This window comes from Hippocampus zosterae, chromosome 8 (genome assembly GCF_025434085.1).
Source record: "Hippocampus zosterae strain Florida chromosome 8, ASM2543408v3, whole genome shotgun sequence".
Taxonomy (NCBI): domain Eukaryota; kingdom Metazoa; phylum Chordata; class Actinopteri; order Syngnathiformes; family Syngnathidae; genus Hippocampus; species Hippocampus zosterae.
In genome coordinates this window covers 16,446,479-16,590,657 of record NC_067458.1, presented here as the reverse complement: position 1 = coordinate 16,590,657, position 144,179 = coordinate 16,446,479, and the positions used below count along the sequence as shown (strand labels likewise).

The window sequence follows — 144,179 nt, the reverse complement described above, 5'->3', positions numbered from 1 at the left end:
GAGCCCCCGTATATTGTGTTCTATTATACAGTATGTCTTGAATAAAACGGGGTCAGTGTGGGTGGAGGAATGCGAGAAGCCGACAGGGGAAGAAGATGAGGGTGGATGAAGAAGCAGAAAAGTGATAGCGACGCATTTGAGTTTGAAAGAAAACGCAACTAAAACTGCGACAAGTAACTTACAAGAAACACATTTACCGGAAGTGGATATGTTGCTTTTACACCTATCTTTTGCTTTTCTATTTTTTTAAATATTTATTGATATATATACAGTGTATATATATATATATATATACATATATAATTTTTTTTAAAGGAAGATAATTAAATTCTAGCCATACATCCATTTTTGCACCCACGTTTGTTCACTCCTTTTTTGGGGCAGAATAACTGAGTGGCACATTCGAACAAAGATTGAACCTGATTTATTAATCCTTTCAGGTACAGCGGTTACTACACTGGAGATCTTATCATTTATCAGGTTACAGGGTGCACAAAAGGGTTAAAATTGTATCGGTACATCATGATAGCGATTTTTTTTTTTTTTTTAATTCTGGAGTACTGCTCCAATATAGCTCATCGACCGCAGGAGTGTCAAATTCAATTTTATTTATGACATTTTGAAATTTTGGTTCAGGCTTTAGCAAGTGTCATGGAAGTTGATATGCTTGAATTGCTTTCACAGGCCACATAAAATAAATGTGATGGGCCAGAACTGGCCCCCGGGCCATGATTTTGACACCTGTGGTCTACCGTATAATTTGGCTAAGCAATTTTAGTTTCTGAGTCTTACTTGCTTTGATACCATCAGCTGACATTTATTCATACTTCCTAAAAAAAAAAAGACTCATTTTGAAGTACCACAATACAAACATGTTGCACCCTTGTATCAAAATTATTGGAAAGGTCTGCGATAGATAACACATCTATAGTTGTAATTTTGCCCCTTGTAATATGGCAGCGCCAACACACAATGTCTAGTTATATTGCAGCCCCCGGGGGCGGGGGCTCATACATCTCTCACTATCTGACATCTGTGATGTTTTGTCTCTTTTTGCCCACCTTGCAGATCATACTCATAGAAACCTTCATATCATCTAAGAGGGCGCTGGCACATGCATTTTTTATGACTAACTTACATAACTCCATGTTTCAAGTGAGCGTAACAGGCAAAGGGAATCAGTCAGTCTACAGATGAAAGATTTGCTTTGAGTCACAACTGACACGAGGCATCCGTCTGTCTCAGCAGGCCAATTCCTGCATTGCCTTTTGCAAATGACTGAGTGGGAATGGGGGTGGAATGCAAATATACGTTTGTGGGCTTGAACGCTTGAAAAATGCAAATCGTGGACAGGATCTATTCTTTCGCATTTCTTTGTTGATCCTTTATTGGGCGCTGATTCATTGCTCCGTGAAGCAGGCGATAAAGAAAACTCGATTGTACCCTGTCAATCTACGATACGACTGCGCGCTGTACACGGGACGGGAATATTTTGGAATGATCGCACTGAATGGAAATATCCTTTGTGTGATGCTTTACAGGAGTTTTTTTGTTTTTTTAATTATTTTTGTCCAAAAGGAAGTGTCTATTTCTCGGATGAGAAATAGGAAAGCGCAGTTCATTTTGGAATATTTGTTGAGTGGTGGTACCGGCAATTTACTTGTTTTGTGTTCACTCATCAGAATACGATCAAAAATAACTATTCATTCTCCGTCCCCCCTCAAATAAAATATCAAAAACACACGTGGGCATCGTTTTTCCGCCTTCATGACTCCCAGCTTTGGCCCATTTGTTCTCATCGCCAAAATGAGCAAACCAGTGGAGAGAACACATTCTAGTCCACATGATGAGCAAATTTCATGATGAAATTCAGATTTTTTTATTTTTATTTTTTTTTGCAGGGTGGAGGAAAGATAAGGCGGCACACGGGCAAAAGATGGTACATGTCGAGCTCGTTGGCCAGACTCTGTTTATACGGCACCGCGTATATTATACCGCTCCCTGGTGGGCAAGACCCACACACCCGAAGGCGCCGTGTACTAACCCTTTCATGAAGCTTGTAACCTCATAACATGATCGGCTGTCCACTGTTGTGACTACTGTTCCTGAAAGATTTAAAGCAAACAAATTATTAGTATAGTATTTGTCTATTTGTGAAGATAGATATGCGTCTATGCAGCATTTTTGTCATTCGCCGCTCGGGCCATGAGGTGTTCCGATAGTTTGACAGAAATGTGATTCACCCAGAAAAAGTGTTCACCAATCGGGTGATCGCTCACTATGCTGATGGAATTGTAAAAAACTGACAAAAGCAAACATCCTTGGATCAGTTCTTTAAAACCACTTCTGAGAGAACATGAACTAAAGAGGGCAAAAAAACGAGGAGGACGCAGTTAAAAATTAAATACTCATCACTTTTATTATTTATTCTTTGTTTTTTACATTATGCACAACTCTCATTTATTGTGCAATAATGTAATTATAACATTTGTTTCATATTTTGATGCTTTCGAAAACATTTATGTCTGAATTTTGGGGGGGTTGGAACGGATTAGGGCATTTACATTTTCTATTTAAAAAATGTCTTCCAGAACCATCCATCCATCCATCCATTTTCTGGACCACTTAATCCTCACTAGGGTGGCGGGGGGTGCTGGAGCCTATCCCAGCCGTCTTCGGGCAGTAGGCGGGGGACAGCCTGGATCAGTTGTCTTCCAGAACCAATTAATTTCATAAGTAAGAAGTACCACTGTATGTTTTTTAAAATAATTATTACGTTCAATTCTGTAGAGTGCTATTTTTCAGACTGAAAATGTCACATTTGATGACATTTGATGGCGACTGGAACAGATTAAAAGCATTTCCATTCATATCGGTGAGGCCATGGAAGCCGACTTCCGGACGGCTTCGAGGAAATTCTGGTCCACCATCTGACGTCTCAGGAGGTGGAAGCAGTGCACCATTAACACTGTGTACAGTGGGGATGGGGCACTGCTGACTTCGACTCGGGACGTTGTGAACCGGTGTGCAGAGTACTTCAGAGTATGTTCCAACTACAGAGGGATCACAGTCCTCATCCTCCCTGGTAAGGTCTATTCAGGGGTGCTGGAGAGGAGGGTCCATCGGTAAGTCGCGCCTCAGTTTGAGGGGGAGCAGTGTGGTTTTCGTCCTGGCCGTGGAACTGTGGACCAGCTCTACACCCTTAGCAGGGTCCTCGAGGGGACGTGGGAACTTGCCCAACCAGTCTACATGTGTTTTGTGGACTTCGAGAAGGCATTTGACCGTGTCCCTCGGAGGGGTTCTGTGAGGGGTGCTTCGGGAGTATGGTGTACCGAGCCCCCTGATACGGGCTGTTCGGTCCCTATACTGCCGATGTCAGAGTTTGGTTCGCATTGCCCACAATAAGTCGGAATCGTTCCCAGTGAGGGTTGGACTCCGCCAAGGCTGCCCTTGTTCGCCGATTCTGTTCATCACCTTTATGGACAGAATTTCTAGGCGCAGCCGAAGCTTTGAGGGGGTCCGTTTTCGCGGCCTCAGTATTGCATCTCTGCTTTTTGCAGATGATGTGGTATTGTTGGCTCCTTCAAGCAGGGCCCTCCAACTCTCACTGGAGCGTTTCGCAGCCGAGTGTGAAGCGGTTGGCATGAGGATCAGCACCTCCAAATCTGAAACCATGGTCCTCAGTCGGAAAAGGGTGGAGTGCCCTCTCCGGGTCGCGGAGGAGATCTTGACCCAAGTGGAGGAGTTTAAGTATCTTGGGGTCTTGTTCACGAGTGAGGGCAGGAGGGAGCTAGAGATCAACAGGCGGATCGGTGCAGCGTCTGCTGTGATGCGGACGTTGTATTGGTCTGTCGTGGTAAAGAAGGAGCTGAGCCAAAGGGCGAAGCTCTCAATTTACCGGTCGATCTACGTCCCAACCCTCATCTATGGTCACGAGCTATGGGTCATGACCGAAAGAACGAGATCCCGGATACAAGCGGCCGAAATGAGTTTTCTCCGCAGGGTGTCCGGGCTCTCCCTTAGAGATAAGGTGAGAAGCTTGGTCATCCGGGAAGGGCTCAGAGTAGAGCCGCTTCTCCTCCACATCGAGAGGAGCCAGATGAGGTGGCTCGGGCATCTAATTAGGAGGCCTTCTGGACGCCTCCCTGGTGAGGTGTTCCGGGCATGCCCACCGGGAGGAGACCCCGAGGACGACCCAGGACACACTGGAGAGACTATGTCACCCAGCTGACATGGGAACGCCTCGGGATCCGCCAGGAAGAGGTCGAAGAAGTGGCTGGGGAGAAGGAAGTCTGGGCTTCCCTCCTAAAGCTGCTGGCCCCGCGACCCGATCCCGGATAAGCGGTGGAAAATGGATGGATGGATGGATCAGTGGAGGAAAGATTATCGGAGAGACAAGCGTTTTGTTATACAAGTGTGGTCATGGAATGAATTAATCTTGTGAGTCAAGGCACAACTCGTAAATTTATACAAGCAATTTAAAAAATGTTTCCTTCAACGTATCGGTGCGTTTTAAATTACATTTTTAGACTATACTACAGGTCAGTCGGGAAAAAAATAAGCTCAAGGCCACAGACTAGACAACTCTCATCTCAACAATTCATCCCGCACTGGGGAATTCTACCAACTGCTTACTCTCCAGGCACAAAATAATAATAAAAATGAATTCCAGTTAAAAAAAAATTAAGCATGTTGTTTGTTGACCATATAAAAAGTTGTAAACATACATTCCATTCAGTGTCAGGACGTACAGCAAACCCCAGACCTCAAAGAGGTGAGAATTGAAGAGAAAGTCGTTCTGATCGAGCGCCAATCCGCACAACGCCAGCACCATTCCCACACCCGCTTCCCCATAGCCTCCGGTGCTCATCCAGACAAATCTAAATGATATTGACAGTGGAATAAATTTTCTGCATGAAATCACGTCAGCTCGAGCATGCTTTCTCCTCTTCTCAAAGACCCACTCAAGTGCTAACTAATTACATTAGTTTTCCAGAGGCTAATTTGACTGAAAGCATTAATTTGGGGTCCCTGACCACCATTGTTTTTTCATGTATTTCATATCGGCAGAATAGAAATGAACCATAGGTTGGTGCGGCTATACTGTACTGTAAATTCAGTTCAATTTGCTGCCGGAGGAGCATTTGGACGATGAGTTGTGGTTATGTGATGCTTTGTCAGTTAAAAAAAAAATGACCATCAAAAATGTCATTATTTTAGACTTTTCAATTTTCCCTAAATTAACACGGACTGATGAGGTGTTAATATGAGCCACTAATTTATCCAGTAATTCCTCAAAAGATCATAACAGAAACCGTGCCCCAATTATTCACCGCGTGGATCATCCACTTATAGATGTCTCCCTTTTCCCATCTGGGAAAAAAAAACAAAACAAGATAATGTAATGTAATTATGTCACTTCATAGACTCATGAAAGAGGTGAGCACTGAGCCCATTTGAATTCCATTTCTGAGCAAAACAAGAGCATCTCGCGAGGCATGTTAATAGTCTTTCAGATTAATCAGGAAGTGGAGGCATAACATCCGTTGAGGAATCTTAAGTTAAGTGGCAATGTCGTTTTTAACGTCATTTAGCTGTTGCAGTCGACTGACGTGGTCGCTTAACTTTAGGCGCGCCCTTTGTTTCTCCTCTCTGCGATTTTCAACCACGGTCATTGAGATTTTCTTTTAAGTCCACATTCACTGGTCGTGAATCGTAATGGGTGGACCCCCGCAAAAAGCAAAAATGCGCACGCATCAAAATTCTTGACCACCAATTTTTTTTTTTAATAAATCAAAATGTGTTTTCCACGTGCGTTGCCCCCTACCAAAAAAAAACATAAATAATTAAACTATTTTTAAAATCTGTAAACTACCAATGGTTGCAGTGGCAAAGGCACAGTTGATCTTAGACACTTCATAAAGTATGGATGTTTCTCAATAAAACCAAAAACCCTCGTGAGTATAATCATGTGAAAAAAGACTGTGAATGGATAAGACAATATTAGTTTTCAACAATCTATTTTTTCCCTTGCTATCTATCTGTCATATACCATCCATCTTTTGTTCAAAACCACATTGAGGATATTTGTGCCATATGAAAAGGCTTGATGAATACACCTGGCCTGACTATTGCGACATTACATCAACGTGTTGCACTTCATGTCTTCACATAGAAATGCGTCATAAATATAGAACAGGACGTCCAGATTATGCCACGGTCAACCCGCAATTCAAATTACAATTGAACCTCTCAGGCTAAATGCTCCTGAAGTTGTGCAATTCATTTAAAAGCATTATTTAATTTTTAAATGGGTTTATTGAAGAACTTATTCTAACACTTGAATGGCTGTTAAGAACGTTGAAGTGAGCGGAGTTGCCCCGCTCTGCTTCCAGGCACCCCGACCCCTCCGCTTATGCACAAGCCGCATCAAATCCCCCCCGCCCCCCTTGAAAAAGAAATATACCAAAACAAAAGTAATGAAGGTTAAAGGCCCCTCAATTATAGTGCTGAAAAGCTATTCCCTTCCAAAAAGAAAAAAAGGGACTTTGAAGCCTTTTCTCCAGGCTGTCTGCGTGTCTTTGATTTATACGCGCTGACCCAACCAAAACATTTTTATTATGGCACGCCTTCCGTGCGGTAGGTGTCAACCTTACGCACACAAGCCGATTATAACACACAATGAACGGGCCGGTCGTCTGTGCAGCGAGCCTCGCGGAGTGAAGTGTGGCAGGCGGCCATCTTACTATGAAAACGCCCCATCTTGTTGAACCTTGGAAGGGGCCGTAACAATATGCGGGGTGGGGGCCACAAATAGGCAGCAGACGGGCCTGTTGCGTACCCCTGCTGTACTGTCAGTCAAAAAGCATTCCGAAACAATCTCCTATTTCTAAATGACTTTGAATACATTCCGTCATCATTTAGCGAGCGCGAGACGGTGTCACTTATGAGCCCTGACATAATTTTTATGTCAGTATAATGACAACGTGCAAGTCTCTGAAAGGCAGTGTTGACTTCCAAAGAACTGCAGCTCATGAGCATTCGCCCCAAAGTGTAATTTATGACTTCTTTAGATCTTATATGTCTCTGTCCTGACATTGTAATTAGAGGATTAAGGTCCTATTATCATGTCTGGGGGAGGGGGGGGTTGTTGCGTTTTGTTTTTAATGACTGGCAACTGCTATGACCTTTATGTGTGTGCAGGCAATGGTATATGGAGTCGGATTTTCTGTTTTACTCACTGTTTGGCTTGTGCTGCTCAGCGAAATCTGCGTTCCATTGTGGTGTCGTAATTTGCCAATCGTCAATCAATGATGTCATTGATTGAATTCGGAAAATGAGACAGGGTTTTGTTCACTCGAGAGAAGTTCTCTGCCACCATCGTTTTCCCGATAGATATAAAAATTAAAAAATATATATTTTGTGAAGATTTTTGAGCAAAGGGTCCTCCCGCCATTTTCTGCGTAGTGAATGTTTATCAGCATTTCAAGGAGAATTTTGAGGGTTCATTTGTTATTGTTTTCCGCCTATCAAATCAGATCAGTGATCTTTTTTTTTTCTTCTTAAACACGCTGATCAGTGATTTCTGATCGGCTTCAAAATGCTGATCACAAATCATCCCTGATTTTTATTTTTCTGTTCAACTAAATTTGTTCCAAATCCTGTCAAAATTGCGCAGGTGAATATAAAACATCTGCACAAAAGTTGGCTCAAAGTTGCATCTGGATCCACCTATTGAGAACCTTTGTTTTCTGTTTTGTAAATACGATTCAGAAATTCTCCATTTGACTTCAGTGAGTGCCCTGACAGATTACCATCATGTTTTCCCAGTCAGGCCCTTTGCCACGTGAAACCAGAATAACTATTGCCGGGTTGGTGCGCTATCGTATCTTCCCGGGAAGAGTTGCACTTTGCGGCACAGACAACAGTCCGTGGCTGCAGGGTTGAGTCCACGTTAAAAGGTCCCTCTCGTTGAAAAGGCCGAAGCGACACATTCAAAGTGACGCAAACAGAAGCCCCTTTCACACCACCTTCCAGGAATTTGAAGTAACAGTAATGCTGCAAATAGTAGAAACAGTCACTAGTTCCTCATTCCCCAAAACAATTCAGCACTTCAACCGCTCACGTGTTCTTCTCTCCAAGTCACTGCCAACAGCCCCCCTGAGACTCAATGTCGTATTACCAAATATTTTTGTCTCGCCCCCCCGCCCCCTGGCAGCTGTGTCAACACCCACAGACTCTGGGCCTTAAACAAATATCTGTACAGCTATTGTACGCCGTCGCCACTTCCCGTCGCTCAGCTAAGGCTGCAATGACAACTCTATAAATGTTGGCAGTCCGTCCCCAGAGCAGCATTGATTTTTTTTTTTTTGTACCGATCAATCGAGAGCAGATTACAATGCACGGCGAGCGACACTTCAGCATTAATTGTTGCCGGGCAGACTTGGCCCAAAAGGGAAGGTCAGGACTGGGCACGTGCTCTTTGGTAGGTCACGGTCGTTTGGCGTGGTTCTGTGAAATTAGCCCTGCAGATGATATTCTCGGGGACAAATGTGAAGTTAGTAGTCATCGTCGAGAGGAAACGTTGGAAAGCGCTAACTCGCAGTGTTCAAAGCAAGCCTAATTTTGGTCATTGCCTGCTTTTGTACCCGCGAGACATTCATTGCTAAAATAATTGATATTGCAGACTCTTTCCAGAGCCGCATATGTCAGCTCGGAGAACTTATGTGGATGTTATTCTAGCTGTCGGGCTTTGTTTACCTTTGATTTCAACATTTTCCTGTCTCTCATTCCTTCGTTTTTGTGTGTTTTCTCTTCACCCCGCCTGTTGTTTTGTGTCATAACAAAGTGAGTTCTATTCCCGTTAGTCCAATAGTTTTCTCTCATCCTTCCCTCTTCTTCTTGATTTGGCTGTTTATGTTCCACCCCATTATTGGCCTGGCCTTGTTATGCGCGAGGCCTGCTATTTCGCTCAGCGTGACGCGGATCCGTGCGTACCTAAGGTGCAGCGTGCGCTCGAGGAAGTGCGCTCGGACACGTGCGCTGGTCGTGTGACGTCAGAGGCATATGCTGTTGATGCAGGGGGGGGTGGAGGGGGGATTGCGAGTGGCGTCTTGACACATTTTGGTTGCGTTTGCCTTTGTTTATGCAGATTGTAAAAGAGGGAGTGTCGTGTTGACAGCGAGACGGCAGCCTTCAGACTGGAAAGAAATCTCAACGTGCCAGTGAGCCGGGAACACAAGCAGCAAATCTGTCTGCCTCGGCGCAACCTGTCCGCCTCAGCCCGTGTGCACGTTTGCCGGCAAATAGTCTTTCCTATTTACTGGGCCTGGCAAGCCATTCTCAAAATGTCCTTAAAAAAAAAAAAAAAGTCGATGATGCAAACGTGATCCAAAAATGTGACAAAATAATGCAAACATGCAGTTTTGCTGAGTTTTGTGTCGCATTCATACCATAGAACTAGAACATAAAACTATTTTACTTTGTTGAAGAAGATACGTCGAAAATGAAAAGTTATGGAACGGTGAGGCCAATTGATAAATCCGATTGATAAAAAGTTATCCCCGGATTCCCAATCACATGAGAGTCTAATCCCACACACAACAAACTAGTGGATCTCTCTTGACATTTTGGTTTGTCGTGATCCATAAAAAAAAAAAGCCTCAACTCTGCATGAGCCCTGGTCCACTACTGCAAAAACATCGGGGCTCAACCGGTATTTGAGCTTCACACCCTTCAACCAACGAGCCGCGTGACGACTGAAAAGACGATTGCATATAAACGCTACTCAGTAGCGGAAGCTTTAAAGCCAGGCAAAGACGGAAGGTCCACATCCTCGTATGACTCATGACCCAATAATCAAGTCCACACCTGCAGTCTCGGGCCCGATGCGGCTAGCTGTCATGTCATGTCGTGATAAAGGAGGTTCTTGTGAGAGCAATCTCATTTTTTGGAATCCCCACCGAAGCGTAAATAAATGTCACGTACGTGCCTAAATTGGGCACCTGTTGATTATTGAGCACTCTAAATCCAGATTCATAAAACATCGAAGGCGTCAAATAACATAAGAGGGATATACATCAACAAAATGAAACCGAAAATAAACTTTCAGAAGGCGTGAATAACAGCTCCCCTCTCTTTTTCAACGTTCATTCCACACTATGTCCATTCGAACGAAGAGGCAGCTCTTTAAATCTCGCTCCGCATCATGTGCAACGATACAAATGATCGCCACGACGGCAAAGACGTTCAGCAGCTTTCTGCGGCGCTGCGACAACAAGGCGGGCAACCACATGGGAAGGACGTGACCTTTTAGACACAACATACTTCTATGAAATGATCTTGTCATGCTTCAAAGGGATTATACAGATGAACGTTATACTTCTGGGTGTAGACGAGAATGAGTTCTAATTTTGGATTGAGTGTCAACTGAACTCGACCAGTCTGCCTTCCTGTGGCTGACCTTTTACGCTGCTTGTGCTGCAATGCGTTATTCCTGTTAGTAAGGCAAATGACCACTTTTTATTCCGCTTGTGCAGGAATGAAAGACATTACATACTAATGGTATGGAATATAAATATTAGTCTCTCAATGTATTTCTACAGTGGCCCTGAGGTGCAAAACACGGCAAGAAATAACTACATGACAGGAAGTTATAATAAAACAACCCAACGCTTCGTCCCTCCCAAAACAATAGCAAATTTAAAAAAACAAAAACGAAAAACAAACTAAACGCCATCAAAAATAAAAACACACTAATTACTGGGGAAAAAATGCAACAAAAACCAGAAGCAACTGCAAATGAAAATGAAAATCCCAAAACCAAATTGCTAAACAAAACAACCAATCTTTGTTTTGATTAGTTATTTATTTTCTGTTTGTTCATTTGCTAGTATGTTTCGGGTTTTTTGGGTTTTTTTTTTTTTTTGCTGTTTAGGTACGTATTTTGTGGGTTTATTTTTTTAAAACATTTTTTTTGGTACTGTTTAATTTTTATTGGGATTTTTCAAATTCCAACAAAAACCCTAACCCTTTCATAATTATTACATTAAATTATTTAATCATTTTTCAAATGTTTTCTGATGAGTTTTTTTCATTTGTTGTATTTGTTTTTATATTTATTGATTTGTTTTTGTGTTTTTTTAACTGATTCATTTTTCGTCTTTGCTTTCTTTGTTTTTGCACTTATTTTTTTGTTGTTTTGTTTTTTTGCTGCCGTGTTATTTGTTTTTGTAGTTTTCACTACAGGGCCACCGTACATTTCAGACTCGTGGGCACCAAACATCTTTTTTATCTGAACACGTTTGCTTTTTTTGGACCTATAAAAAGCTTTCCGTTGAGGCAGCCAGTCTGTGTGGCTCCGCCTCCACATGGTCTCACTGCACTTTCATTGGCAGGTTTGACTCTTGTTGCAGCACTGGACGAAAAGAAATGCCAATCATTCTAACATTGGCAGTGTGTATTTGTTTTATAAGGTCTATTTCAAAAACCCAGCCCATTTTCCGGAATTAATCCCCTGCAATCAAGAGCGGTTCACTTTTGTATGTAAGTTGCCGAAGATCACATCTAGAAAACAGACGGTCCAATACAGACTCGATTTTAGCCAAAAGACTTGATGGAGGATAAAGAAAAAAAAGAGACATTGTTGATGCTGTAATTGGCCGCATCCAACAGAAAGTAGTGAAGAATGCTCTTTTAGAGCAGATAGCAGCATCAAGGGAAGCGTCCCCGTCGCTAAAGAGAGCACACTGCCCTTTGTGTGGGGTTCAAAAGCGAAGGAAGCGCTGACCACATCGACCACAGGCCTTTAAACTCGCGACGCCAGCACTTTCCCTCGCACCTGACCTTCGTATTAGGTTAGCTGTCAACGGATGTCTGGAGCTCTTCAATGGAAAAAAAAGGACAAAAAAGATAAAAGTAAAGTTATAGTACAGCTTGCGGAGCAAAAGCTTGAAGTGAAAAAAACAAAATCAATCAAGATGTCTGGTGTCATCACATTAGAGTGTTTAGATTGCAATATTGGCATAAATAATTTCCACTCCAGGGTGAAAATTTGCATTATAGGTGAGATGAAAATATAGATTATTTTTTTATGTCCTTCAAAATACACATCTTCCATTTTCACAGCATAATCAGTTGTAAGAAGTTTTCATTCTCAGTGACGGGAAATCAATCATGCTAAGTCTCTGTTTTAATTGTTGATGTCATATTATTTTTACTATTGTGGTTGGAGTTTGCAGCGCTCTTGAACTGCATCTGCCAGCTGCTTTTTCGAATATTTTGGTGACTCCATTTGTTGGTTCGTGTCATATTTATTCATCCATTTAGTATTGAGGTGGCCCGGTGGTCGACTGGTTAGCGCGTTGACCTCACAGTGTAGAGGTACCGGGTTCGATTCCAGCTGCGGCTTCCCGTGCGTTTGCATTTTCTCCCTGTGGCTGCGTGGGTTTTCTCCGGGTACTCCGGTTTCCTCCCACGTTCCAAAAACATGCCTGGCAGGCTAATTGAACACTCTAAATTGTCCCTAGGTGTGAGTGTGAGCGCGGATGGTTGTTTGGGTGCCCTGCAATTGACTGGCAACCGGTTCAGGTTGTCCTCTTCCTGCTACCCGAACACAGCTGGGATAGGCTCCAGCACTAACCGTGACCCTTGTGAGGATAAAGCGGATCGGAAAATAGTTGAATGGATGGATTTGTATGTCCCTTATCGGACTTTATGAACATTTCACTTGTCACAGTTGTTCATATTTGCAGTCTACTGCTCTGTAGCATTTATCGACTGACTCTTTTCACATTCGTGCACTGACGAAAACATTGTCCCGGTGCTCATTTGTGCCGCTCCTCCATTTCTGTGTCTGCTCATGTACTTTGAATCACTCCACATTACATGACATCGCGACGGAAACGCTGCAGAGCGCATTCTTCCGTGACACTTTTTTTTTTTTTTTTTTTTTAGCCAAACGCGCAAGCCGGCGCTCTCATTCTTCGGTCTCCGCGTGAAGTTTGCAGTGTGGGCAGAGGGTGATGAATACAACGGAGAAAAGCGAGGGGGAGTTGGGGGGTGGAGGAGAGAGCGTGGGTGAGCGCAGGACTGGAGATAAGGGAAGAGTGGCGGGTTAAGTTGGTGCCTACACAGGCCTCTATCCCACCGCCTCTCTCCCGTCTCCCACGCCGGGCCCCTCTAACCTGGCCTAGCTCCTGATTAAAGTCTGCCTCTGTCACACCACCTTCCCACTCCCTGAAGATGTGCGCGTCTGTGTAGTGAAGTGCTTTTCAAACGAGCTCGCCATACAAGCCTTCAGATGGGATTTTGGGGAGGGCTTTTCATCTCCTGTGCTGCTTCTCCTCAGCTCTGTTTGACTCTCTTCCTCTTTGTTGTTTGTCTTTTTTTTTTAATTCACACGACCGCTTCTCCCGGCCGGGGCTTCCAGTTATTTAATATCTTTTTTTTGGGCTCAGTTGTTATTACAGTACAGTATTTAGTCAAAAATACGACTCATTGTCTGGTCAACGTGGGATGTTGCGATGAAATGTTTGATAGCATTTGGAGCGCTGGATCCCAAATGGTGGAGATTAGTGTAAAGATGTCCTGGCTGTATACGATTATAAGACTTACACATTTGCAATGCCGTTTCTCTTCTGCTGTGTTTCTTTGTTTTTACAGAAATAGGGTTCAATATGTGTATTTGTTGATAAAATAGCAGAAAAACAAACAATAGAATGCATTTATACATACAACGCTTCCACGCAAACATAAAGTCAGCTGTGACCCTATTGAGGATAAGCATGACAGAAAATGAATGGATTGTCATCAACATATTTTTATTTACAATCACCAAAAAAAGATGAGTTTCTTGAACGCAACATACTTATAGCTGCTCTGCCATTGGCTATTACTTGGCATCTTCCTGACATCCCATTGGGTAAGAGGGATTTGTACCGCGTGTGTCTGTGTGTGTAGATGAATAAATGCAGCATCCTCGTCATTCACCCCTCGGGCAATGAGGCGTTCCGATAGTTTTACGTAAATGTGAATCACCCAGAAAAATCGGGCGATCGCTCACTATGCTAATGTTTGCCTTGGACCTTTTCGAAGGATCGTTAAAAGCTGACAAAAGCAAACGTCCTTGGATAGGTTCTTTACAAAACGCCAGGCAAAAACCACTTCTGAGAGAGAAGATGAACCAAAGAGTGCAAAAAACGATGAGGACGCATTTAAAATTTAAATGACCAGCATTTTTATTGTTTATTCTTAGTTGTTATTTTACATCATGCACAACTCTCATTTATCGTGCAATAATCTAATTGTAACATGTATGTTACATATTTTGATGCATTTTTATGCTTTAGAAAACATTTAAGCCTGAATTTTGGGCTTTGGGGGGCTTGGAACGAATTAGAGCATTTACATGGTAGAGGCGTCTTGACTTACAACTTTTTCTAGTTCAGACATTTCTTCCAGAACCAATTAATTTCGGAAGTAGAGATACCACTATATTTGTTGTTTGTAATGTATTCCCCATTTTTGGAACCCAATAAAATTATCAGTTGCACAAAATCCATCCAGTTCAGCTTGTAGCCCAGTGATCGAGGTCAGGCTTGAATGATTTCACTTTTGTCCTGGTACGTGTGCATATATTGAAATGACTCACTGCATGCGGGCTTTACATGAAGATACCACAGGTTGCCATGTAACAAGAACAAAAACTGTTACTGGAAGCCAAGGGCAGTGACAAAGCTTTGCCGCATGACAAAATGGAAGGAGACAGGCTGCCTGACAAGAAAACTCAATAGGTGGATAAACACCTTCACGGATATGAGTCAGATATTCTGATCCACGGGGCTGGATGAGCCGATTAATGGTATTGATGAATCCTAATTAGCGTCATGCCTAATCAAACGATGAATGTGGGCTGTTGTTAAGGAGGCAGTGCGTGCATCTGAATAGACCCAGCGGCCGGATAATACAGTAATAGCCTGTGAGTCACGCGGGCAGCAATGAGAAGGAGGCCGAGGAAGTCAGAGTGCAGCAGACTGAGAATGACAAGAACTACGAAAAGAAAAGAAAATCGCTCCACTGCGCCCTGCCGACATGCACAACCCCCCCACCCCCTCACACCTCCAATTTGAAGCAGCGATGGGATTAGTTGGTGGGATTGTTGGTGTGCATTGTGCTCTGACAGGATAGGCAGTCAAATCCCTTTTTCAGCCACCACTACTTATCCTTGTCCCCACGTTGTCTCTTTCAGGCAGATGCGCCTCGCTCTACATGCATGTAATCTAGCAGACAAGAAGAATGAAAGGAGAACTCCGTGTGGATGAAGGCAGGAGAAATGGAATGACGGCGGGAAGAATGAGCAGAGGTGAGAGGCAGGGGGGTGGGGGGGAGCGGAAAATCAAGAGTTTTCGAATGTGCTGAACTTGTCTGCCAAGTAGCTTCTCGCTAAAAGTGGGCTTTATGTTTGACATCAGTATGTGAATAATTCATCCTCAACTTTAAGACTGAATTATTGATATATCTTGGAGAGGAAACAAAAAAACACACACACAAAGGCGCAAAGGAGGCATGATGCAAGGAGAAAAGAATGTTGATTTCATCATTATGTACTTTTTTTTAAAATCACGAAATGGGATTTCCACCATCAGAAGATGGTGACATTTATTCAGTTGGTGTGTACATACCTGATTCTTGCACTGCTGGAATGTGACGAATTCTCACTCAATGGGCTATTCTGACTCACCATGTGATTGACTTCCCATCGGTTCAGGGTGGAGTCCATTTGTGCTTGAAGTTTTTCATACATGGGAGACTTTTGTGGTGTAGTGGTCCACATGGTTGATGTCCATAATAGTGCAGTGGTATATTTCATGTATTTTTTACCATCCTAATATGCTTGGTCAACATTTTGCTGAAAGCCCCACAGCCATGCAGTCTCATATAATAATGCGGCTGCTCCCAGGAATTAACAAAACAAAATATGTGCAAGATTTTTTTTTTTAACAATTATTTCAGCATCTTGCTGTGGCCCATATGTCCTCCTGATATACTGTAGCAGCTCCTCTGTATGGATTGTAGCGTATGTCCACCCCCACACACACTCCCCCCCCCCCCCTCTGCCCCCAACGTTAAAGTGCTGCACTCCAGTTTGGACACAATCTGTGCTGTATGGCATTGAGACTTAGCAACGGGGCATAAAAGGATATTTCTGCCGGTTGAATAGACGGATTGATGGAAGGATGGATGATGTTTCGCCTGTGATTCTCTTTGCAGAATGGAATAAAGACACCTACGGTGCACCACCCCTTTCTATCTCTCTCTCTCTCTGTCTCTCCCTCCTCATCTCCTCTCTTTTGTTTACTTTGTTATCCCCTTGCTGCAGCAGCCACTGCGATGCTTACGTACATCCTTCTGTGGGTGTAACTGTGTATCTGTGTGTTTGTGTGTGTGTGTGTATGTGCGCGCATGTCTGTGTATGGCTCACAGAGGCATGGGGCCCAGACACTTGGAATCATTTAGTGAGAATCTCGAGTGTGGGAGGAGAGGAATGCGTGCCCAGATAAAAGAAAGAAAAAGTGACAGAAAAGCAGAGCGAAGAGAAGGGGGCGGTGAATGTGAGAGATCGAGATAGATACAGAGGGGCGGTGAGCGAGAGAGAGAGACAGGTGAACTGGATAGACGGATGGAGGATGAGTTGAGGGCGAAGGGCGAATAGAATAGGAAATAAATTACACGAGTGGCCCACTCTTACCTACTGTTCTCCATTGAGCTGATTTTGTTGTCGTCGTCGTTTAAATGTCCTCTGTAGATCATGCTTGGGGCGGGGTTTTCTATTCGTATCACAATGCTGCCTACACGCCTCAAAGTGGCAAGCAGCGTGGAAGACAGAATGGATGATTTCAAGAGGAAAAGAGAGGAGTTGCTTTTTGTTTTCATTGGCACAAAACATCATGAATGGCCGTTCCCTCAGAAATCTTAAAACAGCCAGACTTATGGTTTGTTCCATAGTTTAGTGTCACTCTGCAGTTGATTGATAAAAAGAATTAATTGGAATGTACGTCCTCAGGGGGTTCCAACCTTCACCCATATCAAGTCATGAATTCAGCTTGAATATACTTACTGTGTATTGATGCATGTGCGTCATTGCAGACCTCACATAACAGACAAAGACGCCTCCTAGAGGTTAGGAGCAGCATAGCGGTGTCTAACTGGATGCTCAGTCCACCAATGGGTCTCGCTTGCAATAACATTTGCGATCCAGAAAAGTAACAGTTCTTAATTTGGAATCAAATCCATAAACCAAACGTGAAGAAACTACTTACGAAGGCTAAGATGCCACCCAAGTGCTTCCAAAAGGCAGCGGTCTGACTGGATGTTTCTTAAATGTTCACTGAATTGTTCAAGTAATAAGTGAGGTTCAGAAAAATAATAGCTCACCATTCATTCCCGTTTTTTTGCTGTCAGCATGAATCATCACAAAAACTACAGAATGAATTTGGCTCAGGAATGGCACGTGAGGGGATTAAGTCTTGGTGCTTCGTCATGAATTTAACTTGGTCATACTGTACATGCATATAACGTAAATGGCCGTGGAGTCGTTCATAAAAGATGACTCAGACACCCATTTATGGGGTTTGCTTTCCCTAAACTTGCGTGGGGTTGCTTTCGGCTTTCCCACAATCCAAGAACATGCCTGTTAGGTTCACTGGATCGAAAGGCCGCCGCAAAACAAGCCACATCTAACGCAACCAAACAGTTGTGCCGGTTGTAGGTTTCTGCAACTGCTTTTCATGAGTGACTGACCGCCGGCCACTAGTTTTACTGTTTTACTAAATCTGACTCACACAGAAAAAAAAAATAGCAGTCAAACATATTTGACTGCTATTTTTTTCTCCTGATGCACAATAGCAGTAACATATTCCCAATAATGGTCACGAAGAAGCTTCTTCTGTATTCAAATTTTGCCTCCCACATTCCATCCTTTGGCTTCCGGTCTTGCTTCCCAGTCCTGTGCCAAGGCCAGCAACCTTGTATGTACTGTGCAAGCATCCTTCATTTCTGTGTGTGTTCCTAAATGTGCATCTGTGGGTGTATGTTTGGGTGGATGCGCAACACAGCCGGAGACTTCCCGTGGAAAACTGGCATCGTCCAGAGGAGCAGATACCAAAATGCACCTCTGACGGTAAACAGGAATTCAGTCAATCCTGGTTGGATACATTACAGACCCAAAATAAAAATCCAAATAATTTCGCCCCACCCACACAGCTTAAGCACATTTAGAGTGATGTATTGGCTATGTGAGTATCTGGGTGTGAGCTATGGCCAACAGCAGCTCCTGTGTGGGGGTTTATTGCTTTTTATGATTCTTCTGGCATTCAATAAATGGCTAAGAAGACTCCCCTTTCCCACATGTGAATGCAATACAACAACATCAGAACAATGGCAATAAACGGATCTTATGGCGTGATTTCAGTATTCTACAAAAATATCCGCAATGTGACTGCATTTTTGCGGTTCACTGTTAGCAACCCTGCTATATGGCAGTGTTTGAAACAACAGGGTTTTTTTTGTTAATCAATGGATTTTTACACTTTGATGCAAAGTGCCAATAGCGAGTTGTGTGTCTTCAATGCAGTACCACATTGTGCCACAACATGCAGCACTGAGCTCCTCTGGTAAAAAAATGTAGCGTAATTAAGGCCAGTAAGAAAAGGCAAGGAAATTCACCGACTAACCTTCAGTTCTGCTCATTATTGCCACAGAGCAGATGCATGCTCGGACAGGGCGACCATTGCCAAAATGATTCACAAAGTTATCGAGAAAAACTGAATAGATGTGCCTGACTTAAGCATTAATATGTATGAACACAATCAACACTTTCAATAAATGTTATTTACAAATGAAGTGAAGGGAAGCTCCAACAGTTATAAAAAGGCTCCACACCCTTGTTCAAATTAGGGGCTTGTGTGCAGTGGGGGGTCGGCAAGGGGCATGATTCTTACAAGAACTCAAATAAATATCTCCCAAAACTATATCAAAAATATCTTACAAGGGTTTACTCTATTCATTATTCGAGTCCTGTGCAGTGTTTGACTGACCTCTGCTCATCACGCTGGTAAAAGGTGTGATGAGGAAAATGTCTACCCATGCAAACCTGCAATTGGCCTGCTGACCCAGCTGATGAGCTCCGGCAGCAGCAGCAAATCAGCCTGCTTTGTCCGCTATCAACAAGAAGAGATCCCTAGCAAGCCTGCTTTTTTGCCCGCGGGTCAAGATGATCGCCAATCAATCAAAGGTATGCCCCCGCCTTGAGGGCATTTATGTACATGGGCGACAATTTTTTCAAAATCGAATGCCGAATTCCAGTTCAATGATAGACGGGAAGTGCTATTGACCAGGAAGGTCACGGAATGAACTGGATTCAGCTGACCCGTGTGGCTCCTGGCAACAAGGCGGGCACATTCAATCTCACTTGACCCGCTCTGCTTTGACCCTTCACCCGTGGAGAGGCTTGCCCCATGTGAACTGTCACCCCCGGGGATCAATAACTCTTGACCGCCGCCTTGGGGGCCTCAGGACTGGCGCGTTGAGGGTGAGGCAGGAGTATCCAAGGGGGGCTGGAAGGTGGCTGCAGACTGGCACTTGGGGCTGACCCTGCAGGTCAGGTCCACTCCCTAATAATGATGTTGGCGATTTGTTTTAAAATGTATGTGATCAGTGGCAATGGGTTGGAACGATATCACTGTATACATGATCGTGTATGCATGATGAGCTAATCCTGCAAGGGACTCGCTTTGGTGACATCTGCCCGGGTAAAGTTCTTCTTCCTCCTAGAAAATGTTGGCAGTGAAATGTTTGGCTCTTTCATTTTATTTTTTTTAAACACAACTATAATCCATCCATCCATTTTCTGATCCACGTATCCTCACAAGCGTCACGTGGTGTGCTGGAGCCTATCCCAGCTGTCTTCGGGCAGTAGGTGGGGTACACACTGAACTAGTTGCCAGCCAATCGTAGGGCACCATAGCTATAATGGTCACCTTAATTACTATTTCTTGCTAACTTTAACTCATCAGTATAGTTAGTTTTACCTTTTGTTGGATTGAAATCTTGACCCAACATGCTGGGTCAAATCCTTAACGCATTGCATTGAGTAGACATAACCCAGCATTGCTTCAGTCCCTTTTGGACGCAGCGCCGGGTTAGCATCACATACCAATCTGGATTTTTTTTTTTTACCCAGCATGTTCACAGAAGTGCCAATAAACTATAAAAATAGAAGAAGATAGATGACAACATGTGTCATCAAGTCTGGAGGTTTCATAGCCAAACTGTTTCTTGCCCAGTACAAGACTACAACCTCATCTTATGCCCGTTCTCTTTTTCCATTCTTTTCATACCTCGTGTCGGCGCTTTCACAGACATCTCGCGAGAGTTGAGGCATGACTCAGACTCGTGGCTACCGGCTGTGCCCGAGAGAGGAAGAGAGGGAGTGAGGGAAGGAGTCAAAGGAGAGAGCTGAGGGTGACTGAGATGACATGTCCTCCCACTCCTAACCCCCTTTGCCCTGCTCTGAGCCTGGCTAGTAGAGATGAGCAGCTGGCCGTGAATACATGAGTGGCAGCCCCGCCTCAACACTGGAAATAGCCGAACGGAAAGCCTTCCGCAGCATCTGCTTGCTTCTTGGATGGAAAGCAGGATCATGGATCAGAGTAGTCCCAGCTGTGGGTCTCTGGCGTGCACGGGCACTGACGTTGGGAGAAGGAAAGATAAAGATAGAGAGAAAGAGAGAGGTGAGCAAAAGTGTCAATAGCAGACAAAGGCCTTCACTCCCTGGGCGACGGCCACATTGATCAGTGTGTCATCGAGGCATGGATTTATTTTATCCATATGCGCAGCCCAGAAACCAACTAGGGGGCCCCCCTGACTTCCAAAAGCATTGGCAAGAATCACAATATTGCTGACAGTATCTGCCCCTTCCCCCCGCATCTCCTCCTCCTCCTCCTCGATGGTCTCCTCAGTGCTCGGGCAAAGAAAGACAAACTCATTTCCATACAAATGGAGTGAGAGCCTGCAGCCCAGAGACCCAACGGAATTGCAAATATTTCATCTTTGCCTGGAAGCCGTGTGCTATTACTCCGCGGCTATTATCCCTTCTCTTTCATTCTTTCTCCTCTCCTTTTCGTTTTTTTTTCCCTCTCTCTGCCTCACCTCCACTGTGCCTCCGTGCTTGCGTTAACCCCATCCATCAGTCGGTCTTCAAAAATCCTCCCGCCCACTGTTTTTACAGAATGACGTTCCCATCCCTTCCTTCACCTTCCATCTGCTCATTTTATCCGTACGTTCAAAAATAACCCCCACTAGAAGGCCAGACCCGCTTTAAGCCTCTAATCCGGTCGCCGTGCGTGATGATCTTGGCTTCAAAGAGCCTCTGGAGAGCCACTGACATCCGCCCGTGTCGACGGACGCCTGCATGGCTTCTTTCCCAGCATCTGCCCGGGCAGCGCCTTTACGTTTTTTAGGCGGCACAACAGCTTGCCTGGCCTCAACCCCGGGCCGGCGGCCAGCTGTTGATGCAGTCAGAGACTGTCGAGCATCGAACAAACTTTTACACGGCACCTTTCAGAAGTCATCAAAAAGCACACGGAAGGGCAGGGACAGGCGTTTGAAGTAGACATTTCAGCCGTAGGGGAATTAAAAAAAAAAGGAATCCATTCTCATTTGAGTCACCGGTGAGCTGCTGACTTTGAGCAACCCTGGACTGGTTGCCGGCCAATTGCAGGGCACATAGAGACCGCCGACCATTCGCACTCATATTCACATCTGCGCTTCGAATTCTACACGGGCAAGCTGAGAAAATACAAACTCTATAGAGGAAGGCTGGAAGCCGCATGGTAAATGATTGCCAACTCATCGATTACACCTTTCCTCTCTGATTGGTTGGCTTTCCTCGGGTGCGGTGGTTTCTTAAAAATCAATTTGGAGCTTACAAGATGGGTTGGGGTAAGAGACGTCAACATTTTTTCACACCTCGTATTGATCATGTAGCTTTGGAGCTTGCAGTGCTCCGACATTAGTGAACATAATCCTGTCATACGCGAAACTCATTCAGCGATATGCATGTTCGATAAGATCCTGAGTTGTCATCCGATTTCCTCCCAAATTCTCATGAGTTCACGTTCCCAAATGTCATTGGACTCATGACTGTCTCGATGCTTTTCCCAAGAGGAGAACCATCCCCCTCCGTTGGTGGATTAGGGAGTCCTTCACATAGCTGATTGTACAAAGAGGAGCAGAGGGGAGGACCATGCAGGCCCCAGATGGACAGTGTGTAACGTTGTTAGCTATAGTTAGCCAATTTAGTCACACTGCCAGCATCTCCCATTACATGATCTAATTCTTCCCTCTCTAGCACTCTTCCCATCCAATTTGCCAGGGCTCCTACACAAGCCAGAGAGGATGGGGTGAGGAGGTGAAAGACAGATGGACAGATGTGTGGATGCGGAAGAGGTGGAGGAGGTCTTATTCGAAGGCCATCGCTCAGGAACTTCTCCAACAAAAGAAAAGCAGCTAAACTTGAATGAAGACATTAATAATTCAAGATCAGATTTCCGCTGGAAAACTTTGTTTGGTTTTGTTTTTTTCCTGAGCAAGTAAAGCACACACACTAACCGAATCAACGTACTCGCTCTTGCGCTATTTGTCCCGTCAAAATCCACTGGCCACGACATGGTACACTTTGGCAATCAAACAAGCCAAGTGCTTTTTCAAAGATCATTCGAGTATCGCCTGTTGTTCATTCGGCCTGAACTACACCGTTGCTAATAAGTTGGTTTCCACAATGAGTGACCGGTGTGGAACCATCTCTCAGTAGGATACAGTGCAGTACAAACCACGAAGCCCCGCCCACCCAAAATTGATTCCTGCATGAATAAAAATGATGCATTCCAGGGTGGAACTGTCAAACAGTCCCCATCAGAAAAGCTTTATTGACCGAGCAGACGGTGTTTTAAGTCACATTTTAACATTCCCAACACGTCACATAAATTTAAACTGACGTCGGGTTCTGTAAAGAAAATCTACTCATGCTCCGTAGGTCTGACAGACACGTTATGAAGAGGGGATAGGAAGGGGTTACGCTCCCCGGATGGCGGTGTAATGTATTGTGTTGTGTTATGTGCACGGCAAGTCGACTGGTTAGCATGTCAGAAGTGCAGGGTTAGATTCCAGATTCCATGTTCTCCTGCATGTCTGCGTGGGTTTTCCCCGGGTACTGCGGTTTCCTCCCACATTCCAAAAACATGCCTGGCAGGTTAATGGAACTCTCGAAATTGTCACCAGGGTGTGAGTGTGAGCGCGGATGGTTGTTTCGTCTCTGTGTGCCCTGCGATTGGCTGGCAACCGGTTCAGGGTTGCCTACTGCCCGAGGACGGCTGGGATGGGCTCCAGCACGCTCGCTACCCTCACGTGGGTAAACGGCTGACATAATGGATGGATGGAAGCATTTAATTGCTGCGCCTGTCATTGTGAATCACTGACATAGAGGAGCCAAGCTACATCATTTGCGGCAAACAACAATTTCTGGACCAATTAAGTGAAATTGGATCATTTCCTGCAGCACACCTGATGATCTCTCCCAGGCCCATTGGTTGACAATCACCAGTGGATACAAACGAATGCGCCTACATGGCTTGCATGGCTCTTTGTTCGGCGGCCCGTGTGTGGGAGCTGATGTTGTAGCAGGCTGGACGTCAGCTTCGTGCCCGGCAGCGTGTGCTGTTACTCAGTCAAATCTCCCCGGAGGAAGGAGAGATCGGTGCAGCCACCTCCAGACTGGGTCAGAGGTGAAGAGACGGTGCGGGGAGGGAGGTGCGAATCTCAGCGGGGCTGTAAACGAGTGCGGGGAGGAGAGGGGGTGTTTGAGTGTGGTTACACACACACACACACACTCACATGGGCATGCACGTACATGGCCAACAAAAAGCTTCCTGAAAGACAAACAAGCTGCTGTTTCTTTTGTGTCACATTTTGTGCACGTGTTGAGTCAAACAACATCCAGCCAGATGTAATTATCACCTCTGTATGGAACTGTCTGCACGGGAGGAAGGGAGGGGGCAGGTACACACCCAATGCATTCATGCGCGCATGCTTGTGTTATCACGTCAAGTAAAAACAACATTTGTCCAATTATGGCAAGCGTCAACATTCGAGGACTGAAAAGGATGTTATTTGCATGCCGGGCCAGTAGATGGCGATGTTTCGAGGCTGTCCTACCCCAATGCAAACCACAGTGATGATGATAATCATATGGTGGAAAGTATGCCTTTTTTTCTACATCCTCTTTTATTTATTTACTTATTTTTTTGTATCACACAGAAATAGTTGCAGTCCAATTGTGTTGTGCAGTCCAATCACAACAAAGCAGGGTTCACCGGCCTTTTTGAAGCTGAGAGCTACTTCCTGATTGCTGATTTGGGCTTTCTGATTGATATATACTTGGGAAATAAAAATTGCTCAAATTATGTTTCGCTATTATTATTATAATTATTATTATAATTATTATTATACTGTTATTTACATGGCTCTGGGACAAAGCCCATGATAAAAATTGGTTGGCAAAAATGTATGCCTTTGGGCGCGTGGGCCAATTACCCGTGTAATCAATAGAATAATCGATAGGATAATTAAGATTTGTTCGCGACAGCCCCATATATGATTAATAATTCATGACATTCATTTATGCGAACACACTGATCATTTTCATGAGCTCTCACAATAAGTTGGGAAAAGATAAATATCAATGTCCTGCGCTTGACGTGACGCCCGCGTTGGTGACCCCTGCAATAAAGTATACTTAAGTCTCTTCATCTACATTGATATAGTGCTCGTAAAATGGATGTCATGCAATTGTGCAGATGTTCCTTCGCTCTATTATTCAAATCAAATATTTTATCTTCATTTTAATTTCATAGACTTGACACGGTGCCATTGCTCGGATCTAAACAACAGAAGCTAGCTTAGGTAGTTTGATTTCATTCATGTGCACTAGAAAGATTGCCATCGTTTTGTCACAACACCATGTCCTTTGGGAGAAGACAAGCAAACACACACACAAACTTCCTGTGATTGTCAAGCACAAACGACCGGGACTCACGTGTTTCTGTGTGGGTGGCACATCTGGCACACTGGAAGCTAATAACCTGTGTGTGTGTGTGTGTGTGTGTGAGTGTGTGTGTTTGTGTCAACATTCAGACATCATGTTTCCTGATACATAAAAATGCATGAAAAACTGTCACAAATACATGTTACAATTAGATTTTTGCACAATAAGTGAGAGTTGTGCATTATGTAAGAAACAAAGAGTAGAGCAAAGAATATAAGTGATGGTCATTTCATTTTTAACTGCGTCCTCCTCATGTTTTGCCCTCTTTAGTCCTTGTTCTCTTTCAGAAGTGGTTTTTGCCTGGCATTTGGTAAAGAACTGATTTAAGGACGTCTGCTTTTGTCGGCTTTTAACAATCCAATGCAAACATCAGCATAGTGAGCGATCGCCCAACTGGTGAATACTTTTTCTGGGTGACTTACGTAAAACGATCGGAACACCTCATGGCCCGAGCGGCGAATAACGAAAATGCTGCATAGACACAGATTGATCTATCTACACACATAGACACATACGGTAGAAATCACTTTTAGCCAATGGGATGCCAGGATGATGCTCGGTAATAGCCAATGGCAGAGCAGCTTTAAGTATATTACGTTCAGGAAACTCGGAGCTGCGAGTAGCAGGCCATACTGTATATTTACCTTTCGTATCTTGAAATTTATTTCGTAACAAGAGATTTTCCTGTTGAGGCATTTCGTAACTTGAACATTTCGTATGAAGAGACGTTCGTGAGTATAGCTACCACTGTACCCTTTTTGAGGATTCCAAATGACAACCTTTAAATGCCTAGAGCGATTTTTCAGCCCATTACCAGCAGTCATTGGATTGGGAAAATACCTCATAAATATTCAAATGGAGGCCATGCTGTTTGTTTACACATACTCTTTCAACCGTTCTATAAATCTCGAGTTGTGTGTTATGCTCTCTGGGAGCAAACGCGTTGAAGAGACCAAAACTATGATAACCACCAACAAAATAAATCATGCTGAATGCGTGTACAGTATGCATGCGCTTGTTGTTCTTGCTGGGAAGATGAATCAGCGTGTGGAGGCCAAACATCTTCGGGGGAAGAAAAAAAATATTCTGGGAACCGCCAACAAGAAAACAAAGCAAAATGTCAAGTCAAGGTATTTGCCGACTTTGTTTGCGCATCCGTGCATTGACGGGGCAGGAACGTTTCCTATTCGGCACCATTGCACGTGTCTGTGGTGGAACGATTTTAGCCAAGTAGGAGGAGGAGGAGGTGTCGTCAAGGCGATGTTCTTCATGGCAAATGACCAAGTTGATCTAACCCAAGGCAAGGTAGCGCAAGGTTAATAATGCAGCGTTAGTCCCCACCGGCTAAACGAAACAATGGCTGTTTATTTGCCTGCGCCACACTCCCACGGCGAGCTGCAAACAGCAGGACAGAGGAGTGGAAAGATGGAAAATGCAGGAGAGGGTCGGGGGGGTTTGCCTGGATGGGAACGAGAAAGACAGATGACAAATAGATGATGCTCTATTCCCACTCTGACACCCACCTACCCCTCCTGCCGTGTCCTCCATTTCACTGCCGAGAAAAATCCGAACAGTTCGGCCCACGTTTGTTTTCTCGCTTTCTCTTTTTCCCTTGTCCCTCTTTAGCTTCCTCCACATCGGACCGTGTCTGTGTTTATCCGTCTCTCTTCTCATCCTCCCACTCGCCTGGTCATTGGACGGGTCATGACGGGAGTCACGACAAACTGGGATTAGGCACCCCTCCCCCCCACACCCCCCCCCCCCCCCCCCCACGATCTGTCATCAGTCTGCTGCTGACAGCTACCTCTTCCCACTCACACCTTTTCCTCGGCTCTTCTTGCTTCTCATGCATGTTTCGCCGTGTGCTCCAATGCGCACGCTCCTATTTAGGACACGGCAATGAAATGACTTCAACCTCATTGCAAAACGTGATGTTTGTGTTCCAACTCATTTCCCGCCATGCATGTCCGTCATTAACTCCAAAGCCACTTATTTAAAAATCAAGTTTTAGGTAAGGTGTCTGAAAGACAAAGAGGATGAAAGAAAAGTGTAATAGAGGGGGGGAGGGGGGGGAGACAGAGATAGTGCTGTGGAAATATCAAACAAAAGGAAACGGAGGTTGTTAGAGAATGCAAAACAAAAAAAAAAATGAAGGTACGAAGACTAAAAGAAGAAAGGTGACTTAGGTTCAAACTAACGGTCATGCAGTGCAAGCAAACTTTCAGATTTGCAGACAGAATTTCAATCAGAGAAAAAAAAGGCTTCAATGTGATTGTTGGCTTCCCCCAAATTATCATACTTCTCCATAACTCGGTAATAAATTTGTTTGTCTTCCACTCATACTTCCAAATGGAAAAGTAGAGGTGCTTAAAATCAGTGTGCTGCACTCGTGCAATGAGAGCATATTTCGGTATAAGAATAAAGCGCAAACTATCGCGACGACGAATGGAAAGTAGGCTGTGAAGGAGGTGCACAGGATGTAAGTAATATCAATATAAATAAATACAAAGTGGACAGATAAAGTATGTAGGAGTGCATCATGTCGACCGGAGACAGACAGGAAGTGAGCTAAAAAAAAAAGCCTGTCAGAGTAACCGCTAACACCCACCGCGGGGACGTGGCATTAACTAGGTCACCCAGCACCTTCGGGTGTCTCGGCGCAATTTTCAAAGATAAGGGGTGGGGGGGGGGGGGGCGCTTCTCTCCATTAAGGCAGCATTTGGACTTCTTCATGTCCACGGTAATCGCCACCAAGGGGATGCTCATTATTCTCCATCCCAACACTATGATCATGTTTTTTTTTTTAGCCTTTCCATTTCCCTAGGTAAACACTTTTGCTCACCTCAGGTCCACGTTTTTTGTTTTTTTTTTTGCAGCTTGTGCAGTGCGAAAATGAGGTCGCCGTGACCCGATTGATTTTTTTTTCTTTTTTCAACCAAAGAAGCGCTTCTTTGAAAACGTATCATATGCTTTCACCAAAGTCACCCCGACTGGTGGAAACACACACTAGGTGCTCAAATAAAGCCACGCTAGATCCAAATTCTAGACGAAACACGAGGATCTACAAGAGCTGTGGAAAAGATACCGTCTGCCTCACGACAACAACCAAATTAAAGCTGCAAGGAGCCTTGAAGGGGCCCTCGCGCCAACTTCTTCGGAATAAATCCTGAACCTAATCACAAAACCTTTGACAAAAAGTTGTTAGATTTGTGAGAAGGCGCAGCAACTCTTATGAGGAAATCGGTAGAATGCAGAAAGAATATGCGGAAAGATTTTGGTATCGAAGCCAAGAGCATTTCCAAGCAAATACTTTAGTTCGTCGTATTTGATTTGAGTGCTTTAAGAAAAATATATCTAGATGCCAAATTTTAAGGAATGCTACAAAATGACCCGAAAATATGGAACACTCGTGTGAGAAATTTACTTTTTTAACTAAATGTTTTATTTCTATTTAATATCTATTTATTTATAGTTTTACATATGTGTTTTTTAAATTTATTCTTATATATTTTATCTCTTTTTTTAATATTTATATTTATTTAAATTTAAATTTATAAATAAAAATATAAATTTATTTAGTGTAAATTTTTACTAAATTTATGACTGCATGCTCTATGTAGATTCTATTAGCATTTTAGAGCACTGGACCACTGTCAGGTGGGCTTTCAAAAAGTGAAATTACAATATGCACCCCAATCAAACGTGTCCTTGTGATCCAGATGTGGAAGCCGTCCACCACATTTCAGCAAAATTTAATTTTTGCACAATCCTGCTCATTGGTGAACCCAATAAATGTGTCAAAATATTTCAGAAAATTGTCATCGTTGGCCCTTCTCAGAGATCTGTAAGGGACATTAAAGCTTCACTAGATCCCCTTCTCCAGCGATTCCCAACAGCTAACAAGTCCTCCGTCAGACTACAGAAGAACCACATGTGACCCCCAAAGCCTCTGGGGTGGGGGAGGGTTGGGGGAAGAATTGCAGAAATCCTCCAGCAAAAGGTTAAATATCTGTCTCCAGCTCCCCGCCAAGTCTGTCAGAACTGATGAAGCCCCCATTGGATCAGAGGTCTTCAAGAATCTAGACTCCAGATGGTCTTGAGTCAATCTTTAGGACAGAGCATGACCTGTGAGATTAGGGGTTTTCAGACTTCTTGTTTTTTTTTTTTTGTCTTAAGGTTGTGCTTTGCATTTAACACCGCCCGCCCCATAAAAGAAAAACGATATTTTGTCAGAAGGTATTTCCTGACATCAGCTTTACTTTGATGTGATCTTGGAAGTCTCTGAAATAGAAGCCTCACCTCCAAAACAGGCAACAGAATTTATAAACGCTGGTGTTTGTACACGGACGTTAAAGAGGAGGTACAGGAACCGCCTGGGCCCCCCATTTGAGCACAATTGCTAACCAAAAGAGCAGCACCTACAATCGGCCCATTTCAAATTTCTATCAGATGAATTAATAAGTGTAGTCCCTGTGCAATAATAAAATTTTTACGTGATGTGGCAAAGACGTGATCATTTCATTGCCTAATAAATAGCATCATTAGAGAAGACTTTGTGCCCATTAATCCGAGGCAGATGTCCCTTCATGTCGTTTCGTGCCCCTGTGTTTAGTTATATCAGGTTGTTTTGTTCTAAAGGATAAAGAATTTACTGTGTCTATGCTTTGCGTCGTCGTTTATTTAAAATTTTGTCTTCAGTTATGTGCTGGCGCACATTTATTGTGCATTTACGGCATTTTGCATTGTCGTGTGTTCGCATGAACCTAAATGTACTTTCATGAAGGAAAGCTACAGTCTGTGGTTGTTTGAAATCCAAAATGTTAGTTTGACAGAAATCATCCACTGGGCAAGTTGATCAAAATTGCGAATGTGCTTTGTGAAAAAATGTTTGTGTCAATTCTCAGCATCCAGGTCGTGGTTGAATCCATGCGGCTGGACTCTAAATTGTTTGTTGCATTTGTCGTTTCTTCCAAATTGACTTCAGCGATTACGCTTTCGGCTAAGAACTTATTGGAGTTAAAGTCGTCTTTGATGTGATCGCTCCATAACGTTGTGTGCGTCCATGTTGATTTGCTTATTTGTTCCATCGAGTTGCTCTTAATTCAGACCAGAGCATTTCTCCGTAGTTATCCATTCATCTTTCTTTTGAAAGTATTACTCTTGCAAAAAAGTATTCATACAAACAAAGCTCCCTCCCAGTTCTAGCTGTCCCCCAATCTCCACCCTGCGCCGTCTTCAGTTCAGTCGATAAAGGACCCCGTCTTTTTCCCTCCTTATAAGTTACACCATCTGCGGTTGTTAAAATGCCTGGCATGCTCTTTCAATTCAAGTTGCTGAGTTTGGAGTCGGCAAAACTTCAGACAGCCACCGCACAGCCTACCTTTGTCTCGATCCCTCAGCTTTAAGTCTGCTCTGACTACTCCTCTGCGATAATTCATGACTTTACTCATCTCCGCTCCGCGAGGCCAATAGTCCGCCTATTTGATTTTTGCATCAAAGCAAGTATACGGACCGCTCGATACGGTCGGGCCGGACAGAGGCACGAGCAAGATCCGAGCGTTTTCTTGTGTGATTAATGCAACATGACTCACTCGCCGTGGTCTCCCGATTTCACATGCACAACATTGCATATCGGTATTTATCGCGCCCACCCACACACGTGTTTCACAACGCGCGTGGAGTCCGAGACAAAAGTCAAATGCCTGTTTGTGCGTTTCATATGTGAAACTCCTTTCAACTGGGGCTCGGTCTGTTTTCGCAGGGCCATCCCATATTTTACAGCCTTCTGTCATTTTTTTGGACGCTTCCGAGCCAATGGCGTCACTTGGCATGAGTCAGCAAAAGAAGAAAGTGTTTGAACGTCGACTCCACTTTTTCGGGAAATGAATACATTGTTACTGGACGTGCCATACATGTGCACCTCATTCCTCATACCCTCAGGCTTTGAGTCAAATGAGTTATAGCAGAAAAGCATATGTTTTTGGTCTTTGCAGCCTCTCTGTGTAGAGGTCAGCCTCGAATGTATTGCATCTTTCACACAGAGATCCCTGCAAAATTGTCACATCATTGCAGAAGGTCTGGTGTGTGTTTCTATAATAATTACCAGGAAACAGCGAGGGCCGTGATTTTTGTCAACATTCTTCCCTGCGCTCAGCATAAAAAACTGACGCAGCTTCATTTTTGCGCTTAGTTTTGCATGTTTCTGAAATTGGTGGACGGCGCAATGGCCACGAAAGGCGCTCCGGCGTATTTTATTGCACGACCCCGGCGCGTCTGCAAATTTGTGGACCAAAAGTAAACTCGATTTTAAATGCGTTCCATTCGCAGGTCAGTTTTTACATGTTTTTGCATGAGCAGTCACGTTTGTGCCCATTTCAAATGCGTAGACCTGAAAGAAATCAGGCCCATTGCGTTGTAGCAACCAGTTTTCAAATTTGCCGATATAACTATGGAGAGAAACAGTTGAGTGTGAGGCCATGATCATTTGCTCTTACAAATTTGGCTTCCTCATAATTAACAATTCGTCCCTTCTTTTTGAGATGATGGCCCCTTCTCAGCCCCCCTTTGAGGGATGTGCCAGAACCAAAGTGTTCAAAATGGGCACTCTTACCCCCGTCGTTTGGGCACCACCACCACCAAGCAGTCTTGAATCAATGCGTTCTGTTGTGTATCTTCGCCTGCATTTTGTCTCTCGCAGCTGCTCCGGTTACAAGCGGGCCTCGCGCGGGTTCCGTGGGGCCCGTTGGCTAAATTAGTTTCACCAGCAGCAGGGATCAGAGTTGCAGACCCCTAACCTCCGCTTGGATTACAGAACCCTAACCCCCATTGCTCCGTCCAGGCCTTTGAAGTCGCTCATGGCTTTTCCTTCAGTCACACCAGCCGGCGAGCAATGAGTGATGGACTGCCGCCCTGCACCCGTCCTCCCCTTTCGTATGTCCACTCACTCACTCCCTTTTTTTTTTTTTTTTTTTGCTTCTCGTCCTTCCGCTTTCCAGTTCTGTCTCCGGGGTGAGCACCCCCGGACACCCTACTGTGTTGATCACCGTCTGAACTTCCTCTCAAACTTCTGGCCTCCTTCCATTTCCCTCATACCAAGTAAAAATAGAGCAATTTGTTGGAAATGTCTCACGTACAAATGACAGCTCAAACTAAAAATCTGAACCAGGAAACAGGATAATATTTACATACCAGGTCACTAGTTCACCATCGTAAAGGAGCACAGCTTGTACAGTGACGGCTTGTCTTCCCAGCTCTCATCCCAAACTGTCATGATGACCTTTCTTTGGCACTTGGGACCGGAACTTGAGTTGTTAATTGATCACATAGCAGATGCGTCAAATTCAATTACCGCTATGTGAATGGCTACACTGTCGATGGCTTTTGCGTAAAATGTTACATCCCTAAATAGACCAGCATCTAGAAAGGATCACTAGCAATCACAGGGCCGTTGTGAATGGGGCATAGAGTGTAACTTGAGCCCTAATCAGCTAGACGAAGGTCTATGTGAATCACTACTCCACCAGGGGTGGATTCTTTTGAAATGACATGGACTGCCTGACTGATTAATTCTGAGTCAGTATCAGGCTGACTGTGAATGGGGAGGAGTGAGAATATGGATCCCACATGGAAATGAACTATGCGAACTGTTCCACTCCCAATTTTTCCATTCAAAAATGACACAATGGTCACCAGTGATGCCGGTGGTGTATTACTAAGTAACGCATTACTCTAAAATGTGCACATTTTCAAGTAATTAGTGAGCTGGTGAGCACGTCCAGCTCACAGTGCAGAGGTCCAGCGTTCGATTGCGGGCTCCAGCCTTCCTGTGCGGAGTTTGTTTGTTCTCCCCATGCTAGTGTGGGTTTTCTGCGGGTACTCCGGTTTCCTCCCGCATTCCAAAAACATGCGTTCAAAATTGTCACTAGGTGTGAATGTGAGTGTTGATGGTTGTTCATCTCTGTGTGTCCTGCGATTGGCTGGCAACCGGTTCCGGGTGTCCCTCGCCTACTGCTTGAAGACAGCTGGGATAGGCTGCAACACACCCTGAGACCCTTGTGAGGATGAAGCGGTTCAGATAATGGATGGATGGCTATTTTTTGTTTTCTCCGCCATTCAGACAGTATGACATCAAAATTGATTCATGCTGCTAATGTCCCGTTTCTTTCCTCACATCATTTTCTGCTTCACCTGATTTCTTCCTCTCTACCCACTCCCATGTTCCATATTCCTCCCCTCTCAGCTTTTCTCTCCTTTGGGCCTTGTCCCCAGGGTTCTTCTGCGTGCCTCACACATTCCTCGGCGCTGACTGGACGTGTTTACGTTTGACGTCCTCCGTACCACAAAACCCGAGAGCGCACAAGCACATTCATAAGAGGCCAAGTTCATTAACCCTTTTCCCTCCTGTGCCACTAAATCGCTTAATGGAAAGTCATTAGCAGACGATTAGTTGTCGCTGATGGCGCACATTTGCATGAATAAAAAGATTATGGAGTCAATAGCTGTACAATAGAAGTTGTAGAAGAAGAAGTACAATATACAACGCATAAGAGTAGAGTAGGGCACTGTAGTTTTTAATTTGCAAGTTTTGAGGAGCACTTGAATTTGGGGGTAAAGTGCTTAAAAGCATTCGTTCTCAACCGGTTTCATTTTGGGACCCACATTTTCAAAAATAACACCTGAGTGTCATGTTTTTTTTTCCCCCCTAATATACTGTCCATCCATCCATCCATTTTCCGAACCGCTTGATCCTCACTCGGGTCACGGGGGGTGCTGGAGCCTATCCCAGCCGTCTTCAGGCAGTAGGCGGGGGACACCCTGAATCGGTTGCCAGCCAATCGCAGGGCACACAGAGACGAACAACCATCCACGCCCACACTCACACCTAGGGACAATTTAGAGAGTGCAATCAGCCTGCCATGCATGTTTTTGGAATGTGGGAGGAAACCGGAGCACCCGGAGAAAACCCACGCAGGCCCGGGGAGAACATGCAAACTCCACACAGGGAGGCCGGAGCTGGAATAGAACCTCTGCACTGTGAAGCCGACATGCTAACCACCGGACTACCGGGCCGCCCCTAATATACTGTAAGTAGATATATTTACATGTCAACTGTAGTTCAGAGCACATAGATGAGGCAAATGCATCAATAAGAATAAAGGCGAAAAATTTCTGAGAGAAAAATGACTTTTTTTGGTTTTTGTTTAAAAATGTGTTAAAATGAAATGATGTGAAGTATCGCGCACAATTTTATATTTCACTTACATTTCTGGATGGGGAACAAGGAAAAGATATGTGTCCCTCTGAGTACTTGGCTCTGATAGGAAAAAGGTTCCCCACCCATGCCTCAAAGGACAATCATCGAAGGACAAGCAGATAGCATGTATGTGTTTATGTGTGTGTAGAGAGGAGGCGGAGGGGGGGGGGGGGAGACCTGTCGTCAGTAGCACATAAGGTCATCTCTTTCCATTGAATATGCACACGCCACCTGCATGCTTCCCCAAAGGACAATCAGCACATTCAAATATCACCCTCTGTAATGCTCACTGTGTCATGTTTGCCAGACCAGCTCTCCTCCACCTCCCCCCTCATATACACACACACACACACACCTGTTATTGTGTCACACAGTGTGATGGTGGTTGCACCTACTTGCTGAGCCCAACCCTGTCCTGCGCAGGTACAATGTTGCGTAATACACTCCCACGCTATCCAGATTTGTCAACATGAATATACCGCCCCCCCTCCCCCCAGGACCGGTTTCATGCAGATTGGTATAAAAACAATTCATTCATTCATTCATTCATCTTCCAAGCCGCTTGATCCTCACTAGGGTCGCGGGGGGTGCTGGAGCCTATCCCAGCTGTCTTCTGGCAGTAGGCGGGGGACACCCTGAACCGGTTGCCAGCCAATCGCAGGGCACACAGAAACGAACAACCATCCGCACTCACACTCACACCTAGGGACAATTTAGAGCGTCCAATCAGCCTGCCATGCATGTTTTTGGAATGTGGGAGGAAACCGGAGCACCCGGAGAAAACCCACGCAGGCCCGGGGAGAACATGCAAACTCCACACAGGGAGGCCGGAGCTGGAATCGAACCCGGCACCTCTGCACTGCGAAGCCGACGTGCTAACCACTGGACTACCGGGCCGCCCCGGTATAAAAACAAATAAAGACAAATTATTAGAAATACAGCGAAGAAGAGTGGTCGACTGGTTAGCACGTCACACGTCACAGTGCAGAGGTGCAGGGTTCGATTCTTGGCTCCGGCCTTCATGTGTGGGGTTTGCATGCTCTCCCCGTGCCTCAGTGGGGCTTCCTACGGGTGCTCCGGTTTCCTTCCACATTCCAAAAACATGCTCGGTAGGTTAATTGAACACTAAATTTGTTGACTGGCAACCAGCTCGGGATGTCCCCCGCCTACTGCCTGAAGTCAGCTGGGATAGGCTCCGGCACACCTGCAACATTCGTAACGATAAGGCAGTTCAGTAATTCGTGGGAACACTGTCAATGTGTCTCGCTAACAAGCTAGTCTGTGCCTTGTGTTCCTTAGCACATATTGCTGGAAGATGGGATGTAGCCTTTTATCCAACATGCACTTCCCTTTCGGTCATCTAAACTAGGTTGACTGTGTCATCCAATGATTAACTAACACCAAATTTTAGCAATGTTAAAATGTCCCGGAGAACATCGGCCAGACGGTTACCAAAAGTTTGACACTTACGACAGTGTCAAACTTGATTTGAACTGGTTTATTTCCAATGTTTTTTATTCTCGGATTGTCCAGAAATGGACCCCGCGTGGCTCTGGCATATTTGGATACTGTACAATGCGATAATACCCTTAATGAATTCATCCGTAAAGGTCGGATTAGAGTTAAACAATAATATAGCAATGGCTTGCCAGCGCACAGGATCTTATTGTCTTCACCGTGACGCAACGTGCGTATGTTTGTATGTGTCATCCGTTCCTTTCTGTCTTAATGCTTTTATTAATGCGTGCGCTTGATAATGCCCCATTGTTAACAGGCCTTTCATATTTCATATTCACTGGCATGACACAGTAATAGTTGCCTTGAAAGCAGTAATCCGCAATTATTCTCTGCACTCCTAACGCCGATCGTCATGACTTCATGTAGCTCACACTCAGGGAGGAGGGGTGGAGGTGTATGATTGATCCAGTGATACGTTCACTTGTCATGCCAGCTCTCCCATGAATCGCCTGGCAAATTATATCGCGCCGCAGCCTGGGTGGTGAATCACTTTTCTTGCAAAAACGCGCCCTGGCTTCCAGGAAAGATCCATAACCGCGCTCGCTCCCGCCTCTTCCCAGTCCCGATGACTATTCCCAACAAGGAGTTAACAGCTGGATTGACATTGTGGAGGGAGGAGACGGGGAGGATGGCTTCACCAGTAGTTAAGATCTGTCTTTAATAAGCATAAGAAAGGGGGGCGGAGGGGGCACGAGTGGCGACAGAAAAAAAAAAGTGGTGAGCTCAAGGTTGAGGAATCAGGAACAGCTCTTTGCTCGCCGCCCCGCCCCGCGACGCCCACGGTAATACCGCCGCCGCAAAACAACCACCCACACCTCCACCCATGCACGCTCAACGCCTGCTCGACCTTCTGCTCGTTCCAACCTGAATGCTGACTTTACAGGCCCACCCCTATCTGGGCTTCTGTGTCTTTCCAATAAAGGGGGAGCGGGAGGAAAACCTGCGAAAAATTCGAATCCACTCAACGGGCTTCTTCTTTCGTGCACGACAGTGGCACTTCCTCCACTGTCAGAATACAAATATCTTGCCATGCAGTCTGCAGTATAGGGAAGTCTGCGTCCACGCCAGACTCCACTAACAAGCTGGAATCTCCTCTTGACTAAAAATAATTCCACTGTCTCATGTGAGCAATTTGTATTTTTTTCCATGGGAAAAAAAAACTCCGTCTGACTACTTTTAAGCAACAGATGAGCAAGCGGAATCATCACACGTTGGAAAAAAGACAAGATGGGGAAATGTATTTGGACACCTGTGTTTGGAAGATGTGAATTCCCCCACCCCAAACTTTCCTAAGGGTCCGTCCGTTAGTTCCTCCCTCCATCCGTCCATCTGTTCATCTGTCCATCAATAGCATTTGCCAAACTTTAATGAGCCGAGAGGCTGACTGGAAGCCAGCCAGTTTTGGGGCATATACTGTACAATAAACAAAGAAGCATTCCCAGTCACATTCATGCTTATGGATAGTTTTCAATTAACCTAAAATGCGTGTTGTTTGAATGCGGGAGGAAAAAGAGCGCTGGAAAAACATGCAAACTTCACACAGGCATGCCAGTGCAGAGATTCAAACCCCGTTTTAACTGTATTTTGATATTGTGTGCTAGCATACTGTATATTGTGCGTAGAGGTACACATATCAGGAATCAAAGACGAATTGATGTGTATCTCGATACTGCAGCGAAATTCCTAAAGCAAAAAAAAAAATCACAATCAGCATCAATAACTCCTAATGTGGCGACATTACTCGACACAACAAAGGAAAGATTATTTCAAGACGTGCATTGACTGCTCTGTATTAAATGTAAAACACATTTCAAAGAGGCAGGACTGGTGTGCCCCTGCCACTGTAGTCGTTAATGCGGTGAGATTTCACCAAAATCCGTACTCAGGGAATATAAATCAAGTGGATTTGCATGCACGCGTTTCACGATTACATCAATGCTCTGTGTTTTGTACATATCAATTCCGTACTGAAAAAAAATGAGAGGAACGTGGCACAATCTGGCGGGTCATCGTCCTTTATGCAGAGTCACCATTGGGTGGGAGAAAGAGCGCGAACGTCAGCCTGAATCTCTCGTGTCACCGCCACCTGCCTCCTCTTTTGAAATCTCCTCATGTTCCACCCACACAGAGCTTGCGATGCTCCACTGTGCCCTTGAACACACTCAAATTCAAGCAGCCCGTCTAATCCCAAATGTGAAAACTTGTAAATGTTTATCATTAAAAGCGGAGGGCTATTCCGTGATGAGCACCGAGGCTCGTAATAGCTTTTGATGAGGTCTGGCTCGGTAAAGTTTGCGAGAAGATAAACTGTAAAAGGGCATCCGGGCTGCTCTTCTGTGCGGCAGCCTCCCTCTTTGGCCTTGATCACGCTGGCGGTTGGCCGCAGACACTTTTCCATGTACATGGGATGCAAGCAAAATGTCAGCCACCGTCTTTTGCGGTCACAAGATAGGCTGGATCTTTTCATTTACATTTTGAATATTGTGTTAAATCCTCGAAAGAAGCTCCAAAACACAAATGGAAAAAGGTCCTCTGGCTTTAATAATGTCACATCACGCGATCGGGTGTGCCCCCCCCTGCTTATGTGTTACGCCTTCCCTCGGGAGGGCCGTTATGAAATGTTTAAATGGCATTATCACATTATTACTTGTAAGGGTAACAAAATTATTGCAAAATCAGGTCACTTATTACACATGATAATTTGTAATTGTTTTAGCAAGGATCATGCAAATTGACACACATGATCTTCTTTCATGGGGCCACAAAATGATGTGGCGGGCCAGATCTGGCCCCCGGGCCTTAAGTTTGAAACCTGTGATGTAAAGGCCAATGTAGTGCAACTACACATGTGATCATACAGTGTTACAATATACTTTATGTCGTGTTATATAAAATCGTCCAGTGTGATGTATACCCATCTAGTTTTTATACATCCATTATCTTAAATCGCTTATCCTCACAAGGGTCACGGGATGCTGGTGCCTATCCCAGCTGATTTCAGGCAATAGGCGGGGGACACCCCGAACTAGTTGCCAGCCACTCGCAGGGAACACAAATTCAAACAACCATTTGCACTCGCAATCACACATAGGGACAAAAAACATGCCACCATTTATTTATTTGTATTTTTTTTAAATATAAACCAAAACCAAACCATCTCCTCCGTGTTTTTGTATTGTCACGTGACATCAACAGGTGCTCATTTTTCAGTGTTGACACGAGGCACTGCCATGCGTGCACAAACGCAGCTTATCGTCAGACGCACTCACACCTTCGTCATGAAACAAAAGCGCACATCACACGGTTGTCATCGGCACTTGGATGGCGTGCCCTCACTCACGTATCACGACCGGCGTCAACTGCCGTTACGAACTTTGAAGCCTGAACGTCCTTGTACACGTTTGATTGTCTCGTGACATACAGGAGGTGAAAGGACGAAGGTTGTTATCGTGAAAAAAAAACAAATCAACGTCCAGACCACCCTCCCTATAGGTGAAATCTGCTAGAGTAGGAATAACCTCAAAAAAGTCTTTAAATTCACAACACACACACACACACACACATTTCAACGCATACTTTATATCGCGAGCTAGCAAGAGGAATGGATAACCGGGAACATGTTGTGCATAACTGTACTGACTCCTCCATGTTAAAAGTTAAGATCTCACAATATGCATCAATAATCATGCCTGAAAGATGTACTGTAGATTATAAAATGAACTCAGTGCCGTTGATTTCTATACCATTTAAACGCAAGATTACAGAACGTGACATTAAATACATTTCAACAAAAATATAGGAAGTCATGACAATGTCTACGTTGGGAGTAACAACCACTCATTGCTCAGCTTCAGAAAACAGGTGAGCCCTGAGTCATTTTTCAGGAAGCGGTAAAATACCCCCACCCCCACCCCCAACCCTCTCCGACCCCCTGAGAAAGCTAAAAACAATTTGGATTTTGCTGTTTTAGTCATCTTTCATGAACGCAATATTCATCAGAATGTCGTGTTTTAGACATGTGGAGGCGCATCGAAAATATCACTGTAATGATTTTTTTGGGGGGGCGGGGTCGACTTCCCCTTTATTGTTGCCCACTTGAAATATTCGATGCATTTTCAAAGCATCAGCTTCCAAAAAACAAACAAAAAAGAAGGACTAACTAACACCCCTGTATTTGACATCTCCTCTCCTCTCCTCTCCATTAGTGCCCCCCATGTCTGCCTCTCGCAGACCCCACTGCACCTCCCACACTCTTCCCTCTTTGTGCATTCCTCTGTGAGTGGGTGGAAAGTTCAATGGGGATGTGGGAAACCCTGAAGGGCGCGGGGGGAGAGTGAAGTGCGCGGGAGTTTGGGGTGGGGGCTTCTGGATGGGTGGTGCTTGCCTCTTCCAAGAACAAGGGTATGTGTGAAAATCAAGGGGCCTCTTATGAGTCAGACTCTCTCTGCATAGTTGCGACGTTGCATTCAAATGTGACCAAAATATGAACTAGAGTTGAAAGACTGCTCCCTCTTACTATTGCTTTGTTAAGCATAGTTTCCCTCCGCTCAAATATTTCCCACTTGAAATGAGGGCTTCATATGGAGAAGGCAAGATGGTGAGAGAAGGACCTCTGCTGGTTACATCCTGCTCCTGCATCCTTGACGTTCTTTCTCTCAGGGAGGCCAACTATAAAGTGGAATTTCAACTCTCAAACGCCTTTCATACCGTTTTCCCACTGAAACTAGTGGATAGTAGTGATCCGTGGCAACACACAACCAATTGGCATATTGGCCCTTTCCGATTGATCAACAGAAGGCGATTCTGCGCCCCCACGCACCTACCCACCTTCCGGCATTTTGCATCTGGTTACGTCACCACGCTGTGATTGCGTAGACGATAGTACGACAGATTTCTTGGTGGTAAACAAAGCAACATGGAAGCGAGTGTTCTTTTATCATGGTTTTTACCGTCCTCAAAATGTTCGAAAAGCAGCGGTGGATCAACTCTTTGCTACTACTGAGACAACGTAGAAGACGTGAATTTTTGGCCGAAATTGCGGGGGCGGCTCTCGAGAGACATAACCAGTTGTATCAACTCATTAAAAAGTCAAGTTTCCATCATATTTCCAATTCAAACCTCAGGCAAGTTGGGCTTTGATCAGAATGTTCAGCCTATCACAGATAGTATCAGTAGACTTCGTTTCAGTCAATGAAGGGCTTGCTTCTATAAAGCCATGTTTAGTGTTGCTTTTTTGTTTGTTTCTTCTTCCTGAAAGGATACAAATTTTGACCAAATTTCAGCAATCAAAGGATATGGATCAATTGGCCCTGTCCATTTGCGTCCATCAGTATGTGCTGTTTGACAAGAAGGAGCATTGAGGAAAGACGCACGTACAGTGCGATGTTAGCTTCTCATATTAGCCACTAGCTAGCCAGCTGCTACATAACTCGCTCGTTACGCTATGTTAGTGGTTGGTTTCATTTGATTGTTGTGTGACAATTAGAAATGCGTTGTTAGTTTGTTGGAAACATCAGTCTGGTATCTTTTCTATTGTTTGTTGTTTTTATCGTGCCTCATGAGCTAATTGGCAGGTACAAAACAGGCAAGGCCCTGTGGGTAGCTAGCTTGCACCTAAATGTCACACTGCCAATACAGCGAGTCATGTCCTATCGAAGCGCCTTAAAACCTTTTGTTTGCTCTGCTTCCACTTTTTTCTGGTTGTTCATTTGTTTACAAGTAAGCGTGCAAGTTTCTTCGACTACTTCGTGGGCTTGCGAGTGTGGGAGACACGGAAGTGGTGGGCGACCAGTAAATTGTATTTCCCCTTCCTGTCTCTGTCTTCCTGCATGGCCTTTGGCTACTAATGTAGCTCGAAAACTACCCACCACACACCCACATGGTCACTGGGAGATGGTGTACACCGGCTTGGTATTGCAGGACCACCACTTTGAAGAAAAGGATTACTTTGCCAAACAAAAAGGCAGTAGCAGTATTAGTTTGCACAGAGGCCCGGGAACAACAGCGCGTTTAGCAAAAGCAACACATTGTGATGCTCAATAAAACCGTGCAGGCAAGGCAGATTTGCATATCACTGACTCCGTGTCAAAATGTAGTTCTTTCTGTCAAGAAATGGTATTTGGTAACATCACTCAAAATGGACACCACATGAATGTTTCAATTTTTAAAAAAATATCATGAAAACTGATCTGAAATGTTAATATAATGAGAAAATGTATTTATTCTGGTATATTTATAAATTGCTGCCTCAAGTGACAATCTTGTGCTGTATGTTTCTATAACAATTTTTTTATAACAATACAGTCGATTCCAATTTTTCTTTTAAGAAACACGCAAGACTTATTTTTGTTACTGTTCTATTGGTGGGCTGAGGCATTGCTACTCATTTCAATGGGCAAAGATGATTTGAGAGTGCTTTGGTTACGAGAGTGGTCACAGAATGAATTCAACTGGTAAATCAAGGTACCAGTGTATTAGCAATACAATGATATTGAATTACCCCCAACCCCCCCCCCCCCCCCCAAAAAAAGACAGAAAATCTACATACATGTTTTTCTTCAAAGTGGATATTTGATTGAAATTTTACTCAAAAATAAATACAAATAGGGTCTTTTTTTGCATTGAAATTTTATATAAAATAGAATTAAGGAACCCATAGTGATTCTATTAAGGACATTTAATAAAAAATAAAATACAGTCGTATAAAATAGTGCCATAATAGTTTTGGTCACATGATTAATTGAGTCATTGTGTTTTCTAAGGAATTCTACATCAATTCTGATGGGAACAAGCTAAACACCGCATCCTTGCACTGTTGGGCAAAATTATACATATCTTGATCTTGTTCCAACAGGTTTGTCTTAAAAAGTAATGAAAATAATACAAATTGCATTGATTAGGGAAGGAAAACAGTTGGCAATATTGTGATCAAACTCGAAGAAGAACAAATCCACGCATCCGCCGTGACACTCACTGTGCTGTACCCTTCCAGTTGGCTGTGACAATTCATGTGATATTTCTTCCTTCCTCTTTCAAGAAGAGGCCTGATATGTCTATTTCTAAAAGTGAGCCGTGAAATGTGCCACTTCTTTATGAGTCACTACTCCATCGCTTCCTCTCTTTGTGCAATGTACCACTCACTCATACACGTGGCACAGCCTACACACACACATGCATGTGCACACACACACATGCCCATCATCCATGTTCCCGTTGCTGTTGCCTGCTCACCCCACACCCTCCCTTGGTCATTGAGCTCATCTGTGCAGAAGAACAGAGAGAACACACACACACACACACAGTGAATCACAGTGAATCACGGGGTCGAAATAGCACCAGACGAGAGGTGTTGCGTTTGACCGGGACCCGATCTATTTCTGATGTCCCGGGTATGCACCTTCTCATTATAGGACACGGAGGATGCTGAAAATGGACACGCAGTAATGACTCCTTTTAAATGTCGCGAACAATGTATGTTCTTATCTGTGTTTGGCATTTGCACAAGAGAGGCCGAGCACAAATGGCTGGTGACCCGCATGGTGGTACACCAGGTTGACTGTTAATAATTTATCGATATCGTAGAAACAGAAACTTGAGTCGAATGCTCACTTTGTCGTTTTTACGACAGGCAGTCATTTAAAATTCAGACTTGTGGCAGTTATTAGATTCTTTAAATGATTTTTTCTTTTTTCATCGAATGATCTCACAAACAAATTTCCCCTACCAGGGACAGCGTTCACAACAGTGGACACCTTATTATGTTAAAAGTGGGTCTGTTTAACAGGTAGGTTGCTAGATAGGTATGGCAGATTTTTTGTTGAGTAGGATGGATGTATTGATGGTCTGATGGATGGATGGGAGAGCGGGTCTTTTTGATAGGTAAGTTGGCTACATAGGCATGGAAGATTTTTTGTTTAGTAGGATTGATGGATGGATGGATGGATGGGAGAGCTGGTCTTTTTAACAGGTACGGTAAGTTGGCTAAATAGGTCTGGAAGATCATTTGTTGAGTAGGATAGAGGGATGAATATATAGATGGGCGAGTAACAAGATAGCTACAAGATGCATGGGAAAGGGGATTCATTGGGTAGGTGGGATGGACAGGTTTGTCAGGTAGGTAAGATAGGTATAGTAGATGGGTTGGTGCCTAGATTGGCATGATTGATTGATAAGAAAGTGGATTTGTTAAGTCGGTAAGATGGAGAGATAGGTAGGTGAATGGGTGGGTGGCGTGATCGCCAGGTATACATTTGAAGGTTGGATGGATGGATGGATGATGGGAAAATTGGTTCATTGACAGGTTTGTTGGAACTGTTAGTATTTAGCTTTCTAAGTGGGGTGAGGTGGTTTGATGGAACGTTGGATGTATGAGAAAGTCAGTTTGTCGTGCAGATAAGACAGCTACTGTAGATGACCAGCTAGGCATGACTGAAGGATGAGAAAATACATTTAGTGTTTAAGGTGAATATACAGTGCTACACTACCCATCTATGTAGGAGTAGGCAGAGGGAATGATTCGCCGAGCCTCCTTTTCTATGTGTTAGGCCTTTTCATCCCTCACTCCGCCTTCACCGCTGCAGACCTCTTTCAATCATCCCAATTCCCAAAGTGGCTTCAGAACGTTTCGTGCACGGATTGATTTTGAGCTGGTATGTTTTACAATCAGAACAAAGAAAAGCTAGCAACTGAGAGGTTAGCATGACGAGGCTAACACTCTTGCTAGCTTGCTCGCCAAGCTTGCTCGCCAAGAGGGATCGGCGGCAGCAGCTGCACTCCTCACGTAATGACACACATTATTGGTTCCTTAATGTGCGGCTTAGTAGCCCTCGAGAGTGGAGCCCCCAACATTCCCAGAGAAACACATCCCCCGGCGGGATCAATGTGTGACTCCTTGAGCCGCTGCTTTAAAACATGCCGGATGCTAAGGACGTCCTATATGCTCTTGGAGCTCCCTCGATGCTTCTTTCTCCCCCCCCCCCCCTCCCCTACCCCCAGTTGATCCATACAAGACTCTGGAGGCTCATAGAAGGAGACACCTACAAACACGAACACACACACGCACACACTTCTCCCTCCCCCCACAACCACTATCTGTCCACCTCCACTGACAGGTTGTGGACAAAACCAGAATAACAATGTGATGCTCTGAAAGGCGTAGCTTTGCACACCTCATCCGTCACCGCACTGCAGGAAACGCATGCACAATATTCACTGAATATTACATTTAGTCAATACAATATAGAAACGTGACGTGTCTCACTACAACTCTCAACATGAAGATAATTTGCCGTATTAAGCTACTGTATATTTAATTAAAGATTGTAGTAGTACATTGAATAAGAGATTATAAGATTAAAACTCTTTAAATATAAAGATCAAAACGTACATATTTGTTTTTTAAAGTAGATATAGAAATTGTATACTACATATTTTCTCTGCTGCTCTAAATATTTTAGACTTTCTGTCACTTTTCTTTTTGTTCTGTTTTGTCCACCTTTACATTTTAAATGAATCAGAAGTAACGAAATACAATGTCAATTGATACATCATATTGACACTTCCAAAAGGTAAACATTAATCAATATAAAAACAATCTTATGGGCGGCCCGGTAGTCCAGTGGTTAGCACGTCGGCTTCACAGTGCAGAGGTACCGGGTTCGATTCCAGCTCCGGCCTTCCTGTGTGGAGTTTGCATGTTCTCCCCGGGCCTGCGTGGGTTTTCTCCGGGTGCTCCGGTTTCCTCCCACATTCCAAAAATATGCATGGCAGGCTGATTGAACACTCTAAATTGTCCCTAGGTGTGAGTGTGAGTGCGAATGGTTGTTCGTCTCTGTGTGCCCTGCGATTGGCTGGCAACCGATTCAGGGTGTCCCCCGCCTACTGCCCGGAGACAGCTGGGATAGGCTCCAGCACCCCCCGCGACCCTAGTGAGGATCAAGCGGTTAGGAAGATGAATGAATGAAAACAATCTTATATGAAGTTATAAATATCAACATATACAATTTTCTCAACATTTAACATGAGATGTAAATATTTAAATATAGATTCAAATCTATATTGAATCATGTTTTTAAAAATATATAACTGAAAGAGCTTGTATATTTACAAGCTCTTCTTGGTCTAGAGTTTTTGTTTCGTAGTGCACAATCTATATAGTGTGTGAAAGCAAGGCAAGGCTTCATTTATATCCTGCATTCTCTATGCACGACTTTATTCTTGGAAGTTGAATAAACACGTTTAAACATGATGTGCCAACCGCACGTTTAAACATGATGTGCCAACCATGCGGTCCTGAATATGATTTAGTGGAGTATTGAAAATCCATTCCACTATATGTGCAGTGCAAATGGCATATTTTGCAATGTGTCTATTATAGCTTTACTGTATGGCAACACACAGTAGCCCACCTAGGTTATCTATCTATTGTATGTCTATATAGCTATACATATTTCTGACCAATGGGGTGCATGACAACAGCAAGCCTCTGCAAAGCTGCGACTGCAGAATAACAATCAGTACATCGCACGCACAGTGTGAAGCTATAACCACACACACACACACACACACACACACACACACACACACACACACACACACACACACACACACACACACACAGACAATGAAGCTGACAGAGGAAGCCCACCTTGCATGGTGAAGGATTTATTCGTTTACAGCGCCCCCTTGTGTCAAATTACAGTGCAATTCCAGAAAACAAACAAAAACCAAACTGCCAATATTTCTTCGATTCATGTTGTATGTGGATGATGCGCGCGCCTGAGAGAAAAGTGCCTTATACATGAGCACATCCTATCAGATGTGTTCATGGAAGGCTAAGAGTGCAGCTTCTCATTTGCTCGCAGGCCCCGGTTCACCACAATGGAAAAGTGCGGCATTGCACAGGAAGTGCTCAAGGCGCGTGGGAGGTGCAAGTTTCTAGAAAAGAAGGCCAGTTCGCACGTGAGGCTTTATGTAAAGCTATGATGTTTATTTGTCTATTATATGATGTCTTTTAAACGCACCCCTTTTGTCTGAACTCTCACCAGGTAGAACGTTTTTCAAAGCTTCTACCAAGATCAAACAATCTGAAATTGTACACTTTGAAAATGCACATTTCCTCCCACACCGTACAAGAAACCGGACTATCCGGAGAAACCCCACGCACGAGGAGAACATGTAAACTCCACACAGGAAGGTCGGGGTCGGAATCGAACCCTGCACCTCTGCACTGTGAGTCTGACGTACTAACCAGTCTGTCCCCCGTGATACATAACTACAGCAGGAATACAGTAGTCTAGAAATGGACAATTTAAATGCAGGGCACCACATTTTTTCATCTGTGTACCCTGGGGGCCACATAGGACCATGTACTTCCTAATCGGAGCAGAGCAGATGTATGGAAAAAATAAGTATAGGCAAAATACATTCATATATGCAAAATACGTGCTCTTAATAGAATTCATTTTTCAAAGTATTCAACAAAAAGGGTTTGAAGCAAATAACAAAATAATGATCTATCTTTCTAGCTCCCATCTTTGGGTTTTCTCTTGCTGCGTTAATATGCTGTGTCCACTAGATGGAAGCGTCGCCGCTGTAATCTTATCCAACACGAACAGATTATTTCACGTCGCATTTGAACTACAGTGCAATTAACATCACAAATTCTACAATACATTTCATTGTGGTTTTGTAATTTGTCTAAAATAATGTGAACAGATCGCATATGATCATATACATCTGCTGTAGCTGCCACTAAATATCTCTCTGATTTCATTTATGCAAAATCCATTCATCAAATTTGCAAAAGGCTACTATATAATCTTACTCACAAGGTAGACATTATTTAAAAATAAAAATGCAACTTATCGGATCCAATATACAGTTGAAACGCTCTTGAAAAGGTAGTGATGCTCAGTTTTGAGGGGCACAATATTTTTACACGGTCACAGTAGCGGTTTTGTTCTTGAGTAGCCAATTTGTGTTCCGGTTGCTTTTGTTCACAACAGAGTGAACCTGTCTCAGGCAGATGTCCGCCCACAAATATGTCTTTTTTTTCCCTTCCTAGTTAAGGGCCTTGAAGTGTAGTAGGCTAGCCGCAGTTATGCGTTAAGCAGATGCAGACATACAGGGATGTGGATGAATACATCTCATTACGTACCACATCGGAATTATTTGGCCGATAACAGTAATTGCTATTTTTATGAATGAGTTGCTTTGAAATATATGTGTACACAATGTATGAATGAAATGCAGATATAAAAACAGCTTCAGAATGTTATTGTTGCAAAAAAAACAACAAAAAAACAGAGCTCTTTAGAATAACTCCTGGCATCTTAAACGTGAGTCAGGGAAAGTACTTACTTTCATATAAAAGAAAGAATTTTGATGTGCGCAACATCTGTGTGTCCTCTAAAGATTTACAAGTAGACGCCGTATGTTGACTCAAATTGCATAATTAAAATAAGTCGACGCTTAGGCACTGTCCGGGCCATGTAGACAGTCGTTAACCATACAAGAATTAAGTTCACGCTTGTGTCTAATGTTGTGAGATTTCCCACACAAACTTCATCATGGCCGTCAGAGGTCAGCTAATGCTCTCGTGAGAGCGGACTTATTCCTCCTCATATCATTTTTATTTCTCTTTTCCTGGCTTGATGATCAAACGGCATCATATGATTTCAGTTTGGGGCAAGAGGTGCTGTGATTTGAATATCAGGCGCTCTTGTGTGGAGTTTGCATGTTCGTCCCTGTTCATGTCCTCTCACATTCCAAGAAAGCAGATTGAGATCTCTTTACATAATCTGTCTCCAATATATATATATATTTTTTATCTCGACCACATTTGGCCGTATCACTTAAAATGTAAATGAGAACACATGTAAGGAACTGTGATCACATTTGTAGAATTTAAAGGACATATTTTTGAGACCTGTCAAATACTTTCTCAGTCATAGCGTCACAATGTGATTATGTGCTAATTTATCACCTTGTAAGGGACACTTCATTTGAGCCAGAGCCGGAGCAATGACGAATGGAAAATGAGCCATTGCATTATGAAGTGATCTTAAAGTGAAGTATTAAAATGGCCAGACTAAAATTACTTCTTTGTTTTCTGTGAGTAGTTGGTATTTGTGACATAAATCACATGTAATTTATATCTGGTCATGACTTGCCTTTCCTAGTTTGGCACAAATTAAGGAAAAATACACGTTTGGGGGATACAAAAGCAGGATTCGGATGGCTGGAATGAAGCCTCGGGGTCAAGTTAGCTACTTAAGACTGTAAATTGTAGTAATACAAACATTTGTGGTATTTTGCTTGTGGTATGTTTCGTAGCATATTTTTTAAAAGTGGGGGTCAATTCATTTTGTTAGAAAGTTTGTCTTTGTGAGAGGCAAAAGGGGAAAGCAGAATGAGGAGGAGGAGGCGGCGGCGTACAATGGGAGGTGAGCTCTTGGAGTGCAGGGCAATGATGGGAATCACAGGGTGAGGCAAAGTTCTCCCAAGACTGGTAGAATGGAGGGGCCTTTCCCAAAAATAGCTTCTGTCGTGTGCACCTTGGCCACCAGAGGGCAGTATGATGCAGACAGATACATGAAAGAGTTACTGTTGCAAGATTAGTTGTTCTTCACAGAGGATTAAGGAGATAGGCATGTGACGTTTTTATACTATCTGTCTATGTGTTGCTCCACCGTTTGTGTTAAAAAAAATTAATTGACCTAACGGCTTATAACTCTGATAGCTAGTTATTCGCCCTTCCATGATGATTTTTTTTAGCATTAAGTTAAACGGATGTTCATAAGGCCAAGTTATGTGATTGTATTAATTTCATAACATGCAATTATGCTTAGTTTATTTGTACTCTTCAACTGTGAGTGGCGGTTCACAGCTTGAAGCTGCTTCGCTTCTTTTTTTCAATTGTTCACTCTCACATACAAGCTCATTGTGAAGTGAGTTTGAGTGACATTCACTGCCGCCATAGTGCCCATATCTTACAATTTAGTGCACAAGTCAAAGCAAAAAAATCGCCCAAATAATGTTTCACCCCCAAAATATCTGAAAGCACCACAGTAGGCAACTGAACTTTAATTGCCTAGATGCCACAGGATGAAGAACTTGTCTTACTTTTACAGGGGAAGTCAACTCCCAAAAATTATTTACAGTAATATGTTCTATGCCCCTGCATTCTGATTAACATTGGGTTTGTGGAATATGAGTTAAGCAGTAACATCCACCCTTTTCTAGCCATCTCAGGGGGCGGCCATTTTGCCACTTTCTGTCACCTGAAAATTCCATTATAGAAAACAGGTGAGCCGTGATTGATCATTGTCATTTTCAGTCAACAGCAAATGGCATAATGGCCGCCACCCGAGATGGACAAAAATGGGTGGATTTTTCGACTCAACTTAGACACAAATTAGAACCAACAAACCAACATCTTGAAAGCTACGAATAAATGACCCTTTCTGGGAAAACTAATGTTGTCTGAATCCAAAACAACAGTAAGAGCCTTAACCCCCACCTCCCCCCGCACAACCCCCAACCCCTCCCGCACTTCTGCACACACAACAACAAACATACTAAATGTTCCTCAAGAAATCACAGATAGCATGCGATGTAAATGGCCTCATAGCACGAAGGCTTGGCAGCCGTGATGAGTGGGGCCCCCCCCGGGCGACCAAACAGAAGCCCTTCCTGTTCACACAAAGGACACGACGAGTCTGGATTCTGAGACCATAGCTCAGCGTCTGCAATGGCCACGCGTCATCGCCTCCGGGTGCAATGGAAGAACAGTTCCCAGACTTCAGACAGCGAGTGGGCAAGTCGCGCTCACACATACGCAGACCTGGCCAACTACTTAACAGCAGTCATTTGTTGGCCCAATTGCGTGATACGAAATGACACTTGACCTAGTTTTAAGGCGCTGCCGCGTTTAAAATCATTATTTATTCATGTATAGCTGTCACTCCATGTTGTTTAATTCGTATTAATTCTGTTTATTTTATTCACAGCTGCTTCTAAATAGACTATTTCATGATACATGTATTGTATTGTATACATCTACAGAGTATTCCAAAACATTTGTTACGGCCTTATTCCAAAATTGACAACTTTTTTTCCCCCCTAACAACTCATATTGACAATGCAAAATTAATCATTTATTTTTTTCAGATTTTTGAAACAAGTAGCCATAATTTTAAAAAAAAGAAAAGAAATGCCATTTACACAATTATTACAACCTTTGTGAATTAAATATTTTCGTGACGCATCTTTGGCAGCCACGACAGCTTTAAGTCTTATTGAATATTATGCCACACAATTAGAGCACCTCTCGAGATTCATGTAATTGGATGCACTGAGGAAGAAAAAAAAGAAGGAACAACAAGATTGGGTGAGCTCAAATTTTCAAGGCAACAAACCGATAAAATCTGAAGTTGGACAATTCAACAAAATATTGACCTTTTTCTATGGTGAGAATTGTCTTCAATTGTCTTCACATTTCACAACAAAGAAATAATCATTCACGGAACGAATTGTGTCCTTGTATTGTCCGGCAATTACCCAACACAAGTAAGCACAAACAAATAACAGAATAGCCATAAATGTTAATAATTTATATTCTCAAGTTCTTCAACTTCAATTCTTGTTTTGTCCCCTTTAGAGTGATGATTTTTATGTTTTTACACACCTGAAATCCCATCAAAAATACTTCTACTTTCTCATGGCCAGTTAGCTGGAACAGACTCCAGCTCAACCATGACCCTAATGAGGACAGAACCATAGAAAATGGATGGATGGATTTTTAAAAATGGATTGCTTGGTTACTACTTAATCAAAGCACTAATAAATGCTCGAATAGGTTTTAGCCACTTCCCTGAATTTGATGTAACAGATTTGGCCCCACAGCATTCATTCCCCGAAGCCATAAAACATTTTCCGCACGTGAGCGGCGACACGGACCACAACAAACTTGTATCTTTATTACCATCTCGAAGTTGACAAGGAGGGCCAACGCGGGGTTTTGCGCTCAGGTACAAAAAAAGTGACGCCAGCAATCAGCGCTGACGATTTAATTCGGGGAGACGGCGTGAGCGCACATCTGTGCTTTCTTTTCGCCTCACGTGTAAAAAGCAAACCTGGATCATTATCGTGGATGCTGCCAAGAACGGCAGGTTTGAAACAAACCATGTTTAGATCCTGACTACCATTTTCCACAACATGTCCCTTGAAAAAGCTGCGCAGATACAAAGTCATTCCTTCGTTGATTTTTATTTTTTTTAAATGTTCCCATTGCCATAATTTCACATCTGGAAAAATGAGGACGCTGAAATAGCGCTGGCTCTGGATGCCTGCAGAAATTGTGCATGCAGAGTAAAACACATTCTCAGGTGCACCTGTGATTGCAATAAAACAAGTCTGGTCCAAGTAAGGCCATAGACTGCGCAGACCAATTTAAGATTGAATTTGCGCTTGTTTTTCCCGGTGACCTGCTACACACATTGCATAAATTAGCAATTGACCAACTGTGCTCTCTGTGCCAACTGTGGTAGAGTACAGATTGATCAGATGGAAGCGGTAGAAGAGTTTAGTCAATCTCCAGACACATAACCTTTGGCGGCGTGGATTTTTAGCTGCTAAAAAGTGAAAAAAAATAACTCCTGATAACAAATCGGATGGATGTGGACTCGCAAAAAGGTGTTGCGCAAACGAGGGTTTGAAGACTTTCTTTATCCACTGAATAGAACATATCAGTGGACCAGCCAGGACATGTAAGCACTCGCACTAATGCTGAGGCTATATACGTCTTTGTATTCAACAAACAGGCAACCAGCAGTAGCTTCATTTAGATTAACCTTCAAAACTTGGCGGCTAGCCGCGGTGCAAAAAAATCAATAGGTTTTCGTGCATCCATTTTTGTGTTCTGCTTATCCTCACTATGGTCATAATGAACTGGAGCCTGTCCTGGTGAAATTTGCTTTTAAATGCCTTTAAATATTCCCAAGGCACTCACATTCACAGTCCCGATTGTTACTTATTTCTTTTTTCAGTGAGTCCCCCACCCCCAACTGCAAATTTCCCCAGTGTGGGACAAAATAAGGCTATCTTATCTTTCTTAAATGTATTAAGGATTGGGGGGGAGAGGGGGAGAAGAAGAATATCCCACTCTTAAAACTCCTGGGTCAAATGGAAGAAGACGAAAAAAGAAAACAGCAGCAAAAAGAACCCAGTTTTGATTTAAAAAAAAAAAAGAAGAAATTGGACCGACGGGTAATTTGGCCCAACTTTCTGGGTTGTTTTGGACAAATTATTGTGTGTGTGTGTGTGGGGGGGGGGGGGGTTGTTTGTTTGTTATTGTTTTTTTTTAACCTAGCAATTGGAAAGGAGAGGTCAAATCAGAAAATTGTTCTACAATGTTCTATGAGGTCCAGTACTGAAAATGACATCACAGTTCTTAACTGCTTCATCCATCCTCCATCCATCTTCCGAACCGCTTGATCCTCACTAGGGTCGCGGGGGGTGCTAGAGCCGATCCCAGCTGTCTCCGGGCAGTAGGCGGGGGACACCCTGAATCGGTTGCCCGCCAATCGCAGGGCACACAGAGACGAACAACCATTCACGCTCACACTCACACCTAGGGACAATTTAGAGTGTTCAATCAGCCTGCCACGCATGTTTTTGGAATGTGGGAGGAAACCGGAGCACACGGAGAAAACCCACGCAGACCCGGGGAGAACATGCAAACTCTACACAGGGAGGCCGGAGCTGGAATCGAACCCGGTACCTCTGCACTGTGAAGCCAACGTGCTAACCACTGGACTACCGGGCCGCCCTTCACTCCTTCAGTACCAGTCAATTCTAGACCAAGTCTGAAAAGACGTTTAAAAACGTCTTTGGGAGTGAATGAGTTAAGGGCTCAGTAACAACCAATCATGGCTGACCAGTTTTCTGGGTTTGGTCATGTGACATTCGCAAGCTGTCCCTTTAAGCACTGTGATGTCATTTTCAGTCTACAGTCAGTGGCAAAATGCCCGCCCCCTGATGTGGATATCATTATTATATGAAATTAATAATTTTGCTCTGTAATACTTTTTCCACAAATGTAATCCAAATCAGACTGCCGTGTTTGGACGAGTGGGGCCGATGATTTTTGAATCTCGAAGGTTTATTATGGATATATGCTGTCAGTCAAGTGTTTAAATTTTCAAATTGATGCATTAAGAAATAAAATTGTTAGATTTCATAATGCTAGGGGTTAATTTTTTTTAAACTTACAAAATGTATTCCGTACTTCTGTTTTATGTCGAGTCACACAACACCGACTAAATTAAAATGTTCTGCCAGACAGCTTGCATCATATTAACAAAATGTATGTTTTCCTCAAGTAAGAGAACTAGACAAATAATTTGAGCCTCGAACTACATAAATTAGCTCCACTTGTGTTTTTCTAACCCGCTCAATCCAAAAAACAGATGCCGTTCTATCCGCTTTCGACACGGGATTCGTTTTTTGCCGATGTATCACGTTTAAACCACCATAATAACACGCAGGGGAGTGTTTTCCCTCCGACAAAACACTTTTTTTTTTTGGATGCGAAACGTGACACGCTCAACTCTTCAGCAGACATTTCACGAAGGAAATATGATACATAATAAAAAGAACATGACTGGCACGGTGGTCCATCCATGGATATGTTTTTGTTTTTTTGTTTTATGTCGACAACTGTATCACAACCTCAAAATAGATTGAAGATGTACAATTTTCAAGGATGGCTCATCTCCTTGCGAAGGATCTACACTGTAGTCCCCATGAAGCCACCAGACTAAGTAGGATTTGGCTTGGAACCAAGTCCACTAAAATTATTTTGTGAGTGTGTGTGTGTGTTTTTGTGTAAGTGTGTTTGTACAACATAAGATAGCCAATGCAGCCGAGATCAAAATCATCGGTATGTGCTTTTTTTCAGCCCTCGAGCAGCTAAAATCTTAAAGCGATCGTCTTCCAGCTTTTGACGCTTTGACTTTGAGATTTTTGACGATCACTGTAAAGGAAATTTAGCAGAGCACATGCTTGTAGCACCCGATAAAAAGACCTTTATGAGTTCCACGGTGGTTGGATATGAAAAGCAGATGGGGATTTAAACCATTACCTTGGCATTATCAGCACCACGCTCTAACCAACTGAGCTAACTGTGTAGTGTATAGAACACGTAAACATTCATTTAACACAATGAAAAAACATTGAGAAAACCTTTCTTTTTGAAGCAGATGATAATTCACCAGTGAGTCAAACTGCCACAGTGTAGCGCAAGCTATTACTCCATTTCAGCTTTTCTTGATTTTCTAAGTATCACGTCTGGTATCGACAGCCTCAATAAGCGTTCGATACCTAAAAAATAAGGACGGGTATTAGTACTCGCCCATCCCGACTTTCAAGGGAAAAACTCGAAAGACAACCTGTCTTTGGAGGTGGTGAAGCTGCCATTGGCCCCATTACTCAATTATTTTCCACACCTTGTTCTGCATAACTGTAAATAATCGGATGCTCTATTCCATTGCTAATCCTTTCGTCAAAGTATACTGCATTCTGCATGCTAGCTTCATGCTATTTTTCTTCTGCCTTGTGAGGTAAAGCCCCAAAAGACACGTCTTGAGAAAATTGTTGGGTTGACAGTGCTATTTTGGCAATGAAACGGATTAATCCAAAATATTGAAATTTGACCAGTTGAATGTCAACCATGGAACAAATTGCACAGAATTTTGGAATTTTCTCTGCGTTGCTCATCACAGCTAAGCATTATGTTTGGAAAGGCTGATGTGAATGCACACTGGTTTTGAATCTTTTAAAAAATATATTATTACTTTATATTCATGTTACACAATCTTTAAAAAAGTATTTCCTGTGACAAAACAAATGGCTACGGAGCAGCTTTTGGCTGTCTGTAAAGTCAGCCAAACATTGAATATGCACTCAACTAAGGTGATTCAACAGCCTATTTTGCCACTGTGGCCGGATGACATTGTAAAACAAGACCCTTTTGGACGTTCTCATTTATTGAGCTATGCTGTTATTTTTCCCTTTTTTTATTTTTTACATTTTTTTATTGGGGGCGAAGCTTCCCGTTGCTCAACGATTGATCGCTTGAACTAGATGGAAAAAGAACAACTCGTATCTGCGGTATTTGGCATGAAGGAAAAGCAGATATTTGGAGGATGGGTCAGATACAAGAGCGGGTGTTTTTCAAGTAACCCAAATAAAATGGAGGAAGACTCAGACGCTCTGCGTTTGTGATTAATGAAAAATTTTCAAGTGAGAAAACAGACGAGTTCTGATTCACCGATCGTTCCCGACAACGGCGAGCACACGAGGGAGAGAAAGCGTGTTTATGCGAGGGGATTTTGTGACGTCAACGTTCTGCACATCACTGCTGTACGTTGTTGTCATTTTACAGAAAAATAAATTACATTTTCAGTACTGTAAATGTCACATTTGCTTTCGAGATATACTGTATCTCCGATACAAGACACGTATTGCTTTGTTTTAAAGTCTGTCTGTCTGTCTGTCTGTCTGTCTGTCTGTCTGTCTGTCTGTCTGTCTGTCTGTCTTTCTGTCTCTACAACAAATCAGTGACAGCTAGCAAATGCAAATTAGTGCTTGAGGTAGAAGTAGACTGTAAGCAACAAATTAAGATCAGCAAAGTGTTGCTTTTTACCAAGACTTGATCCTTCTTATGTTATGAGTGTGTTGAGCAAGGCTCTGGATTTGGGTGTGTTTTATGGAATGAAACCCTGACTGTGGATGGTATGAGAAACGATGACTTCTCAGTTACAGACCCTGGTTGTGAAAATTAGCAGGCTTCTCAAAGGTAAAAATGTGCTAGGCCCGCCATGTATGTACAGTATGTATGTATGTCCATTGATATGTATGACTATCCATGTATGCAGGATTATGTCACTTGAAATGTGTTATTATTATTATTATTTGAATGACTGTGGGCTGAGCCATTTTGAAATCAGGTAAATGAATAAAAACATTGAATTGACCAATTTTAGTGGGGAGAAATGCATCTCTTCTTTTTTTTTTTTTTTTTAAATAAAGCTCTTGTAATGGATCTGTTTAAATTGTAAAACTGGAAACGCTGCAAGCCTGCATTGTCTTGTTTCTGATCCACATAGTCAGACACATTTTTCATTTCCACCCCCGCTGTAGACTGACCTGGCCCTGACTCCATCTGGCTGCTTAAAAGTAAAAAAAAAAAAAAAAGAAGCCATCACTGCTGTTTTGTTGTGAGGACACGAGTAAAGATGAGGGAGCCACCAGGAGGGAGCGTGAGAAATCAATGTAGTGAAGCCTTGAGCTCAAGAAAAAAGATGAAGGGGATGGTATTCCCATCAGTCCCCATGGTGTGCACAAACTCAACACACGCTGTACGCATGAGAACAAATAAACACTCTTGAGGGAGTGATAGCTGTTGACGTTCAAGCGTTAATACGATGGGGTTTTCTGGATGGCATAATAATCTGAATGGCCTTTGTACTTTATCCACCGAATCAACCGTGACTTTTGAGTTTTCATTTTATTTCGAGTTTTTCGGGGAATGGGGAAACAACCAATTACACACACACATATATATATATTCATTCATTCATCTTCCGGACTGCTTGATCCTCACTAGGGTCGCGGGGGGTGCTGGAGCCGATCCCAGCTGTCTCCGGGCAGTAGGCAGGGGACACCCTGAATCGGTTGCCAGCCAATCGCAGGGCACACAGAGACGAACAACCATTCACGCTCACACTCACACCTAGGGACAATTTAGAGTGTTCAATCAGCCTGCCACGCATGTTTTTGGAATGTGGGAGGAAACCGGAGCACCCGGAGAAAACCCACGCAGACCCGGGGAGAACATGCAAACTCCACACAGGGAGGCCGGAGCTGGATATATATATATATATATATATATATATATATATATATATATATATATATATATTGTAGCAACCACAAATGCCCTCTGAGAACTCCGACATTTGAATTTCGCGCCGCGAGACTGATCAGCCAATCGGCGGCCCCCGCTGCCGCTCGCTACCAACCAATCACAGCCCCCGGGTGGGCTGGACGTTTGTTTACACTAACGTCCGCTTTGCTGGTATATAAATGATCGTACGTTTGCTGAAATAAAACAGTATACCACCGCTCTTCGAGTACTTCACTTCACTTCGCCGGGCTGTCGCTCCTTACAATATATATAAATATATATATTTTTTTTCATCCCAATATTGATGAAGTCTAATTATCAAATCTAATCGGGCCCACCCTGTCATTTTATGTGGCCCGCAGGAGCAAATCATGTGTGTCAACTTTCATGAGCCCTGCTGAAATCTGTCTGGAAATGTCAAATTGTCACAGTTAATAAATAACGTTGACACTGTCATTGAAATATATTATGGCCCGAGTCGAGTAACTGCTGGAAAAAGAGGATATTCAGTCTTGGAGGGAAGCTACTTGGGACAAAAAGAGAGCGTTAGAATTCAGCTCTTGAAAACAAAGGTGCCTTTTGGCACTCGACGAAAACCGCACGCATGAGACACACATTCAGCAAATTCCGGACGATGAAATGTTGTATCATGCTCCTTTGTTGAAGTCATTCTTTCCCAATTTCCTTACCGCAGTATTGACCACTCTCAGCGTATCAATGAAAGAACCACTGAAATTGCACTGAAGTGCATTTCACTGAGGTAAAATACAATAAATTCATCAATTTGAATGAATAGCATGCCATTGTAATTATAGCTTGCTCATTGACAGTGTAGTGGTTCACTCGCTGCTTACCTCACCATTTGAACGAAAATCTAGAATGACACTGAGGATACTCTGAGCTACGCGCAGGTAATTCCAACCAGGTTGGCTTTGCCTTGACCGGCTTCTTCCCAGTGTAAGTTGTCAAGAATTGCAAGCGGCAGACAGAAATGTCCCAAGATGCAACACTCAAACCGTATCCCCGGAAAAGAAATGTGTGTTCCCACTTGGGAGGTTTGCTTTGCATAAAACACTCTTCTGTGATTGTGCTGTTTGTTTGTTTGAACGGTATTTACCACTCAAATGTTGAATTGCACCAAAATGCAAGTGGTTGAACCTCTTTTGAACATCGCATTTGCAGCATACACGGATTTCGCTCTCTGGTTGAGAAATGTAATTTGGTCAAAATGAAGTGCCGTCCCCACGAGGGAAAGAAAACAGAATCCATGTTGTTTGTGTTCTTCGCAGTTCACGATATTGCATTTTGAGATTTGTGTTTGCAGCCACCTCTCGGCCCAACCCACACTTTTAGAATGCTACAGACATGTTATTGAAACGTGGCCAATGACAAAAAACAAGTCATAATGTTTTCAGGAAAAAAAAAATGTTCACAAACTAGAATACAAACGACACACTTTAGAAAAGCCGAAACACAACTTAAGCGTAGCGGGACCAAAAGTGTGATGAAACACACACCATGTAACATTTTCTGCCGTGGTCCAGCCAAAGCAGAAAAGGTTCTGAAGTAATGCTTTCACACCATTTAGACAATTTGCCGTCTCTGGTACAAATCAGATAATGACTTTTTAAACTGCAGCAATGCATTGAAATGGTACAAAGACATTCAAAGTGCTCATTCGGCGAAACTAATGAAGCGGCCATATGGCTGCGCGCACGTTGTGCAGATGATGGAGGCGGTTGGTATCAACGAAAAATACAGAGTGGAAAGAGAAAAAGAAAGGGCAGCCGCACTCAGACTTTCCACAATAAGCCTTGGCAGTTACCGGTATTTGGAATGTTTGTACGCGCTTTGCCCAGTCGAACCATTTTCACAATATCCAGCCTGCGATTCCCATTTGGCTGTGCTGAAGCAGCCAAACTGAAATACATCCGTGATTGATAACGCTCTGACTGATATCTGACTGAAGTATACAAACAAATGAAAACACTCGAGTGAACCCCAAATCATTCCTGAGGAAGATGGCACCAAAAAAAAAAACAGCCATCAAGCTTTTGCATTTGAATAGTCATTTTCCCAGACGGACAGACAGATCCCCTCATTCCCATTAAGTCCCGCACTGAGACGGCCTGGCTGGAGGAGCTGTGATGTGGTTGGATGCCGTGAGCCAGCGTAGATTCCATCTCTGCTTTTATGGAGTATCGAGTGTTCCTTTATAGACCTGGCCTCTCCTCGCTCGAGTCCTTAAATTCAAGCAAAAAGATATCACGGATAATGACACTTGAATGACGAGCTATCGCTGAAATGCTACGTTCCCCTCCATCTGAGCCATAATGTAAACATCACTAAAAATGTATAGCCAAGATATGCCCAATTAAATAGACTGTTTTATCACCAGCGCCTAATTTAAACAAAATAAATAATAAAGGACATGCCCAGATGAAAATCTTGTTGACCTTGTCAGAAAGCCTCGGCTCTCCCGTGCCCTAGACCGTAATATTCTCTCATATGATGGCTTTCCTCTGTTACCGTAGGTCAGGAAGTACAGTTAAGAGCGCTGCTATGGGACAAATGCAGATTACTGAGACTTGAGGTATCCTCTGAGAGCAAAAATAAGATTTGCGGTAAACCCAGGATTGAAGGGGGGAAAAAAATTACTTTGCGTCAGCCCCTTTGATGCTCCATCTACAGAGAATCTCTTATTTTCAGAGCCTGAATAGAAATTTGCATTGAACGCTTGAATCCGTGAATGATGAAAGTGGCATCTTCGGTTTGTTCTCCCTGCAGTAGATTTGTGTCCGACGCATTAAATGCCATCTTCAGTTGATCCAGTCAATTTGAACAATGTCACGCTCTGTGAGCGGCAAAATGATGACTTGCCTCACTGATGAACATGTCAGTATTGCAGGGACTCTTCTCGCCATCCGTGGTTGGTCACCTTACTTGTGTATATGTGTCACTTTGTTCCTCCATCAACCCAAATTTTAGAAATATGAGTTATTTGCTTTGATATTTTTCTTGGGACCTTTCCATTCGATCTATCAGCAGCTTCCTCCTAGCCTGGCATTAACTCACATCTGCTAAAGGTTTCCCATTGAGCAGAATGTCCTGGACACGGTTTTACTAACACCTAACGCCTCTGTGTTAGTCTCACTCAAATGTGAGGCCACATTCCCACATTCTGTCATCGTGGTTTTAAAGTTTTGTTTCTCACTATGCTATGATAGAAACCAGCCTTATGAATACGGCTGAAAATTAGCATTTATGCTAAGTCTGTTTATTCCTGTGTTGAATAATGTGCACCGTCTATATAAAAAATCCTCATCTCACCCCTCGGGGTGGTGTCCGTCCCTCATTCAGCTCGGGTCCTCTACCAGAGGCCCAGGAAGCTTGAGGGTTCTGCACAGTATCCTTGCTGTTCCCAGCACTGCACATTTCTGGACTGAGATGTCCGATGTTGTTCCCGGGATCTGTTGCAACCACTCATCTAGTTTGGGGGTCACTGCCCCGAGTGCTCCGACCACCACAGGCACGACTGTCACCTTTACCTTCCAGGCTCTCTCCAGCTCCTCTCTGAGCCCTTGGTATTTCTCGAGTTTCTCATGTTCCTTCTTCCTGATGTTTCCATCACTTGGGACCGCCACATCCACTACAACGGCTTTCCTCTGCCCTTTATCTATGATCACGATATCTGGTTGGTTCGCCATTACCATCTTGTCAGTCTGGATCTGGAAGTCCCACAGGATCTTCGCTCTGTCATTCTCCACCACCTTCGGAGGTGTTTCCCATTTTGACCTTGGGGTTTCCAGTCCATACTCCGCACAGATGTTTCGGTAGACTATGCCAGCCACCTGGTTATGGCGTTCCATGTAGGCTTTCCCTGCCAGCATCTTACACCCTGCAGTTATGTGTTGGATCGTCTCAGGTGCCTCTTTGCACAACCTACACCTTGGGTCTTGTCTGGTGTGGTATATCTGGGCCTCGATGGCTCTGGTGCTCAAGGCCTGCTCCTGAGCAGCCAGGATGAGTGCCTCTGTGCTGTCCTTCAGGCCAGCCCTCTCTAGCCACTGATAGGACTTCTTGAGATCAGCCACTTCAGTTATGGTCCGGTGGTACATCCCGTGTAGGGGCTTGTCCTCCCATAATGGTCCCTCTTCCAGCGCCTCATCTTCTGTTCCCCATTGTCTGAGAAATTCTCTGAGTACGTCATCCGTTGGAGCCTTCTCCTTGATGTATTCATGGAGCTTGGATGTTTCAAGCTCCATGAAACAAATATATATATATATATATATATATATATATATACACACACACACATTTTCAGAGAGTTCAGCGTCAAAGTGTTTTCACCTTTGGACTACGGCTAAAAACTAGCATTTATGCTAAGTGCGGCGCATTTACACTGTTGTGTTGATGAATGTGCACTTTCTGGACTCGAACTTGTGACTGTTGGGTAAAAGTTCAATGAGCCTCCTGCTTTGAAGCCCCCCCCACCCCCACCATCAACAGAGCCCCCACGATCTTGCTCCATAGCTGACTCACCTAAAGAATGTATTGCATCTTTTCAAAGGCTTATTCAACATAACCGGAGGTTAAGGATAAGGATGTGGGAATTTGTCGCTGATTAACTCCAGTTTCAGAGAGCGACTCCCATCTGATTGCATCCGGAATGCGCAAGAGAGTCGACCTGGCCTCCGTACCAAAAGAAAGTTTCCTTTCGCTTAATTTTTCATCGGCTATCCCGATCAGTGGCCAAATATTTTTAATTCATCATTATGAGAGTATGCGACGCGAGTTACGCCAATTTAATCACATCATCAATGGATCATTCCAAGCCTCTTTTCAACCCCCTTGTCGAAATTTTCAGATGGCTCGTATGTATCGCAAACGTCGACACAATCACAAGAAGAGGAATGCACGTAGCATTTGATGTCGGTTGGAGACACAAGCGTGGTGGCAGTCGCGGACAGATGGCGGGATGTAGAAAGTGATCCAACATATGGGTGCCGTGCCCACCGTGTGCCATCGGGACAATCTTATAGCTTTCCCGCATATGTTAATGGGTAGGAAAAACATTCTGTGGTTTAAGATGCGTGCAAGTCTAGTCAGCTTTACCTTACTTAGCAACATGGTTTGGGAAATATATTTTGCAGCCTCTCAGCCATATTCTCTTTTTTGTGTGAGCAGAACTTTTCCCTCACTTTGATCTGTACTTCAAAACTTCCAGTTATACGACATTTCCAGAAATCTGCGGTCTTTCAACACAAAGCCTTGCAGATCAGAAGTGGTAAGCATTGTTAAAAATGGAGAGAAAAAGATTGACTTATGCTGACAGGTTGATTGGACTGACTTGCAGGAGAGGAAATGTAGAAGTGGACGTCTTTGCTAACATTTCAAGTAATCAGGAATCATCTCTTCTGGCTTACAGATTTGGGTCTCCTGGGTGCCTCCAATCATCAAGTGTAAAATTACACAACCAAAATATTTTTTTTTTGTAAACAGCCAATGATTGAAAATGGGTCTACTAGGCGAACATGACGTAATAGTCTGTCTTTATTTATTCAATACCGTATTTTCCGCACTTTAAGGCACACTGGATTATGAGGTGCACCTTCAATGAATAAGATAAGATATCCTTTATTTGTCCCACACTGGGGAAATGTCCTATTTTGTAATTTTTTTCATACATTGGGCACACCGCATTATAAGACGCAATCTACAATGCATCCACTAGATGGAGCTACGCTCAAGGAAATGCCAACAGATCACGACACTACACCCTTATTCATATAGTGACAATCAGATGTGAATAAAACTTATTTTATAAATCAGCGACACAGTTCACTTAACTAACAGCTAAGTTATAATCTTACTCGTTAACGTTGAACTCGCTTGCCGCCGCTCTATTTCTGTGTTCAACTGTGAAACTGTTTGAACTCTGCGATGTTAGCATATCTCGAGCAAGAAGCCATTTTGGGGTCGAACTATTACCGTAATGACCATACACAAGGTGCATCGGCATTTAAGGTGCGCTGTGAGCTTTTAAGAAAATGGAAGGCTTTTAGGTGCGCCTTTCAGTGCAGAAACTACGGTAAAAGTACATTCACACCAAATTTCTCCTCCCGTGGCTTTGTAGCTAACTGAACAAAGATCTGCCATTTTCCTTTCTGCTCCTTGGCAAACCAGGCAACAAGACGTGTCAAAGACTTTTGTTGTGTTGGATGCGATTTAAAAAAACCAAACTAAACAATAGTTTTTACATGGGATTGTAGATTTCAGAGGGTTGAAAGGAAGTAGCTTGCAGTTTTCTGTGTTAGTCTTTTTTATTTTTTATTTTTGGTCGAAAGTAAAGCAACATAGCTCACCCTTGTCTCCTCTTCAGCGGCTGGGTGGCCATCTGGAATATGTTAATTTTCCTGAATAGTTGGTGTATTTCCGGGCCCCCACATTCCAAAAACAGGCACGGCAGGCTGATCGAACACTCTAAATTGTCCCGAGGTGTGAGTGTGACCGTGAATGGTTGTTCGTCTCTGTGTGCCCTGCACACAGCTGGCAACCGGTTCAGAAATGGATGGATGGGAAGATTTGAGCTAATAATGTTACATTTTGAAGTTTCTACTTCATGCAATATAAAGAATAAAACTTCCATACTAAGGTGTTCCTCAATCAGCACCAACATCGTAAGTAGCTCCACTAACTGTGAGTGTCATTTTTGATGCTTTATTCCTTAACTATTATATTGATGTGATTCATTTCACACAATGTGTCTGGTTGAAATCGTCAACACGGTCATTGAAGGAGAATTTGAATCCGACTGCGTTCAAGCTGCACAACTTGCTTCCTTGCAGTCCAAACAAGCGATCTCTGTAATGTATCAGTCTACTGACAGCCGCCTTGGCAATAGCGGATGAGCCTGCACTCTGGCCACCACCACCAAACACATTTGTGGTCGAGAAATGGGTAAAAAAAAACGGATTAAAAAAGATTTTGTTTGACTTTGACAACACAGAGGATTTATTGCATGTCGTGGAAGACTAAAGTGGTTGATTTTATCTCACACGGCTCATTTACTTTAACAGGCTGCGTCTTCCTGTGGTTACTTTTGATCTATTGGGTCAAGTGTGATTTGGAAAAAAATGTTTTCCCAGTCACAGAACAAGTTTGACAGTGAGGTTGAACAGAAGTGCCGACTGAGACGCAGAGCTCCAAAACAACTGGTGATGTTAAACTGCACTGTGGAAAGTTAAATCCCCTCAAACGCCATAAACAGAACAATAACAGACTTTATGTTTGAACATCCACAATTATATTTTGCAAAACACTTTTCCCTCACTCTTTGGTATTAGGGCCAGCTTAGTCTTTCCGTATCACAGACCGACCTCCACCAAGGAACAGGAAAGGTTCTGTGTGTGTGCAATAATGCAACGTGTGCACTTGTGAACAGCAGCAGCAGGCTCGGTGTTTGGATTGTGAACGGTGGCGGGCGTGCAAAGGGCCGCTTGAGCATTTTTTTTTTTTGGCTGATACTTGCTTTGATTTCTGCACCAGCTGTTTCCCAAAGTGCTGCAGTCAGGGACTTTGTATCTATCGATCATTACCTCCATCAAAGAGGTCACGTCTGGCTATTTTACTTAAATTACAGGAATGAATAGTAATGACGAAATTCAGACAAATGCAAAAGGTGGAAACTCATTTTGTTTTGGCCCTGGAAGAGGTCTGCGCTCAACTGAATGCAATTGTACTTTTAATCTGTTAAGTCAACCAAGGCAGTTTGTCATTATTGTTTTTTAGGGTTCACTCACACGGGACTGCTGGATACCATGCTGATGCACTCTCCTATCCCTGCCGCGTCAAATAATCCAGACATTTGGGTGTCTATTTTCATCCCAAATGCAAGTCTAGTGCAGGAGGTAGTCTAATTCTGCGCAGGGGTGGGTTAAACTTGATATTGGTATTTTCACATTGACAGAGTTTGCCGTAGTTGCAACAGGTGTTTTGAGCTGGTGTGGGCATAAACTCAGTTGCCTTGATTCGCCAGAAATCAAAGCGGCGTCTTTAATTCCCTTTGATATTTCATTCCACAAGAGATACTTGTACGTCTTTAAAATTAGGCCCCGCTCACCAAGGACGTACTTGTACGCCTAAGTATTTTTTTTTTTGTGCGTCATAGAGAGGAGGAGGGTCTAATGCAATCTGCAAATGAGAATAGGCCATTTGCATTGTAAATAATGTAAAAAAAAGCAACCAGTAGGCGGCAGTGGTGCCTCACGTGCTTGAAAAGCATGCTTTTACAAAAAGCTCTTTTTCTCCAGTTTTTGCCCACGAATGGCCATTTTCATGAAATTTAGCCATTTTGTAATGCCGATGCTGAGGAATGGAAAAAGAAACATTTTTTTCCTGCTGAAGAGAGTCCAAACTTTATTTTGGTAGGCTCCATGGTTATATAGCATTAGAACCAAATATTCTGTGGGCCTTGCAAGATCAGTCAAAATCCAGTAAAACACTGGGAAGGAGGGGTTGCTCCAGTGAAAATGGCTGGGATTTAATTAGTTAATATCGGTGCTCGAGGGGTGCAGTCCTTGACATGATGGAAGAAGAAAATTATTTGCTGGAGGCCAAGGAGCAAAAATTACGTTAAGGGTTTAATGCACATGGTTGTCAAATGTATGAATGAAATATGATGACATTTCCTACACATCGTTGGAAGTGATAATCTGTCACCCTTTGCCCTAATAAAATGTATCAAAAAACTGTAGTTAGACATGGCTCCTACTCTCCTACTTCTAGTCATTTGTAATGCTGTGTTGAAGTATTAACAATGTTCAGCTACTGTAAACATGACAATACAAATACAAATGAATTTTTAAAATTATCAATAATCCCCATATTTACAGATATGAAAACAAAAGCGATGGACAGGAAATGCCAATCACGAGCGCCGGGCGCGTGCACGCGCGAGGAAAGGCGAATTCTGTGGCGTGACACTCGGCGTTAAACATGGAACCTGTGCCCAACGTAAAACGACAAATGGAGGTGGAAATACAGATAAGTGCGACATTAGACATTTGGGAGACAAGCGACGCCGGTTTGTAATGGCTTCATCCCCGGGAGAAGGCGAGGGAACCATGGGGGGCGTTGCGTGGAGACACATCGGCGCAGCCTCGGAGCTTTCCGGCAAGAAATGCCGACTCGTGTACTCATCCCTCGGCCGGCAGTCGGACGTGTGCCTCTTCTCCGTCAAGGGGGAGTTTTTCGCCATGGATGCCCGCTGTGCACACGCCGGTAAAAAAAATAAATAAATATCCACACCGCGGTTAAAGTGGGCCAAGCTGAAGCTTTCCCCCCTCCTCGTTGCCAAAACGGATTTCAAAGTAAAATGAATCTTTCGGTTCGACATTCTGCTAGACGCTATTAAACGGTCGTTTGCATTTGAATCCAGTTCAATAAATTAGAAATAAAATTCCAGCTCCTCCTCTGACCGTCGACCGACCACATTGTGCCGTAAAACACTGGGAGGTTATTTTATTCTGATGTGGCATTTCAAAGTAAAAGCCTCTTGAAATCATCGCTTTTCGTATACTTCACAGCAATTCAAAATGAAAGTCCTACTACACGAGTAAAAAAAAGCACTGTGTGTATTTCATTCCCCAAAATTTGTTGATGATTGATTGATTTGTTGATTGATTGATTGATCCAATACTCTCCAAAATGAAAACAACACAAGGCAGTGTGAAATAATGGTGTAAACTGAATATCCAGTATAGGTTTTACTACTTAGGCTATTGATGGTTATGGAAATAATATGGTTACCTGTTGAACATTTCTTGTGTTTCTCAGGAGGTCCGTTGTGCGAGGGCGACATCGAGGAGGCTGATGGAATTCTACGGGTCTTCTGTCCATGGCATGACTACGACTTTAACCTCAGGACTGGGAAGTCCGGGACGTCGTTAAAGGTCAGGAATGAAAGCGATTACGCAGTTTGAACCCTATAATGTTGGACATGATTGTGCCTGGAATCTTGATGCATGTCACATAAAAGCTTCATCGGATGCACCCGAGGACAGCTGTCAAAAGTAATATCGGTGGTCTAATGTCTTCCTTTTTTCCACCGGTTCAGCAACAAGTGCATGAAGTCAAGCTGGAGGACGGTGACGTGTACGTGAAGCATGCGAGCTGTCTCTCCTTGCAGCCGTTTCCTGTCCATCACAAGAGCTGAGCGTCAACCTTCCATACCCCTGGCCGGGGATGCCAAGTTGCTGATTACAGGACGTCCTACCGGTAGCGAGCACATTCGGGGTTATTTATCAGACTTTTCCCCACAAAGTCCAGCCATCTGTAAGCATTCCCGAGTCTTATCTGTCAGTTGTTCAGACTTTGTACTTTGATTGCAAGCGAAGTCAGACAATGATGATATCGGGAAATTCTCTAAAGGAGCCATCGGGACATTACTTCACGTAGACAGACAAACCTTTTGGTAAACTTGAAAAACAAAGCAAAAAAAAATACTTGAACAAAGCTTGGAACTCTATGCAGAAGAAAAAGGTTGCGCTGGGCCGCCACAAGCTCTGATGGATTCAAAATTGTTTTTCCAGTCGATGATTTGTGTTTTCACCTCATACGTGACCCATAACTGCCTCAGCTGCTTAACACTGAGGTTAGAGTTTATTCGGGGTAACTGTGTACCCATGCATCCATTTTCTTTAGTATTTGTCCCCGCTTGGGGTGTTGGTGAGTTGGAACCTATTGCAGCTTACGTTCGGGGAGAGGTGAGTTCGACCCTGGATTGGTCACCAGTCATTCAGACATATGGGCAATTTTCATTGATCCGAACATGCGTGTCTTGTTGCATTCTCATTGAACTTTAAGATGCATGAGTATATTGTGCATTGCTCCCAAGCAGATGGTAATCTTCATTGTGATATTGTGAGTCGATCATTTTTTGCGATTGTTATGAAAATGATTTCTTTTTCAAAATCTTTCAGATAAAATAAATTATTTGATATCTGAGCAATGGGTATTTCCTTTCACTCGGAGTGCCTCTGTATTTGAAATGATCACACTACTCAGTTATTACCTTGACTCGGAGACCTGTGGACTTGACAGAAGTCATCTACCGGCGTCACAAGGTGACATGTCCCCTTCAAAACCGGCCCAAATAAGGGTCTCCCGTCATAGAAAATTGAGTTGTTTTTTTTTACCATTCTACTGACGCATTGAGATGAAAAGCTGGTTTGACAGGAGCCAGAGGAAGGTTCTCGACGTCAAATGAATCATTGGCTTTTTATAGCTATGTGTGTGTGTGTGTGTGTATGTGTGTCTGTGTGTCAAATCTTTAGCAGCGCGTGCCGTTGCTATATTTTTTGGTCAGATCCGTTTCCTGGCAGAAGCACAGCCGCCCAGTCACGAAGGTGTTGGTGCCTTTGCTCCATGAAGGGAAATTTTATTAGGATCATAATTTCACAGGTGAAACCTCACTTGAGCGCACATTTGAGGTCTTGCCGTGCGCTTTATTACTCATCAGCTTGATGGTAAAACATGGTGTTTAATTTTGTGTGTAGATGTACAAAAGTGATCTGAATACATTTTATTGTGTGTTTTTTATTGCCTTTGACAAACTTTTTAAGCCAAGCAATCCTTTCTGCAGCCCGACCTGAGACCGAGCTAATTTTGGTGCAACCTGTCCGGTCTTTTCAATTTCCTGTAAAATGAAAATAAAATCCTGTTGTAAATTTGACACACCGCAGAGAATAATTATCGTTAAAAAGCCTGCCAAATTGACATGAAACAGCCAACTAAATATAAATGAGGTTTGAAAGTGGTGTGAAATTCAAGCTGTTGTTTATACGTTGAAAAACTGTGGCCGTGTCTGCTGAACACGGCAAAACCACACCCGGCTCACCGTTAATCAAATATCACTACTTCTTTTGAATGCCAACACATCCCTTAATGTTTGAGCCACAAATGTACCTCTGCTCAAAGTCTATAAATGTCATCGCAAATATGGTGGATTGAAAAAAAATAAAGTTGACACCCGATAGTTCATGTGCCAAGTTTTGGTGTTAAAAAAAAAGACACCAAGATAAATCATTTCCATACTTTTCACACCATTGATGTGATTCATAACCCGTAGAGCTCAATTTAATGTAATTCAATTGCTTAGAGCGAAGTCAAAACAAGCCTATAGATCGTGTGGTTAGTGCTAGTGTGCATCCCAGCCACCCCCACCCCTCCCCTTCACACACACAAACACACACCGCCACCCAATATATCTTGGGGTGGAAAAAAGTGGACAGATGAAACCAGGGTTGAACTTAATCATAATATAATAATTGCAAGAGATATGTTTGGCAAATACATCATTAAAAGAACAACTTCCCGACAGTGAAGTGTGATGGCGGCATCATCATGCTGTGGTGCTGTTTTTTTTTTCTTCAGATGGAACTCGGTCCTTACACAAGGTGGAATGAATTATGAACAGTTCGAGAAAGCAATCAGTGAAAGCACAAAATGCCGTAAGAAAAGCCAAAGGTGCTGCAACAGTTTGAGGGTGTGCATAATTATGCAACCGGGGTTGTCTTACATTTTCTACTTTGCCCCTTGAAAGATTTCCGTTTCCTTTTCAATAGTTATTGGTCATATTAAAGGTGGAAAAAAAGTTTTGAAAGGAGTCTAGTGCCCTAATATACAATATTATTCGTATTTTTTTATGTCAACATCTCCAAAGTAATTATTTTTTAATATATATGTATGTATGGATGCTTATAAGTCAAGCACGCATTCTAAGTTGAATTCTAACGTTGAATTACATCGTAAAATATTTATATTCAGAGCGCGTAAGCAAACAATGGAAAACTCAAATTTCTAATATTTCTTGTATCGGACAAACTCCAAACGTCATCACAAACATTTATTTACAGTCTCTTAATCATACAAAGTTTATACAATACACCATTTACACATGAAAAGTGACCTGTATCACCATGCAAATGTTAACGCTGTTCAAGCTGCAATTCAAGGCGGCTTCCTGCAAAGCAGAGGGGCAGGTGCAAACTTTCACCTAGAAGTAGTGGGAGAATGTTCAAGGATGACCTCTGGGCTGAATTATGGTTGGGACCAACTGGACTGTGCCAAAAAAAAAAAAAAAGATTTACACATACCTGTTTACTTTGGTGTTAAATAATCAACACTATGTGTCCACTATGTGGCTTCAGTTACTTCAAGCCTATTGGATCTGACTCATTGAAAAAAAAAAAACATTTGATTCACAAGCTCACAGGAAGCAATAATCAATGTCACAGCTCTGATACGACCCCCGGTGGGAAATGGCCAGAAAAAATGCTATTCTGACATTTTGCATCAATATCCTTTTATATAAAGTTTGCTTTCATCGTGTGAGCGTTTGTTATGTAATGTAGCCTGATTGTCGAAAGCAGATCGTGAAAGAGCAAGCAAATCTATCTGCTGGTTTGGAGTTCCAGGTTTATGTCTGTCAATGTCAAAAACGTTTTCAGCAATTGGTATTCAACTATTGGAAACGTTGCCAGCAAGCGTTGAATTCCTGAAAGTTGGCTCGGATTCCTATTCTTAAAGCTAAGATTTCGACATCGGCCCAAAGCTGAAGACATTCAATCTCCGACCCCCCCTGATTTGTCAGTCTAACATTTTACAACTCTCCGCCAAGTGGAAATGTTATTACGATGAATGCCCTTCCCACTGAGATCAACATTTTCTTTCCACGCAGAATAAATCTTGTTTGTGTGTGCTTTGTCGGTTCGAGTAAGGCTTAAAGTCGCATCATTTCATCCCCAAAACGCTGCAAAATATTTTGCCTCTTAACTGTCCTTTTATGTTCCAAAGCGGCACACTTTTCTTTCCCATGCGAGGCCTTGGCCAGGCTGTGATGATTGTTAATTTGTCGCTCAAACTTCCGCTTTGTTCTCATGAATAAGCTGCCGCTGCTGTCAAAGCATTCTTCTCGCTTGCACGTGCAACCGCTTGTCATCAAGCCTCTCGGGATGGACTGCGAAGACCCCAATTACTTCACTTTTTCCTCCTTGACCAAACATTTCATCCATCACGAGCTCTTCTTTCTACAGATGTCTGTGCAGGTCTAACATTTCCTCCAGTTGCTCCGCAGATGTTTGACGTCATGATGACCTGACAGACTGTTGCTATCGCTCCTGGATTCAATTATCAATTCGCCCAAGAGTCATGTTTTGGGGGATGTGGGAGAAAACAAAGAACATGCATTGGAAATTTAAAACCGGGATCACACCTATTTACCGTCAGCGTGACCGTGAGCCGAGTGACAAGTGCAGATTTGATTTCTAATCTCAGAAATGTGATGGTACCATTGTGATGGTAATGGAATTCACCCGCTTGCCATAATTACTTTTTTTGTCTCCAAAATGGAGTGTGCCTGTTTGTTTGTTAATGAATATTTGCGGTAATGACTCCCAAAGGAAGACACAGTTAATTTCAAATCAACCACACAAGTGTGTTTATGTCTCGGACGGTTCTGGGATCCCCAATGGACCACCGATACCCTTGGCTGGTTTTTTGGATTAGTTGGCATGGAGAGGTTATCTTAACATTTTATCCGTCCAGCCATCCATTTTCCAATCCGCTTATCCTCACCAGTGCCTTGTGTGTGCTGGAGCCTATCCCAGCTGTTTTTGGGCAGTAGGCACTCTTAACTAGTTGCTAGCCAATCGCAGAGCACACTTAGACGAACAACTATTCGTGCTCACACTCAAACTTGGGGACAATTTAGAGTGGTCCGTTAACCCGCCATGCATGATTTTGGAATGGGGGGGAGGAAACCGGAGTACCCGCAGAAAACCCACGCTAGCACGGGGAGAACATACAAACTCCACACAGGAAGGCCGGAGCCAGAATCGAACCCTGCAACTCTGCACTGTGAGGCGGACATGCTAATTAGTCGACCACCGTGCGGCCAGATAAATTTGAACGTGTAAAATGATGAGAATAATTCAAGATACACTTAATATACTGTAGAGTTATACGAACATGTTAAATTATTGCTGCTGTTTGTAAGAATCACGCTGAGAGTTGTCAAATCCTGTAAGTTTAGTCTTAAGGGAAGCAAGATTAGAAGGAGTGTTTTAAGAAATTAAATTGCCTTAAAAGTGGCTGTAAAGCCCCTATCCCACTGAGCTGCGAGTGTTTTTTTGAAGCCAGCAAATGTTTGCAGAACGGTGAGCAGACGTTCATCTGTACTGTTCCTCTCTGTGTTCAAAATGTCCTTGCAATTAGAAAAATCATTAAAACCTTTGGCAAACGTTAGGCAAATGTATTTTTGGACATTTGCGAGCTTGAACGAAACCTGACGGCATGAACCCGCATTTTTCTAAATTCGCCAACAGTCGCAATTGTTCCCCCCTCAGTGAAGAGATGCTGAACTCGAATGACCTCTTGATACGTTATTGTCCACAGGCTGACATAAAATGCAACTGTTGACGGTTTAACTCAGTTGCTATCCAAAACAGCAGCACCTACCAAAGTATGTAACTGTGGAGCCTTTCCACAAACAGGAAACAATTTTCCCATATTAAAGGTTGTTTTATGTTTTAAAAACAACAACAAAAAAGAGCTCCTTTAGTTACATTATACGATGTTCTCATTGCACAAATTCATGACACACACAGAAAAGCTGAACAAAAATTCAATCTTGACCCCGAGCAATTACGTATGGTTTTTTTTTAGGTAACATATCAGCAAATGTGTCAAGTCACGCCATGATGCCAGTTTGCTTTAAATGGACATTTGTATTGCTGAATCTCAGCCGACCAAGTGACGTATCCATGCACAACATAAATGTCTGAAAATGTCCTCTGTGACAGGTGGTTCAGTCACTCTCTTTTGATTCTCTCAGTTCGAAGAGAGAGGGTCCGCAACATTTAGAGACGCTCATTGGAAAACAATTTTTACATTGATTGGGTGCCACCACAGATTACCGCAAATTAGCACTTTAGAATGTACATTCTGGAAAGTCAAATACGACTTTCAGACAAAAAAAATGTAACCAGAACGTTTAGATACATGCCACTTACTGCTTTCCATATAGCCACAGGATGGAGGGAGGTCTTACAGGGAGGGATGATAGAGGAGAAAAAAATACTAATATAGCAAACCCTTCAAGTCAACATAAAGATTATTGTATATCTTCAGCCAGGCTCAACATTTTGCTGTTTGTCTGAGTGCGGTGATTTCCACAGTAGAGTGGAAGTTCCTTGAGCTGAATGTCAGGTTTTACTCCCACGATCCGAGTCGCTTCGAGCGAAGGTCTAGAAATGACATTTAAAAGAGTATTCATATGAGAGTTACTCTGATATGACTCGCGACGGGAATAAGTCTTCCTTCGGACGTACCTCTTGACTCTCTCACTGGCGTTGTTGTATGCGCGCAACTGTCCTCCTCCTGCTCGTAGTGACAACCCGACGACTCTGGGTCCTGCCCTGTTGCTCGGAGGGATAGGCTACTACTCGAGTGGATGACCTCTGCACCTGCATACCTTCCATCTGCCTCATATCCCTCGCCATCTGTGACAGCGTCAGTCCCGGGTTGGTCTGCAGCCGCTGGAAGAGGCTTTCTCTGTTGATTTTCCTCTCTGGACAGTTGAAAGTCAAAGCCACTCCCGAGTCGGACTTCATCTCTCTGGAGAAACCGTCCGAGGTTCCGTCAAAGCAGCGGCCGATGGCGATTTCTTTAGCAACCCTGGGATTCTGGTCCGTGACCGTGTATATGCCATAATTATGTCCCAGAGGATCCACAGGGGCTAACATAGTGAAGGCATGAGAGTCATTGCTTAGCGCAACGGGGGGGTGTTTGATGAGGTACTCCTGTAGGAGGCTGTTGGTAGCGATCCTGCGACAGTTCCCTTGTGGAATGATTGAGATGAGGGATCTATCCACCTCGGCTTGATCGAACAACATGCCGCTGCATTTGAACTCCACGCAAGCTGCCGACGTGTTGGCCTCTCGCATGTCCCGAGTGCTGCGGATATCTCGGATGCCATAAAGTTTGTCAATGGTCTCTGGGTGCGATCCTCCCAGGTTTCTCGATCTGACCATCACTTCCTTCTGTCCGTGGACCTTGACTTTGATAAAACATGCTCTGAACTCTTGAGGGTTCGGCCACCATGAGAGGTAGTCCCCCGTCCAGGTTGTCAGATCCGTCTCCTCAAAGGGTACCACGTTGTATTCGTACTTGTCCTTCTCCACTCGAAAGAATCTGAAATGATTTGCATCCACGGGTGCATTTTCGCAGGCTATTAAATTCTGGTACGGATAAATGGGCCCATTGGTTTCATCGAGATTATTTTGGTTGGGCTTCGGCAAATTGATTCTAAAAGCTGTTTTCTTCAGCGCTGGATCTTCGTGGTCTGAGCGCTGGTAGTCGATTTTATCCAGATATGGCTGAGACACACCGATGATGTTTGGATTCATCTTCGGGGAAGAAGGAGCTGCTTCCAGTTCCTCACCACCCATCATTGCTGTGACATATGCAGTATAAGCATCGGGCCTCTGGACGTCACAGAAAGCAGGCAAACAAGCCCCGTTGTGACCGGTTATGACGCTGTCAAAGCGACCCCATGCCCTTGGATTGGCGGAATATCCTGGCTTGGGTTCGAGGTTGATCAGGCTGATGACTACGCCTTCCAGCTGTTCGACAGCGAGAAACTTGTCACTCATGTAGGCGCGGACTTTGACGTAGCAGCGTCTGTTTTCAGGCACGTCCAAATTGAAGAGCCTGCGCTCTCTAATCTCCATGTTGCCTATGAGAAAGGTGCGCTCCTCACGCTTGCTCCGTCCATGCCCACCTGTAGTTGTTGTGCTTGAGAAGTCGCCTTCCTCTTCCCAGACACCCGTGTCGGGATTTAAAGACCAGAGTTTCATTTTGGGAATGTGCTCTTGCATTTTGACATGCTGCGTGTCGAGAAGGACTTGGACCGCTCCGGCCCCGAGCACCTCCTTGTTGCTCTCGTCACGGAAGTCGACTGAGAACATGCCGTAGGTCCTCAAAGGGAGCATGTCACCCTCGGGGTCCACAAAATTGAGGTCGCCAGGGGTGGCAGAAGCCGTGGTGATGTTTCTGGGGTCTATGAAAGTGACGCTGGCCTTTACGGTTCCCTCATAAACGTCTCCATTGTCTTTGTGGAAGGAATTGGCTGGGATGACCAACTGCCCAATCGGGTCTTCCCCTTTCATTTCTCCCAGGTTAATAGCATTGGTCTCACCAGAATCTATATCAATTGGAGCCTGCTTCCTCATGACCTTCACATCATGGTAGATCGACCCACCCTTCTTGTCCAAAATGAAGACCTTCGGCGTGTCAATGAATTTCTGAGCGGGGTCAACGAAATTCACCACCAATCTCTGTGTGTCGGGAGTAACCTGTATGGTGAAACCTCCCTGGTATCCAGTGGTGCCGGCCCTCTGTTTGCCGATGTAGATGTGACCAAACCGCAGTGGCTCACCATTGTCAGCCGTGACCACTCTGCCTCGCACGAGCACAGTTGGCTGCACACACTTCTGACAGCTGCACTGGGATACGGCCCGGATCGGAAGGCTGTAGCTCCCGCAGTCAATAGTCCGAGTTTCCATCGCTTGGACACCACAGCAAAACCCGCCGCCATCTCTGCAGCGCATATCAAAGTCCAGAGAGCCGGCGCATTTGTTATGAGGGCAGCGGCCAGCGTTGTAAAACTTGGAGTTCGTCCCGGGTTGTACGCAATCCAGCGGCAGTCTGATCAGATGTGCCTCGGGGGTGGAATTGCACGCTGGCGCTCCTTTTGCTGCGAAGTATCAATAAACCAGAGTAGGTTATGTTAATGCGTCGCGTAAAAATGACCAAGTGGAGTCACATGAAACATTGCTACTTGTTCTCACCACACACAAAAATCCCGAGACAAAAACAACATCTGAAACTGGATCTAGTGCACAACCGCTATGCAGTGATGTAGCACGGTCAACCAAATTTTGAGGGGAGCAATATTTCTCAAGTGAAAATAGAGGTCTCCGGGGTCTGAAAATTGTACCACCCCCCACCCCCATGTCATTTACAAAAGAGATGTGGCTGATTTGCCACAAGGGTAAGTATGGTGATCCAGTGGGCAGTCTCTTCGCCTCACTCTCCATCCGCAAATGTAGACACCAAGGGGCCACGTGGCATAACTTGATGACCACCAGTACTCCAAACTTGAAAATAAATGGTGCAGAGTCTGCAAAGAATGGCTGATTAAGCCTTTCATGCACCCTGTATCATGATCGCTGCAGTAACCGCTGTCCCTGAAAGGGTTAAATTCAGCCATATATGATACGCAACATAAAAAGAAATGGCTCTACACCCTCATAGAACCTCAGCCTAACAACTTGCTAGTTCTGTAATGGTGTTGGCTAATTTTAAACCAATTTTGAGCCAAGGCACACGTTTTGCATTTGAAAAGAGAAGTTGGAAAAGAAGAATGAAAGAATGATGAGCTCTTCTTCATTCCCATTTAACTTGCTCATTTGTAAATCTGGGCCTGTTTATTTGAACCCAAAGCTGAAGTACTTGCAGGAACCGAAGAAAGACACGTGAAGATTTTAAATCATAATTTTCTGACCAATTATGTGATGGTCTCATTTCCTGCAGCAAATGTGAAGGTCTGTCAATGATGCACTGGTTGGAAATCACAGGTTTCAACTAAGAAGGGCCAGGAGGATGCAGTATGGGCATCGCGTGACCCCATTTAAATGTATGCTTGTGATTCTTATCAGAGAAGAGAATTTATCATCCAGTGTGAATTTCACCTCCACCTTGGCCGCTTTGTGAGCATTTATCTTGTGTAGAACGAGCATCGCTTTTTAAAATCGCTAGAAATAACAAAAGAAAAAGGTCTTGTACTTCAGCCAGACTATCTGATTATTTCCCCTTGTATCCCTCCTCCCCAAAATGAAATAGCCCATAAAATATTCCCTCCCGCCACCCCCCTTTCCCAGATGTGTGTTTTTTGGTCCTCTTAATGCATGGACACGGCTCACAGACGAGGTTTAAAAGATTGGGGTCACCTACTCTTCACCTGCAATATTCCGTCTCTAAAGACCTGGAATGAATTCTGCTTTTGCTTGATCCCGTGAAGGATTTCGAGTAAATTTGCGGAGTCAGACAGATTGTCAAGTTGATCGCACCACTGTGCATTGACAAAAAAAAAAAAGGAGTATTATCAATTGCATGCTGCTTTTGGCTGGGTTTACATGTTGGGAAAATAAACACACAGTAGCTCGGGCATGATGGATATTCAAGACTTACCAATGACAGTGAGGGATGCTGGGGAGGACTTAATGCTGCCTGCAGAGCTGCTGGTTTTGCAATAATACTGTCCAGCCTGCTCCGGCTTCAGATCTTTCAGTACAAGCTCTTCTTGGTACTTGTACAATTTTCTGTCCAGCAGAGTGTCGTTGTGGTACCTTCACCATCAAGAATTGCAAAGTAAAGAATCATATTCTGAATCGTTAATATTGTTCTTGTAATCGCATTCATCATAAACGATTCATTTTGTGCACCGCTGAGCGCTACAATGACATAGCGTTACCATTAAGATGACCGGTAACGATTATTTTGATAATCAACCAATCTCTCGATTATTTTTTTTTTAGATTCAGTGATGTATTGAATCGCTTTTTTCTCATTTATTCCCTTCATTCAAAAACAGAACTTTCTTTCAAATTGACCGCAGAAGATGCACAAACTGATTTTGATTACATAACACGTCACAATTGTGTCCGCAAAATCTCGACAGAAAACTCAAATGTTTCACATGCTTTATTTTGAACTAACACAAACATGATCAATCAGTCTGCTTTCATGGAGGATTACAGACATCTGCGAATGCTGTATTTACTCTTGAAACAAGGTCTCGAAACAATTGGTCGATAATCAAAATGTTTGTTGTGGATTTATATGATAGTGATTAGTTGTGGATTAATTAATCTATTCATGGTGGCACCTTTAATAACAAGCCACGCACCGATCACACCATCCGGGATGTTCTTTACGCTCAACTCTAGACCCTACGACTCATTTGATTTGAGGATCTTACGGTAATATGACGTGACGAGATTTAGCCACTCTGAAGTTGAACGTTGCCTCCAAGGTGCGTTTGTTCGTTTTCACAGAGCAAGAGACAGCTACTTAGTAGATGTGAGTCGCCCGTTTCAATTCTGGTTTGCAAATGACGCACGACTGTATGACCGTCCCATTGTGCTCTGGCTATAGAATAAAGCCCTTGTTTATTATTTTTTTCTTTCAAGGAGGTGTTTATTTGCGAAGAGGCATTTATTTAAGTGGGTGACGCAACTGGCAACTAAATGAGACATCTGGCCTATTTGAGCGTTGGCGAAATCATGTGTTGGCACAAGAATTCAACTCACCAGTAGTATTTGTCAGGTGTTGGAGATCCTGTCGCTTTGCAACACAGCAGCACACGGCCACCCTCGTAACGTACCTTGTCCTCGGGGTGCTTCACAATGTAAGGTTTCTCTGTATGGAAGCAGGGAGCAGCATGAGCCTGAAAGACTGCCTTGAGAGTGCATGACATTATTATACGTGATTCACACGTTTGGCCCATGTGCTTTTGGAGAATGACGTTTTAGAGGAATTTGGACTTTTTAAAGCAGCACAACGCGGTTTACTTTTATTTTGCTTTTTAGTTTCCATGCAACCAATTAAGTGTTGCTGTGGAGTCTCTCACCAGCAGGGAAATTGTATCTGATGTGTTTTTAAGTTTCTTTATGAGAGTTCTAGATTTGTGGAGAAATCAAAGGGGGTTTATTTTCATAAGAAAATGGCACTACTGCAACGGATAGCTTTACTGTAAGAAATTGACAGTTGTGTCTCATGTTTTGTTTTTAAATCAATTTCCAATATTTGTTCCACTAGCAATGCAGTATACCTAATTAAACCAAAAATACAGCAGTCCATACAAATGCTGGAGGGGTCTACAGTTTTTTAATCTGTACTACTAGGGGGGGGGGGGCGGCATTGGACCGAGCACTTCCTAACCAGTTGTATGATAAAATGCAATTTTAAATATGGACAAAATGCAATGCATGAATGTAAAACGCGTGTTATATTCCTTTTGGATAATCCATTTTTCAATGCATATATAAAAGATCCACTATCCTAACTCAACAACAAAATAACCACATACAGTAAAAAAAAAAATCGTGCAAAGGACTCTCTTGCATAAATGTTACCATTCAAAGACAGCATAAAACTGCTGAACAATTAACTAACATTTAGTGCAAAAATTCATTTAGTGGTGATTGGTGATAGTGCCAAACTACAGTGAGGCACCTGCAAATTTCTATAGTCTGGGAATTTTTTTAAAATGATCTTTTTTTTCATGTTTTTTATTTTTTCCATTTATCCAGTATCCCCCTACATAAAATTTACATTTTATATATCAGAATATTTGAAAGAATTTTGGGGGTTTATAGTTGCCAGTTGGCTAAAGTGTTTGGTCACACTTGTTGCAATGCGCAATTCGTGGCCATGCTCAAAATTGGAATTTTCTCATGATTTTTATTTTTGGTGACTTTTTGTCAGCTGGAATAGACTCCAGCTCATTCGCAATCCATATGTAGGCAAGCGCTATAGCAATGAATGAATCTCTACTCACCAGCTGATCTGAGGACAGCAGACACCCAGGAAAGGCCGGTGCTGTTACTGCTGGAGGAGACGGTAACGGGGGCAAACTTATCCTTCCTGATGATAAGCGAAGTGACGTTGGACGAGCAGATTCCCTGCAACCTGAAGTGGCCTTTGGCATCCGTCCGGGCGCGGATGACTTTGGGACGGCTGGCAAATGCCACCAAGGCCCCCGCCACAGGGACCCCCGTCACACTGTGGACGTTGCCGTGCAGGACGTGGCCATCACACACGCAGCGGCCGCAATCTTCATCTGGGCGGCCCTCGGCGCAAACGCGCTGACATTTGACTGTTGGGACAACGAGCCAAAGTTAGGCGCATGTCGGCAGTGATGTCAAAATACGTCGCCGTCTTGCATCAAACCTGGACATGGACTCTTGCCACACTTTTGAGTTTCAGTGGGGCGTCCGGTGCACTCTAATGTCTCCGAGGTCCTCACGCAAGTCCTCCTTCGGATCCTCCGACCCCCGCCACATGTCACTGAGCAAGACCCCCAGCGACCCCATGGACTCCACTTGGCTGCTTGCACACATGCAACAGGATTACTTTCATGGAAATTTACCAAAGCACACTGCTAGATGTCATCAGATCATGAGTGGCTCATCTGTCAGAAAGTGCACTTTGGAACACGAGGTTCGCACCTCAAGTCCCACATACAAATATAAAAATACGCGGACCGGTGGATGACTGGTTAGCGCCTCGGCCTCACAGTGCAGCGGTGCAGGGTTTGATTCCAGCTCTGGCCTTCCTGTGTGAAGTTTGCATGTTCTCCTTGAGCCTTGCCTGGTTTTTCTCCGGGTACTCCCACATTGTAAAAACATGCATGGCAGGCTGATTGAACACCCCAAATTGTCCCTAGGTGTGCGTGTGAGGGCGGATGGTTGTTCGACTCTGTGTGCCCTGCGACTGGCTAACAACCAGTCGGGGTTGTACCCCACGTACTGCCCAAAGACAGCTGGAATTGGCTCCAGCATGCGACCCTTGTGAGGATAAGTGGATCAGAAAATGGATGGATGGAAAGTGAATAGGCTCCCATGGCAAGTTAAAAATCCTGGGCCGCCAACAACAGTTTCACAGATTAACACGAAATTGGGAGGACATGTTTTCATCACCTGTACATGGAGGGGTGGAGCACTCCCTCCTCTCCGAATGGTGGCCCTGGCAAGCAGGAACCAAGAGCAAAGGCATTGGCTGCGTGCTCATGCAGCTCCTCTGGCGGACCTGGATGCCCACATCGCTGCAAACGGTTGTCGTGCATGGACCCCACTCGCCCCACGCGGTCCAGAAACTCTGCTCTGAGAAACAAGTTGGAAGAAGAGCGGCGTTACAAGTGTGAAAATATACATTAGGAACTTGATTTCGTATATTTTTTCTACGACCAAGCTTGCAACACAAAATAAAACCGACTAAGTGATTGCTCCTTAAAAAAAAAAAAAAAAAAAACCTCAGAATTTAGGCCACTGGTAAAATTGCCATTTCTACTCTTGGACTTCGACTACCTGGTGGGCATTGAAAGCGGACATGGTAGTTGGAGCAGGTGCGTCCGTAGGGTTGCTCCTTGTTGATGCACCAGAAGCCCTTCTCCAGACTGGAGTGGACGACTTCTCCCGTTTCTGCCGCAGCAACCCAATCTGTGGTGCGAGCCTCCATCGCTGTGGGTCTCGAGCACACTCTCTCCCGGTAATAGAAGCGGATGGCCTCAAGGCGCTCGTAATCCCCGTTCCCACCTGGGTGGTCAATGTTGAACCATGACGTCCACTCTGTCAGACCTGAAGACAATCAAAAGGATACTCTAAGAAAAAGATTTCGAACAAACGCTGAATGAATTCAGTCATTGCATCTGTGGGTCAAAAATCAAAGATGGATCTCAGACTTCAGATCAAAAAAGATTTGCTCATCTCATTTAAGCTGAATGCACCTCTGGGAGTCATTGTGAGGCAGATGAGGCCTGCGGTGCATTCAGCGGGAAAATAAGACTACTCGACAATAAATGGCTGCATTGGCAACCCATTCATGGAATGTATCATATTCTTCAAAAAAATAGGCGGAGACGTCCTCTCGAGGCCAAAATCATTTGTCACCTGTGAATCATTGAATCTCGATGATTCACGTTCATGGCTAAAAGGAGCTCATGTTTCATTCAAACAATAAGAACTTTTGGAACCCCGATAGGAAATTTATGTTAACTGAAATTACATCCTGATTAAAAGAGATTATATAGCTCAAACTGTCAAAATTCACTCCACTGAATTTCCCTACAGGGATCTGAGTTACCTTTATGGCTGGATAATGTACATTTTATTAATATATATATATATATATATATATATATATATATATATATATATATATATATATATATATATATATATATTTTAAAAACACACCGCTTACCTATGAACCTGCGTGTAGAATTCAAATAATATTCACATTGTAATCCGTCAAATAATTAAAGCTGTATTTCGCAAATTAATGTTCAAATATGAAGCTAGTTCCTGCGGAAGGCTGGTAAGGTGGTGGTTCGCCGCCCTCCGGGCGGCTCATCAGCTAGTTCCTGCGGAAGGCTGGTAAGGTGGGCCTTCGGGCCACAAAAGTGTTGTTGCTTGGTTCAACTTTTTGTTCATCTTCATTGCTTATCGCGAAAATAAAGAGATGTTTAGCTCTACTAAATAACTAACAATTTCATTGCAATGCTTGTGGGTAGACAACATTTTTTCGCTAAGATGCCCGCGCGATCGTAGTGAGCCACTGCCTGAGCGGCGCAGTGGCGGCGCGCAGCGGCGCGGTGAAGTAGGTACGTTTTGAAAAGGGACAGACGGAAGGACAGACCGCGTGCGGGACGACGCGCAATATATATATAGATTAATGTTCGACATTTGTCAATCTTTAACCTTTATTGGAGTCTGTATGAGAACAGCGTATTGGTGTGCATATGAAGCTAACGCTAATGTTGCTAACAAATTAGCCGCACACAAGACGCCAGTAACGGGCATGCGCAGGAGGAAGCTAGGAGTTTCCCTCAAGTCTTATTGAAAGGTCCATCAACGTTAGAGTGAGAAACTGTTGTCCGAGAACAGGTTATTTTTTATATATTCAACATTTCATGAATTACATGAACATTTGTGTTTTTCATCCAATTGGAAGATTACTTGGGGATGGTATTTTGAGTGCAGCCGGTCCTACCTCTTTGTCGAAAATAAGAATCCATGGATATGAGTTGTACAGAATTAATTGACAGAATTAAATATTTGGCATTCATTTTAATGATCAGTGACACAACTTATATATACCAAAACCATGCTCATATAAATAGCATGGCGTTGAAAGGAAAATGGAAAACCAGTACGAAAGGAACAAAAATGAGGCTTGTAAACAAGGCTTGTAAACACCTTCCTGTTCTGTCACTTCAAACTCAAAGGGCGACTGTTTTTTTTCCCCTGTATTTTTTAATTGTATCTACTGGGCACTGTCTTCTTCCCATATGCCAAAAGTAATGAACACTGAAGACTCTAAATTGTCCATTGGTGTGAAAAGGACGATGAATGGTTGTTTGTAAATTTGTGTCTTGCGAATGGCTGACGACCAGTCGAGGCTGTAAATGGCATGAATATTTTTTTTTGGTTCCCGTGGCTCTCTGTACCTGTCGTTCGCGTATCTACAAAACCTTTTGGCGTTGCTCTCCTGCTCCTGACTGATGCACTCTCCCTTCGTAATTCTGTAAGCAGAAAGAAAGGATTTTTGTTAGCTGTGCAAACAATATGAACTTTATTCTGATTCATTTGAACACAATCATCTGGTTGCTAACTCACAGAAAATCAGCCCGATATGAAAAAAAAAAAGTTTGCACGGCCTTTTCAGGTTTCATTTGGACCGGGCATAAAATGTAAATATCGTCCCCCGGAAGATGCCAATGCAGCGTTTGTATGTGTGTCTTCTAACTCGCTGTTCCAGTGGTTAGTTTCTCCCAGTGGCTGATGGTTTTTATGGCTTCGCCTCAAGCCTTTCTTACGATGTCAGCAGCACATTAGTTTGATGGATTGAGGAAAGTGAGATGTCAGCGCCGGCGATCAAACGATATTCTGGTCTTAACAAGCCAAAATGCGGCTACTGACGAAATACTGGATTCCATTCTGGTCTCGACCAAGAACAACAAATGTGATCATTTACAGGTCATTAGCATGGCGTCATCAAGCGATTTGCTGAAAAAGAAATGCTTTCTGCCGATATCTGCATTTGATCGGCAGAGCAGAAGTGGCTTTTGTGCCTTTCGTGTCTTTAAAGCAACAATACAGAATAAGTTACATTTCAAGGTTATTGATTGTGTGCAATGAAGTAATTTGTGCAGTGATGTTACAGTTGTTGCATAGTTCACAAAGACATATTTAGTTACTGCTGTACTTGCTGTTTTCCGTTGAGTAGTATATATTTATATCACGGCCCGGAGGTCGTTTTCGTTGACTTTCCTACTTTGTTAGCATAGAGCACAATTATAGATGACAACTCGTTCAGTGCTACAAATTCCTGTGATATTGGAACAGACTGAGTACCTGCGATCAGTGTTTTTATCGATATGCCGGAAACTTTTGACCCGAGGCCTGTGCTTTCAAACCGCATTCCTCGTTCTTCACAAGAGATGACATTTTATTTCTTTTATTTTAAAAGGATGGTTTTTGTTGTTGTTGTTTTTTCATTTTTGTTTTGTTTTGTTTTTTCCAAAAAGCAAACATCAGAAGAGAATGCTTTGGACCCAACACTCTCTACTCGACAAAGAGTTTACAAGATATTTTATTCCAAGTCAAGCTTTCAGTTGTAGTCCAAACATTTTGCTAATGAAAAAAAAAAGCAACAGCCCTCTCTATTTTTCATTAGTGGGGAATTTCGCTGCTTATCATCATTTCAAGATGCTTGCTGACAGTGGCTGTAAACTGGGCAACCGCTTAGACTTTTTACAAGGTGCCTAATGGTTTTAATAAAGTTGAAAGAGGACATTTAAATTAGCCACGGCCAATGGTTTTGCGACAGTTACTGAAGCTATGAAAGACTTTTTTTTATTGTCTTTTGTCGGAATGCGAAGACACTCAGGAGTTGTTTCACATGTGCCGTATCGCATGGCTTCAACTCTAACAAGACAGTACGACCTGTAATTTCCGACGTACACTTGATGTCCTTTGTCCTTCAATTTCTCACATGCACTATTTCCAAGCAGGCTACACTTTTCACACTCTTGCTGATTAACCTTCCACCTGGACATTTCCACCAATGTGTCAGGAGTTGGCCAACCCACCCCCTGGCCAACCCTCGTCATGCAGGAAGGGGAAAAAAGAAACATTAAAGCAGGGATGTCAAACTCATTTTTGTCGCCGGACACATTAAAGTTACCAGTTCCCTTGGATGGCCGTTATGACTGTGAAACCATAGAAAGAAGTCAAGAAGAATGGTTTATTCAAATATACTTTAAGTTTCTGTAATGGGGGTTTTGGGAACAAGAAAACTTACAATAGCTCTCTTATATATTACATACGAGAATTTGAAAATGTGGTTAAAAGTTTAGTTAGCATCATAGAAGTTTGATTTGCTTTCACGGGCCATATCAAATGATGTGGTGGGCCAGATCTGGCCCCCGGGGCCTTTAGTTTGACACCAGTGCATTAAAGCGCCGTCAAAGGCCGGAAGGGTATGATGTGGATCATAGAGCCTGGTTAGCAACCAGGTTCCACTTATAGCGCCAATTGTGTGCCACGCGAGCTACCGGATTACGATTCTTTCCACATATTAACCGCGACAACTGCCAATCTTATTTTAGAGGCGACACAGTAGCTCTTTGTGCCACGCCTTCGCCTGGGCCATACATCATGCTCCTGAAAGGGCGCCAATAAATAAAATGGGAGCGCGTGGAAAAAGCCAAGGTAGGACCGTGCCAGATTGAGGCTGTATAGAAGTCAGGAGCTTGTTTATTACGAGTGTATTCCAGGAGAAGACATTAACCCCCGAAGCAGCCCCCCCCACACCCCCAATCCCTTTCACATGTTACATAACTTGTTGGCTTAGTCTGCCAACTGCGAGGTTGACGCAGACTCTGACTGGCTGTCTGCGCGCTCGACGGTGTGGGCAACTCTGACACATGTGTGCGTGTGTTTGTGCGAGATGATCTCTTTGCCATGTCATATGGAAGCTGTTTTCGCATTTGGCCGGCTTCTTCGTCGAGGTGTGCGTATACTTTTTTTTCCCTTTCCCTCAAATGTTTGGATTCCTAAAGCATCTGCGCCTCATTAAGATATGCAATTGGGTTCCTAACATTAGCTAATGATGCACATCAGCCGCATGATTTGAAGATTTTTTTTTCTAATTCTTCTGCAATGCAATAAAGTATGAGCCGGGTAAAGCTTTCATCCCCGATAATGTTCAAATATGATTGAGCACAATCAAAATATCTCAACGTCCTTATCTGAAAGGCTGCACAGGAGCCCAGAGTACAAAGAATTCCATCAGAAATAAATTACTCCCACAAACGTCCTTGCATGTGAACAAAAAAATACAAACGACAGTATTAGAAAATCATATATATATTAAAAAAATAAAAAATGAATTTGTCGGCATCACTAACACACAATAAAAGCTATAAAGTAAATACTTTGATGAAAAACACTTTAAATATGAGTACACATGGAAATTGGAAGTACAGGAGTAACTGAATGTTACATTTTGTCAGTTCACAACGCTCATGGATTGTGAATATTAATTATTCATATTAATTAATTTGCCGTTCTTTTGCTGTAAGACCAAAAAATGTATGTATCTCGAATCTTATACATTTTACTATTGTAATACAGGTTAATAAAAAGAAAAAAAAAGAATGGTTAGGAAAAAAGTTGGTAAAAACAATTAACACTTTCGCTCCACATCTAAAAAATACCACCCCCCCAAAAAAAAAAAAGAAACTACGGGACAAATGGCCTAATAAGTGAAAAAGTAATGAACAAAGAATCAAAAAAATGATATGTGATGGTTGAAGCAAGCCAACTTTAATGACCCCTCTGTTATCTCGTTAATAAAGTCATCTGGCCAGTCGACCTAAGTCAACATCTGGACACGCCGCCCGTTTGACTCCCAGCAATCCTCCAATTGATCGTCACCCTCCATCTACAGCCCACATCTAACGGCCGCGCCATTAAGGCGAGCCGGCTCTGGCGAGCCTGTTGAAAAAGTCTACAAAGCAAAGCGGTGCCTCATTTAAGCTCTGCAGCACAAGTAGCTGGCCGCCTTCAATTAACCAAACAAGTCGTAAACCGCCACACTTCGGAGGCGGTGGGACGAGTGAGAAAGGCCTTCGAAAAAAAAATGTGCTAGTGACCATATGCATGTTTCAACTCACTCTACCTGTCCTTTTTTTTTTTTTTTAATTCCATTCTCTCATTTAGCCAGAATCCAAGCCAACAAAGTGGAGAATGGGCTCCATACAGTATTTAGTGGATGATTATATGAGGCGCGACTGGCACAGTTCTGCGAAGGGTCGACTGAGGACAAATGAAGTGAACTTCACAGAAAACGTTAACGGCTGTATAAGATGCCAAGGTGCTCTGCTGTATTCATTTTTTGAGAGGACATTAATTTATGGCCATCTGCAACGTGTTTACTTGCGTAGGTCTCTCAGTCCAAAGATACCTATTAAGGTGTAGCTGGAATCACATCAGTGGCATTTTAATAAATTGAAAATCTTAATATGTATTCCCAAAATTTTAAGGAGGCGACAATACTTACTCTTGGGTTTGATGCTTTTTTTTCTCCTGATTTTCTTGCAAAGGCACTTATAAATTTCCAGACAGCAGAAGTCTTGAGTAAACCATATGAGCATATCACCTTTGACATGAACCACAAAGTGTCTGCTCTTGCAGAGAGGACTTTTGTTTTTTGTTTGTGAAACTGGAATTTCAAACAATTTAAAAGCCTAAATGATCCATATCGTGCTAGCATCTCGTACGGACGAGCCGTGTGCAAATCTATTCCACGTTATCAAGAGTCCTGTCATATTTGTTGCATTCATTTTGCAGTTTTTCCTCAAAATTGTAATGATATATTTTACGTCGACCTCACAGTGCAGAGGTGCAATTTTCGATACTGGCTCCGGCCTTCCTGTGTGGAGTTTGCATGTTGTCCCCAGGCCTGCGTGGCAGGCTAATGGAACACTCTAAATTGTCCCTGGGTGTGAGGGTGAGTGCGGATGGTTGTTCGTCTCTGTGTGCCCTGTGATTGGCTGGCAACCAGTTCACCCCCGCATACTGCCCGAAGACGGCTGGGATAGGCTCCAGCACCCCCAGCGACCTTTGTGAGGATAAAGCGGATCGGAAATTGGATAGATGGATTTATTTTATCCTCACGAGGGTCACTGGCGTGTCTTCGGGCAGTAGGCGGGGTACACCCTGAACTGTTTGCCAACCATTTACAGGGCAAACATCGTCCAACAACTATTCACATTCAATCACACCCAGGGACAATTTAGAGTGTTCCATTAATCTGTCATGCATGTTTTTGGAAGGTGGGAGGAAACCGGAGTACCCGGAGAAAACCCACACAGGCACGGGGAGAACATGCAAACTCCACACAGGAAAGCTCGCATCCGAAATCGAACCCTTGACCTCTGCATTTTGAGGCGTGCGTGCTAACTTACTGTGCCGCTCTTGTTTTAAACAATAAAATGAAAAAATATATATACTGTATATTTTTTTCCCCTTACTGGTAATCTTTGAATGACTCAGCCTATCAAAAGTTTGCGAAATTCAAACTCTTGATGAAATATGGTATGTACATGAAGTTTGTGATAGAGTTACTGGACTAAGTTAAATATAGTATATAAAACAGTATATTTTAAATAAAAGTCGGTAATGTAAATTACAGTGCTAAAAAATATCATGATTTTATGAGGCGCTGTAGCCCCACCCTATTCCATTTTCATTCCAGTGTTCTTTTTTTTACAATATTTTCGTGTTTTACCTTTTTTTCCACTCAAGGCACATTTAGAGCAGTTGCAAACAACCAATTTGGAGAAAAACAAGCTCACTACTGTCAAAAACCATCAATTGACAGCCCAGTCTTTTCCTAAAAACTCTTTGTAGCTCTTTATTGGCCAACATTTGTTAACTTATAACGGAGTCAAATCGGCATCACGTGATTTTGAATTTTGAAAAGTGAAGCCAACAAAGCATCATGTTGGGAAGGTCCCTCTCCTCCTCTGCTATCAGCACATGTTGCAGATTAGCCTGTCGGCGGAGCGTGCTCGTGTCATAATATTGGAGCGCACGAGCCACAGTGGTGGTCCTTACAGTACCACGCAAGCACACGTGCACTCTCGCCCCTTTTATCCAATGAGCTCACCACCAATTTCCCCTCCAAATCTCTCCTCTCATCATCTCACCGACATGAGATCAAACCTCATTCCTTCATGACATTCACTTACCTTGGCCCAGAGCCGCAGAAGCCAGGAAAGCAAGCAGGAAGGCCGCTATTTTTAATCCCGACATGATGCCACTCTGTTAATCAAAAAGCACAACGGAGTGAACCGGTCCCCGGTTCCTTCAGGTGTGTGAGATTGCTGAGAAGTGTTGTCGCCGCTCGGGCCGCAGTTGTCCAGTCGGAGGCGTGAGGCCGGTGGTTTTTAAAAAGATGGAGCGACGTGGGCGCTCGCCAATCCGGCCCCTCTCTGCTCACCATTGGTCAATTTTGAAGCAACATCTGCGTCCTCCGTATCATTTTCCACCCCCGAAAGAAAAGGTATAAAGGAGGGGTTGGGGGGCCGGTAAGCTTGGGGTGGGGGGCACTCACAATGCTGAGCAAGAGGGTAAGGGAGCGGATGCTAAAATTAAAAATGTTATTAAATCATGGCCTTTTTGGGGAAAATTACGTAATACAGTGACCCCCCCCCCACATTCATCGCAGGGGATGCATTCCAGACCCACTCATTTTATGTGAAAAGCTGCCATGTAGAGAGACATTCCAAAAAAAAACCTACAACTTAACTCTTTGACACACTTTAAAAGAGTTAAAAATTAATAAAACAGGCTTTGAAAACACAATGTAAATGTATTTGAATGCAAAAACAAAGCACGTATAAAATCTTTAAAATATACTGCACCAATTGTAATCTGGCGTCTCTGTGTACCTTTAAAAGGCGGGACCTGGTGAAATGGCGTGTGATGTTGGCGAGTCTGCGTGTGAGTGTCTCAGTGTGAGCTGTGGCTAACAGCTGCTCTTGTATATGCTAATTGTGTCTTTTGAGTGTTTAGCAAAGGACATTATTGATGCCCCCCTGCCAAGAAAAGTTTGTGGATAGAAATTTTTAAAATGTGATTCCTTAAATCTGGACCTCTCCGCTCCCTTACAATTTCTTTCATAAAGACGTCCATAGGCCATTCCTGAAAAGAAAAAAATACTATGCAGCGATACAGCTCTGGAAACCACATCGAAAAGATCCATTTCTCTGCTTTTGACATTTATAGGTACAGTATGTACAAAGTTTGGGAGTAAAATTGACTTTGTTGTTGTATGATATAACATACTCACATTTCCAAATTCCAAATATTGTCATTGAGAGCAGTACTTCTCAACTGGTGGGTTGCGGACCCATTTTTGGTGGGTTGCAGTTGTATTCAGAATTTTCTTTCTTTTTCAGAACAGTACTGCGGCGTACCAAGTTTCCACAAAGAACATACAACATATGGTACGCGTCAGGAAATGTCACTCACTTGTGATGTAAACACTTGCTGGTCTGTAAATCAATACTGTGCAGCACGGCCTTTGATAGCGGACCTCGAAGCTAGCAAGAAGCTTTTGGCAGGATGTTAATCTCATTTCATACTGAAAAAATGGAACATACTGTACCCCAGCCCCACAGCTGTACATATATACACTCTTAAGTCCTGGGCTTGTTAAACATTTGTTTTTGGAATTGATTATGGGCTAGATAAAATGTGCTCACTGGCCAGATTTGGCCCACTTGCCATAAGTTTCCCACCATTGGCTTAGGCTATGCAAACCTATCTCTCCTCAACATCAAACATCAGAAAGACATTTAAAAAAAACGCACATTTCCCATGGTCAAATAGTTTATTTCTTTTGAATACGATCTTTGACGTTCGTAGCCTGCGCTCGGCCTCTGCTTCCACTTGCGGTTCACGTGTGTTAACGTTTTTAACAGTCGCTGATTGCGCGGCGATTTGCGGCCAAAAAGAGTGGAAGTGTGCGTCATCTATCACGCCACTCAGGGAAAAGTCCGGCGAAGGCGAGGTCTCTGCGTATGTGCTAATGCGGCGTAATGGTGGGCTTGTTCGCGGCATGTGAAGTGCAGCTAATGAGGAATGTTGCTTGTTAAAGGCTCGGTTACAGCAGACATTACATGTGTTTATCTGTTTCACACAGTCTCTGGGGTTGTACAACATCCTCATTTTAAATTCCTGGTCAACTTTTTTAGGGGTGGTAATAATATACGGTACGTTGTAATGAGGTGATAAAAGGTGGACCATGCAGGGGTTTGCAATACCGTGCAAGAATTACAAGAATGAATAAGGCTAAAAAATGTTTTTCCTACTTATATATAAGACTGGCGACACGGTGGTTCAGCGGTTAGCACGGTGACCTCACTGTACTTCAATTCCAGTTCCGGCCTCCCTGTGTGGAGTTTGCATGTTCTCCCTGGGCCTGCGTGGGTTTTCTCTGGGTACTCCTGTTTTCTCCCACATTCCGAAAACATGCATGGCCGGCTGATTGAACACTCTAAATTATTAGGAGTGAGTGTGAGGGCCGATGGTTGTTCGTCTGTGTGTGCCCTGCGTTTGGCTGGCAACCGGTTCAGGGTGTCCACCCGCGAGACGACTGGGATAGATTTCAGCACAGCCCGGGACCCTCGTGAGGATAAGTAGATCGGAAAATGGATGCATGGATATTTAAGACTGTAACTAGGGCTTTGGTTAATGAACGAGCACAGGTTCTTGATAGATTACGGAACAAATTTTGATTTTGCCATCATTGGTACCTTGGCTGGGAAATTAAATTTTTTATTGTGGCTAAGCGCGTCACGCAATATACTGGTTTCTAAAATTAATTTTCACAACTGATATCAATTCAAGGCGGTGCAAGCTTTTATTTACAACCGCAGGCAATAACGACTCTCCCGGTCTGCTCGGCAACACTCGGGCAGCAACGGCATAAAAATCGGCGGTGCAATCAGGCCTTAAAAATAAAAGCTCCCCAGCTGTTACTGCAAGTGTAGAATGCAATGGCAACGGCGGCAAAAAAGATGGAATAGAAAATAATAAAAGCATTAACCGTACTAAACGTTGCTAAACATCCACTGAATGTTATTGATGTACACCATCAACAAATCGTTGATTGATCGTTGGACAATATTGAATACGTTATTTTTGCGTAACGTTAATATTCAACATTGTTTCCCTTCTTGGAACACAAAGCTTTTGTTCACATCGCGCGCGATGACTCCGACATACCAAAGTCCATCTGTGTAAGCAGACCGAAGCTCTGATGAAGTTTCGTACTATCCAGAACCCGAGTTTTGTAAATAAACACGCTCGTCCCAGTGCCCTCGAGCTACGGGATTTATTTACATGCGTACGTTGTTTACGCAACGTGAGGTCATGTTTACAGCGACCAATTACACTCTTAAAGGCTTTTTTACGCTAATTTGGCCTAGCAGACAAAAGGCATGGTCATCGTAGAGTTACATATCACTGACAAAAGCCTGAACAATGTTTAAATTGATATTTTTAATATTTAGACAACAAGAACAGTTTTTGTCAAAGCAAAAGAAGAAAACCAACATATTGCTTTAGTGCAAACAGAAAATGAAACAGTTGCAGGCTTCGGTATCAAACAAGAAAAAGTTCAGTCAAATAAAACTCTTTTGTTCAATAGATCCAACATGTATAATGCTACAGTTCCTATTTGGAGACTGACATAGAAACATCTCACGCTTCTCTCTAAAAAGACACCAGGTCACAGGTTCTAAATCCTCCTACTGTCACCGTACAGCAAATGCGACGAAGGCCCGAAAGACACGACTGAGACATGATTGTTTCTCATCTGGAAGATGCAAAACAAGAGACGCTGTCAAAATATTTCCCACCCCCTCCGCGTTACAGTTCAATGAGAGAGTCTGTGCCCGGGTAATCCGGGAGATTCAGGTCGTATTTTTTCTGGATATCGTAAGGCAGGAAGCGTCCAGCTAGGAAATGCTTTCCCGAGAAACTCATGGCGCACTTCTTTGGTGCCGTCAGAGAGATGAGCACTTCCGGGCTTATCCCGTCTTGACCCGCCTCTTCGACATCCCAACCTGAGAAACAACAGAGGTTGTTTTCGCTTGCTGTACGTTGGATGGTTTGTTGGTCACCAGGATTATGCAATAACGAGATACAGTCAAAGATTTCCTTCAAAGTTGGTGGAGGGTTGAACATGCAGCATTTTTTCCATAATGGATACAATCCCAGAACAAACAGTAGAACCCTATCCCATCCCATCCCATCTCATCTAAGGCTTAAGGCTCATGTATGCTTTACTTTGGAAACGCACAGAGCTTTTCCTCCTGTATCCAGGACATTTGGTCTACATTTTGCCGGAGTTTGTGGTTACCGGATACATATTGCAGTCCCACCAGAAACCGAAGTTGTGTTCAAAGTGAGTTTGTCGAATGCTGATACAGCACCAAAAAAAATATCATCAACATGTTCATAGGCTGGGAGCTATGGCCATAAAATAAAATTTCAGATTTTTATTTTTATTTTTTTAGAAAAAACTATATTTTTCCCATTTTAATTGTTTCTTTTTGCCCTTGACTTAAGGGGAAAAAAATGACAATGACGTTCAAAACAAGTTGCGTCTCCCTCACATTGGGGGATTTGCTTTATTTCTCAACAGTTTCTTTCCAGCAATTTCACCCCCAGAATTGGCTTATGTGCAGAGAAATTATTTGATCATTTTTTCTATTCCGCAGTGAAAATAAGTGCATCCTTTGTCAAAACGTGTTGAATTTAAACACGATTGTGAATAAATCAACTTTGAAAATGTTCAATTTAACATTATGTCAAAACGTGACTTAGCTCATCCATATGTGTGATGTCAGCGTATGTCGTTTTTGTCATCATATTAAAATTGTACAGGTGAGGCAAAGGTGACCTCTGCAAAATATTTGCAGCTTGTCAGCACATACCTGCGGTCAAAAACTTTGCGTCTGTTTCTTCGTGGTAATTACCGTATTTTTCAGGTGCACCTAAAAGCATTCAATTTTCTCAAAAGCTGACAACGTGGCTTATAATCTGATGCGTCTTATATATGGAGCAATACTCTGATTTATTGCACGTAGTATTTTAAGTGTTCTGTAAAGCACTTTGTTACAGCTGCAGCGGGTGTGAAAGCTCGATATAATAAAGCCTTATTGTATTGTTGCGCAGCTCCATCTAGTGGATGCATAATGCAACCGCATCCACTATTGTAGCGTCTATTCTATGTGCTTTATAATGCGATGCACCGTATATGGAAAAGCTGTTTTAAAATAGGCCATTCATTGAAGGTGTGCCTTGTACTCCGATGCGCCTTATAGTGCGGAAAATACGGGTAACTCCAATAGTCGCTTTTTTTCGGAAAAATAGAGGGGTTGCCAAAGTCGCTTGGTTTGTAACACTGCGCTTTTGTAAACTAGTTCCTCATTTTTCACAACAATGTTTAGTCCAAGTAACACACGTCAACCAAGACACAGTCGACGTATGGAAAAACAAATTGCACGAGAAAATGAACTTGATTTGATCGATAAAATAAATTCATCACGCAGCCTTAACATAAATTTCATTCCCAGTTCAACAGAGGGCTCCATCCTGCGTCGTGGTGTTCAATTTACAAACGGTTTTGTGCAGTAGTTAAGAATGATGAGCTCACACGGTGCTGCCTGTAGCAGATCTATCCTCCACACGGTCCTCGATACTCTGAAAAAAATAAACTGAACCCCAAGGGCCTGCTCGTCGGTTAAAACTCACCTGAGGGCACGTCCACACTTGCTATGGGGATCTTGACCTGCTTGAGGGTGACCAGAATCCCAGCGTAGGGCTCTTTTATGTCGACGACATCGTCCTCGGGGCCCAGCATGGCGTCAATCACCAGGTTGTAGGCGTCGTTTATGAGCTGGACCTGTGAGGGTGAATGACTTAATTCCATCGATGAATCAATTCCAACCGGAGGCTGGGCTAAAAATACTTTCACAAAGATGCTACACTAAAAGAGACTCCGTGTAAAATTTATTTCGTTTTTATTTATCCACGTTGAGGCAGTTGAGAATTAATTCGTCTGTGTAATGCTGCTTTAGCGATTTATGTGACTAATCGTAAGGCATAGGGACCGAGCCTCTCTATGAAAATCTGAGTAAAAGATTTATCTAGGTCACAAGAGTGCAGCGAAACAATGTTTTTTTTGTTGTTGTATTGGACAAGGTCACAGTCTAATGAAATGATATTCCTCCCCTCAGTTCAACAAAGTGCTTAGGAGTAAAGATGCCACCAGGTGGCGCCAAAACAGAATTTTATATTAGATGTGGCTTCGGCTTGAGTGCAAAACAACAACAAAAGATTTCTGCATTAGATGGAGGATTGGTCCCGCTAATGCGTGGGGTTTCACTGGATCTCAATTGATTCACTCATAAAGTAGAACGGAATTGGTTTTTGTTTGGTCTGGAAAGTTTTTGTGGCAAATGGAATTTACAGTATATTACATTCTTCAACGCCCCCCTCCCAATTGTTTTTTGTTTTTGTTTTGTTTTTTTAATACGTTGAATGCACTAGTCAAAACATGCTGCTCTGATTAATACTGCATTTGTGAAATAAGAATTAAATTGTATAATTTATCACTATACGGCAGCACAGTTTTTGTATTTTCCGGTAAACAGCAGCCGATAAAGAAGAAATGCACATTTAGAATATATCTGGAGTTTGTTGACAGCATGGGTTTAGTTCCCCTTGAAGACTTTGCTTTTGAATTCATTTTCATAGTTGGAATAAATTGAAAAAGACATGTAACCTCCGAGGAAGAAGCAAAAAGGCTTCCACTACAATGCCTTGGAGCGAAACAAAATTAAAAAAAGACCTAAATTGTTCATCCGTGCTGCTTTAACAGCTTGCAAAAAGTCCATTAAGGGGTTGTTTTTATTTAGCATCGAAGCTCAACATCAACTACGTAATTATTCTTCCACGATGGACTTTTTAGTGCTCCTCGGGGATGTAGGGCTGGTTTTGCATTTGAAATCAATCAGACTGTAAACTCCCTTCAACCTAAATTAGTCGACCTTAAATGCTATAAGCAGTAGGGGATAGACAAACATTGATTTGATTTGTTGCCGACCCGAAAACGAAACGTCGTGAATGTGGCGCTGACCTCTGTGGGGAGGTAGGAGAGAAAAGGGATGTCCATCTTCTCGCACTGAACCGTGAAATCCTGATGCAGACTGTGAGGGGATCGCTTTGGGTGGTAGATGGTGGGTTCATATTCCTGAATTTAAGGGAAGAACAAAAAAAAATCAAATAGGAGGTGGGGGGGAACATTATGTAAACCAACAGCTTGTGCTTGTTCCTCTTTTCTTGACAAAATGGCTCACTGTGTGTCGGCTCGGTAGCTCAAGACATGGACGTTGAGCAATGATCAGCAATTGCGGTTTGCTGCCGCCCGCTTCCTGACTGAATGTCGGCCTTATAGATGTGAGAGTAGAAATCCAGACGCCCGTGAAACCAAAACTCTGGGATGTTCAGCAGGAAGCACCTGTGATCCTTCACCTTTACGCAAATCTTTAAACATGCACATTGCCCGTCCCAAGGACGAGTGATTTGAAAAAAAAGGGGTTTAAAAAAAAAAAAAGTCAATCAGGTTACCCCCTCTCCGTCGAGCGGCAGACGATATCAAACTATAGCTGTAATGGAAATATGTACATGTCATCAGTTAATAATTTATGTCGACTTGGTGAAGCAGCGTGTGGCTCATTGCCCAAGGATATTTTTGTACTCCATGTTCCAAGTCACTGTAAACAATTGTCTGTTTGTAGTTACGGGGAGGCTCAGGTTTAGTGTAATGTGTGATAGCAGCTGCCGCGTTGGTCAGATGACCATGAATCCTGATTTCCACACGTTTTGTTCTCCATCACCTCTTCTTGCAGAAAGCAAAAAGCGACGACGATATCGTCTTCTGATATCACGATATTGCCGTTATCGTTGCATACCTACCGAATAGTATACTATGAATATAAAAAAGCTCTTAAAAAAAAGAGAGAGAAAAATGATGACTATAACCTGAAAAATTCCACACACAAGTGGATGTTGCACCAAAAAATCGGCATAGTGTGGGTGAATATCGATATCGTGGTATCCTCAATAACATACAAGGGTGTTCGACTTTGGAGCTTCTATTGTACTGGAGTATCAAAAATAAAAACAACATGGGTCAATTTTGATGAAGCAGAAAGTAGAAATAAATTAAAGGGAAAAAAAGGTGAAAAAAAAGCTAAGCTGATTGGGTGATTATTATTATATGGCTTGAGATGATTTTGTAAATATCCTGAGGTCAGCTCAGCCACCAAAAGGCAGTGCATGTGCTGAGGTGCATTTTTTTTTTTTGGGGTGCGCCTCACTCACGTGTGTGCCTGTGTGTCTTCCAGCTGACACAGATCACAATGCAACCACAAACAATGCGCGCTCTGGCACCAGAGGACTGTTTTTGGGCCAAAGTGATCGAGTTTCCGCACTTGGAGGAAACTGCCAAGTGCGGTCCCAGCGAGTTATAAATGCTAACCCTGAAAATTTGTTTCAAAGAAAACACAGAAAAGATGACGGCATCGTACTGTAAGTGATGACTTCAAGGTTTCACTTGTGCCGCGCCGCGGGTAGTTTGCATCGTCGATCTGGTACAGTTTGAACCACCAATAAATTGTGGTCGCGAGACAGACAGATGGTAAAGCACGCAGGCCCATTCTACTGTAAAAAATCAAAGACCCATATCTATTTTCAGTTTTGCGTTTGCCTTGAAATAACAGCGAGCGCGAGGCACGACGGGCCGTTTACTATACATAAAAACGACCATGTATAGTAAGGCGTTTTTAGCCGAAAAAAACGACCATGTATACTAAGGCATTTTGAGCCCAAAAAAAAATTACCATGTATAGTAAGGCGTTTTTAGCCGGAAAAAAAGACCATGAATAGTAAAGCGTTTTTAGCCGGAAAAAAAACCCGACTATGTCATCCATGTAGAAAAGGTGTTTTAGCCCAAAATAATCAATCATTTTTTTGCCCTCGAAAAAAGACCATGTATATGTAGATGTAAATGTAAGGCATTTTCAGCCGAAAAAAACCCCCACCATGGATAGTCGGGTGATTTTAGCCGAAAAAAACGACCATATTATAAGGCGTTTTTAGCGAAAAAAAACGACCATGTAGAGCAAGTTACTAAATTACTAAATTACCAAAATCAAAACAAAACACAAAGTTAAAATGATGGCTATTAACCGCTTGCCTTACTGAGGCTGCTGTTGTCTTCTTCTCTGGTCAAAACAGTGTTCCCTTGCGGATACTCAAGGAATTGCGCCTTACTACACATGGTCCTTTTTTTCGGCTAAAAACGCCTTACAATTCATGGTCGTTTTTTTTTCCGGCTAAAAACGCCTTACTATACATGGTTGGTTTTCTTCGGCTAAAAACGCCTTATTATACATGGTTGTTTTTTTTTCGTTGAAAAACACCTGACTATACGTGGTCGTTTTTTTCGTCTAAAAACGGCTTACTATACATGCTCGTTTTTTTCGGCTAAAAACGCCTGACTATACGTGGTCGTTTTTTTTGTCTAAAAACGGCTTCTATACAGGGTGGTTTTTTTAGGGGCTAAAACCGCTTTACTATACATGGTGGGTTTTTCCGCTAAAAACGCCTTGCTATATACATGGTCCTTTTTTTTGTTGCTAAAAACGCCTTCCTATACATAGTTGTTTTTTTCGAGTTAAAAGGCCTTACTAAACATGGTCATTTTTTTCAGCTAAAAACGCCTTCTATACATGGTCGGGGGGTTTTTTTGAGCTAAATGCCTTACTCTACATAGTCCTTTTTTTTTGGCTAAAAACGCCTTACTATACATGGTCGTTGTTTTCATTTAAAAACGCTTTACTATACATGGTCATTTTTTTCCGTCTAAAAACACCTTCTGTACATGGTCGGGTTTTTTTTGTTTGTTTTTTTTAGTTAAAACGCCTTTATCTTCATGGTCGGTTTTTTTGGCTCAAAACACCTAACTATACATGATCGATTTTTTGGGGCTAAAAACACCTTAATATATACCTGGTCGTTTTTTTTCGGCTAAAAATGCCTGACGACACATGGTCGTGTTTTTCGGCTAAAAGCGCCTTACTATACGTGGTTGTTTTTTTCGGCTAAAAACACCTTACTTATAAGGGTCCTGTTTTTTTGGCTCAAAACGCCTTACTATACATGTTTGTTTTTTTCAGTGAAAAACGCCTTACTATATACATGGTAGTTTGTTTCGGCTAAAAACACCTTACTATACATGGTCTTTTTTTTTTTTGTTAAAACGCCTTACTATTCATGGTTGTTTTTTTCGGCTAAAAACGTCTTATTGTACATGGTCATTTTTTTACATCTAAAAACGCCTTTCTATTTTTGGGGGGCTAAAACCGCTTTACTAAATCAGCATGTATATGTATGTATACGCTTATAAATGAAATGCATTATTATGATTACTATAAGAAATTTCAGGGGTTATTTTTACTGACCATTCATTGTTCATGACATGTACAAATGTTTGTTTTCCTAACACACTGTCCATTCTTGTTTTCTTACAGTTCTTACAGTCGCTGTTAGACCTAAAATCCTAACATCTTGGGCCTCAGACCAGGAAATTGATGTCACAATCAAAAGATGGCTACATCTGGCTCCTGATCAGGATGGTGACAGGAAGGAGAGCATGAGAAGAAAAGAGGACATGGAGAGCGCAACAATTTGATGGACAGAAAAATACCGTTCAAGAGTAACCTACATCCCAATTTGGACTTTGTGTTCACTGTTAAATAAAGAAAAGTGCATTTTTCCAGTGTATGTGAGGTTCACAAATTATGACAATAAAGATATTTTTATAACAGTCGTTTTTGAGACTTTTTTTCAAATGTGGGTCAAATATGGCTCATGAACGGTGTGGCTTAGTTGAGGTTGAATTCAGACTGATATCAGGAACCTGTTCTGGCTCAGCGTCGGGCCGGAGTAGGGCCAGATATGGTTTTACAATGCGGCTCAGATCTGGGCCGAATGCGGCCCACATCATGGATGCCATACGTGGGCCACTCCAGGACCATTCCTTGAGGTATGTGGGCCGAGTGTATGTGCCGTGTCTGCCCCAGAGCTGGGCCAGACCAATTTTGCTGACTGGGCTGGGTAGCCTATTAATCCTGATGCGAGTCAAACGTGGATTTTTATTTTTTTTATGGGAGAGAACAGTTTGTTCTAGTTTTGGAGAAAGTGAGTGATCATGTTTGGTTTTCATATGGCTAGCTAACTACTTGCGCAAGGTAAATTAAGCCACGTAGCAGGAAAACTGCAGTACTCTCTCCGTGGGTACATTTACACGTCGATGACCGCGGAACATTTGGAGCAAGTTAGTTTACACGCCGTTCCACAATTGACTCACGACTCTGTATTAAAATATATCTACCGTATTTTCCACACTAAAAGGCGCACTGGATAATAAGGCCCACCTTCAATGATTGCCCCATTTTTTTCATACATTGGGCCGCATTATAAAAACCAATCTGCAATGCATCCACTAGATGGAGCTACACTCAAGGAAACACCAACAGAACGACCGGATGTCAGTAAAGGTTATTTAATAAAGCAGTGACACAGTTCACTTAACCAACAGCAAGTCATAACATTGACTCGTTAACGTTGAACTCTCTTGCCGCTGCTCTATTTCCGTGTTCAACTGCAAAACCGATCACCTTAAGTTTAAACTCTGCGTTGACATATTACCGTAATGACCATACACAAGGCGCATCGGATTTTAAGGCACGCTGTGAGCTTTTAAAAAAATGGAAGGCGTTTAGGTGCGCCCAATAGTGCGGAAAATACAGTATATATTTTTTGTCAACTTTTCCCGTAGTTGTGTGATCTGCTTTGGCGCTGACCCACTTTCCCCACATGAAATATCGTCATTGATCAAACAAATGTTCTCTTCTCGAATTGTACGCATCACAAACGATTAATTTGCCTTTTGGGGTTTGCGTGTTATGTTTTGCACTTACAAACATGCGCAGGTGTCGCGCACACACCAGGCCAATGGAGCCGTTCTGCTCTGGCCCACAGATCACCAGCACTGTTGGCTGCTTCTTCACTAAAGAGTTGAGAGGGTAGGCCTGGAGGAAGAGCACAAATAGAAACCTGCAGCTTAGAAACAAAGACAAAAGGCTTGTAGGGGAGAAAAATAGAAAGAAGAATGTCGTTTGCCGCCATCAGGCTTAAGGCGTTGTCTCGCCCATGCCCATCCCATTTGTATGCCAGGCATGTCATCTCGAGCTAAACCCTGAACTGGTAGTCAGCCAATCGCAGGGCACACTTAGACGAACAGCCATCCGCGCGCACACACTTCACAATTTCGAGCGTTCCATTAACTTGCCCTGCATGTTTTGGGAATGTGGGAGGAACCCGGACTACCCGGAGAAAACCCACGCAGGCACGAGGAGAACATGCAAACTCCACACATCGAGGCCGGAGCCGGAATCGAACCCTGCACGCCTGCACTGTGAGGCGGACGTGATAACCAAGTCGACCACCGTGACTTTTTCATTCATTGTCTCTTAAATGAATACAAACTCAACAGAATGTAAGTAAATTGAAATTCCCGTCGGATTTAGGTTTGGGTTTTTTTTCCCCAAGATATCTTAACCGAGAGGAATTGTTGCTGAAAGTCAAACAATCCATCGAAAATTGCAGCGAGATATTTACCTGTTTGTCAGTTGAGGCAAAATCCTGTTTCTAAAAATTGTGCAGGTTTATACCGCGGAGGTTCAAAAAAATTTTGCCTTCACATTTTGCCTTTGAGCACTTAACGGTCTACCCCAAAATGTCACTTCTCCGCCTATTAATAATAAGAAGGTCATTTGGTAAATAGGTCGCCTCCCTCTGGATCCCATTTACACAAGCCTTGGATCAAAGCAGAAAAGAAGGCAGCCGCTGTCTCCATCATGGCACACAGTCTCATTGGAAATCCAGACGAGGATTTCCAATCCCCGTGGCTCCTGAGGGCCGCGGGGCCAGATGATGTTACACCGTCAGGCCGAAAGAGCAGGAGACTTGAAGATATTGACTTCATTCCCAATAAGAATATTCGTCTATCAGCTAACTCTAGATCCTAAGCACGGATCTAATTTTTGAAGTTCCAAATTGTTAAAAAGCATGTCGAGTCAAGTGTTGGAAGCAGAGAACTCGATTTCCTGAACGAGCAGAAAACAAGTAGGAATGATTTGAACAGGCCGAGGAATGCGGAAGGAATAACTCAGAATATGATTTCGTGTCGGAATTGGATCGTGGAAAAACATGGAATGCTATCAATGTGTCATTGTTGGAATTTTCAAATTAGTTACCGGTTTCAATGAAATGAACGTTTTAAAAATGCAATAGGAAGGATCGGGAACTGTGTGTTTCCCTCCCATCCATCATTGAAAATACTGTGCCCATTGTACTGAACGAAATGTAGTGTAGTGAGTTAATTGAGTTAGTGAGTTAATAGTGAGTTAATTTTGAAAGCGCTTTTCATCGTACTCAAAGACACTTCACAAGAGTTGAAAAAAGCAGAAATGGGTAATATAGGATTTAAGGACGTAACTTTAAAATGCTCGTGTAATGGGGCGATGTGCGATATCTGCGTGTGAGCGTCTGGACGTGAGCGGTGGCAGACAGCACAACCAAAGACCGCAACATCAGATACGTAAAAAAATTAATAAATTACAAAAAATGTGTGTCATGGTTAACCTGGGATGAAAAGGACATTTTATAATTTTATAACGCAAGCATTTATTTTTTTAATGCTAAGCTTTAAATGTGTCAACACTCCAGTACTTCTGAGTAAACTTGCAAAAACAAGTATCGCGTGTTGTGTGTTCAGCTGTTGGAAGCCGCACGCCGTACAGTTCGCGGCCTCCAAAATGAATTATCAGCATTAAATATCGGTGAGTTTTGGATGATCAAAATGTTTGTTTGGCTGCTCGCTTTGCTCCTTTTTTATGTCTGCGTCTTCCCTTTGTGTGCGTCTGTTTCTTGCCTCCAACAGTCTCCTTTTATTGACGCGTACTTATTAAACTCTCATCCGTGCAAGCGAGCGGGAGGATTCTTTGAAAACGTTTCATACTGCTGGAGAAACCATTAAGAAGCCGAATAATGGTGGAAGTGAGCCGCTATAAAGGGAGCCGAGTCCGTGGCTCACATTTGATGCATGTGCCGTATTGTAATTACAAAATAAGATTGGCGCCAAGTGCAAACGAACACAACGACTCATTCATTCTAACATCAAGCCTTGAGATGCGATGAAAAGCTCACGACCAGTTGGGAGAACATTTACATCTTGACGTTTCACAGATGACAACCGCGGTGTTTGACCGGTTAGCATGTCCGCCTCACAGTGCGGAGGTGCCGGGTTCGATTCCGGCTTTCCTGTGTGGAGTTTGTATGTTGGAAAATGGATGGATGGATGTTTTACAGATGCTAATGAAGGTGATCATTAGCATGCCACTTTAATTTTTAATTTAATGCCACTTTATAACACAGTTCATCATTCGCACATTTTTTTTCAGCAACTTCATTTGTTTTTACAGTACAGCATAAATGCAAGGGGTGTAAAACTCTGTTTTTGGGTGTGGGCCACATCGTCGTTATGTTTCCTCCGAAGGGCCGTTATGACTGTGAACCCACATACATATATTATCTGTAGACGGAAAAAGTTGATGGAGAAGTCGTTTTGAAATTTAAGGCTAGCAACAAAGGGGCAATCGCTAACAACCCAAAAAAATATTTGCAATGTTTCGATGAGACAATTAAAATGTGGGTATTTTAGCTAGAAAATTTAGCTAGCCACATAAAATGATGCTGTGGGCCTTGAGTTCGACACCTGTGGAATAAAAGGATAGGCCAAATTTGGAGTCGTACACATTCAATGAAGTAACATGTCGGGCATCACTCAGCTTTGGATGTAGAGCAAGAAGAGACAGAGAAGGTCCCCTACTAAGGTGCACTTATAGTCATTTTTTCCACGGCGCAGAAATACTTGTTTACCGATGAGTACTATATTGTATGCTCGGGATATACAGTATGCGTTGCTGCTCCGTGTGGCTTGAAGTAGTATTTAATTGATTTATAATTACTGTAACCTTTATGTTCATTCCCGTTAGCCTGTCTATGGCGTTTCACCTTGTCTGAAAATGCACTTTTGTTTGTTTCTTACTCAGTCTCATTTTCTTTTCATTTCATCCCAGCGATCGGACATCATTTTAGCTAGGTCGTACGACCGTCGTGGCGATACCTCGCATGCACTTTCACCTCCTATCAAGTCTGGAGAAAACTATATCAGGCCCCTAAAATAACAAAAATGATCATCTCAAGCTCAAGCAAAAGGTTTTATATGAGAAATGTTAGCGTCTGAGCGTGTGTAAAGCTGAGATTTACTGCTGGGGAGCAACGGAACGTCTCCCGTCTCCACTCAGGTGATGAACGACCTCAGACTGATACGGAAGCCCGCAGTCTGGTTCTTCCGAGTGCGGGCGGCGGTTGCGGGATTTATTTACAGAGAACCTATAATCTGTCTGGCAAGCTAAGGTGTATACGCACATATTATTGGTGTGGTATTTCTAGACACAGTAACAGCAGTAGGTGGGCAGTGAAACGGGCCAAATGGGACCGTCTAGCATCTCCTTTGACTGTAATTGTCTTCAAAATAGCGCTGATGTCATGCGTGCGGTGGCGTGCCGCGGCCAGCGGCGGCGATCCGGTTATGTTTGTTCAGTCAGGCTAGGCCGGCGATCCTGGCCACTGGACCGGGATGAAGTAGGGAAGTGGAAGCGGCGGTTTGATTCACACGCTTCCTGTCTCGGCTTGTGGCAGATGATGCCACTCATGTCTTTTACGCTCATGATTACCCACACAAGGGGTGTGCAGACTTGGAAGGATCCGATGGCTGCTTTGACATTTTTCATCTTTCATTTACAGTGGGCATAAAAGTCTACACACCGCCTTGTTCAAATGCCAGGTTTTTGTGATTTCAAATGAGTTTCAAATCTTTTTCACCATTTAAGCTTTTCAGGGACAGCGGTTACTACAGTGGACAGCTTGTCGTGTTATCAGGTGACAGGGTGCATGAAAACTATAACCAATACAACTCTACTGATTTTTTTTTTTGTGGCATCATATGAAGATCCTGCCCTGACGACGTCTAAAACATGTATGATGGCTTCACATATATTGATCAGCACTGATTGGTTTTATTGGTCAAATAAAGTGGATGTAAAAAGGCTTTGGAGAAAAAAAAATAAGACCAAGATAAATCATTTCCAAACTACTAAGATAATTAATTAAGATACCCTTTTCAAAAGCTACAAACATTATTTTTGATCGAAATTGCTCCTCCAGACAACATGATTACATGATCGTGAAGGCTTTTTTTTTTTTTTTGCTTCTGTTGTATCAGCTATCTCACACATAAACGTAGTCTCCCTCCTCTCCCGCCAAATTCCCTAATAAGAAGCGGCATGCCACTCGTGACAAGTTTTGAGGTGCTGGATTTTTAAAATGATCTACACAAAGTGCAAAGCCAACTAAATATAAGTCCACTGCTGAGACATGAGGAAGAGCAAACCTTCGAGATGGCCAGCGCGCAGGCGTGTCCCCAGATCTCGATGAGCTGCTGTTGTCCAAACCTGTAGTCCCGCACGAGTTCTGTCTCGATGGCGCTCGCCTCGCCTTTACTACAACACACAACAGGACGCAGTATATGTTGTTAATTGAATACGCTGTTTGTGTGCAAGCAAATGCACAAAGATGCCACAGGATGGCGCCAAACCATGACGCCATGATTGATTGTTTCTTCCTCTACAGCACCCCGTTTCCCTGGCAGGCACGACAGCTTCCTTTCAGGCCACCATGGACAAAAATGGTCATGTGAAAATGCGAAGCAACGGGATGGGGCAATGCGACAGCTCGTGATTGCTATGGATGCCAAAATTGTTTCCAAAAAAATCAGTAGTCATAAGGTGAATGTAATCAAACCTGACTCTGTAATGGGCCGAAACTCAACCTGGAGGTGGTCCCAAGTGGGACCGGAAGCATATTTTTGCACCAGCATCTCACATGGAGGATGGCTGTGCTGCAGCCTATCCCAGCTGACTTTGATGAGAATCCAAATAAACTCGGATTTGGTTGCCAACTAAACACAGGAACCATTTGCATTCATTAATTAAAAAAAAAAACCTTGTGCCATTCCAGCAAACAAAAATGTCCAAAAAAAAGTATGAACTGAAATGATTCTGTACAGTATAACCTTTGGATGGATTAAGTGAAATTGGACAATTTCCTATGGCACGATCAAGCGGTTAGGAAGATGAATGAATGAATGAATGAATGAATGAACAATGAAAACTGCCCCTAATTGGCCTGCATTCATGCTCCAGTGTTTGGTTGCTACCGTCTATTGTCGCTCAGCAGCTTCTGGAAAGTCTGCTCGTGAAAAAACAGACCATGTGAGTGAGTAATAAAGTGAACGCGTGCTTCCGCGCGCCAAGTATTTACACTGTATGAGTGACAGAATATGTCATCGAAGTCATACAGGGACCACGCTGCTGTCCGCATGGCAACAGCATGATAAATTGAGCTGCTATTACCATAAACGCACGAGTGAGCGTGGGTGCCTGTGTGTGTGTGTGTGTGTGTGTGTGTGTGTGTGTGTGTGTGTGTGTGTTTGGCTTTTCATCTTTATGTGACCAACTCTTGACATTAGACCTCAATTATTAACCACTGTAGACAGCATCCCCTTCAATGTACACCCATCTAGTGGTCGATGTTAGCACTGCACCTCCTTGTAAATAAAATGTGGGTTCCCCAGCTGGGGCTCTTTATTGATGCCTTGGAGGATTGGAGGAAACCATCAGAAGAAATAATGCGACAGCTAAATGAGATTTTCTCTTTCTAAATCAGTAAAATGTCCAGGAAAAAAAGTTTCAAACTCAAGTCACTCAAAACGTAGCATCGAAATGTATCTCTGTGAAGGCAGGATTTTTGACATGCTTTTGAATTGGATATCATTCGGCGTACCTAATGCTGTCACACTCACGCCTGGGGAAAATCTCTAAATATTTCATTCTTTTGTTGACACACACATAGTCCCCATTGCATTCTGTTAACCTGTTAGTCTGTTCTTGCCGTTGTTATGAGGTGAACTCGAGTTCGTTTGATGTGTTGCTGTGTGTGTAAATCTGTCGAATGTAGCGCACACATTCGGCGCCACTTGACTCCCTGGTGACTCTGGTGCTGATGCTAATCTTGTTTGCCTTGCTTTAGTTTCCTTTAAGGCACAGCTGTGTCGGTGTGTGTGTGTGTGTGTGTTAGCAAGCAAGCTAGTGTATCCAAGTGGGGCTCATGGCATTTACCTGAGCCAATGAAACGGCGCCAGCTGTCACCCACAGCTCACCTCAGGGATGTTTCCTGAGCGACTGAGACAAGTTGCTCTTTAACAAATATCACTTCAACCCACAGGCTCCAAGGAGACCAGAACCACGTCGACTTCTTTGACTACTGTGGCCCTTGAGAGTCATAAAGTTCGCGTGCAAAATCTAATCATTCTAAAGGTCGTAGAAAAGTTGTTGGTGTCTTACTGTCGAAATATGAGTTGCGGAAATAGCAAATGAGAGCCAGAGGTGGGTTAAGGAGGGCCATCGAGGGCTTCTCTGCTGGCCTCGGCACTGTGGAAAGCACCAAACTCCATTTGCATTAAACAAAAAAGAAAGAAAGAAAGTATTTGTTTGATTAAATTGTATTAATTTAATCCCAGCAATGTATTTGTCCACGTGGTTGTTGATGTTGTTGTTGTTTTTTTTTTCCAATCAGATTTCAGCCTCCTTGTGCTGCCATGTCAATCTAATCTGCCCAGTAGTGCTGTCTATTGTACTATAATCGAAACTACATTAGCATTTGGAGGGGGGGGGGGGGTTCTTTAACCAATAAGATTCCAACTCCCCTCACAGAGCCTGCCCATATCACATCAGCATTCTTGCGCCCTCTATTGGTTGATCAGAGGATAATCGTTCCTGCCAAGATTGTCTGGAGCGATCGGCACACATTTACGTGTTTAATAATAAGAATCTCATAGTCACTGGTCATCGGGATTGAAGGGTCTTCCTTTTGCTCCAAAAATTAATCTGGAGTTTAATTTAGGCACGGTAGTTCCCGCATGAAATGGGCCTCCAAGAAAATAGTGAGATGCACAATTTGCAGCCAACTTTCCACCGTGTTTTTCAGTTCAAGTCAAAGTGTGTCCTTTTGAGTGTGTTGCCGCCAGGGAGCAGCACAATATTGAAGACCGTTATTTTTCTCAGACACCAATTATGGACAATGCCTCAAGGCACTAGCCCAGACAAACTTTATGTTTCATTAAAAAAAAGACATCTCAGTCTGCTATGCTTTATTTTTGTTATATTTGTTTAAAAAAAACACGATTCTACTATGTCTATGAGTACGATATATTTGCCTTGTCCTTGTTGCAATGTACCCTGATTACTAGCTCCTGTTGCATCTCCCCCCCTGGGGGTAGAGTTGATTTTTTCCCCCATGGTGCAGTCAATGCCCCCCACCTTGGGGACGCTCACCATGTCGCCATCATTGTAAGCACTGCTCAACTGTGATCCCAAGCAGCTTTTAATGAATGTGTTTGCCTTACTCTTACATGGAACTGAAACTATAAAATGGTTCCCGTGGGGGCGAGGCAAATGCAATACGGTCGGCCACATGAACCAGAAAGATCTAGCAACACTTGCTGAACAAAGCACGGTCAAAGGGATACAGCGAGAGCTGCAGCGATAAGAAGTCGGATTAAAATAAACACTGGCAGACCAAGAACCAGGCTCGAATGTAAAAGAAACCGACAGAGAATCCTGTCTTCATCCTGATAATAATGGATTTGATTAAAAGTGAGAGAGGCAAAGACGAAGAATCCCTTTGCTGTCTCCGGAGGGCATCATTTTTACATGCACGTTCTGCACACAGAAGCGCAGGCACCTTTTTGGTCTGTCATCCACCAGTTCTGTTCAGTATTCAGTGGTGCCCTGGGATACAAGCTGATTTATCCTTTGACCACACACGTAACTCAAAACACTTTTTGGAAGGTATGGAAATGCCATTCATTCATTACAGCCTCCATCATGAAAAAATAAAAATAAAAAACACTGGCAGTGTGTGTTTTATTTTTTTTAAATGGTCGTTTATAATATTGAACTTTATAAAAACACACAGTGATGTCATAACTGAAGAGAATGTACAGAATGCATCTGATTTTGCTACGTTGTGATGCTTCAATTCACTGGTCATTGTCCTGCTAATTCTGGTGTGCACTTAGACCACCGGAGGGCAGTATATTAGAGATATAGACACAAAAAAAGCAAAAAAGAAAAAAAACAAATTCAGTAAACTTTAGTAATTTTTACAAAATATGAAGCATATACAGTGTATGACACCATATATTCCAGTCAAAGATCGATTTCTTTAAGGGTTATAACACCGCAAACCTAATACTGTTTGTTAGCCGGGTAATGGCATTTTGCATTCGTTGTTAGCATTATGCTAAACTGACATTTTGTAGGTGTTGATTTTAAATATGACGGAATACTCATTTTTTTAGAGCAATCACTGTCTACCAAACTGCTTTTTGTGAAGTGAGTTCACTTTGCTGCCTCCATCAAGCGTGTTCACATTGTTTGCTCACAAGTCAAAGCAGAAAAATCGTCCGAACAGTGGCTCGTATCTTGAATCACTGGTGTTCTATCTCGAGGCACCAATGTACATTATATGAGAAAAAAATGTCTCACCACAAAATGGATATAAATAAATCACAATGAGAGTTAATTACACGGTGTCATCTGCTAGGAGACCTTTAAATATTTCTGCCTGTCACTATATGTTGTTGGCATAGGTACACGAACAAAGATATGTTATTTTTATGAAATATATGTAATTTTCAGGCCAATAAAGTGAAATTGGATCATTCCCTGTGGCACACCTGCTGTCTCTTGACAACATTGCGGCGCAGTGTTTGGGGAATCAATGAGCCATCCATCTTCTTTTGCTCATGTCCTCATTAGGGATCTGGGTGAGCTGGAGCCCATGGCAGTTGCTTTTGGGTGAAGGCGGGCGGGGGAGGGGGGGCCTTGGGCTGATCGGCTGAGCCAATCGCAGTGCACTCAGATAATACAATTTGGATGATTTGCGGTCGAAAAACACATTTCAAAATTGCCCCAGAACTGTTTGCGTCTCTCCTTAGCTGCTGTACGAGGTTGCTGATTGCATCCATTCTACCAGAGTTCATGTCAGTGCAACCTTCAGCTCCTCCAGGCCCACCAGTGGGTAACCAAGTCGATCCTCCTTGTGAAGGCTCAAGGCTGTTCTCTGATCAGCGAGCGTGAGGAATAAAAGCACACCGCTCATTAGGTCCGATAATGTTGCCCTCGCCGTATTTAGACGCAATCATTACCCATGTACGTCCGAGTCAGTGCGCAAAGCTTGAAGCAGCCGATCAAAAATTGCTTTCAATGCAAAAAGGAGTGTTGGCGGTGAGTCTCAGCTGTACAAAATCCCTTTGATCATAAAATAACAAATAGTTTCCCTGATGACAGAGGGATTCGACGTTCATAAAGCTTCACAGTGATGAGGGGCCACAAAACGACAGTGTGTCTCACAGGCATTCATGAACCTACTTCAGAAGCTCCCCCAAATTTCACGCCCAAGGGTGGACTTCAACTTTCCGTTCCATATTCGGTACCTTTACCTACTGGGAGGCAAACTGCAGAACGCCGGAGTGGACCACCATCTCACAGCATGGATCATTGACTACCTCACAAATCGGCCGCAGTGCGTGAGGTTGCAGAGCTGTGAGTCGGACCGGCTTCTCTGCAGCACTGGAGTGCCGCAGGGAACTGTTCTGGCTCCATTCCTGTTCATCCTCGACACCTCGGACTTCAGACACGCCACTCCAAACTGCCACCTTCAGAAGTTCTCCGATGACTCTGCGATTGTTGGCCTCATTACAGAAGGGGACGATCGGGAGTACAGGGGACTGACAAAGGACTCTGTGCACTGGTGCCAGCAGAATCTCCTTAATTGAAAGATGTTTGTTGTTTTTTTTTCTCTTTCTCCTTTCTTCTTTCTACATACATTCTTGCTGCTGGAGGCTGTAAATTTATCTTATCTTTTAACACGGGACAATCAACTAGAGGAGAAAAAAAATATTTACCGAATATGACCACTGACAGCCAGCCACCTCTGGCTTCTACATTCTAAAACTATTTCGTGCTTGTCTGTTTTGACCACGGTGGTTCTCCCACTCAACTGTGCAATTTCATACATTGCGGTCTCCTCCAATCATACATTTTTGAGTACCTATTAAGATGAAAAATCATCACAAAATGTTCAATTGTGTTTGATTCGGATTTCCGTAGCATTATCAATACGTCTATTCACCAACCGGCCTGGATGCGGTAATAAGAATAAACTTGATGAAATGTATCAACTGGGGATGTTTTGCTTTGATGTGTTTTTGTTGTTGTTGTTTTACTAGACTGAACGAAAATATCAATGCATCATTTTTCTAGAATAATTTTATGGGAGCACTTTTTCTTTGCCAAGATCATCCACCCAGCTCAAAAGTGTGTTACGATCGGGGTTTTATGCTGACGATTCCAATTCCTAGTTGGCTGCAGGTACGACCAGTGGGCAATCGTTTTTGACACAACTGGCCGTGAAACCCTGCTCAGTTGGTACTCCCAATTCCCGTCTTTACACTGCACTGTGTTCCCCCTCCGCTGCCGTTATCTATCTGTAGTCGCAGCCACTCTATCCGGCAAAAAGACACAAAACACCCGCAGCGATGACTCACTCCACTTAATTGGATTGATTGTGTGGCGACGTGTTTGTGCCGCTTTTAATGGAACACTCACACCTTTTTTTTTTTCACATGTAAGGAGCAAGACAAATCTTATTTTTCTTCCAGGTATATTCTTACAATAAAGCTTAACACTGACTAAGCGTCAAACATCTAAAATTGAAACGAGGAGATTGACCGAGAAGCGAGGCGGGAAAAGTTAGCGAGCGTCTTGGTGGAAAAATGCGACGATCGTTCTTTGATGACGTCATTATCATGGAGACAGCTATTAAAGATAAACGCCACGTCGTTGACACACGTTACAGATGAACCGTCGGCGTAGCTGAGCGTTTGGTGCTCGATTTAAAAAAAAACAACAACGGTGAATCGTCCATCAGAAGCTCAGCAGCCTCCAATAATGTGACGACCGGCGTGAGGATCAGGTGGCACAGCAGTAGACTCAGCTGGCCTAGTGGGCGGTGGGGGAGGAGCCCTTACGCCTCCGTACGGTCGCAATCGAGGTGCCCAGCGTGAGTTTCTTCATGCTGCTCGCTGGCGCTTTATCGAATCAGCAACTTGGGATTCACTTAGACCGCAGCAACGGATTGATTGATTTGCGGGCAGCGAATACGAGCCATGATTTGTGCCGCGATACTCATTCAAGTCAGCCTGAGCCAGATTTTCCAGGTTTGCACGTCACTCATCTTATTTGTGTATGCTGTCAAATCAGCAATCACATAATATGCATGCAAAATTTCAATTAAAAAAAAACAACAACAACAAAAACAATAGCCTTTACAAAAATTAAAATGTTCAAGTTTGACTGAATGTTTGCGAGGTGATCAGACAAAATGGCTTATTATTGCAGTGCTGTAGGTTTTTTATTTGATTTTTTGTTGTTGTTGTTGCCTAATTTAGCTCCATGAGAGAGACACAGTCAGCTGGCTTCCGGCCCAGCAGTCCTGAATTACTGGCTGCGCATATTGAATTGGAGCTGATTTACATCTCCCCGACTATCGTCCCGCTTCTTCTATTTCAATTTGATTCACTACCTGGCTTTAAGAGTCCGAGTTTTAACATTTGTGCTGCATCACCGATGGCAACGGCAGTCAGATGTCGCTCGTCTCAAGAAATGAGACGCGAGTGCAATAAAGGCCGTCGACCAAGTTAATTAAAATGCAAGCAAAGCATTCTAAGCCGACTTGTACATGATCTGAATGCAATTTAGGTACTTTGGAACGCAATGAGATCAAATAAGACCGACTCCACACCAAGAACATTTCAGATGATTAGTGGTGCCCTGATCGATTGGCCACTGATCATGATGGTCCAATTTCCGTGGAAAAATATGCGATCTGCATGTCGATTGATGCCCTTTATTGCCAATCACACACACAAAAAAAAAAACGATTGGCCACTTGTCGTACCTGCAGCCAACTAGGAATTGGAATTGGCAGCATAAAACCCTGATTGTAACACACTTTTGAGCTGGGTGGACGATCTTGGCAAAGAAAAAGTGCTCACATAAAATTATTCTAGAAAAATGATGCATTGATATTTTTGTTCAGTCTAGTAATATACTCTATATTCTATCCAAATTTGACATTCATAGTTTCAGCATTTTCTGGTATTGTATTAGATCGGCCCATTGATTCTGTGGTTAGCACGTCGAGGTGCAAGGTTCGATTCCGGCTCCAGCCTCCCTGTGTGGAGTTTGCATGTGCTTCCTGTGCCTATGTGGGTTTTCTACGGGTATTTCGGTTTTCTCCCACATTCCAAAACCTACATGGCAAATTAATGGAACGCTCTGAATTGTCCCTAAGTGTGAGTGTGAGTGTGAATGGTTGTTTCATCTCTGAGTGCCCTGTGATTGGCTGGCAACCAGGTCAGGGTGTCCCCCGCCTACTGCCCGAAGACAGCTGAGAAAGCCTCCAGCACGCTCCGCAATCCTTGTGAGGATAAAGCGGATCGGAAAATGGATGGGTGGATTGTATTATAATACACTGTTAATACTCTTTCATTCCACAAGACATACTTGTACGTCTTTTTAAAATTAGACCCCGCCTACCAAGGACGTACTTCTACATCTAAGTCTCGTTTTTGTGGAATAGAGAGGTGGAGGGTCCAATGCAATCTGTGAATGAGAATAAGCCGTTTGCATTGTAAATCATGTAACAAACAAAAAAATAATAATAATAATAATTAAAAAGCGACCAGTAGGTGGCAGTGGTGCCTCATGTGCTTGAAATGCATGCTTTTACAAAAAGCTCTTTTTCTCCGTTTTATTTTGGTAGGCTCCATTTTTATATAGCATTAGAACCAAATATTCTGTGGGCCTTGCAAAATCCGTCAAAATCCAGTAAAACGCTGGAATTGAGGGGGTTGCCCCAGTGAAAATGTCTAGGATTGAATGAGTTAATGTACAGTATAATGTGTCATTGAAAATAAAAAAAAGTTCTCCCTTTCCCATGCTTATGTGGCCATGCATGTTAGGTTTATTGAAATATTTAAATTGTTCTCAGGTGGGAGTGGTAGTTGGTCTATATGTGCCCTGCCATTGGCTGGCGACCAGTCTAAACTCATCTGGGGATTGGCTCCAGGTCACCCGTGACCCCTGCAGAGGATTAAGCACTATGGATGAATGACCAAAAGACTGAAAGCATTCCAATTATTTCGCATAAACGCACGAGCTTCTGAGAGCTGACGATTAAACAGACGGTGAAGTGGAATGATTATGAAAGAGGGCAAAGACACAAGCCAAGCTGCACGCCGTCTGCTCTTATCACGGCCGTTCATATGGAAGAAGGAAGAAGGCTCATAACAATCATCGCCATTCTTGCCTCTGAAAAGCCATCAGAGGCGTTAACTACAGCTTTCGCCAACGTAATTGCGCGCGGACCGCAGAAACCTTTCTCCTGTGGCTAATTGGAATTGGGAAGACATCAGGCGCCCAGCGGCTGCGGTCGATGCAAGTGCCGTAATTAAAAAGTAAAAAAGTTGGACGTCCTTGCAGAAAAAGGCCATTTGGAATCTCTAAAGTAGCAGCAGTAATATCCACAATGAAGAGAAAATAATGCAGCTCATTTGTACAGCAGAAAAGCTCTCAGTCATAATAATACAGTCAATCATCGCTATTCGGGTTGGTTAGGGGCCAAGGGCCGACACATAATAACTCACAACTAAAATGCTTGAATCGTAAATATCCTCAAACACTTTATGAACATTTCAAACTCAGAGTACGTTACCGTTACAAAGAAAGAGTTTACAAATGCTTTGATTTTGAAAAAACACCCTCAAATGACAAAGCCAATGACTTATGTTGTGCTAACTTATTTATCACTACTGCTAAATATATGAAGAACATCTGACTATTTGCAGTTTGCTATTCAAACATGTACCTGGTGGCATTTATCCAGAACTGGTCACTGAAAAACTCCCCGACATTATTCTTGTTTTTTCTGCTGTTTCTGAAGATGATACAAGATCCCGTCAATGGGGAAGTAGTAATTGGTGTCAAGGAATTATGCTGATATATTTTGACTGTTCTCAGAACTCTGTATGTCAAAGAGGAGCTAATTGTTCGCCCAAGTTCTGATTTTTTTTCTGTCTGTGTGTGATTTTGCTGTCCGAAGTTTTTAATAAAAAGGTCAAGCAATAAAACGATCCGTTGATTTCATCAGAACATGCAGAGAGACGGGGAAAAAAAGTGTCGCATTTCCGCCACTCCCCATTTTCCATGTGTTTATCATTTATAAGCATTTTGAGAATTTTTAGAGTTTAATCATATATATATTTTTCCATTCCATTTTCAATGGGCTTCAAATATAAGTGAATTTGCCGGATCATGGGCCTGGTCCGAATCCCACGCGAACAACCAGGGTCGACTGCATCGTAAAAATGTTTTCTTTTTCTTTTTTTTTACCAGCTTGGATGGATTGGTCTATCTTCTGATCGGATTGGTGATTGGTTACCTTTTTTTTGTTTTTTGTAATTTAACTTGCTTATCAGTGATCTTCTCCCAAATCCTGGTCGTGTAAAGTTGAGATTAACAATCCATCGATTGTAAACAGACACACAATATACAGGTTGTCTATAATTGATGAGCACAGCAGTAAGTAGAACCACAAGAGACTGCATTGAAACCGGCATGCGGCCGACCTTTCCCAGCTGTATTGGCGTGACTATGTGTGTTTGTACGTAAGCCTCTAAAGTGTGTAAAAAAAATTATATATATATATATATACACACACAAATACTTTAGTTTGTTATGAATCAATCGTCAATGTAAATATCGAAGTCAAAATTTTAATGCATAGGTTTTTATTCCAGCTGAGGGATTATCTGTTTGACAGAGGTCCGTAGGTGTGTGGGTGCGTGTGTAATATATACAGTGTATATACATATATATATATATATATATATATATATATATATATATATATCATCGCTGTTGCTCGGCAATGTCACATAAAGGGAGGAAGAAAGAGATTTACCCTTGCAATTTCCACTGCGCCGAACAATACGAAAAGACAAACCTTGGACATACTGCGGACCAGTGGTCACCAACATGGTGCCCGCGGGCACCAGGTAGCCCGTGAAGACCACTTGAGTAGCCCGCCAGTGCCTGGACATTGTGATTTGCTAGTAGAAATTATGATTTAAAAATGCAAACATTGGCAGTACTGTGAGACATTTCGAAACACGATCAAAGTCTGACAATTTAAATCATCAAGTATTAAAAATAACACATCCTCATATTATTGAAGGTATTTTGGACAAATATGTTATTTCAGACGTGTATCAATTTGGTAGCCCTTCACACAATCGGTACACATGAAGTTGCTCTCACCCTCAAAAATGTTGGTGACACCTGCTGTGGACAGATGTAACAGAGAATCTGGTCATTTTTCAAAATAAAACTAATTCCGCAATGAATAAAATGGAAATGATGTAAGTTATTTATTCTTTTTGTGTGGCCCGGTACCAAATGGCCCACGGTCCAGTACCGGTCCGCGGCCCGGGGGTTGGGGACCTCTGCTCTAGGGGTTAAGATCAGGAGATGTCATTCATATCTGACAACTGCGGACATGTGAAGCCCTTTGATACTTTTCTGTGACTTAGGGCGATATAAATTTTTGAGTTTGAGTTGACAAGACATTATATTAAATGAACATTTGTGGGTTCAATTATTTCAGGAAGTAGTTCCTTTGAACTCGTGTTTTAGAATGGGCTCATATGTGGCGGGTTGGCTATCTGTTAAGATAAGATAAGATATCCTTTATTCGTCCCACACTGGGGAAATTTACAGCCTCCAGCAGCAAGAATGTACGTAGAAAGAAGAAAGAAGAAAGAGAAAAAAACAACAAACATCTTTCAATTAAATGCAATATGAACACAAAATGGATAAATCGCAGTACTATTTACAATTTTCCTTCACATTATTTAATTATTATTATTATTATGATTGTTATGTGTGTGCGGCTGCACAACATATGGTTTGCAGATGACACCTGTGGCGCTGCTGCTGACAACGATCAAGATTTTCTTCACAGGTACTGAGAGTGAAACCTTTGATGTGAAATGCTGACCTGACATGTTTGAGATGAGGTTAGAGAATAATATGATGAGAAGAGACAAGATGAGAGGAGTGCTCATGCGCGAAATGCGGTCGTCATCTCATCGTTTGGTTCCCATCTCGCTTCATTGCCGGGGGAATGACATGCAATAAACAGACATTTCGTCTGTGTGTTACACTCGCGTTGAGCTTTTCTCATTTTATTGTATCATTTTCATCTGATATTGTCTTGTGAGAGCTCATCTAATAAAATATGGTGCATCGTATTCAAATGATTTGGGATTTAATGATGCAAGATGATAAGAAATGAGAAAATTAAAATACCTTGAGCTAGCAATGCAGATGGCATCTATTAATATTTGATAACACGATTTGATGAGAATGCAAATTAAACCCCTCGTGCCCTGCATGGTACCATGGTACCATGCAATGAAAGGAGGTCAATCCAGATCAAATGAAATGAAATACCTTACCAAGCAATGAGTTGAGATATGATCAGAATGATGTGAGGACATCAGAACAACGCAGTACAATTAGATGACCCTCGCTGTGAATGCAATGAGAGAGAGTACGTAATAATATATATCAGGGGTCCCCAACCTTTTTTGCCCCGCGGACCGATTTATGTCAGACAATATTTTCTCGGACCGGCATTTAAGGTGTGGCGGATAATTACTACAAAATAATATGCTAAGAGCTGCATGAACAGGGGGGGGGGGGGGGGGGGTTCGAGATAAACACGAGGAGCGTCCAATTTGGCCGCAACACTCTGATCGCTACGGTCTTATTCATTCATTCATCTTCCGTACCGCTTGATCCTCACTAGGGTCGCGGGGGGTGCTGGAGCCCATCCCAGCCGTCTCCGGGCAGTAGGCGGGGTACACCCTGAATCGGTTGCCAGCCGATTGCAGGGCACACATAGACGAACAACCATCCACGCTCACCCTCACACCTAGGGACAATTTGGAGTGTTCAATCAGCCTGCCATGCATATTTTTGGAATGTGGGAGGAAACCGGAGCACCCGGAGAATGCCTTCAAAATACGATACAACACAAATTCAAAGTGCATGAAAATCTCAACTCACCACATGCTGAATCAGTGCGAGGGCCGAGCTTGATTTTCGGCAAGCGGGCGGTCCCATCTCGGGGCAATAGGAGACAATGACACCTGAAATGTGTGCTTCATGTCGAGTTTACGTCGTCATTTTGTTTTAGTCGCCGTTGCTGCACAAAACCCCCGCCTCACACAGGTAGCATGTCGGAAATGGCAACAGTGCTATTGTGGCGATCTCAGAGTGTTCAGCCATAACGTGAATCCAGAACACCGTCAGAGTTGTTGTCTAGAACGTACTTTTGAGGCCGCCGTCATTTGCGATCTCCAGCAGTTTATTTTACTCATTAAGCAAGCTCTGGTGTTTTGTTTTTAGTGTAATCAGTCACGTGACGGAGAAACGTGGTTTGACGTGTGTCAAGTGACACGGCCGGATGTAACGGAGAATCCGGTATTTTTTCAAAATAAAATATCTTTCGTATTCCAAAATAAATACGACGGAATACTAAGTTCTTATTGTGCGGCCCGGTACCAAATGCCCCGAGGACCGGTACCGGTCCGTGGCCCGGCGGTCGGGGACCCCTGATCTATATGATGATTGGACTGTATATGATACAATGAAATGTTCACATATACTGCGCATTTTGATTTCATAAAATGAAAAGCAAATGATGTGTGTATAATTTTATTCGAGTAGGAGGAGATTAGATCTGATACCACACAATGGGATATGATCAATAGTAGACACCAAAGACTAGACATAATAATAGTGTAACAAGCAGTGAATAACAAAATCGACATAAGTAAACTCTTAATAATAATAATAACACATTGAGGTCCTTTTGACCGTTTTTTTCTAGAGTTGAACAAAATGTACTCACAATCCTTGCTAAAATACTTCCCGAAATATCAAATTGTCATGTGTGATAAATAACGTATTGCAATCATTTAGTTACCCCAAATATTTCACCAAATTATGATAGTTGATTTAACTCCAAAATGGCCCATGGCAAAAATGAGTTTGACACCTCCGTTTACAAAAAAAAAAAGAACAGTAACAGCAAGATGAGGTATCCGGCCCACCTATATTATAAGGCAGCAAAACAGGTAATCTGTGGTTGCTATGGCAACAGCGGAGACGGTGTCCTCATTATAAAAATGGAGCAATCGAAATATTGTGGTGGTTATTTTAAAGTCAATAGCAGCAGTCTGTGTGTCTAGCGTGTCCGGTGTGTGTGTGTGTGTGCAGACATGCTAAAGTTTTTTTTACTCTCAATTGAATTAAAACTTAAGCGCCATGGAAGCCTCTTGATTTATGAATCGGTAGAGCAGGGCAGTGGCACATCAATGAAGGATGGAAGAAATGTATTTTTGCAATTTATGCGTTCACCAAAGAAAAGATTGAATTAGCATAAAATGGATGAAAATGTGTTTCTTGATTGTATTGTCCTCACTGAAGGCAGGACCCATCATGTTCAGTCCATGTGTGACAGCAGCTTGTGTACTGTATTCTGTCTTGGAACGAGGCAACTACATGCTGCTTCACAATATCTCCAGATGATGTATCCACATGTCAATTCTCAGATTCTTACACATCCACTTTATTTTATGTTATGAGCCTTCATGGGTTCAATGATTTCCAGCTTTATTTGGCATTATTCGTTTTAGAGAGGGATCAAATGCTGTGGCGGGCCGTGGCTCACAGGCTGGAAGCGTTATTTTCAACCAGCCTTTTCCTTCTACTTCCGTCTCAATTCTTGAGCAAGCCTTTGGCCGAATAGGCTCTTTGTCTGTCTACACCTCCTCAGCGTCACGATTAACCTGTCGGCTTTCAGACCAGATGGGAGCGAGGGGAGGGCCTTAGCAACCGCCCATCAACACATCCAAGAAGCAAAAAATTCCAAGGCACTCCCTCCGACTGCCTCATTAGAGGTGCTGGATCGGCTGGAGAAAAAAAACAGACCTCATCTGAGGTAGTCTGAACTGTGAAGCAAATAGCTCAATTTGGAGGAAGTCATTCGTAATGTGGAATGTCATACGACAGCCACCGTTGCTATATCACCAGCTCAGCTAATTTAATAGCTTTGCACCCGTTGTTCTAGGAAACTTTCATTCCTAAATTTATGAGATACTGCCAGCTAACTTGGGCTTGGTGGGGTGGGGGGAGAGCTACACAAAAGATATTTGCACAACAGGCATGAAGCACAAACAGAAACGGATCCTGGTCCCCCCAAAGGGGATTCAGTTGAACCAGACAACCGAGCCAATTACTAGGAATTGCCAAAGCCTGCCCGGTGGCACTGACTCACAGGAAACAAGGCAGTTGGACTCGCAATACCTGATGACATTCACAAGCAAAGCTCATTTTACACAGAGATCCTGCAAAATGGACGTATCTGTGTCGTGACAGAAAATGTGAAATTCATCTGCCTGTGGCAGGGGCGGCCCGGTAGTCCAGTGGTTAGCACGTCGGCTTCACAGTGCAGAGGTACCGGGTTCGATTCCAGCTCCGGCCTCCCTGTGTGGAGTTTGCATGTTCTTCCCGGGCCTGCGTGGGTTTCCCCGGGTACTCCGGTTTCCTCCCACATTCCAAAAACATGCATGGCAGGCTGATTGGATGCTCTAAATTGTCCCGAGGTGTGAGTGTGGGCGTGGTTGGTTGTTCGTCTCTGTGTGCCCTGCGATTGGCTGGCAACTGATTCAGGGCGTCCCGCGCCTATTGCCCGAAGACGGCTGGGATAGGCTCAAGCACCCCCCGCGACCCGAGTGAGGATCAAGCGGTTCCGAAAATGGATGGATGGATGGATCTGCCTGTGGCTTTTCAACACAACCTTGCGAAGACGGAACGTTGCATTGCCCGTGTGCACTTTCGCACAGCAACAAACTTCACACCACTGTAGAGACGTCATGGGAAATTCACCAGGGCGGGCAAAAACAGGATGCTACATGTGACATGAGAAAATTATGCACTTGCCGTTCGATTTGTTGAAGCAGCAGGCGGCTTGTTAAAGGTTATTTTGTTCCAGGTAATGAAAAAAATGTTTTGATCAAGACGATCGAGATCTAGTACAAGAGTGACAGCAGCTGCCATGTTCGTCAGAAGACCTTGTCGGCTGCATTGTGTGCTACCTTCGCGTCAGTCTAAAGCGGGGGTCGACAACTTGCGGCTCCAGAGCTGCATGCGGCTCTTTAGCCCTAGTGGCTCCCTGGAGCTTTTTTTTAAAAAAAGGTTTGAAAATTCAGAAAGAACGAGATCCCGGATACAAGCGGCCGAAATGAGTTTTCTCCGCAGGGTGTCCGGGCTCTCCCTTAGAGATAAGGTGAGAAGCTCGGTCATCCGGGAGGGGCTCAGAGTCGAGCCGCTTCTCCTCCACATCGAGAGGAGCCAGATGAGGTGGCTTGGGCATCTGATTCGGATGCCTCCTGAGCGCCTCCCTGGTGAGGTGTTCCGGGCATGTCCCACCGGGAGGAGACCCCGGGGAAGACCCAGGACACGCTGGAGAGACTATGTCACCCAGCTGGCCTGGGAACGTCTCGGGATCCCCCGGGGAGAGCTGGAAGAAGTAGCTAGGGAGAGGGAAGTCTGGGCTTCCCTGCTAAAGCTGGCGACCCGGCCCTGGATAAGCGGTAGATGATGGATGGATGGATGGATGGATGGTTTGAAAATTGAAAAAGAGGGAGGAGGGATTTCCCCATATACTTTTTAAAATATGGTTTCTGTAGGAGGACAAACATGACACAAACATTCTTAACGTTTTCCAATGCTGTAAAAATGTGTAGAATATATCTTAAAATTCAACATTTCTGTCAATGAGGATTTGCGACACACGTTAATCAAAGTTCTATTGTCTAAAAAGTCTTGCTCCAACAAAGAGAGCTCCCACGCAGTATTAGTATTATTGTGTCATGCTAAGAAAATGTCGCTCTCTTTCCTGTCACCTCCATCAGAAGAGCCTTGACCACTGCTGCTAGGACGCCCACCGGCTTAAGAAGCTTCAAAGAGGATTTGCACATAAAACGAAATAGCATTTCAGAAATGATCATTTACGGGAGAAACGACATTCTCTGCGGCGATGAGCACAGCTGGGAGGTCCTGCATTCAAACCCGTGTCAACAAAAAAGGCAACAAACGTGTGTGTGTGTGTGTGATGCATGATATCGGGCAACCTGCGCTCATTTGACATGCTCGCCAACCCGCAAAGGCTCAGCTGAAGATCAATTTTCTTCAGTCGATAGGATTGATTTCCCCCCCTGCCAAACCAAAACACGCATACAAATAACTCATTAACAAAAGAAAATCCTGCCAACACACCGAAAGACACAAGCCTTTTATCATTCGTAATTAAGCATCGGGGCTCTCGGATGGGATTTAGCGGCATCAAATCGGAAAAACAGAGTTCTTTCACTTTTGTGCCGCGCTTGTCCTCGGGGTGGCGGCTAAATGTGGAGCCTATTCCAGTTGATCAGAGGCAATTGGCAGGGTATGCTCTGGACTTGTCGCCAAGCCAAGCACGGAACGGCGCAGTCACTGTAAAATGAATTCAGAAATCAATCGTTGCAAAGATTTGCTCACAAAAGCCAAAAAACAATGCCTCACACCTCACTAATTTGCAGTTACAACCGACAGGATTTGTCCCAGCTGTTCGCAAACTCCAAGTTAAATATATTGAAAGAAATCTGATTATGTCTGAGCTTTTCAGTTCAGCAACAGGTGAATGATATAACCCGTGGTAAACTCCCTATTGCGTAAGCTTTATAAACTCAACTTCTCAAAAACCTGATGTGCTCGGAAAAAAAAAATGGGGGACACCCTTTTAGTATCCGGTCCGTAAAAAGAAAAAAAAAAACATCTTGTGTCAGCTCTCGAACATTACATGTTTTGTGGGGGTATTTATGTGGAAATGAGCTGTGTAAAGGAGGAGAGAAAGCATTGAGCCTCCGCTATGAGATGCAAACATGCGCAAGGTCGTACGCAGGCCAGTGTGGAGAGACCCTCTTTCTTCTAGAGTGGGTGGTCTCTTTAAGTGAGACAAAGAAAGCAAATTCCGTGTGACATTTCAGCCTGCCGAATGGGTGCAACCTTTTCGGTCCTCTCTGAAACCGTTTTTATGCGGAGCTAAAATAGGATTAGCGTTCGCTTTTGTAGAATGTGGCATTGGGTGCCGGCTTGCATTAGGCAGGGATGTTTATCTCGGCTTCCTTTGAGTGAGATCACGATGGGGGAAGATGGTAATTTTGCATCGAGAGCACCGCATGGCGCTGTTTTTCCTTTCTTCTGTTCATTTATATTTAATGCTGGGTAAGGAGGTACAATAAAGGAAAGTCAGAGTGTCGGGACAGGAGCTATTGGGTGAATATAGTTCTGCCCATGGGAGTTGGCCATTACTCAGCTGTACAGTTATGTAATTTGGTGGCAATCGGATAAAAAAAAAAAAGAAAATGACCAAAATTATCCTAAAATGGCCACTTCAAACCTAAATGTCTTGTGTGTACTCGGACAATTATTCCATCCATTGTGGGCTCATTTGTGCTGTGGGTGAGCTGGAGCCTTTTTCAGGTGACTTGGCAAAAAAAAAAAAAAAAACAGGCCTGTTCTAAAAATAGCTCATCAGTTGGGCTGAATGATTCCCCCTCCCCCCAAAATGTGTGTGTGTGTGTGTGTATATGTATATATATATATATATATATATATATATATATATATATATATATATAAATATACATACATACTGTACATACATACATACATACATATATATATATATATCTTCAGCATTGCAATTAATTCATTTTAATATACAGTTATTTTTCAAGGTCCTCTTTCCATGTATTTTTTCAAACAAACACAATCTTAAGTTGATCTGTAATAAAATAATATCAGATGTCGATGGATAAATGTTTTGGTCGTCTAGGTTAGGCTTACACTAAAATAAAAGCAAGTGACTGATGAATGAATATGCAAGACTGTTTAATGATCTACTTCAATGAGTTTTAACTTTGACTTGTGTTCACGACATTATACAAGTGTGGCGTAAAATGTAAATCATTAAATCATCAATCATCCAATCCAGTTCTCACTGCAACTTTTAAACTACACTTCTGAAGCATTGAAATTGTCTTGACTCTATATAATATTTCCACACCCCAAAATGCAGCCTGTGCAAATTGAAAATTGGATCCTCTCACTTAAAAAGTCAGCTAGGACAGGATCCAGCTCACCCGGACCGGATTGAGAACAAGCGCTATAGAAAGTGGATGGATGTGAGATTTTCTCAGTGGTGGTGGCGTTTAATACAGATGATTGGTGACAAGAAGTATGGCCATTATTTGAGACTAATTGAGACTAATTGACTTTGAGACTAATTAAAACTACTCTGACGTGATGATGAACGTTCTGTGCCGCCCTCTACCCAGGCAAACGTGAGCCCCCAACAAGCCATCTCAACTGCCACAGTGGCACTTTGTCAAACCGTCTGAACCGGTGGTGCTTCGGGACGCTGGTGTGTCATGAAAAATTGTTGTTATTCCTTAGGAGGTGCACTGCCCATCACCGTTCTAATGCTGGCAGCTGCATTTGGCTGTGTGACAGCCTGGCCATTTTTATTTATAGGCGCAGTCGGCAAGACGGAGAGGCTGGATTTGCTCCCGGACACTGTTTGTCCATAATTCTCCACTTCCATTAACGTCAGATTAGAACAAATGTACGTAAGATGGGGCAAAAATTGTGACAAGTCTCTTTTTAAAGTCAAATCTCCTGACTTTTATGCCGCCATATCCTTAAAGGGGAAGTCACGCCCCAAATTTTCTCCACAGTAGTATCTTCTCCGCGCCTCCACTAGTCTAAACACGGCATTCTGGTTCATATTGCGTTTGTGGAATATGAGTGAACCATCAAAATCCAGGGGGCGGCCATTTTGTCATTTTCAGTTGTCCGAAAGTGACATCACAGTTGATAGGGCTCTGCTAACGAGCAGTCACGGCTCAGGTGTTTTACTGAAGCTGCGCCGTGATTGGCCGTTACCTGAGTCTTGAGCAAAGATGATGTCATTTTTAATGGACAGCTCATAGCAAAATGGCCGCCCCAAGAGATGGAGAAAAACGGGTGGATTTTACTGCACAACTCATATTCCACAAACACAATCTCAATCAAAATGCTGTGTTTAGAGTAGTAGGGCTGCACAGAATTTATTAATGTAAAGAAAATTTGGGGGTTGGCTTTTTTTTAGAATTCGTATGAGCCATCCTCCAAGTACTTTCCGGTCACTTCAATCGGGTAGTCATGTTCCGAAGCAAAATATGTTAATTCCAAAATGCCTCGTGTTTTTTTCTCATCTTTGATTCTCTCTCTATTTCAAGCATCATGGCACAGGATGTTACTCACAATCAAGAGCTTTCTAGCTCAAAAAAAAAACAAGTCCCAGAAGGGCCAAGTACCCTCAGATGCAAATTGTGACCTGGAAGAATAAGAAACCCCTGACAAAAATGTCAGGCGGTCAAACACCGCGTTGATCTCAAACGACAAATAAAGATTAAATATCGAGCGAGCCAAAATTCAATTCTGTGTCGTCATGACAAAATGATCAAACATTTCATGATCTTTATTTAATTTCGAACCAGATGGTTCGGTCGTGCGCGGCGCCACAGCCAACATTTGGCCTATGTCCCACCTTCCCCATCACGCTTCATGAATATAAATGCATCATTTGGAAAAGATTTATGAGTCACGTACTAATGACATGAATATTTTAAATGTGAATTCATTATAAGCAGGAATGTCGTCGCACAAGGGTACCGTACGTACGCACACAACCGCACACCAGAGTGAATAATTGTTCATGCTTCCATTTCAATGGAATTGCAGTGATGGATTGTTTTCAAGAATGAAGTCAAATTATGGAAAATGAAAGAATCTCATCTTGGGAAAGTGCTTTTGTTTCAATGGGACTTTTCCTTCTTTACCCTTTCAGGGACAGCGGCTACTAAAGTGGACAGCTTATCATGTTATCAGGTTACATGGTGCAGGAAAGGGTTGAATCAGATTTTGTTCAAGTGATATTACAACTTCAAATTCATTCTTTCTGAGGGGGAGGGGGCAGAGTATGTTATAAGAAGGCTGTGGTTGCATCTTTTTCCAGAATATTTGAGAAATTGCATTTTTCTCAAGTTATGTTATGAGAAGTCATATTGGACAAGAAAGTTGTATTCTAATGAGAAGTGTCCGACTCCAGAAGTTACTAGTGCAATCTAACAATTGTCAAGGTTTTTTTCCCCCCCCCCGAATCCATTTTTCTAAAAAAAAAAGTAATTTTATAAGATATCCTTTATTTGTCCCACACTGGGGAAATTTACAGCCTCCAGCAGCAAGAATGTAGGTAGAAAGAAGAAAGAAGAAAAAAAAACAAACACCGTTCAATTAAGTGTATTATAAATAAAAATTTGATAAATCGCAGTGCTATTTACAATTGTTTTTCACATCATTTAATTATTTTTTATTTTTTTTATTTTATGAGGAAAAAATATATATTTGCAAATTGTCTCTCTTAAAAAAATATAAGTGGCCATCTTACATTTGTTTTTTAGAATAAAAGGTAAAATAAAAAGGTAAAATATGTATGAGCCACATTTTTTAGGAATGTGTTTTTTTTCTTTTTTCAAAAAAAAAATAGTAATTTTCCAAGAATAACATCAGCTTGCTTACAGGTAAAGTCAGATTATGTGAGAAAAAAATCTAATTTCACTTGGCTCAGATAGATTGATTCGTAAAAATATAACTTTTTCCTCATGACATTTGGACCTTATCCATGGATTATTACTTTTTATTCTGGGGGGAATCGAGATACTCTCATGTGATTGTCTTTCGCATTTTTCTGATTTCAACAAAATTGGAGGTGGAGTATGGTGTGATCATCATCATCATCATCCTCATCATCATTATCATTATCCACACTGAAGTTCAAATTTGCATCCCATTCAACCTGCATGATTGACATTTCATGAGTGGGGGTGCCTACCTGAGGTACCGCAGCGGTTCTATGGTTTCAGGCTCCGCTTCAGCTGAGCTGTGGTTCATCTTGTCCATCTGTTTGTCACCCAGCAGAACTGATAAAAAGACAATCGAGGAGGAGCCGCGCCTCGACCAAAGCAGCCCCCCCCGGACACTGTGTTCTGAACAAGCACACACTGAGCAGTCTATTTTCACAATAGATGGCTCGGATGCAGATGGTCCTCGTCAGTCTCCAGTCTCATCCCCTACTGAGCAGCACGAAAAAGCGGCGCACTCACTCATAGAGCGCCGGCCAATTAAGAATCAGGAGAGGCAACGCGAGCCGGCTGATTGGCTCAGGCGGCCACCATCACAGCTGCACGACCCCCTTCCTCAAATTCACACACACATTTGTGCGCGCTCCTCGGCGACCAAAGCATCCCTTGATGTGGAATGTAGAGCAGGCACCACAGCGGGGAGACTTGCAAACATTTCAAATGAGGCTGATAAATTTAGTCGCGTACCAAAACAAAATGGGGGCGTGCATATGCTTGTTTCCCCATCAGATGTTTCCTGTGTTGTGGAGATGGATGATACCACGATCGATGTAACGAAAATAAAAAATACAAATTGACCTGCTAAAAAAAAATAATAATAAAAATTGCTTTTTCTTTATGTCTGTGTCAAACCTCAGTCATCCGGGTCATGGTGATCCGCGGAGGTTGAATCACCGGAAGTGAAGTCTTCCCGTTTGTTGATTTTTTTTTCCCCGTTTGCTGAAAATGTTTAAAAATGGCTTAGGTCAGTGATTCTCAAAGTGTGGTGCGAGGACCACTAGTGGAACGTGGGCTCCATCTAGTAGTATGAGAATTAATCACCGTACAAGTGCAGTTCAGTTGTGTTTAACACATTAATTTTTTTAAAGTGGTAATAAATATTTTTTAGATGCAACTTTCATTTTCATAGACAATTAACAATTTGAATTGAATCACTTCAAATCGTAACATTCTTAAACTTTTATGGATAAAATTTCTTGTATATATTCCCCTCATGAGATTATGTAGTAATATATAGTTTTCCATATATAATTTGGATATTTTTTCCTGGTAAAATTGCAATTTTGGAATTACAGTACTGTGATAAAAATATTTGCCCCCTTCCTGATTTCTGTGTTCTTTGCAATTCAACTATTGGGCCGTGCCATGCCAAAACACAGAGTTGATTCAAACCAAGATTTTGATTTAAATGAATGAATCTATTTGTTTGATAGTGTTGAGTATATAATAGTAAAAATATAAAGTTGAATTGTCAGTGATATCAAAGATATGGATACTTTTGACACCTTTGCTTAACAAAATAAAATGGAATCTCTGAAAATGTTATTTTTTCAAGAACATGTGAGCGGTTAGACTTAATTTTAAAAAATGCCAAGGTCACATGATCCACAAGGTCAAATTATAGGTCATAAGGTCACATTATTAAAGTGTGCACCCATTTTCTAAATGAATGCAGATTTGCAATCCTTGTTGAATTCCCTTTCCAACAACAACTTGCCATAAATGTCCACATTTGGCGGGCCGTAGCTCCCAAACCGCTGCTCCAATTGACCTAAATTTGTAATGTAGTGCTGTGCCATCACTGTCAACAAGTACTGTACAAGTTTCATTCAAATCCAAATGCACTTGGTTAAAATGTTCATATATGTTGAGGGGGTGATTTGGCATGGAATGATTCTATCAGGCATTTCCTTGTTAGGCACCCTCTTGAAATCGCTTCATTCCTTGTGATCAAATCATCTTTTGTGGAACTTGATCATAATCTTCCTAGCTGTCCGCCCAATGATCAATAGCCGCACCCCATGCATTGATGCATCCATCCATTTTCCTGTCTCATTAGTGGGGATGGGAATCAAAAACCAGTTCTTTTTGAGATCCCATTCCCATTAATTTGATAACAAGGAATTGCCTGACAATTATGTTGTTCAAGGCAGAAGCACTCTCAAGTTTGGCAATATTTAATGCGAAAAGATGAGATCAGAGAAACTTGCAACACTTGCAAAGCATGAATGGACTAGATGGACGCGCCAGTTCCGTATTTGAGATAAGAAGAAAGCTGACTTGCAGTAGCCAGGCAAATGCACAGCAAATAAAGACAGCATCATCATCATCAAAGTATACTGGCTGTCTGCTGGAATTAGATCGACTGACCATGAATAACAGAACCTTTTTACTTACTCAAGCTACCTAAGTATCAGTGAAGCGAGTTGGAAAATTTTTGTCTCCTTTGTACTACTGGGTCACTGGTAAGCGTGTTAAAATAAAAGCTAAACTTAACAGGCGGCACACCAGGATATTGGCGAGACTCACGATCCCTTTGTCTTGAAAAAGTAAACATTTGGATGACATTCGGCTATTTTTCCGCCAATTGGGGTCACAGTAGCTTGAAACAGACATTGTAAACTTGTAATTTCAGAAATTTTCCACTACGTCTCAGGAAGGAATATTTACAACATGCAACTCATTTACGTAAACGTAACATGTTATATACGCCACTTAGTGACGTTCAAAATGTTATTGCCACAAGAAAAATTGCTTGTGAGCATAAACACTATTAAAAGGTACCGTAGGTTAAATGTGGGTGATTTTAAAAAAAAATCCTGGAAAAGCCTTTTCTCAACATTTAAAAGCTCAAAATAACCTGATAAAAATACATATATGTGTACGTACATCTTCCAGTATTATCAGGAAACGTTTGTAAAAAAAAAAAAAAACAATTTTTAAAAAGTGACGTTTCACTGAGGACAAACGGGTTCAAGATGCAGCATTTGGTCTACGCTGCCATCTAGCAGCACCAAAGAAAAACTGCACTTTTCAAGGGGAATGATAACAAATCTTCATATTTTTGAAGAAAAAACTATTTGATGATCCCCGTAGTCCTCGAGGGATGTTGGGGGCCGGGGACTCTTGAAAGCAGGTTTACGACAAATGGAATGCTATATAGAAAATCCATTGGGTATTTTTTATTTGAGGAAAAATAAATCTTACTGGATGTCTGTGTATGGCAGTACAGTACACATCAATTAATGTAGAAAGTCTTCATCTCTGTCACGAAACTAATATTGTACAAATAAACGGTATTATCATTGAGACCATGCAAATAAGGATTTCATCCAGATGACTACACATTAATTTAATGAAGCTATGGCTTGAATCCTTGTCCTAGAGATGCGATACGGCATCATGACTTATGCCACACAATATAATTTTCACGATAACGCAGGGAGGTTACCGATGTCAGAAAGGTCACAAAACCGTGTGAAAACATACATATATCTATGTAGTTTAAAATGTGTTGTGATTACGCGGACCAAAAGTCACGCTTTTGATGATTGTACTGCTTTTAATGGCGATGACGATATTGCGTCAAATTTAATATTGCGATATTGCCATAGTCCCCCACCATTACCCCCTCCCTCATATATTCGCTTGATTCACCGTCTTCATTGTTTATGTCTTGTGACCTGTTGTAACTGTCATATGCTTGTGCGGGAGTTTTTTTTGCCTCACTCAAATTATCCTCAAAATGAGGGTATTTCGAGCGTGGGTTTTTTTCTCCCTCTCTCCCTCCCCCTGTGGTTTCTTTCTGACATTCGGGTTGAGTGAACGCTGGCGCGTTTTGGCTGCCACTGCTCAACCCGTATTGTTTTGTGTTTTTTGTTATTGTAAAGTGTCCTTGAGTGTCTTGAAAGGCGCTTATAAATAAAATGTATTATTATTATTATTATTACCGTTACAACCCTAGCCTCTCCCAGTAACACACTTCCAAGTCCATATCCTGTTGAGTATATCGCATTAGAAAGTAATGATACATAACCACTAGAGGGCGAAATAGAATCCGCAATTATCTACCGTTTTTATGCATTTTTTTAAAAGTATCGATATTACTTTTCAAAGAATTTGGAGATACATGCTTTTGCATAACATTGGAGTTTTGCATTACATGACATCCTAATGTCACATTGACTGTAAGCCAGTTTGAATTCTTGCAAAGGACTTCATTTAAGAATTTATGGAAAACAAATCAGCCATGGGTGGGTTAAAATTTGTTTTTATTGTTTAATAGGGTAGGGGGCTGCAATAAACAAATATCTCCTCATACATCATTTTCTTTTGTGTGGGTTTGGCCACGTCTTTCCCTCTAAAACAAACGGAATGGTGTTGATTTCAAACAGTGACGGTCTTGCCGTTTGCATCCCCAAGATGTAGGTTTTTGTTCCTTCTGCTTTTTTTGCCTTTCGGGAACATGGAGACAACCTGGGATGTTTCCTTCGCAGATTTTCGTACACGGGAGCTCAAGTCCAAAGTGAAACCAGGAAACAATGGCACTAAGGAGTGGCACCCAAATTTCGTTGTATGCTATACAATTACAATAAAGGCGATTCTGATTCTAATTTTCCCCACCATGGGACAATTTGTTCAATTTGTCCGAAATTACAAAGAAATATGACACATGCATCCAACCATTTTCTATACCACTTTTGGTTTGGGTCCCAGCTGGGCCTGGAGCTTATCCCAGCTAACTCTTTGCCAAAAGCAGGACAGGCCCAGGACTGCTTGCCATCCAAACACAAGGTACAATATACACCAACATTCACACTCACACATATCGAAAACCTGGTTTTCAATAAACCTGTTATGAATGTTTTTGGAATGGAAAGGCCAAAGCTGAGACTCAAACCCCAAACCTCAAAACTGTGAATCAGGCTAGCTGACCACTTAGCTCCTACGCTGCCAAAATACTATCCAACAAATGTTAATTATCAATGTTTTGTGAGGCTTTTCAAGTGAGCCTCTGAGGTACAGAATATGTCCGGTTCGCCTGATCTGACAGTGGAATTCCAAATTCACAAGCAACCTGGCCACACTTTTATTGGCTATTGCAACACGTTGGAGACTTGGCTCCGTTGTTAAGGAGCTAAACACGTAGCACAGTGAGCGTTACTGTTTGAAGTCCAATTATCCCCTAGCGCAACCTCTGTCAAGAAGCTGACGCGATGACACGTTAGACTTCCTGGGGCGGCGTTGGGCCTTGCATCACTACATTCTGAAAGCTGCCCAGCTTCTTCTTGACCGACGAGCGGCGGAGATCCATTGACACGCATGTCTCTACTAATCACGCGACCCTATAAATAAACCCAGGGACAGTTGTGTCTAGAGAAGAAAACAATGCACCACAACCTAAAGGACTAAAAGCAAAAACAACAGAAAAACAAAGCATGTCACAAAATGACATTCCTGACAAATCCCCCTCCAGTTTTAGCATGACATCATGTGCTGACTCCAGAGAGGCTTCAAATAAATTCCAAACCTTCTAGCAGAAGGGATTACATTTGGGCTCCACTAGTTTTCTTTTTGGAAGTGTTACGTCCCTCAACGATAGTCCTCAAAACATTATAAAAGGCTCCCAGAACTTTACAATATTCAGTGAAACATTTTTTTATCTTTATTCTTTCTCTTCTAAATATTTAAAAGTCAGCTACGACGTGGAAACCGGCAGATGTAAAACCACCTTCAACAGTAACGTGAGCCCGCATAATTCCAACCTCGGCGTGAGGCAACTTCCAAAACGTTGGAGGAGCACAATATTTGGAAAAACAAAAACACGCAGACAAGAATCCTCACATTCAGCCATACAAAAGAATCCGACACTCATGGGCTTCTCTGGTACACTCGATGGAGGTCAGAGAGAAGAGGCAGTCTGTGTGGACTTTTACAGTCTTTTTTTTTTTTCTTTCTTCTTAATTTCAAACAATCCCTGCGACGAGATCTTCAGTTCAGACACCGCACCGGACCTCCCGGAGAAGGGCTAAGGCGTGTATTCTGTTGTGTCTAATAATAATAATAATAATCTTAATATCTTTTCCCTGTCTAATCCATAGACAGAGGAGTTTGGGAATTGTGTGACGACTCCCACTCTAAGATGGTCAACCGAAAGAAGTTTGAACCTAAACCACCTTGAAAAAAAATACAAATAAAAATAAACATGTACTGGACACAATCCTTGTATCCTAGACTTGGGGAATGGGCTCTGAGGAAATGGAGGAATTTCTCCATCTCAAGAAAAAAAAAAAGAAAAAAAGAAAAAACAGGGAGCAGATTTACTGCCTCCCTGCATCATGTTCATAGAAAGGATTAGAATGATAATATGATAGATGGGTGGGCGCACAATGGCTATCATAGATATTAAGGGAGGGAATAAGAATAGGAACGGGAGGGCGGGGGGACATGAGGCGGTATTATTTCCATGTGTTGGCCGCCTGGGAGATGGAGCGGGAAGGGATCATGTCCAACAGGTATTCCCGCTGGCGCTCCACAGAGGAGGTGGTCTTGTGGGTGGACAAGCTGGGGTTCACGTAGGCCATAGTCACGCCTGGCAGGACATAAAATGGTTAAAACAAAATGCACCCAGGCTGTTTCGACATGCAGGGTGAGAGAAAAGATGAGGGGATAAAGTTATTGTCCACAGGAAGGTGAGTGGATTCATTTTATCCAATATGAGCAAAATAACTTATTTTTGACCACACGATTTGCAACTACGTCAACATGACATGGACTACAATTCAAACACAACTACCACTGACCGGCGGAATCTATTGTGCGGGTTAGGCTGAACATTGAAGAACAAAAAGTATCAAGGACGGGGCTTCTCACTCAATGTGTACATGGACACCTAAGAGTTGCCTTCTAAATGCCGTTTAAATGTCAGTACATCTTATATTTATAATTCAAGCTGGGAATGTAATGTAGAGTAGCAGCTTCATTTTCCTTCACGGGATGAACGAACCTACATCATATTTCTTTAGAAAATGTTTTCTCTGTTTACTTAATCTAAAACATGAGAGAGACAAACTTTTGGCAGAATAAAGACTACAATGGGAAAATTGAGATGAAGTAAGGGGTAAAAGGATAGTGTCACCAATATTAATATGATAAAAAAACATGACAGAGGAAGTCATTCCCTCAAAGAGTGTCATCTACCTGCATTGGTGCTGCCCTTCCTCCAGGCAGTCACGTTGCCCTGGTTACTGTTGCTGCCACCGGCGCTGACCTTCACCCCTTGCTGGAGAGGGCGCGCCGCCCCATGCTTACTTGGCCTACTGCTCAACGCCGCAGCCGTCACTGCGTTCTGCAGCTGTGACGAAGGAGGGTGAGGGGAATGAGTGGTGCCAAAACGCAATGACTCGCTGAAGCTGAACGCGCCTGTGCGCTATGTGGCGCTTACTTGCTTAATGGCAGAGTGGTGCCCCGTCACAGATCTGTGCGGCATGGCAGCCCGGACCTGCTTGTACGGGTGAGACACCAGCACCTCGCTTTTGGACAGCGAAGGAGAGGACGAGGTGGTTTTGGAGACGGGCGTGGCCGAGGAGGTGGTGGCCTGCTGGAGGATGCGCTGCTCGATCTCCTGCTCCTGCTGCAGCGCCTTTACGAAGGCCGCCTTCAGCCGGCTGGTGTGCTCGGCCTTAAGGGCCTTTTTCTGATTGGACGACATACACTGGTTACACAGGATGGTCCCGGCCTTTTCCTTCCTCCAGCGGGAGGTGAAATCAGTTTTACACTGGGTGCAGGTGTACGGCTCTTTGGGAATAGAGCTAGACATGCCGGCCGTTGGACCTAGATTACCTGTGGGTCGGAGAGTCAGGGGACTTATTACAACATTTTACCAACACCTCAAAGTCAATACAATGAAACCCCTCTACAACGAAATCATGTTTGCAGCAAGAATCTTTTCAAAGCAAGGGACTTTTCACTGTCGCAAATTTTATCTCAGACATAAACACGAGCATACACAAAAAACAAACGTGTACTTTTTTAGCCAGAGTACAAAGAAAAAAAGGGAAAGAAATTGCGAAATTTACGATCAGCTTTTACTTTCACTTACAGCAATTGCTTGCATAATTTCTTTTATTTTGCTTCCTCCATCATTCATTTTTATTATCTTTATGCTGTGTTCAAACATTAAAGATGTTCTTTTCTTAACTCCTTAGTATGCAACGGTCTGTTTGTCGCCATTTTAGCAATGCAATGTTCGTGCTGCGTCTGAAACAAATACTTCCTGTATTACTGCACTTATGTAAATCAGTGTGGTGGTTGCTGTTGCCGTTTCCAAACAAAGCAGTAGAGGTCGCTGTGGAAAACAGAGTTTGGATTAGACTTTTGCTGAAGGTTTGTTTTCGTTGTCGTGAATCTCATTGCGAGGCAAGAGCAGAGAAAAATATTTCGTATAACGGAACAGGTGGACTTTTCGTTGTAGGGGGAGCAGAAAAGTGGGAATGGCTTTCATGCATGAAAATGCTTTCACGCGAGCGGGTATTTTCACCTATGTAGGTTTCGTTGTAGAGAGTTTCACTGTAACAGAATGACAGGCCCACCCACCTCTGCCAAGCATGTCCAGGAGTTTTTGCACCACTTCCTCCAACCCCAACAAGTAGATGAACTCATTATTGGCGGCGGAAGGTAGGAAGTTGAACTCGGGGGCAGGTGGTTTGGGCGGCGGGATCTCCAGTAACGTCTTTTCCAGCTGCTTGCGAAGGGCAAGCTTGGCGGCGGCCTGGCGGCTGGCAGGCGAGTCATTGATGCCAGAGTTTGGCGACAGTGAAGAACCCTTAATGCCCGTTGGAGACGCCTGGACACAATAACAGAACCCACCTGAGTGACCAAACATTTAAAATGCACTTCTCAAAGCACTGAGAGGTGTGTGTGTGTGGGGGGGGGGGGGAGGGGGGGTGAAATGAAGAAACCAAACCAACTTTTCCCCAAGTCCCACACACACACAGCTGAACCTTCTCAAGCTAGATGTTCCAATGATCATATAATTGCAGAATTTGAAAAGGCACATGGCTATATTGTCACCTGTGGGATGTTGACCAATATATTACTGTTGGCCACATTAGCCACCCGAATGAGGCCCTGCTGAATGATCCTCTGTCCTTGGACCTGGACGTTGGGCACGGATGCCCGTGGAGCCAGCAGAAGCGGAGGAGGGCCCGAGCCGCCGTGCTGCTGCTGCTGCTGACGCAGGCTGGCGATCTGCTGAGGAGTCACAGTAACAGGCTGATTGCAGCCGAATGCAGAAACAGACAAAACCCAAAAGGACACAAGAGCCAGAGACGTGAGTGGAGTTAGGACATTGAAGGCGGTACATCTGTTGTGAAGAATGTTGGGACTAACCTGGGCTCCTCTGACCAGTGGGGGCATGGTGGTCTGAGAGCTGTGTTTGGACGGGATATGTTGACCACCCCTCACCAGAGGCGGAGGGATGACCGTGCCTGAGCTGCGACCCGTTACCTGTCAACATATATTACACTATACCAGGTGTGCGCAACACTATGAACACGTGTCACATGATACGATACAATACGGGTTGAATCGATGAGTTGACTTTACTATCCCACATGAATGTTTATTACGTCAGGTCGACAAATCGTGAATTAAGTTGGTTTAGTGTCTTGTCTTCCAATCGGGCAATTTACAGTGGACCTTCGACTTGCCTGCAGTTGCTGGACTATACTGTATATACTGTCAGTCTCCGTGGAACAGTGAAATGTCCAGGCAACAAGGAGACACTGTGGATATATGTCTGTCTGGATGGGGTGAAGAGTATGAAAATACGACGATAGAGGAAGAGCAGAGCCTAGCTATCTTATCCTGTTTCAATTATCACTACTCATATCATATAGTCAAGTCATAAAAGACTCCAGCTGTGTCGCCAAAATGTCATGTCCACTAAATGCATCTGTGGGCTTTTTAAAATGTTATTCTTTGATGTGGATTGGTCCAACTCCCAATGAGACTGGTGACATATGGATGCTTCAGGCATTAAAAATGAGACTGGCAAGATGGACACAATCCTGAAGTCTATTCACGTGAAATGGAATTTCTCACTTGGACTGTTTCTTTTGGTCTGGCCGCGATGTCCCGTTTTACAACACACTATGCTGTGGAAGAGGAAACTGGTCGACTCAGACACATTGGCAAGACTCCCGCTAATTACAACAACTACATTCAGCCAACAGTGACTTGTATTTTTATTTTCATCAATGACGTCACTAATAAATCATCTTCGCCTCAACTTTCATCTCGTCAACGCCGACGACATTAACTTAAGTTGCTCGACCCCTACCTACAACCATTTGAGGACCATCTCCTGAGAGCAATGCTGTTGTGTGTACCTGGAGGGGTCCTTTGCTTGATGTAATGCTACCTCTCACCAGAGGAGGAGGAGTGGCCACAGAGCCGGATGCCTGGGGAAGGAAAGACATTTCAATTCTGTCATACAAAGTAACAATTGTGCAGGATTGCAACACATGCTTCCGTTAATGTCTCATAATTTGTTAACGTCACACATGCATCACCCAATGAACTGATCTGTCTGTCTATCAAAATGCTGGCATCAGCTGATCCTCAGCACAAGAATCCGCAGCCAAAATAGCTCAGCAGACAATTCCAACATCAGACATAAATCTCGTGGCCCAGTATGAACTTGAGCCTCTTTCCCCCCCCCCATTTTTGTTTTACCTTCTGAGCTGTGCTCTCCTTCTGGATCTGGCTCTGCCGTAGTTTCTTAAGCAGCACCAACTTGGCTTCTTGGAGTCGTAGCTCTTCTTTGAGCTGTTTGATGATTTGCTCTCGCTCTTTGGGAGAACTCTTCTGCATAGGACAAGAGGAAAACAGAAATTAAAAATGTTACTATTCCAAATCTAAATAGACTTTGACAACACCCGGCAAACTAGCGCTGCAGTTTTCCCACCATAAGTTTTTCTGTGTCGGTCTTGGTAAAACAGTGGCCGTTCATGAGGGGACTGGATGGCTCGTTGTCAGACAGCACAATCACATCGTCTGGTGATGGCGGCTGGCGCTCTCTCTTGATTTCGCTGAAGGGAAGACAGTCAGGGAGCATGAATAAATTGTTTCGGAATCCCGCTTTGACTGAATGCTGCATGACTTCATTCTAAAAACTCATACAGAGAAGCAACCAAGCTAACACCATAACGCTTGTAAAACATCGACTTTTGGAATAGAAGAATAAACAGCAGAAGTTATGATGCGGGCTCATTTTAAGCAGAAAGAATCCAAGTGTCCACCTCGTGTTGCCAGCATTAGGGAGTGTTTCGGTGTCATGATGGATGTTTATGATCCCATTACGATGAGATATTAAATCCAGAGACGGTACTGCCCTTGTTGTGATCCTCTGACCAGGACTTGAATTATCTGTCACTGCGATCCAGCATTTGAGTGTCATCTAAACCTCATTCAGTGCTCAGTTGAGATGACCAATGTAGAATGCCACGTTAGCTTCTCAGAATAGTTGATAGCTAACAGCCGGCTGTCACTTGATGGCAAGGTGTAGTATTATATTGTAATGTTTTACATTGCATTAATGGTTGATTTAATTTTATACTGTACGATGTAAAGTTAGAGCTATTTTATTCATAATATTACCATAAAATCTAAATGGAAGAATGCTACGATTATTTAAAAAAAAACACTGCATCCGGTAACGAGGAACATTTGGCTTCAAAATGTCAAAAATCAATAAAAATGAAAATTTTAATCGGAAAAAAACATCTGTTTTTGACTCGTGCAACGAAGCAGATGTTCAACTTTCCAGTCTGCAACACAGAGCCTGTAGTTTTCACATATGTCCACTAGGGGGCGGTATTCAATCAGAGTTTTGGTCACCCTCCTAATGTGGCGAAAATGTGCTCCGGGGCACACAAGAGGACAAGAACCGGGAGATCAATAATAGAGTAATGGCGGCAGAGGGAGTAAGCGAGAGAACAAAGGTTCGTCTCGACCAAACAACAACATGTTTGCATGGAAGGTCTTCTCTTCTGTCTCCCTTCTGATTTAAACGCTGGATCTACGAAAAGTCAAAAAGTCAGAAGAAGACCTGGCTGAAGAAGAGTTGAGTGACATTGAGGTTTGGTTCAATGGATGAATGACGCACCCACACTGAAAAGACTGACTCCAAAACGTGTCACTGCGTAGGCCCGTCTTACCACAGAGAACCTCGAGGCCTTACCTCCTCCTCCCCTACCTCTGTGGCCTAGTCGGAAAGGGAGAGCCTGGGCCTCGGTTCTCCCCTCCCTCCCAGCTGCCGACGCCAAAGTCACAAGTTGAGCCAAGCGGAGGACCGCTGGAGACACGGCAGAGGGTGACAGTGATGGGGGGAGGGGAATACATGGCCAGGAGCCAACCTATTGTGTACACGCTCTCACTCAGTCACTCAACCAGTCGCTACTTGGCGCACCCCTCCCCCAACGTTACTTGTTCATCTTTTATACTCCCAATACGCTCACTTCGCACTTTGGTGCACAGTTCTGCCTTCAAATGCGCAAGGCCGCCATCTACGAGACACCCCTCAGCAGGACAGCTTCGCAGGAAGCTGCATATACACTACTGAAACTACACATGTGACACAATACGCCAGGCGTGAATCAAAAACTATATGTGCAACTCCTGGAAATCTTTCAAAAGTCCAAAGATGGCCATCTCACTCATGTATTTTTCAAATTAAAAGTATGCATCTTGCTGACAGTTTGCCCTCCTGTAGCCTGAGGGGGCAGCTGTGTGCATTCCATAAACGCAGTTATATTGAAATTGTCAAACACGGGTGCTATTACATGGGACAAATGGCAAGGCGGGAGGCTCGTTGGTTGTCGAGGTTGTCTTTGCCACTCAGCCGGGAAGAGCTCCCACATAAGGTTGGTTATGTAAGGTCCATGTAAGGTTTTTGCATGCCTCGGCTTTACATCTGAACCGCAGACTATAAGCATGGCTCAATCAGGAATACGTTTTTCCAACGACAACGGATGCTTCGCAAGGAGCATTAACATCGGCACGGTCGTATACTGAAGAGATGATGCGACAAAAGTGAGTTCTATCAATAACTCCAAAGTAGCAAGCAAACTAAAGTTTCCTCATGGAAATAGTCAAGACTTCCCACAACATTAATCGATTCATATTGAACATTTTTGTATGCGTTGTGTTGTGACTAATTAGACATATCCTGAGGCCGGTTCAAAGGTGACAAACCGAGCTGAGTCAGCTCTCAGTTTCTATTTCAACTGCCATCGCGTCGCCGCACGCATTTATCTTTCATCACATAACATCAAGCATTCGTCGGCCTGGTCATGTGACACACCCACCATTCCTCCAGGCCCCTCCCTTGTCCAACTGCTCCTTCCAACGTCAAAACCATGGCAACGGCCAGTTGGAACCAGTTTGTGACACGTAGTCTTCATTTTGTGCAAGGAGTGTAGCAAGCTCAGGTGCTGCCGCGGGAGAAAATGGAGCCCACAGTAGCATCAAACCCCCCCTCCCCCTCCCCACCCTCATTATGAGGTGCAGGCTTCATATGCAGCCGCCCCGCAACTTCCTGTACTGCGCTCGCCTGAGTTCGAGAGGAACCTGAAACTCCAGTGGACAGCTCTGTGCAACCACAAGGCATTGAGCTTGAACGCAAAGACACTAAAAATAACTTTATAGGCAAACTCCTCCCCGGCGAAGAACACGGATCAATGTGCCGCCTGCCAGATCACAAGTGCGATCAAGAAACGCTCATGTGTTCTTTGCACCTTTACCCTCACTTAGCTTGAAAGCTGATTACGGATGTTGGAGGAAGAAAGTGGTTTAGTGCGGACAACACTGAGCCTTATTGTACAGGAAGAAATGTTTGCGTATCGTTATCATCCCCATGTACGGTGGAAAGCAAAAGCATGTCACCGCATAACACGAAGGCAAACACCATGCTCACCTTTTGGATGTGCTCATATCGACAGGCTGATCCCCCGTCTGCACCTCCACCTTAATGGTGGCCTTCACCTCCCCAGTCTTTAGGATGCTGGCTGACAGCTTGCCCGACGGCTCACTCTTGAGCGCGACACCGTCCGCTTCGGCACCATCCGGGTCCAAGGGTTTTCCCTCGCCGGCCCCTTTCTCCAACTTGACCCGTTTGGAGTCCATGTCTCCCGTGCTGTCCCTCTCCATGGCCCTCTTCTGGCTGCGCGTTTGACGCACCGCCTCCTCTGACATGGCTGCTCTCAACCTGCAGAAATGGGAAAGCAAACTCACCGGTGTGGAAAAACGTTGCTATTGCAAGCAAACAAAATGCTACGCCATACTTGTAACTACTGTAAGGACAAAAACGGAGCATTAATCATGAATTCATGATAACTTCACCTACTTATTTGACTGAGAAATGGCAATTGCCTCATTCCCTCACCAACTCGTAAGCAAGACATCAAAGCATATCATAGCATTCCGCGGCGGATACAATGCAAATAACTTGACCCCTTGGGACTGCGAGCGTTTTAGCAAGGCGCTGGAGCAATCTGATTGGATGCTCAATAGGTACATTGTTTCACTGATTCCAGAATATCACTGCCACATCCATGCTTTTTTTTTTAGCTTGCTGTGGAAAATGTCAAACATGAATTGTATGGTTCGCCAATCCCACACAAATATCTGTGTTGTCCTTAAGTTGAAAAGGCGCAGCTAAACAACCAATGAAAACCTGCCTTTTTCATGATCACAATCCACCCCTACAGCTGTACTGAAACATTTAACAGTTGGAAATGTGCCTTCAAAGGCTTAGGGGGGGGGTGGGGGGGTGGGTAGCAGAGTCCGACTACATTCAAATCTTGAACGATAGTGGCTCGTAAGAATCCATTTGTCTTTTGAAGCAGTTATATTGGAATATATGTTATATTCATATATGTCCGAGCTTGCAGACAGCCGTGCCGCCTAAACGTCACTAAATATTCAAATTAGATTAGATTAGAAAACCTTTATTTGTCTCGCAATGGAGAAATTCCCATTTCACAGCAGCAAAGTTATGAAAGGAAGAAGTAGAAGAACAAAATATAGGAGCTGCTGGACAGGCAGCCACTCTGACGGCGCCATCTTGAAGTCAACCTAACAAAAATGACACAACATAACACATAAGACACAGACAGTCGAGCAATCTTAATCACTTTTCCCGCATACACTTTGTTGTTTGAATCAGTTGTAGATGAAAGAGGAGAGGATCAAAGTGTTCTTTCACCAGTAGATCAGAGTCATCATGCTGAAAATGTGCACACGTCTGCTACAAGCCAAGTTTCAAAAGCAAACACGAAGCTATAGCGTCCATTGACGAAAAGAGATTGGCTCACATCTCCTGTCCCACGTAATCCGCTTCAACTCCAAGCTGCGACTCCCAATTCCACATTTTTCCCCCCAAGATGGCGCCCGAGTAGGCAGCCTTCAGCAAGTGCTCTTCAAGAGCCTTGCTTTTTTGTTCTTTTTTGTTGTTTTTGTCTTGTCACATGTTGTTTGTCGTTTCATCGTGTGGACCTGATATGGACTGTTTTCAGCGCTTTTTGGCCACGACATTCGTCAAAGGAGCAGTATCTGTGGTTGGTGGTTGCGCCTTCTCGGCAGCACGCCTGTACCAGCACAGATTTTGATTGGGAGGAATGTCGGCGCCATTGACTGTCGGTGCTGGACAGACCTGGGACGCTCGTGTTTTTTGCACCTGTAATGGGCAGCATTTTTCACAACCCCGTTTTGTTCAGTGGCTATGTCGGCGCTGTTGGACAGTTGGCGTTGGTGCGGCTGGATGGATGGCTGCTGAAGTTGAGGATGAGGAGAGAGGAGCGTTGGCGCACAGCGCCGATACGTATTTGGAACCGCGAGTCGCCGCTTGGAATGGAAATGGATTTCCATGG

General features: G+C 43.2%; 4 protein-coding genes across 5 annotated transcripts; 1 reads left to right on the top strand and 3 right to left on the bottom strand.

Annotated features, from left to right (window-relative positions):
* The first annotated feature begins 66,844 nt into the window (after positions 1–66,844).
* si:ch211-212d10.2 (uncharacterized protein LOC557710 homolog) lies at positions 66,845–100,742 on the top strand. Of its 2 annotated transcripts, XR_007963580.1 has the most exons (4): positions 66,845–67,182; positions 67,738–67,853; positions 68,018–68,178; positions 100,487–100,742. XR_007963580.1 is itself a non-coding variant. In XM_052072922.1 (3 exons), exons 1-3 carry the CDS (start codon positions 66,993–66,995, stop codon positions 68,114–68,116), a joined length of 405 nt encoding a protein of 134 aa, XP_051928882.1. In that variant the 5' UTR covers positions 66,845–66,992; the 3' UTR covers positions 68,117–68,196. The 2 variants fall into 2 exon arrangements, 1 of the variants encoding a protein (XP_051928882.1); XM_052072922.1 differs by lacking the exon at positions 100,487–100,742 and having other exon boundaries at positions 68,018–68,196.
* cilp2 (cartilage intermediate layer protein 2) lies at positions 70,795–90,326 on the bottom strand. The gene is made up of 10 exons (XM_052072800.1): positions 90,065–90,326; positions 84,254–84,328; positions 82,113–82,382; positions 81,726–81,908; positions 80,977–81,132; positions 80,585–80,902; positions 79,335–79,443; positions 78,214–78,371; positions 74,292–76,717; positions 70,795–74,207 (listed from the first exon to the last, which is right to left on the bottom strand). The coding sequence occupies exons 1-9, from the start codon at positions 90,126–90,128 to the stop codon at positions 74,304–74,306; spliced, it is 3,747 nt and encodes a 1,248-aa protein (XP_051928760.1). The 5' UTR covers positions 90,129–90,326; the 3' UTR covers positions 70,795–74,207; positions 74,292–74,303.
* yjefn3 (YjeF N-terminal domain containing 3) lies at positions 93,365–128,701 on the bottom strand. Its single transcript, XM_052072903.1, has 6 exons — positions 128,439–128,701; positions 106,537–106,645; positions 101,939–102,049; positions 97,030–97,143; positions 95,643–95,793; positions 93,365–93,949 (listed from the first exon to the last, which is right to left on the bottom strand). Exons 1-6 carry the CDS (start codon positions 128,504–128,506, stop codon positions 93,753–93,755), a joined length of 750 nt encoding a protein of 249 aa, XP_051928863.1. The 5' UTR covers positions 128,507–128,701; the 3' UTR covers positions 93,365–93,752.
* Positions 128,702–132,501: 3,800 nt separating this feature from the next.
* On the bottom strand, positions 132,502–143,688 carry gatad2ab (GATA zinc finger domain containing 2Ab). Its single transcript, XM_052072835.1, has 11 exons — positions 143,625–143,688; positions 142,226–142,516; positions 139,217–139,340; positions 138,985–139,116; positions 138,639–138,710; positions 137,638–137,754; positions 137,320–137,520; positions 136,843–137,092; positions 135,692–136,089; positions 135,448–135,601; positions 132,502–134,839 (listed from the first exon to the last, which is right to left on the bottom strand). The coding sequence occupies exons 1-11, from the start codon at positions 143,678–143,680 to the stop codon at positions 134,706–134,708; spliced, it is 1,929 nt and encodes a 642-aa protein (XP_051928795.1). The 5' UTR covers positions 143,681–143,688; the 3' UTR covers positions 132,502–134,705.
* Positions 143,689–144,179: the final 491 nt, after the last annotated feature.

What these genes read in the sequence shown, in the direction of transcription:
- si:ch211-212d10.2 (XM_052072922.1), top strand. Translation starts at nt 66,993, where the DNA reads ATGGCTTCATCCCCGGGAGAAGGCGAGGGAACCATGGGGGGCGTTGCG. An exon ending in TGCCCGCTGTGCACACGCCG is followed by an intron (nt 67,183 to 67,737) that starts GTAAAAAAAATA and finishes TGTGTTTCTCAG; the next exon opens with GAGGTCCGTTGTGCGAGGGC. An exon ending in AGTCCGGGACGTCGTTAAAG is followed by an intron (nt 67,854 to 68,017) that starts GTCAGGAATGAA and finishes CCACCGGTTCAG; the next exon opens with CAACAAGTGCATGAAGTCAA.
- yjefn3 (XM_052072903.1), bottom strand. Translation starts at nt 128,506, where the DNA reads ATGGACAAGATGAACCACAGCTCAGCTGAAGCGGAGCCTGAAACCATA. An exon ending in GAACCGCTGCGGTACCTCAG is followed by an intron (nt 106,646 to 128,438) that starts GTAGGCACCCCC and finishes TGTGTGTTGTAG; the next exon opens with TAAAGGCGAGGCGAGCGCCA. An exon ending in GCGCGCTGGCCATCTCGAAG is followed by an intron (nt 102,050 to 106,536) that starts GTTTGCTCTTCC and finishes CTCTTCCTCCAG; the next exon opens with GCCTACCCTCTCAACTCTTT.
- gatad2ab (XM_052072835.1), bottom strand. Translation starts at nt 143,680, where the DNA reads ATGTGGAATTGGGAGTCGCAGCTTGGAGTTGAAGCGGATTACGTGGGA. An exon ending in AGGAGAGCACAGCTCAGAAG is followed by an intron (nt 138,711 to 138,984) that starts GTAAAACAAAAA and finishes TTCCTTCCCCAG; the next exon opens with GCATCCGGCTCTGTGGCCAC. An exon ending in TATTGGTCAACATCCCACAG is followed by an intron (nt 137,093 to 137,319) that starts GTGACAATATAG and finishes TATTGTGTCCAG; the next exon opens with GCGTCTCCAACGGGCATTAA.
- cilp2 (XM_052072800.1), bottom strand. Translation starts at nt 90,128, where the DNA reads ATGTCGGGATTAAAAATAGCGGCCTTCCTGCTTGCTTTCCTGGCTTCT. An exon ending in CCGCTTTCAATGCCCACCAG is followed by an intron (nt 81,909 to 82,112) that starts GTAGTCGAAGTC and finishes CTTGTTTCTCAG; the next exon opens with AGCAGAGTTTCTGGACCGCG. An exon ending in ACACCTGACAAATACTACTG is followed by an intron (nt 78,372 to 79,334) that starts GTGAGTTGAATT and finishes TTGATGGTGAAG; the next exon opens with GTACCACAACGACACTCTGC.